Raw genomic sequence first — 111,866 nt, 5'->3', positions numbered from 1 at the left:
CTTAACATTATCTGAATATTTTACCTTCAAGCTCCGATTGATTAGTTCGAACTGGAAGCAATCCTTAGTCAACTTGACCCTGCTTGCTCAATATTTATATTTATTCTATTTATTATTCTATTTACACCAATCATCTTTCTTTTACGAAGCACTTTTACGTAAAAGACTATTTTTTCCGGGAGAAAATAGCATTTATTGGCACTGTTATTACGCATCAAGTAGAAGCATTTAGCGGTTAGTTTTCGCAAAGACTTACTATTGAAAAATTACACTGTAAAGACATGTTACGTACATCCAATTAGATTAAGAAATTTTCCGAATGAACAAATCAAATGTCGAACAAGACTAACGTAATTAATTGTTGTTTGTCGGTTTAGAAGCAAAAGAAAACAATAAAAAAAAACACAAATCGTATGCACTCCAAGTGTTAGGCTAAACAAAACGATTATTTCTAAGTTGCAGCCATTTTTTTCACGTTCCACATTCTGTACACGTACAAAAATCATTAGTTACCGTTAGGTAATCAGTACACAAATCTAAGGCACTGTGGTCTCATTAGTACGAATATTACATGAAGAATGTCAATTTTTCGTTCATGAACAAACGGACAGAATCTACGAAGCATAAGTTCAGTACAAACCCCTGTAATGGTGAGACCTATCGAAACAACTTTTATCTCAATATTAAGCACCGACAAGGCCAGCAGCAAGTACTTTTAGTCCAGAGTAGAGTGATAGTAATAACGGAAAAGGCGCCGATAGTTAACCCTCTATCAGTCATAGTAAGAGTAAATTTAGGTATCAGCAACATAAAAATGATTATCCACTATTTGCAGAGTAAAATACCAATACTCACACCAATCTAACACTTGCTGTAGTTCTGGTACTTTCTGAAAACTTTGAATTCCTTAAGTCCTGCCATTACGGACAATGATAATTGTATTATGCATTGAAATGAAACGATAAATAAATAGATTCAACAGTTTTATTTGTTTCTGATGCCGAACACTAACGAGAAACTCCTCGTCTACAAATCTTGCCGCATTGCAAGCAATTCCTATCACCCCGGATTCTGTATTTCGTTTGAATCGGATTATTTCCATCAAATGTCGGAATCGATTCGGTTTATGTAGGATACTGCTAATACTGTTAATTGCTAAAGCTAAACAGTAGATCCTGTTTTAATCTACTTTTTGTATAATGATGTCTTTCTCATACAAGGTTGCGTAAAATAACCTGACACATTTTGTACCCGGTTAAACTAAAACCAAACAAGGGAGGGAGTGTAGAAGAATTAAAATTTTTATTTTCCTCCAGCAGTTTTCCATCATGGATCATTGGAGTGTCGCTCACCGCGTTCTTATTTATATTTCGTTCTTGAAGAATTAGTCGTACGAATGATTCTTTGAAAGCTAGGTGAGTTCCTTTTTCTAACGAACTAAGATTCGATATAAGGATATTTTCAACTAAAATTTTGGGTGAAACTAGTTCAATGTGTAATGTTCACATTGTGTAAGTGACGATAGTAGTTTCGCAATCGTTACGAAAATACCTTGAAACTCGGATCTCTCTCATCATATCATTGGCAGGAAGCTGGAAATTTTGCAATTTAGAACGGTTATTTAGGGGTTTGACTTAAAGCCGTTTTTGTGCTTAAGTTTTTGCATTAACCAGTTCAATTTGAACTGTTCTGCACTGACGACAACGAACGTTGAACTGTCGATTGGAAGGAAGCAAGTGGCCAAAACGGGTCTCCGTATTGTGAAAAGGATCAAAAGCAGGTAGCTCTCAAGCGGAATCGAAACAGTTTTGTAAGAGATGTGGCAAATTACTGCTCTTGAGTAAAATTTCCGTGCAAGACGCATAAAAACGTGAAGGTCTACTCACGTACAAAGTTCAAAAGGCGTCGAATCGTAATAAACGGCAGAATACGGCGGGAACATTACGTTACGTGTACGGAAGCTCCACACGCAGATGTTTAAAAAATCACATTTTTCCATTATGGATGTCAAGACGTATGTGAAAGCAGACTTCCGGCACTCCTGGTTGTCACTACCCATCATAATTTTGATGTCCTATCAAACGTTAGAAAGCGCCATAGTTTGGCAAGCAATTTGTTCATTTATGACATCGAGCGATCAACGGAGAGAAAAAATAGTAAAAAAATTACCAAATGTGGGCTTTATTCAACGATTTGTTTTATAGAAATAGTGACAACAGAAAACAAAATAGTTAATTCTTCGCAGAGATAATCATACTAATCGTTTGTTTTAATTAATATTTTGATAAACAGAACAAATATTTTCCTTGTGCGTTCCTCTCATTTCTCGACAAACAATTATGAGGTGAATTTAATTTGAAAAAGCGGTTTGAAATGAAAGAAATTTTGATAATGTTAATATGTGTTGTGCTTAACATTTACAAACTTTTTAGTTAGAATGGATGAAAATATAAATTTGAAATGGTTGGGGTTTTCAACTTACGCTCTTGTATGTTAAAGTCATACATTTTGATTGGTTTCTTGATTTCTTTCAAATGAATATCCAAGGTCGTTTTTAAACAACTTCTGTTTCGAATTTATCCATTGAAAACTTCGTGTTGAAGGACTTGAACATTTCAACAAAGTTAGGCTCGTTTTAATGCTACTCTGTGTTCATTAAACAGGTTTGAAGTTCAAAAAGCTATCACTTACTATTCCAGTGATATAATGGTACCTGTGAGGTATACGTCAAAACTGATTACCGCTCAATTTTCTCGGATATGGATTATCCGATATTAATCATTTTAGGCTTTAGCTTGAATATCATTAAGAGAAGTAACAGGAGTGCAGGATTTTGCTACGCCAATTGAAACGCACCATTCAAACGCTGCGCCAAATGCTGCGCCAAATGCTGCGCTCCTGTTATTTCTATAAACCAAATTCATGTCAAGTAGTGATCTTTATTTGAAAAGATCAAAAGCTATCATCTCCGCTAGTGATTATTATTTGATGATTTTGTGATCTTCATTTTTCCAGCCCTGATTCAAAAGTATCTTCGAAGTTAACAGTTTCACGGCCTGTTAAGTTCAAGAATTCAACTGCAGAATCTTTTACATACAATTTGAAAAAATGATGCCTAAAATATTCGTAGATTCTCAGCTAAATATTCTATCAAATGAGCAGAAAATCAAACTCGCCATATTTTTTGAATAGATTCCTAATTCTGTTTATATATTCGACATTTAAAATGTATGTATGAGACTAGTTTTGAAGATTTATAACCTTTTTGTGTTCATTCAAATGCCAGTTTCAATTTCTATTTTGTGGAGTTTTTTTCTGATCCGGAGAGGTGAATAACCACAAGGTTAAAAGTCTCATAATTCTGGAATATCAGAATCGGAAGATGGATCTGAATAAAATTCAATTCCAAATAACTTTGATTTGAACCAAAGTTCGTGAAAATCGATCGAGACCAGTTCCATTTTGGAGTTATAGACCACTTTAATTTTAGATTTTTACATCGTGATTCAAATGAGCGACAACAACCAAACAGTTTTCTTGACATGAATAAAACATTAATTTCCAAAGCTTTTTATCAAAAATTCTCTGTGTGTGATACTGTTTGAAACATAGCAGATTTCCAATAGTGATTGAGCGTTATATGAACGGCTGATAAGTGCAACTTATCGTTGAAACCTCCTTTAAGAGTTTTGAATACGAAAACCAAATTAATTTTTTGTGTGCCAAAACCGGACTTGAACTTTCCAGAGCTGGTAACGTTTAAAGCCATTTCAGTGCAAGAACAGGAAAAGAAGCTTTGAATGGGATAACTGGATAAAATCTTAGCCTGTACTTTCAGAGCAAATGTGTTGATTTTTGCATGTAAACTATCTACGTGTTTTCACGTGTGTGGCAGGATTTATGCCACATATTGAATGTTAGGTATTTTATCTAACAGATTCAAAGCGCTTGCACCTACAATTTGTTTGGAATCTAAAAGATTTTCGAATACTGGATATTGATGACGAACCTTTCATTTTAATCTAATTGTATAGAAATCAGATATTTTTACATTGACGAATTAAGTTCGATAGTATATGTCTATTAAAATATTTTTCGGAATCAGACTTCATTAAAGTGTGCAAAATTATTATCAGGTTTCGAAAAGTAGTTTAATATAATAATAATTACTAACGTGAATACTCTATTTAAATCTAGATCATATTTGAATGGTTAAGAAATAGAAAAGCTTAAGAATGATTGAAAAGTTACAGATATTTTACCCGCTTTCGAGACCTAATTATTAACAATTGTGTCGTACGCCAAGGAAAGTAAATAAACAAGTCTTAGGAAACACAACAGCCAAAAAATGTAGGGTTTTATACTTTTACAAAATTGCATAAATGTTATATTGAGATCGGGGATTTATCGGAGAGTTAATACATAAGGTTTGCTGCTACTCTGTGCAATAAACAGTTACCAAAATTTACAAAAATATCGCAATTTTAGTTTTGTCACCCAATTTTTTAATTCACGGTGTTCGGTTTTTTGATTCACAATCGCAAATTGTAATTCATATTTTCGTGCGCAAAATGGGCTTATTTTCACCTCTGGTTTGTACAAAAAGCACATATCTCTACTTCAGGTTTGGGTTGGTTTGGTTAGGTTGTGGATCTATTTCGAAGATTATATAACAGTTGCGGCTCCGGAGATATAATCGAATAAGTGACGTAACCGACAAATCACGTTCATTTCAATCTGCATAATTATTTCCGAAAGTGACCAATGATCAAGTTCAAATGTATTATTGCTGATAGCTTTGGTTTCAGGAATGATGCCGAATATGTGACGTGTGTGAATTATAATAATGAAAACAAAAGTTTTAATAAGACTATGTGAGTGACAAGAGAAAATCATTATCGCACAACTAGGGAGAATAATAAAATATGTATAATTTTTATATTATAATGATGTGTTCACAATTGAACTGATTAATCTTTGAAGCTATCGTCTTTTCTTCATGGGAGAAAAATGACCCGTTTTGAAGTGTGGCCAAATGCCACAAATTTCGCTTTAAAAATATACATTTAACGTATCAAATGAATAATCGGGGAACAAGTTGACATATTGGCCAAGTTTTAGGTACGTTGCTTTGATGATACTATACGATTTCTTCGCGTTTCGCCTTCGGCTCATCAGTGCTTAAAGCAGTTCAAATTGAACCGCCATCTCCGCCTAACAGTTCAATTTGAACCGCTAAGCAGACGCAAAGTGCACACTATTTATGTGACCCTTTAAGGATATGACACTAGGTGCCATATCCCATCTGACGTCTCAGACGAAAACGAGTAACGACCGACTTACTGGCCGCCGCAGAATTTGAACATTTAGGGGTTTTTTGGTTTGTACGTAAAGTACATATTTAGTTTCGATTTCTTCGCGTTTCGCCTTCGGCTCATCAGTCCTTAAAGCAGTTCAAATTGAACCGCCATCTCCGCCTAAGGGTCACATAAATAGTGTGGATTTTGCGTCTGCTAAGCGATTCAAATTGACAGGTTAGGCGGAGATGGCGGCTCAATTTGGACTGCTTTAAGCACTGATGAGCCGAAGGCGAAAAGCGAATAAATCGAAACTGAATATGTACTTTACGTACAAACCTAAAAAAACCCTAAATGTTCGGATACTATACGGTTTATGTTGAACGGCTGGGTGGCATCACAGTTAAACATAAACGGTTATGCATTGACAAGTCGAAGACAAAACGTGAATAAACGGAAAACGATTATGTTAACCCCTTTATAAGATTTTTGTTTTATTTTCAAGACAACGCAATCTGCCATTCATAATATGTCGAATTTAGAGGAAGAATTTTCGGAGTTCAAAGAGGAAGAAATCGCTTCGCTAACAGCGCGTCCTTGGACTCGCTGTGTTATTCAGTGTTACCAAAGATAAACTCAAGATTCCAACAGGAACACCGGAAAGGACAGAAGACGACTCCCAAAAGACGACAACAGCCGAGACGCCTCAATGCGCCGTGGGCGATCCGCGGGGGAGGAGCCCCCCGGGATGTTGACCGCGGTCCCTCAACCACAACCACTTGGAAGGAAAACCGGAAGGACTTCATCCACGACACACCCAGCAAGCGGCCATAAAATTTCCTGACAATGAAATCAAGCAATCAAATCTAATGTAATTTCACTCGATGTTAAAATATTCCTCTACCAAATATCCCCCCCCCCCACAATTCCCCCCCCCCCCCACAAATCTCCACCAATTGATACAAACCCGGCGATAAGACCACAATTAGGTTAAAACCGGGTCTAAATAAATCTTTTAAATTAATTAAACTCAAGATTACGAAGTCCCATATAAATTAAAGAAAAAACTTGTTCGGTAATCGTGAACCCGAGAATTCAGTAATAATATACTTTTAGTAGCCCCTTGTTAAAAAGCGTCGATAAACATAGAAAATAGTCGCAAGAATACCATGGTTACGCTACAAAACCAAAAGAAAATAAACAAAAGTTTGCAAGTTTTGCGTAAAAATTATTCGGATTCTAAAGCAGATTAAACCGTCTTAAACGAATTAAATATTAGGCTAGTTGAACATAATAAATTATTTCTACATTCAAATACCAAGAACCGCAGAAAGTGTTGTGAGATTGTTCGATATTATGCATATTTGAACACGATTTGTTACTAATATGAAAACAAACATCATCATAGTTACGACGCATAGAGCGACTGGGCGTTCGTTATTTCGGTTCAACTAATCATTGAACTGCGACTGACGGTTAACCGATTTCATCGAGGGGTCATATTTAAATGGTTAGAGAATAAGACCGTTCGATGGTCACGAATATACGCCCTTATTCTGAATAACGTCGTATCGTTTTTTCGCTCGTATTTCATTTGTATTCCCCATAACGCTAGCAAAATCAAAGGTAGCTATGATTCGATAGAACCACATTCGATCGAAAAATAAATACGTCGTTATTCAGAATAAGGGCGATAGTCATATCGAGGCTAACTTGGATCACGGCCAAATTATAACAACACAGACTTTTATGTTAATTAAGCATTTGGTCAAACCGACGACACGACCAGAAACTCCGAAGAAAAATCGGAATAAAAAGTGTTCGTGAGCGATTTACCACCAGTTACCATAAATATAGCGACCCCTTGAAAATGTCAAAAACTAACTATTCGAGCAACTCTGTTTAAGTTGCTATGAACTAGTTACCAAGGAGCACCAGAATAAATAAACAAACAGTTTGAAATAGTTGTGGAATAATTCCACCGATTTGAATTTTTGTATCTTTTTTCCTGGAAGAAAAAAATGGTCCCAGTACAACAAAAAGGGGAGGTAATAAAAGCATAAATAAAGTAGTATGTTATATTTTTAATATCTTTTTGTAGTTTATGGAATTTATTGATATAGTTCTGATATGGGAATGGGCCATCCGTATTTTCATGAGCAATTATAGTTTAAATCGTAAGGATGCACTCTATTTAATAAACCAACAAGAACGACAGGCGATCGAAAACGGAGAAATTGAAATTCCAAATTTTAGTGGAAATCTGGCTTAATTCGCTAAGTCTTCCATGGTAAGATATACGCTTTTTCTCATAGTAATTATTGTCATTACCATTATCTGTTTCAGAGTCTGCTGTAAATATTATACAGTCGTTAATTGAAGAGATGCAATCATATCCGCAAATCGATTTAATATTTAATTTATATTTAATACAGATACAGCAGCAAATGAAAATCTATCGTAAGACATGTTCACTGAATACCAACCAAATTAAGAACAAATTGAAGTTAAAAACACTTTCGACTTCACGAAGACGCTAGTTTTAATAAAAAAAATTGGTTAATTCCTGCCAGCGGGCCAACTACACTCAGTGGTTTCGTTTTAAGTGAGAATCTCTTGTTTTTGTTTACATTCCATATGTAGTTACCAAGGCTGTTTTCCAAAATCAATAATTTACCAACTTGTGTTGCCAGTTCCAACATTTTTTCAAGCGATTTCGTTTTGACATTACCAGTTACTGAGGGGTAGTTAAATTTGCGATACAGTTTTGATAGTCGAGTGGCAGGTCGTGTCGTCGGTCAAAATACGTTCTACGAAATTACATTTCACAGAAGGAGGACTTAGCTCAGCAGTGTTGTACAAACGAATACTGCACCTACAGGTTTTAGGCCGAAATCATATGTCATATTGAAATACTGGATTTTTGTCAATAACATTTCATCATTATACTCTGAAATGTGTTTTTATGCAAGAGAAGTACCACAAATCCGATAATTTTAGAAGACGAGTCTTGAGGATTAAAGAAGAACTGTTATTTTAATTGGGCGTGCCGTACCAGAATACTTCCCTGCGTCTAAAAGCATTGTAGTCCTTCCAATAAGTTGGCAATCGGGTGCCGTACGAGTTGAAACCGACAGATATCGAACGGTCATTGCTTGAAACATCTAAAAGGTTAGTAAATTTTAAAGCTTGATCTATGTTTGTTTCATGCTGCATATTTGGTTTAAAGGTTTAACGACAACATTGATTCCTGATTGATTTGTGTAAAAATTGTGGTAATGAGTAAGGAAATATCTTGTTTCTGTCATTGCATCTTAATTAAAATTTCGAAGTAGCTCCCTTAATTTTCGTGTGAATGCCCAAAAAAGCCGACCATACCTCTTGGCTTTAACAGGGTAACAAGGAGTACTGTACTTGCAGGGTCCGATAGTTTCGAATGGTTTGTACTTGCAGGGTCCTATAGTTTCGCTGATTCTTCTATGCAGGTGTTGTTACTGATAGTCACAAGTCACAATAAGCAATCAGCGCAAACAGCGAAGTGAAAGCAATCGTTGCCTATAAATTTACCATTGATAAAATTCCTGATATATCGTTCACATTAGTAAGTATTATTTTTCAAGTCGTATTAGCTGTTCGTTTGGCAGACTGTAAGTAGGTAATGCCTTAATGGTAGTGTTAGGGTTTATTGCTGTAGCACTAAAGCCGCCCCAAGGCGGTCAGTCACGGGTATGCAAATTAGGCGCTGTATTGAATTGATCCAATTTAAATCATTGCTCAGTTTTTTTATAGTTTCTGCCATTGCATATGCACCAGTTACCTAGAACTATGTTTTTGCTCAGTACTGATTCCAGGAAATCAATCACACTTCGTGTGTTTCACTTCGACTGCGGCGGTTGGTATCCGTATTCTGTACCCACATAGCGAACCAGTGATGCAGAATATTCCGTCTCCTGGTTTAATCGGTTTAGATATGCATCAATCATGCTTTGCACTGTTCAAATCCTCGAGTGACACACAACATTGGTTCGAGATATTGCAGAGTAAAACAGGAACCGAGAACCACTACTCGACAACACGCTCGACACTCTCCATCTCGTTGGATGTGGTAAGTTGTATGGGATTAAGTTGTACTATGATGATAGAACTTGACAGTCAAAAATGCTCCCTCCCTCAATCAATTAGTTACGAATTAAGAACAGAGCATTGTCCGCATCGGCAGCCGGGTTTTATTTGTGGCAAATACCAATCGAGGAAAAGATTTGTAGGTATATAAATTCCATTGTTCAAGGCTTCGCTTGATCTATTTGAGAAGAATTTTGACAAAATTGTATTTACAAACCAGCTTCACCGTACGCGTCGGTTTTAATGGGCAGATTAGCTGTTAGCTTAGTACGCCACTAAGTTTGATACAGATCGGACCGCGTCGCACCGGATAGTAAAAAATATCGCCCGCTGGGTCAGCCAATTTTGCATAAAAGATCGTAGATAGTCTGGTCTATGCGGGGTGTGGCATTCGAAAGGTTTGATTAAGAGTTGTGTCGTTTTTCATAAGCTATTGTGCACGGTTTCATTAATCTAAAAAACCTTACTGCTACTGCCGGGTTAGAATAGTACTGTACGGAGATCGGATGATCGGTACTGTTCGATTCGAACCTGACAAGAGTTCTATGACTACTCTGGAAAGCTTAACTGTCCAACGGTTAGAATAATTTATGTATAAGGACTCAAAATGTCGCTGATTAATTGCCTAGTGAGAATGTATTGGTCAACATCCTGTTCAGTTAAGGAATATTCTGCTGAACATTTTTGCTCAAGCTTTGATAGGTACTTTCCATTAATAAAAAATTTTGGGAACATACCTTTTTCACATTGTGGGAATTATCGTGAAAACACAAAAATGTACTGACTAGGGTTTATAGGCACTGGAATAACTCTGAAGTATAGAGACCAAAAATGTTTGATATATAATCAAATGAACAATCAAGCATTCAAAGTTATTGTTATCTTTATGTTTCGTCTTAGACTCGTCAGACTCGTCTTAGAACTGTTATGCCACCTGCAGTTCAACATAAACCGCTAGGCAGACGTAAAGTTATTGCTATTTGCAATACACTTGTAATTAGCACCGAAGTGCCAAGTCCTTCCTGACGTGCCGAACGAAAGCAAACTTCGACTAATACTGTTGATTGTTCCAGAAGTAATGCAGGGAGCGCTTATTTCACTACATTCACAAATCACCTGCCGGATAAAGGTATTATTTGCAAGTTTCAATAATTTATTCATTCGAACATCCTCCCAAACATCAAACTTAGACTTGACAACGCAATATACTTGTTTCATCATTCATCACGATGCTACATGATTTGCTGAGCAACTTCTGCACAAAACCGATTGACACCTTGGGCTTTTTAGCGTACAAACGAAATATAATTATTTGCACTCGTTCGGTTTTTGCGAAACAATCAAAATTATTGAAGAATGAATAAACGGTTCAAGAGAGCTAATTCTTTCAGTAGAACTATCAAGTTCTGAACGGTTCTTTGAAAGGAACTGTTTTGCCTTTACTATTTAGTGATCTATTCGTGGCACATCTCTAAATTTCAGCCTTATCATAAAAAAGGTTGAAATGAGAAAAAAACCTGTTTCAATCCTAATGGTGTTATGATGCCTTTCTCATATAACTCATTATTATTTTCATTATTATTATTAAAGGAATCTTCAAAAAACATTATTTTTGAATATTGAATAATAACTAAAAAGTTTGTTTGGGCATACATAAGCATATTTTGTTCAATTTTTAACAGTTTTGAACAAAGCTAATAGGGTTTAAAATAAAAAAAACGGGTTGAAATTTTAAACACATCTCACTCTATTGTTCCGGAAACGGAAGTGAGATCCGAACAAAGATAAAAAACAGTCTATTGTTATAGACGTTGACACTTTTATTTGAGTCTACGTTTGTAGAACTCGACTCGGCTGTTTCTGAGAAAATGAAGGCAATTCAACCACTGTTTCCAGTACTTTCGGAACCGGAAGCTTGGAATCGGTATAGCTGAAATCGATTCGTTTGACCAGCAACAGGCTTAACCTATAAATTGAATCAGTTTTGAACCCAATTTAGAGGAATTTTTACGTTTTGAATTTCTCATGTGCTATGCAATCACTGTGAAAACCGACTTTTTAACCGAGGCCCGGAGGGAAAAATTTCATATACCATTCGACTCAGCTCGACGAACTGAGCAAATGTCTGTGTGTGTATGTGTCCGTGTGTGTATGTGTGTATGTATGTAACAAAAATATGCACTCACTTTTCTCGGAGATGGCTGAACCGATTTTCAAAAACTAAGATTCAAATGAAAGGTCTCATGATCCCATAGCCTGCTATTGAATTTCATCCCGATTCGACCTTCGGTTCCGGAGATATAGGATGATATGAAAGAAAAATGTGCACTCAATTTTCTTTGAAACGGCTTGACCGATTTTCACAAAATAAGATTCAAATGAAAGGTCTCATGATCCCATAGCCTGCTATTGAATTTCATCCCGAGGATGATATGCACCAAATAAATGGAAAAATATGCACTCACATTTTTCAGAGATGGCTCAACCGATTTTCACAAACTAAGATTCAAATGAAAGGTCGTATAGTCCCATAGTCTTCTATTAAATTTCATTTGGATCTAACTTCCGGTTCTGGAGTTACATAGTTATATGTGAAAATTAGAGAAAAATGTGCACTCAATTTTCTTTGAAACGGCTTAACCGATTTTGACAAACTAAGATTCAAATGAAGGATCTTATAGTTTTTTTAAAAAAAATGTTAGAACATTTTATCCAGATCCGACTTTCGGTTCCGGAACTAAAGCGTGATAAGTAGAAAATTACCAATTTCATTAGTATTTTATCATGAACGATGGTCAGAAACAGAAATAAATCGCATAAAACATCATAAATTCTTCCAGTTAGCAGAGTTTATTAGTTTGTGGGCATGAAAGCTTAATTCGGCACTACTGGTCCACCCTTTTCCTGTTCGGGAAGCACCGAAAGTGTTGAGGAAAAACTCAAAAATGAAATTCACTTCGATTTCTCTGCGATGATTGAACCGATTCAAAAATTTTCTTTTCGATTTTTGAAAGAAATCAAGGGATTGTTTGTGCATTAACTATTATAACATACAGAATGAAGCAGTGCTTTGCTCGCTTAGGCCATCCTTAAGAAAACGAAGTGGGTTCACTATTATATGCACTTCCGCACCGGAACTTGAGAACCGGTATTTATTTATTTATATTTATTTATTTATTTGGAGCAGGGAAAAGCCCGATGGAAATGAAAATTAGTAATCTCTCTCTCCAGCAGGCATAAAACTTCCTCATCAGTTGTATCAACAGATTACAATGATCTAACAGATACATTTATGCCTAACACTACAATTAAAACTAACAGTTAAAACTAAATTTATAACACTATAACTAGTTAATGACACCAAGCATAACAGTATTAGTACTCTTACTTAGAAGGTGAGAGAGGAGAAAATTTGTTAGGTAAATTGAAAACAAGGATTGGGGTGCTAAACGAGCGAAAACGAACGACGGAGTTGGAATCAGCATGTAGATCTAATTAGTTATCAAAAAGATCGTGGAAGACAGAAAAAAACGACGAGGTTAGAATCGGCATGTAGATCGAATTAGTGATAAAAATGGATGGTGGAAGACAGAAAAAGAGGAAATAACGACCAGGTTAATTTAGGCGAGCAAATCTAGTTAGTTTCAAATGAAAATGATGGAGAGATGGAATGGGGGTTGAATGAAAATAAAATATTAACGGTTCCAGACAAATCCTAATCTGACAGGTGACTATGAAACAATCGTTTAATCATGTTTCGAGATAAATGAAAGTCGAAGACATTGGAACAGTTGTTGAATGTTTGGCACATACTGGAGAACGGCTCATTATAACCATAATTTGTTCTTGCAACAGGTAATCTCAAAAAGGGGTGGGAACGAAGATTGTGTCGATGAATGTCGAGATTAATCAACTGAAGGAGTTCGGGACAATCGATACGTGACTGAAGCAAATCAGCAACGAAAGTTGCCTTGGAGACATTCCGACGAACGAATAACCGATCAAGATCAATAAGCCTACAGCGATCTATGTAACTAGGAAGATTAGTAGGATCTCTCCATGGTAGGTTACGCAGGGCAAATCTTATAAATTTATGTTGAATAGCTTCGATCCGATCTATGTCGATTTGATAATGGGGTGACCAGACAACAGCTGAATATTCAAGAGCCGAGCGGACTAGAGTACAATATAATGCTTTAAGACAATGTACATTGACAAAGCTCTTAGTAATGCGAAAGACGAAACCTAAAAGCTTGGAGGTCTTAGAGATCACATAATCGATATGACTTTTGAAATTCAACTTGGTATCAAGAATGATACCTAAATCTTTAACGGTAGACTCTCGTTTCAGTACAATCTGCGAAATGTTATAGTCGTAGCTAAATAGCGAGTGTTTGCGAGTAAACGACGTTACGGAACATTTCGAGACATTTAAGACCATTCTATTGTCGTTACACCAGTTCACGAATGATTCAAGCTGTGACTGTAAAAATATAGTGTCGTCGGGCGATCTTACTAGATGATATAGCTTAAAATCATCTGCGAAAGATACTTTGTGGCATTTCAATAGAAAGTTGAGATCATTGAGGTAGAGCAAGAATAAAAATGATCCAAAGTGACTGCCTTGAGGGACTCCAGAACCCACAGCAAACGGTGTTGTAATGCATTCGCCGATTTTCACTAACATTTCCCGACCAATAAGATATGATTGAAGCCAGTTGAGTAAAGATCCACTGAATCCAAGTTTTTCGAGTTTAGCAACTGCAATTTGGTGGTTTATCTTGTCGAAGGCTGCGGAGAAATCCGTATAGATAGCGTCAACTTGAAGGCGCGCTTGTAGGGATCGAATTATAAAAGATGTATAAGACAATAAGTTCGTTGTAGTTGATCGTTTTGGCATAAAACCGTGTTGTGTTTCCGAGATGTAGTTATTGCAGTTATGCTTGATGAAGTCCAGAACTATATTTTCAAGTAACTTAGACATAGCGCGTAGTATAATCGATGTCGGTTCGTACGGCCACCAACTAGCATGACGTACAAACTCTACTTGATTTTATTCAAATTTTGAAGATTTTATACAATTTTGCCATCGTACTCTAAACAACAATTTAATTTTTTTTGTATCCAAAAATATGCAGTAATTTTTGGTAGGACCATAAGACCTTTTATTTAACCCTAAGATTGGGAATAACGGTTTTGAGTCCAGTTTACAATATTTTTAAGGTTTCTGCTTCGCCAGTTTAAGTGACGGTGTACAATATTTAACACACTTTAGCCTATAACTTCTGAACAGGAAGTCGGATCCAGATAACATTAAAGAATTCCGTGACCTTTCATTTGAATCTTAGTTAGTGGAAATCGGCCGAACCATCGCTGAGAAAAGTGAGTAAGATCTATTTTGGAATGTATGACCACTATTTCCGGTACTTCCGGAATTGGAGACAGGGAACCAGGATAGCCGGAATCGGTTTGTTTAGTTGCCTACGAATAATGGCTATCGATTTGTGTAGTTTTGAGACCAGTTTAGGAAATATTTTACGATTTTTGTTTCGCCGGTTTGAGTGACGGTGTACAATATTTAACACACTCCGGAACTGAAAGTCAGATCCGGATGAAATTCAAGAATAACGTATGGGACCGTAAAACCTTTCATTTGAATCTAACATCGATTCAGCCATCTCCGAGAATACCTAGTAAGATTATTTGACACATACACACACAGACATTGCTCAGCTCGATGAACTGAGTCGAATGGTATACGACCAGTGGCGTACCGAGAAAATTTGGCACCCGGGGCAAAATAGAATTTACCGCCCCCATCGTTGGATTAGTGAGCAAAAAATGTTGTACTTTATCTCAGGAAAGATGCCTTGGACGGTCCCAAGGATTGGTTTGCGCCCTCCTAAAAAACGATGCGCCCGAGGCAAATACCCCCTTCGCCACCCCCCCTCCCTCCTTTTATACGCCACTGTATATGACACTTGGAACTCCGGGTCAATTTTGCTAGTCGGGTTTTCAAGAGATTGCATAACCTTTCTATATGAAAAAGGCAAATAATAATCATAATAATAATAATAATAATAATCCTACTACATGTTTTATGCTGCTGATTCATGCTGTTTAGCTTGACATATATGTGTAATTTTTTGCAAAATCGCTCTATATGATAGGTTGCAAGTTCATACACACTACCCAGTATTTTCGGAACCGAAAGCCAGATCTGGGTAAAGTTCGGTATCATCTAATGGAAGCATCATTGGGGGTGATTTCCTGATTGGAGCACACGAATACTTTTCCGGTACTTCCGGAACCAGGAACGATGATCCGGTATATCTAAAATCAACGTATTTGGTCATCAACTAACCATACTTGCCTAATTGAAGAATCATACGGATATTGGAATGTATTTGGTTTGATTTTTCCGTGTTTGATTTTTTACGCTTATCAGCCTGTAAATCCGAAACCGGAAGTCGCGTCCGGATGAAATTCGGTAGGGTGATATGAACCAAAGCCTGTGAAAAGTGGATGAGCGGTGCCCTTTTTTAGATAATTTCGCACATTTTATCCCGCAACTCCGGAACCGGTAGTCGAATTCAGACGAAATTTAATAGAAACCTGTCAGACTATGAGGCCTCTCATTTGAATCTAAGTTTGTAAAAATCGGTTCAGTCATTTTCGAGAAAATTTAGTGCACATTTTTGTCACATACACTCCTACACACAAACACACATATCGTAAAACTGCGTCAATACTCCCTAGAACTTTACGGAAGACACAAACAAAGAAAAGTTTACGATAAACCGCAAAATAATTCAAGGCAAGCATTTCAGTTTTGGACCATGATATGGCAGATTACAGCAGATTTTTGGGGTAGCATTTTTATCGAATTTTCCTCCTTCTCTTCTTCAAAATGAACTGTTTGTAAACGTAGTCTGATTTGTATCTGGAAGGTTGTATTTTCCAGTTATGTTCCATTAATGTATCCTAACGTTATTAACATCGAACAAATGCATGCTATAAACACAATTAATTTTACGTGGAGCAACTGACAAGTGTTTGATATACTGCAGGTTTTGTCGGCTCATACATATGTAGAGATAAAGGGGTGGTTTGTTTGATTGCGATCTTGTACTGTGACGAACGAAATTCTTCAAACTATCGCCTTCGGCATTCTAAATAATGCCTGGTCAATATCATACTGATTTAATCAGATTAGAAGATTAGATTTTGTGATTTTAAGGTTCTATTTCAGCAGGAAGAACTTTTGATTCACTTTTCACTTTTGATCTGTGCTAATATATTAAGGCAGTAACATTTTGTTTTCAAGATGCAAAATTTTCTGTCGATTATGTTCGAATAGATAGTTTAGTAAACTCGTTTGCTTGCAAAATCAAAACGACGGCTCCCACGCAAGACGTTGTTCCGTGAACTTGCGAAGTTAGAATGCCAGCTTCAACATGAATCATATGTTGGGGTGTGCTCAATACTGAAGGCTAAATCCACAGCAATTCCAGCATATTTTTAAACGGGCAGCTATTAAATTCGCAAAGGTCTATGATTAATGACTTAAAAAGGAACGTAAACGGTAAAGTTTAGTGTGACCATGAGAGCGCAATGAGTTCCAAAAGCGTGAATGTTAGTAGCATACTTCGTGGCTCGCTATCTGTTTCAGTCAACTACACGGACAAGAAAGGTTAATAGCTTTTTGATCGCATTACAGTTAAGCAGCGTTTCGCATTACTGTCAAACAGTGTTCCATTTTGAGGCGTCATCCCGTTTGGAACTTACCATTCAAGTAAAACGTCTATCTGAACTAGCAGACGCGAGATAGGTTTCGGTGCTACTCGCGTCCAGAAACGTTCGTAAGCAAAAAACTTCCGGCTAGAACACAGTGACTAATGCCTACAACCCGGCCGGTCAACGGTTGCTTATCTCAAATTCAACCCACGACGAGACTAATTTTCCGTGTAATATGAAACGGATACGGGTTGGCGGAGCGAGCTGCTCGAACAGGGAACAGGAACGCGTGGAGAATCGGGGGAGTTACGGGAGCTTATTTGCGTATAAACCGTCGTCATCGTTGTTGCGTCGCCGCTTCATTCAAGTCCGGGGTTTTCTCATGTGCTGTAGCGGCGACATCCGTCTTTTGATTTTAGTGTTTATTTAGATTCTGCAGTTTGTTTTCAACTTTCATTGCGAAATCGTGGTGCGTGTCGTCGGTGCTTGTGATAGAAAGAAACAGGTCCATTGATTGTGTTGAATATCATATGAACAAAGTGAGTGGGATCTACACAGCAAACAATATATGATTTTTTTTTGTTGATTCACATCTGTAAAAGTTTTTCAGTAAAACATAATTTTTGGTACGAAACCAATTTTTTATGAACGATTCAATCGCGCTGTGGAAATATTTGGCTTGAGATGCGAGAAAATTCCTCGACAACTGATTCCACGACAGCGATGAAATAGGTAGATTCGGCTGCTCGTACATTTTGGGCCTATGCCTATGAGGTGATCTGCGAAGTATGTCGCAAAATAAAGGTTAAATTTCATATCCTAATTAAATTTTGAGACTATTTGTAAGATGCAGTACATGTAAGATTACATAATTTTTTATAGAAGATTGTATCACTGGTTATACAACAGATTCGGCTGTGAAGTTCTTCAAAGTGATTAGTATCAGAACGAGCAATATGATGAAGATATGCATCAAACGTGTTCTGAGAATCGTTCATACATTTCACCCTCAATAGCACCATATTTGGCTAAATTGTTCGCTATCTTATAGCCTAGAATGCAACAATTTCCTCGAATCCGAGCTATTGTGATCAGATATTTAAGGAGTGTATCGAAAATAAGCTATCCACATACATTTGTGTTGTACGCATGTATTTGTGATGCGTTTTTATACTCTTCCAACCCGAAACTGGACAAGAAAGTGGTATCTCTAATCATGAAGAACAAATCTATGTCAATACGTGATTTGGCCAAAAAAGCAGGAACGAGTGTCGAAATGATCCAGCATATCAAGAGGCGAAATCACCTGAAGACCTACAAGAAGCAGAAAATCTCGAAACAAAGTGTAGAACAGAAGAAGCGAGCAGCAACAAGGGCCCGGAAATTGTATTCGCGTCTTTTGCAGTTTCCGGATGCATGCGTTTTGATGGACGATGAGACTTAAGTAAAGGAGGACTCAAAAAGCCTTCCAGGTCCACAATACTTTACTGTCGTCGTTGGGTAGGATGTGAACGATACTTGTACTGGAATTTGAAGTAAACCATGTTTTACACTACCGGAACTATAAATGCAGAAATCTATCGATCTGAGTGTCTCCAGAAGAGATTACTGCCTTTATATAAGAGGCATAGTACACCTCCACTGTTTTGGGCGGATTTAGCGTCGGCTCACTATGCCAAAACCACTCTCAATTGGCTTGCGGAAAAAGGTATAAATTTCATTGAGAAAAAAGTACGGGTGTGTAATGTCAGAGACATAACTGGATGTCGTGAATACGAATAAAACTGACACACTTTCTTTATACTTCCGAATTCGAACTGGTAGTTGATCGATTGTGTGAATTGTGCAACTTTCCCCTTTTTCACTACTAGTATTTCAAAAGATGTGCCTAGACTAAGTTACAGATTAGTTCCTTTAATCATTCTGAAACGCAACTAAATATAATGAAATAACTAGATAGTTCTTTATAATAAAAATAGGCCGTATAGAGTACAGTAAAGCAAAATTTCGCATAATTCTTTGAGAGTATTATTATGGTTCTAATTATTATTATGGTATTATTATGGTACAGAACCGAATAGAATTCTAGAATAAGGAACTGGACCTGAGTTCAAGAACTAAATTTAGAACCAAGAACAGAAGTTCTGCTTTCATTGACGACTGCTCCACCTGACGATTGAAGTCCAAATGAGAGCACGACCTGAGCGTTTGAGGTTTGGCACCACGCTAAAGGTCTGCTCTCATTATTGACGATCGCTGCTCCCGACGATTGAAGTCCAAATGAGAGTTGCGACCTGAGCGTTTGAGGTTTTTAACCACGCAGAAGGTGCACTCTCCGAAGCTGCTGGTCCCACGACGTCTGCTTGCATCCAACGCACAAGAAGAAATGATCGAATTTCGCATTTTTTTTTGCATAAATATCTGTTTATTAATCTTATTTTTGTGTATTACATCAACATTTTACAGTACAAGTGTTTTGACCCTTTGGCCTTTCATCTTTGTTGTTCATACGATTCGTCATTAATAATAGGTGTTTTAGTTACTCTTGTTTTACATACTAATGTTTAATCATAATATTTATTTTAATTATTCATAAAATATATACCTACTTATAACTATCCCTAACCTAATACGTACAATTTTCGAATTATTTGTATTTCAGAGATTGAGCACCTCTCTTCAAATTTCGTGCAGTATTGTTCGAATTTTTGTTCTAGTATATCCAGTGAGGCCATCTCATGTACTTCACTTGTCCTTGTCCAAGGGGGTAGATTTAGAATCATCTTTAAGATCTTACTTTGAATGCGCTGAAGCCTAAGTTTGTGTATTCGTGCACAGCCCCGCCAAACAGGGACTGCGTATTCAATTGCGGGGTAGATGATTTGTTTATAGACAGCCATCTGATTCTTCAGGCACAGTTTAGATGTTCTACAAATCAGCGGATACAGAGACCTAATGAGTATGCTGCATTTTTGAACGATTTTGTCAACATGTGACCTGAATATCAGATGTCTGTCAAAGGTGAGTCCTAGATAGATAACTTCATCGGACCATTGAATGACTTCATCACCGAATCGTATTCTGCATTCGTCTGATGGAACAAGTTTAGGAGATCTTGAATGTGGAAACAAGATGACCTGAGTTTTTGCTGCATTGATCACAATTTTCCAGCTTGTAAAATATTCCGTTAAAGCGTCCAGACCTGTCTGTAGTTTATTCTTCAGAGCATTAATGACACGACCTTTGTAAAGAATGGCAGTATCATCAGCAAATTGTGACCGAACACCACCACCTGGAAGAGGTGGGATGTCTGATGTGAAAATGTTGTATAGAATGGGACCTAGGATACTTCCCTGGGGTACACCAGCAGGAATAGTAAATCTTTCTGAAAGTGCATTATTCAGAGAAACCTGGAATGCTCTATCTGCAAGATAATTTTTGATAATTTTAATAAGATACATGGGAAAATTATACCGATGCAGTTTAAACACCAGGCCATCGTGCCACACATTATCGAATGCCTTTTCAATATCCAATATTGCCATGGCAGTCGTTTTGGACACTGATTTGTTTTGCTGGATGACGTTGTTAACCCTTGTGAGCTGGTGGATGGTGGATCTTCCTTTTCGGAACCCAAACTGTTCTTCCAGTAATATATCCTGTTCATCTGCGAAAGCAAGAATTCGCCTTTGTATTGACTTTTCAAACAGCTTGGATAGGGCAGAGAGTAAACTGATGGGCCGATAGCTCTTGGAAAAGGAAGGATCTTTCCCCGGTTTCAAAACTGGGATAACTTTAGCTAACTTCCACTTTGAAGGGAAGTAACCAAGCTCCCAGCACCTGTTAAAAATTTTAGCTAAGAAGACAAATGAGCGAATACTCAAATGTTTCAGCTCAATGTTGAATGTGTTGTCGAAACCGGGGGCCTTCATATTTTTGGATTTTTTCACAATAGCCATCAGCTCATTCGCAGTGACTCTACTTTCCTCAGGAACTAAGCTGTCTGATTGGTCAACCTCAGCTACGCTATCAGCAACGGCTCTTTCATGTGGACTAACAATGTTGAGTCCTAAATTGTGAGAACACACAAACTGCTGGCCTAGCGCATTTGCCTTCTCTACTGGTGTGATTAAAGGTATTCCTTCAGCTGCGTCCTGGGGTGACATCAGAGGAGGAATAGGCTTCGGTTTTTTCTTAAGCACCTTCGTTAAGGACCAGAAGGGCTTTGAATGTGGGAGAATTTCTCGAAGCTTTTGCTGGAAGTTCCTGTTGCGAAACTCAGATATCCTTTCCTGGATTATCCTAGTTAAGTTGTTATAAGTAGTCTTCCTATCTAGGATGCCAGTTCGTTGATACTGCCTGCGGTAGATATTCCGAAGTCGGATGAGTTTCTTGGTGACACTGTCGATTTGAAGAGAGGAACTCGGCATATGTTGTACTGGAACCGTCCTATCACAAGCGACTGTGATTGAATGCTGGAAGGAAGATAGGGCCGCATCGATTTCCATCGGGGAATCAAGTGGCAGATCGATATTAATATGTTGGTCGGCGATTTGTTGAAATTGGAACCAATCGGTGCGATAATAGTTCCTTCGAGGTTGAATAGGCACTGTTTCTGGTGAAGATCCCAACGTCAATATTACTGGAAAGTGGTCGGAAGATAGCTCGTTGAAGACAACCGGAGAGCTGTCTATGGCGATGTTGCTGATAAATATATCCAAAATGGAATGAACTCCCGATCTGGAAAGTCGCGTTGGATGATCCGGAGCGAGGATGTTGTATGTCCAGCTTCGTAATCTTCGGCAAGTACGAATCCGTTTCGATTCTGTCTTTGGTTTCCCCACAGCTCATGACGTGCGTTCAGGTCCCCAGCAATGATGAATTTGTTCTGTCGTCGAGTGAGCATAGCCAGATCTCGCTTCAATGATGCACACGTACCATCTCGAAGATTGGTTTGTTTGGGGCAGTACGCTGCAATGATGATGATGGGTCCCATCGTCGTTGTAATCTCAATTCCGATGGCTTCTATAAGTTGCAATTTAAAGGCTGACAGAAACCTGTGCTGAATGGATCGTTTAACGGCAATGGCAACTCCCCCTCCTCTGGTAGTTGTCCTGTCGAGCCTGTGAATCCTGTAATTGGAAATAAAAATAGAAATTTCAGGTTTAAGATGAGTTTCAGTTAAAATAGCAATATCGGCATTCTTCTCTTGAAGAAAGTCGGACAATTCAGCAGTTTTGCTCCTGAGTGAGCAAGCATTCCAATTTACTATAACCAACTCATTATATTGCATATTCGATGATGAATTTGCCTAAGGCGTTGATTTGATCCAACCGCGTTCTGCAGTTTCGAAGTTTTGTTGTCATTGTTTCAAAAATGACGATCAGTTGTTCAGCAGAGAATAAATCACCAGAGTCATCCTTTGCTTGTGGTTGATTATTGCCCCATCCAGGAGGGATTTTTGAAGAAGATTCTTTTTGTGATCCAGCGGTTGAATCTTTTGGGTTGCTGCGAGGAAGTGGCGGCAAATTCGGAATATCCCTCTTCGGTGGGAGCCGTGGGAAATTAATTTCATCCTTCTGTGGAACATTCTTGCGCGTTAATTGTTTACGGGACGCCTGTTGTCGAATTTTTATGAACTCAGCACGTTTAGGACACGATTTGCTAGTAGATGGATGGTCGCCATCACAGTTCACACATTTTACAGCGATGTCATCTAGTAAGCAATCGTTGGTATTGTGTGATTCGGCACATTTCCCGCACTTTTCATGTGGCAATTCCTCGCTCCATGGCCGTAGTTCAAACAGTTCGTGCACTGTGTGACATCCCGATGTACCGGTTTATACTTTTGCCATTCGATGATTATGTGAAATAACGATTTAATCGTTTTCAGTTGACTCATGGTGATGGAGCCCTTCTCCAGATGAATAAGGTACAGTTGATCTCTAAACTTTTTGTCCGTATTATGTCGCTTCATTTTAAACACCATCAAAGGCTTTAGTCCAGCCTCCGACAGTGCCTGCTTTAGTTCGGCTTCCATCATGTCGGGTAGTCCTCGAAGTACAACCTTCATAGGTTTGTTGGCGGCAATATCGTGTGTGAAGTATTCCGCTTTTGTCGGCTTCAGATAACATTCCACTTCTTTGTAGTGGTTCAAAGCCGGAACAGTTATTTTGTAGCCTTCAGTACATAAACGGATTGTTGCCTGTAGTCCTTTGCTGATCAGCGTGTTGAAATCCGAGCGTAGAGTTGGTGGGAAGCCCTTCAGGTAGAAAGGCGGCATTTTTTCCTTCTTCTGCAGTTCCTCTTCGACATCAACTGGCAGATCAGCATATTGGTTTTTACTCAGCAAACGGTCGTTTACCTGTACATAACTTGGCTTCAGACGCTTAGCATCCTTTGGATCCTTCTCGGATCTATGGCGGTTTTTACCCATAGCTTGGGTAGGTAGACAACTGCGAATAAAAAACAAAATCGAAATTAGTCGTAGTAGGTTATTCGTCTATCCACATCGAGTGTTAGATGACGAATATGATCGAATTTCGAAGACGGTTCCCCTTTTATACGCAGTCAGTTGAAGATATGTGCCTGACTATCTCAAAATCGTCGTCCTTGCGCGAAAAAGCCAAGCAAAAGTAAAGAGTTTTCCGCGTTGTTTTCAAAATTTGAGAAAACCTAATATTTGGTTATCTCACACTGTTCAAAATATTATCCTAAATTCCTGATCATATTTTTGATGAAATGGTGAAAGAATTATGTTGATGCCTTTAATGCAAGTCGAGATATTCACGATTAGGTTCTGCCCATTCTTCCATATGACTAATTTTGAAAAGGCACCCCATAGTAAAGTAAGTCGTATTCACGACAAAAAATAAATCATTCGAAAAACTATGCGTCTCCATTAAATTATCATCATCCGATGGAGACGCATGGTATTTAGTTCTAAAATCATATATCACATGTCATTTGAACTAAATACCATGCGTTTCCAACAACAACTTGAGTTCAGGACTTAAGATAGAATTTCATTCCTAAAGTTATTTACACACGCCCTTCCGTCTGTCTTGATTTAGCTAGTAATTAGTGAACATGTTGCCAGCGGATGAATTGACAAATATTTTTTTGCTAAAGAGGTTTTAGAAAAATTTAAATAAAATGAAAATCAGAAAATTCACCCCAACTCCACCAATATGACAGTTAAAGGTTTAAAATTTTGAGAAAATTATCTCTAGTATAAATCTTTTCAAACTGCTTATATCATTTTTTTCTGTTTGGGGCTACACCCTTTGACAAAACATTCTTGAAATGTTTTATTATGACAAAATTCAAAGAAAAAATATGAATTTTGAATGTGTTAGACCCTACGCGCTTCCCAGAGAAATAAGTTGTTTCCTTCGATTTTAAAGACAATAAATTTTGAAAGCGTTTTTCTCGAAAGCAGGTTTAAAAGTTCGTGGCCATCGTCATTCAAAACCTACTTCACCAATTTTGCACACACTTTCTACATAAGAAAAACCAGACCCCAATGTTTCCTTTTTGTTGTTTGTTACTTTAGGGAGGTTTTACGAAATGGTGGATATTTTCGTGAATAATCGCATTTTTGACATAACACAACCACAAAAAAAAAAAAAAATATCAAACATATACGTTGGGGTGTAAAAAAAACATCTAACAGATCGGCTGAAAAGTTCGTATCGTTTCTGTGAGAGGGCGCCACTAGAATTAAATCCATACCATTTTCAGTTAGTACCAACCTTCAAAAGATACGTGTATAAATTTGACAGCTGACTGATTATTAGTTTGTGAGATATTGCATTTTGAGTGAAGCTACTTTTGTTATTGTGAAAAAATGGAAAAAACGGAATTTCGTGTGTTGATGAAACACTACTTTTTGATGAAAAAAAGTGCCGCCGATACCAAAAAATGGCTTGATGAGTGTTATCCAGACTCTGCACCGGGCGAAGCAACAATTCGTAAGTGGTTTGCAAAATTTCGTACTGGTCATATGAGCACCGAAGACGATGAACGCAGTGGACGTCCAAAAGAGGCTGTTACCGATGAAAACGTGAAAAAAATCCACAAAATGATTTTCAATGACCGTAAAGTGAAGTTGATCGAGATAGCTGACACCCTAAAGATATCAAAGGAACGTGTTGGACATATTATTCACGAATATTTGGATATGAGAAAGCTTTGTGCAAAATGGGTGCCGCGTGAGCTCACAATCGATCAAAAACAACAAAGAATTAATGATTCTGAGCAGTGTTTGGAGCTGTTATATCGAAATGAAACCGATTTTTTTCGTCGATATATAACAATGGACGAAACATGGCTCCATCACTTCACTCCGGAGTCCAATTGACAGTCAGCTGAGTGGACTGCACGCGATGAACCGAACCCAAAGCGTGGAAAGATTCAACAATCGGCCGGTAAGGTTATGGCGTCTGTATTTTGGGATTCGCATGGTATAATTTTCATCGACTACCTTGAAAAAGGAAAAACCATCAATAGTGACGTTATTAGAGCGTTTGAAGGACGAAATTTCAAAAAAATCGGCCTCATTTGAAGAAGAAAAAAGTTTTGTTTCATCAAGACAATGCACCGTGTCACAAGTCGATGAAAACCATGCTGAAATTGAACGAATTAGGCTTCGAATTGCTCCCTCATCCACCGTATTCTCCAGATTTGGCCCCCAGTGACTTTTTCCTGTTCTCAGACCTCAAGAGAATGCTCGCTGGTAAAAAATTTAGAAGCAATGAAGAGGTAATCGCTGAAACTGAGGCCTATTTTGAGGCAAAGGACAAATCGTACTACAAAAATGGTATCGAAAAGTTGGAAGATCGCTATAATCGCTGTATCGCCTCTGATGGCAATTATGTTAAATAATAAAAACGAATTTTGGCAAAAAAATGTGTGTTTCTATTAAACGATACGAACTTTTCAGCCGAACTGTTATAACTATACTGCTTTGATTTGTTGACTTCTGAGTAGTTTGCGCTGAGATATAGTGGATACCGCAAATCATAATTTCTATAAAGCGTCCACAAAAATACTTCTTCACCTATTTCGCAATATTTTTGCTTGAAAAAAATACGAAATGTTCTTCGAATAATGATTTATATTAGGAAAAACATTTGAGTTTATTCTCATGAACGATTGCTCAAACATAAGTATTTTATTGGCAATAATGCATACCAAGAAAAATGAATAAACCGAATCAATTGAGCAAATTACTTCGAAGTGGTTCAATTATAGATAAATGTTGTACAAAAAAAAACATCTTCAGATTCAGCATGGGTTTGTTTTCTGCTCTTTCGTATAAATCTCCAAAAATTCAAAGTTGATTGGGTTGGGTGGTATACTACTAACAGAATGAATTCCAACCGATCACCACTCCAACGGCACAGCTTGGTAGAGAAGAGCGATAGGCTCTTAGTGCACATTCTCACTCTCCCCAGCGAGCATCTCGTCGGTTGGTGAGCTACTCGCGGCATCCGGTCCGGGCGGACAGATAGACAGACAGGTTGGATTTAATTGTATTTCGCGACCCAAGTCGCGTTCAGTTCGCTTCGTTAGCTACGGGTGTCAAAACGTGTCGTGCTGAAGTTCGTACTCTAGCCGCGTCCGTTGGTGAACGATCGACGAATCGCCCCCCCCCCCCCCGTATTGTGGCTGTGGGTAGTGGAGTGTCTTAGTAGCAGAGAGGTTAGTGTGTTTATGCGAAGCAAGTTTGGCGAAAAAATTACGGTGCTAATAAAAATTAGCGGTGTGAATCTTTCGGTCACTTTGTACTTGAAGTTCAATGTCGTTATCAACGACGCGGCTTTCGTTGTTGTAGTTGTCCGGTCCTAAGTAGCACCGGTCGGTTCAGGGGCCTAGCCGTCGTATACAATATCGGTGGTAGTAATTATCGACTATCGGCAGCATCCGAACAAGCTGTTGTTAGTTGTTTTTTTTTCGGTGTGCGGGCTGGAGTTTGCACCCTCCAAGTAGTTTGTGGTTTGGTGATGTTTAGTGCTTCCATTGAGATGAAAAATGCAAATAACAAGCGCAAAGGTTACTGCCGCGAGACAGAAATGCGTGCAATTTGGTGCAATTAGGTGCGTCTCACCGTGCTGCGATTGAATGGTGATACTCGAAGAGATAATGCCAGCATAAACATGATGGAAGCTGGCCGAAGCTGGTGCGCGCGGTTATGGCAGATGTTGACTCACTCTGGTGGCTAGACTGGGAAGATGAATAGAATGAATGACTGGATGTTTCGCTTCTAAGCTATTCGTGTTTTTTCGAGAGTACTATTTTCGATACTGTGCGTTGGCATACAACCGTGGCCTCGTAGATATGTGCATTCGAGTGGTCGCGATTGTCTCGCTGCCGGTGAAAGAAAAACGGTAGAGTCAACAATTCCGCCGTGCTTAGCTTGAAGTGATTACAGCATTTGAGATGTGTTTGTATTTATATTTGTTTGTTTGACTTAATAATCTACGGATTACGTCAGGTAGACTGCATTGGTTGCGAAATGGGTTTCGATTGTTTGATTTGATGGATAGCGTAGCAGTCAAGTTGGGATAGTTTTGTTCAAAAAAATAATTGTGTTAGCTACACTGTTGAGCAGCGAATAGCAAAGATCAGAGAGATGTCACTCAACGTTTACGTTGATTGATTGTATTATTGTAAAACTACACTGCACGGAGGTTGTTCTCCAAATGGGAAAAAAACATCTATCAGAATATTCTAACTAAGCATCAGAGCTCATTGCACTTCCGTATGTTTGAAAACGCTTTAAAAGATTTCGCGTTCATCCAAATATTTACTGCAATTGTCACAGAGAAAGGCTATACAATGAGTACGAACACCAACTTTCAACCCGTGGCCCGGAGGGTTGGGTGTTGTATAGAATTCAACTCAGTTCGTCGAGGTCGCAAAATGTATGTGTGTATGCAATATTCTTGTGCAGTTTTCTCAAATTTTTGATTGGGCTCATACAAAATACATGAATTTTGTCCGGATCTGACTTCCGGTTCCGGAGTTACAGGAAAATTGTGCACTTACTTTTCTCGGTGGTGATTGAACCGATTTTCAGAAACTTAGTTGCAAATGAAAAAGCTTAGAATCTCTGGCTCTTAGCTTAGGAATTGCCGAGTAATAAGATCAAACATTTCAATTTCAATACTGTTTGTTTTTTTTTTTTGATGTGGAACACATTTTTATTTTCTATACAGGGATGCGTATCAGAAACTTAAGGAAAAATACACGTAGAAATGTGGTCAGGTTTTAAACACTTGCAGCTCAGTATATTTTGTATCAATTATAAATCTTACTTCATCTATTGATTGGAAATATTGGAAATAGTTTCGATTTGAATGTATCAAGTCACGTATTTTCATTTATTTATGATTGAAATTGTGATTAGTAGCGAGCAGTGTCCTATTTTGTCGGCTAAAATATCGGATTTCCCTGCCATGGACGACGGTATTGGAGGAGTAGGCGATATATCAAAGGGAAAGCATCGCTCTGATTGGTCAATCGATGCAAAAGCGAAGCTGTTGGAAGCACGCGAATCTATAACTAGAAGCGAAATTATAGTTAACGTTTCAGTCCTACGCGTAGCATGCTAGAGGTAGGTTGTTGCTAGACAGCAAAAAAAAAGTGCCATAAACGATTTGAAGCTTTGGCTGGTATGCTCTGATCTTGTGTCATGCAAGCTCGGATGAAACTCCATGTTTTGTCGTTTCGCCTGAGAAATTGACAACTACCCTAGGGTAAATTTTGAGTGCTTAAGATAAATTTCTAATTTATATAAGATGAACTCGATTAATAATGAGAAAAAGTTTATCGCTTCAGCTGAAATCGCAGAATGGTAGTCATGGTAGAGAAACGCTATAAAAATAACTGCTTGCATACAAAACTTGAACACAAGCTTGGCGAAGAGAGGCCTAAATATCGATATCCGTATCGCAAGCATGTACAAACATATAATTGCATACATTTGGGCTATTGATGTAATTTCGTCGGCTACAAAACAAATACAAATCATGACAAATAGAGTCTATATTCTGGGTTCGCGTGTTCGGTTTTGGTTCCTATTAAAGATCAATCTAAGCAGATTCTCGCGCATTTGCGGATCCAAAAGTGTGACGATTAATTGAAAATGTCGATCATTAGAAATTTGGTTGCCTTTTTTTCACATAAATGGCCCGAACAACCCCATGGGGCTTTCTTATCTTGAGGGCAGGAATTGGTTTCGAAGCAAAGCAGCTCAATTTTCTCTTTGCCGGAGGTATCACATTTTTTATCGATTATATTGCATAAATAATTTCTCCATCGCACAAATTTTTTATAATTTTCAAATAAAAACACGTTAAAAAGGGTTGCTGTTCGAAGTACAGTATATTCATAAAAGTGCGCATTGGTCCAATTATTTTCCCCATTCAATTTTTCAATTTTTCTTTTCCAGTTAGATACTGATCATATTTAATTTCTTCATTGGTTATACGCAATTACTTTTCAATATATTTTCTGTATTTTACAACCAAAAAAATTGTCTTAAAGAAAATCTTCTGCAAAAACGTAGAATTTCCTTTTTCTTTTTCAAGTGTCAAAAAATTTCTTCTTGAACTTGTCGGGAGTTTCGAATTAAGAAAATATGCGAAATCTTTTTGCAATGATCTCAGTTGAGTTAATTGAGATGAAAACGCAGTTTTGTGAAGAGAAAGATATTTTATAATTGTTTTCTCTTCAAGAAAATTGTGTTAAAATTTCTTTTATCACCAAAATTCGGCGGCAGTTTACAGTTGCGGGAGTACAGAAACAAATGGTTAAAAACTATGAAACGGTACATGCTTCGATTTGTCGGAGACGGTTAGACGGATTTTAATAAACATAGATTCGAATAAAGGTTCTTATGATCCTAATAATTTAAAATTTTGCTTCCGGTTTAGGAATTAAGGCACAGACTACACGAAAACACACCCGAGATGGAGAAGGAAGCATTATAGAAGCAAGTTAGATAAGACAGGAGGCGATCTACAGGTCCAGTAAGCCTGTATGCATCATCAAATGTCAAGATCACCGACTTTTTCTACGAACGGTTAAGTGTCTGTTGAATATACTAGTTAGAAATCTTCGCTCAACTCTGAAAACAGGCACAAATTTTGATGAAAACCAGAATCATCTCATCTACAACCCACTATACTCACACTCCTGCCAAAGGCCAAAATATGTGACTAGGCACGAGTCCGTAAATTTTCATCACGACAACATAAGGCCACATGCTACGTCTTGGAAGAAAAATTATTTCAATAGATGGATGAGATATTCTTTGTTTCAAATTAACACAGAGAGAATACAGAAAATTTACACAGAGAGAAAACAAAAATTTGCACTAATTGCACAAGTTGCGCAAGCTGGAAATGTCGTTTTGTTCTACAGGTGACACATAAAATTTATTTCGGAACGTCATATGTGTTTACTTGCGCAGTTAGAAAAAATAGATTTTTATGTTATTCACAAAGAACACGAAAATCGATAGAAAACGGTGCAGTTGAATCCTTGAAGTTTTATAAGTTTCCCTGAAAAAGAAGCTGATTCTTCAAAATAGCGCAGTATTTTTATTTGCCAATCTTATTAGTTGATGACAAAAGACTCGAATTCCGGTCACAAAATTTCTTGAAAGAAACAAAAAAATTCAAAAAGATTTCGCCTGTTTACTTAATTTGTAATTCCCGACAAGTTCAGAACAGAAAATTTTTGACATTCGAAAAAGAAAAAGAACATGATTTTATTCAACATTTTTGCGAATGAAATTCCCAAAAGCAGTCCTTCAGTGATAAAATTCAGAAAAACTATTAAACAATTTTACGTAGGAACAATGGAAGCATTAATTGTGCAATAGTATTTGCAAAATCATAGGTAGTACCGCCGACCAGAGATAATTAAGCTGCTTCGCCACCTCAATTTGTGAGGGATATTAGCAATCCGTTATAAGTACCACTTTGAGAAGCTAGTTCGAATACCTAAATGTTTGGTTGAAAAGTTTATTAGCTTGTTAGATCTTAATATTTACGATTCCTCTCCGCTTACCCGGTCGACCCAAAACAGGTGCATTTATCTCAGCTAAGAACGAGCTTTAAGATTCGGGGAAGCTGCGGTAGGCATATTTTTCTAGCACCCGGCTAACGGATAAGTACCTAAAGTTTCAAATTTATTCATTCTCCATTTCGTTTTTGACTGATCAGAGCGTAGTAGTTCATGTTGAACTGCTACGCACTGATGAGTTAAAGACGAAACGAAAAATAGATAGATTTGAATATGAATATGTGCATCTAGTATAAATTTGGGGGTAAAAAAGTAAGCTAAGCTAAGTAAGTTCTAGTTTTCATCAAGCTATGGAAAAAGACGCTCCAGCGCAATGATTTGCGGTATGGGTTGGTAAACCATTCCCCATGTTCACCAGAGCTGGCCCCCAGCAACTATTATCTGTTTCTAAATTTAGGTTCAATTTGTAATCGATATTTTAGTTAGCTTGACTGGTTTACCTTTCATCCATTAGCTAGTTTAGCTTGCTTCCACTACCAGAGTGCTTCACAAATTGAAGCTCTTTGGTGTGGGGGAGTGTGGTGGGCATAAAAAAAATCGAATATTTACAATGAACCTTATTTGAAGGCCGCTTTCTCATTCAATTGTAAGAGATATTTTATTTCAAGAGATCAACCGATAACTGCAGCAGAAATTCGGTGACAAAAGAAAGTTTAACACAATTTTCTTGAAGAGAAAAAAATTATAAAATATCTTTCTCTTCACAACATTGCGGTAGTGGTTAAACTGAGCTTCGATTAGTACTACGATCCTACTGACACTAAGAATCCTTCCAAATCGGGACTCGAACATACGACAACTGGGTTGTAAGATTTACAATTCTGGTATAAGAGTAGGATCAGTTGAATAATTTTGAATCATTTTGTTTGAATAAATTGGAATCTAGAAGTCAGACTTTTTTATATTAAACCTTTGTGCCAAACACTGTCGAATGCTTTTTCTATGTCTAGAAGAGCAGTGGATAACCCAGAAGATTTATTTGCTTTTATCATGATCATTACTCTAACAGGTCGATGAGTACTTGAGTAGTTGAATGTTCATGACGAAATCAAAACTGCTCTGGTAAAATTAAAGATAGAATTTTCATTTATATGAGACATAATTCTCAATAAGATATTTTTTTCAAAAGGTTTAATTATAATTATAAAGGGATTGATTAATAGGTTGATATTCCTGCTTGGCTTTTATTGGGTTTGAGGATAGAAATTGCTTTAGCGTTTTTCCATCTCTTAGGTAGGTAAGCTAATGAAAAACACTTGCTGAAAATTTTAATTACGAATCTCAAGCTAACGTTGATTTTTAATGAAAATATTGAAAATTTCATCATTACCAGAATCCTTCATGTTTTTAGTTTCCTGAAGATGAACATAATTTCATTTAAATTCGTCTCAGTAATGTCATCTTGTAATAATACTTGAGTTGAAACATAACCATATTTCAGTGAAACATCATTTTCATAATTAGTCACAACGTTCAAATAAAAATTGTGAACCTTCTCAAACTGCTGAGCAAGTTTTTAGGCTTTTTAGCCGTTTGTAAGGAGTATTTGTATTCCTTTTTTGAGAGCAGGAATGGGTTTCGAAGCAAAGCAGTTTAATTTTCACTTTTCGGGCGGTATTACATTTCTGACGATTATTTTGTATAAATAATTCCTCCATTGCACAGTGATTTTCTTCACGAAGGGCACAATTAACGCCAAGGTGTTCGAGGAAGAATGTTTGAAGAAGAGAATGCTGTCACTGTACAGAATGCATAAGGCTCCTCCTTTCTTCTGGCCGGATTTGGCTTCAGCCCACTACGCCAACTCCGTTCTGCAATGGTTGTCAAAAAATAATGTACAATTCGTGGAAAAGGACATCAACCCACCGAACTGCCCGGATCTACGGCCAATTGAAAGGTATTGGGCAATTGTCAAGCGGCACTTTCGGAAGGAAGGTACAGTGTCCCAAAACACGCAGGAGTTAAAAAAACTGGACAGCTGCCACCAGGAAAGTCACAAAAATAACTGTGCAGAATTTAATGAAGAATGTCAAGTCCAAAGTGCGAGCGTTTCACAGAATCTAGGGGATTCTTCAATATAATCAGTGAAATGCATAAAAATGTAATTTTCTACAATATATCAAAAACCGATGTCAAAATATGCTTTTTTTCGTTTTTTTATTCAATAATCAATGTTGCTAACTACTTTTCAATACACTCCTTAATTCTCAAATGAAAACACGAATTGTCTTAAAGAAAATCTTCTGCAGAAACGTAGAATTTCCTTTTTCTTTTTCAAGTGTCAAAAAATTTCTTCTTGAACTTGTCGGAAGTTTCGAATTAAGAAAATATGCGAAATCTTTTCGCAATTTTTTTTTTCTTTCAAGAAATATTTTGATCAGAGCTCAGCTACTGAGTTAATTGAGAAGAAAATGCACTTTTGTGAAGAGAAAGATATTTTATAATTTTTTTTTCTCTTCAAGAAAATTGTGTTAAAATTTCTTTTATCACCGAAATTCGGCGACAGTTACCGGTTTATAGTTGCGGGAGTACTGAAACAAATGATTAGAAATTATGAAACGGTACATGCTTCGATTCGTCGGAGACGGTTAGATCGATTTTCATAAACATAGATTCGAATAAAGGTTCTTATGATTCTAATAATTTAAAATTTTACTTCCGGTTTAGGAATTAAGGCACAGACTACACGAAAACATACCCGAGATGGTGAAGGAAGTATTCTAGAAGCAAGTTAGATAAGACAGGAGGCGATCTACAGGTCCAGTGAGCCTGTATGCATCATCAAATGTCAAGATCACCGACTTTTTTTTTACGAACGGTTGAGTGTCTGTCGAATAAACTAGTTAGAAATCTTCGCCCAACTCTGAAAACAGGCACAACTTTTGATGAAAACCAGAATCATTTCATCTATAACCCACTTTACTCACACTCCTGCCAAAGGCCAAAATATGTGACTAGGCACGAGTCCGTAAATTTTCATCACGACAATATAAGACCACATGCTACGTCTTGGAAGAAAAATTATTTCAATAATAGTGGATGAGATATTCTTTTCCGGGTACCATTGTTCCAAACTAACACAGAGAGAAATACAGAAAATTTACACAGAGAGAAAACAAAAATTTGCACTAATTGTACAAGTTGCGCAAGCTGGAAATGTCGTTTTGTTCTACAGATGACACATAAAATTTATTTGAGTATGTCTCGTACCTGAAGTATTATTTTGTTGGTTGGACGCACTCTTCGAAATGTCATATGTGTGTACTTGCGCAGTTAGAAAAAATAGTAGAGCATCAAAAATGACTCATTTTTAGATTGCATGCATTCTGACATTTTTAAATGCTAAAACATATAATTTTCATACCTACTTGAAAAGACACGTATTTAAATCATTCCACATATAATTTGCGTCATCTGTAAATTTCATAATATTTCACTGTGTGGTTTCGAGCTACAGCCATACTCTTATTTCCGGTCGAGCCTGACGGATTTCGAACCAAATAAAGAGCATTTGATGTACTTGTTCAATCAAACACAAAATCCATCGATAAATCATCGATCTGACTTCAACCATCAAAACTTGTGAGCGATAATTTCAAAGTTCCCACAAAGGTAATTTTTATGTTATTGACAAAGAACACGAAAAACGATAAAATACGGTGCAGTTGAATGTCACTCGGTAAAAATTGAGAAGGTTGGTAAATGGGTTCCACACAAACTGAGCGATCGACATATGGAAATGTCTTTTCATGCTTCGAAAGAAAAAAATATTTGCGTTGAATTAACTGAGCAACTCTCCCAAATTTTCAAAGAAGTACGAAAATGGCTCCATGATTGGATGTCAATGAAATGTGGTTCTAATTTATTTTGGGATGGAATCCGTTCATTGCTTAAGAGATAGACAAAACGTGTTGAAATCGAGGGCCGATACATTGAGTAAAGTTTACGTTGTATAGAATACCATCAAAGAACTAAAACTAAATTGAAATGCCATTTATCGGTAACTTGTGGGAAACATGGTTCATGTGCATTATTACAACTTCAAAAAGTTAAAGATTCTGTAGAATAAGAAATTCATATAAAAACTGCGCTGAGCCTAAGAAGCTTTGATTATTTCGGTTAATGAGCACACGGTTTTCTGGAATTCCTAGAAAAATTATCTGTTTCTGATCTGACAGATTCCAAAAATGACGGTATTTCTATTTACCATTCCATTCTTGTCGGCTTTGGTGATCGTCCGACAACCGCCTCAGTCACGAATTGAGCACGTAAAAAAAAATAACGACAGGGCTGTATGAAAATCCTTCACGAAACTGCCCCCCATCAGCCAAACTTATTAGCACCTCGTTGAGTGTACTCTCATACCGTTCAATCGGAATAAATCAATGAAATAAGCAACTGAAATAAATACCCTTAAATAGCACCATTACGAGGGTAGCGCAGCAATGGAACTAGAGAAAAAAAAATCAAATGTTCGTCATGAAGGCATCCAAAACAGCAAAAAAGAATTATACATATACAAAAACAAAAACAAATTTAGGCAAACAAAATAAAATCATCGCTCAAAACGTGATGGAAAACGTGGTGCCTCATCATATCATTAGATCATTACCCCTCCACCGGTTCCGAGTAAATGCGAAAACGGTTCGGTTCGATCGTTCGTTCATAAACATCTAAATATATCGATTGACCAGCTGCATTCTTTTCGGGGGCCATTAATTTTTATGCAAATGGCGAACGCAGTCGACCGCTAGCATGAATTTTTAATAGTGTTTAGTTTGGCGATAGTTCGATTTCGTGTTTTGTAACCACGGACAAATTTCTTGTTTAGTGAACGTGTGGTCGATGTGTTTTGATGTTGTATAATATTAGGTGAATATTATTAATGTACAACCGTATTCACAAAGCCCCATCAAAACTAGTTCAGGTTGTATCGAAGTGTAAGGTGTAAATACCTGTACGAGAGATGGTTATTTAATAAATTTAATCAAGTTTAGATGAGATTTCAACAGTACCTCAAATATGTACATCATCGGATTCTCATTTAACGAAACCATCACCTTACTCTTAGAAAATAGATAAATTCCAAGACCGGCTGCTGCGGGGTTCAGTTATTTTCGAACAAAATGAAACTATGGTAAATTTAACTATGATGAACAAACATGACGGGTCATCGTTTCTGTTCTTCAATACCACTTGAATGTACTTGTAAAGAATCTGAAAATCGTAAAAATGCTTAGTGCTTCTTATTATTTCCGGAAATTGTGATTGAAAATCTCAAATGTTATATTTATTAATCAATGAAATTAAAATTTGAAATTGCTAACATGCACGATGCAATCTAATCACTCAAGCATTGTTCTCGTGCATCAGCGAGTATATATCTTATTACCTCATCCATGTATGTGAAGAACGCAGGTATGCGCATCTGCGTACAGTTGATATTATCCACATCTATTTTTTTTTTTCTGTGAGGATTTTTTTATCGTTGTTCTCCGAAGCTTTTATTCATAAATAAACTAATTGAAATTAGTGAGAAAACTGAATTCACTCAATGCAAATCGTTGTTTGTGAACTGTTAGTTTTTCGGGAACAGTTCTGATAAGGTGATTGCAGAAGTTTTCACATTGGTAAGTTTTTGAAAACTGCTTTTATATGTGGGGTAGGGAACTGAACACAGAGAGAATGTGAGAACGACTTACCAAAAACTCGGTGTCTGTCGTCTGTGTATTTTATGGGACAATTTCTTTGTAGAGCATTTAGGGTCTTGGAAAAGTTGTATGATTATTTCACCTATAACTGATAAACAACCCTAATTAATTCGTGTATTATAGTCTGTTAAACAAGAGCTTGACCAGCTCAATTTTGAAATACTTTTGCCTTTCTCTATAGAAAGGTATTAGAATTGCTGTAAAAATCGACTTTTGAACGGAACCTCGGAGACCCATAGTGTCCAAGTCCCAGTCCCAATCCCAGTCCCAGTCCCAGTCCCAGTCCCAGTCCCAGTCCCAGTCCCAGTCCCAGTCCCAGTCCCAGTCCCAGTCCCAGTCCCAGTCCCAGTCCCAGTCCCAGTCCCAGTCCCAGTCCCAGTCCCAGTCCCAGTCCCAGTCCCAGTCCCAGTCCCAGTCCCAGTCCCAGTCCCAGTCCCAGTCCCAGTCCCAGTCCCAGTCCCAGTCCCAGTCCCAGTCCCAGTCCCAGTCCCAGTCCCAGTCCCAGTCCCAGTCCCAGTCCCAGTCCCAGTCCCAGTCCCAGTCCCAGTCCCAGTCCCAGTCCCAGTCCCAGTCCCAGTCCCAGTCCCAGTCCCAGTCCCAGTCCCAGTCCCAGTCCCAGTCCCAGTCCCAGTCCCAGTCCCAGTCCCAGTCCCAGTCCCAGTCCCAGTCCCAGTCCCAGTCCCAGTCCCAGTCCCAGTCCCAGTCCCAGTCCCAGTCCCAGTCCCAGTCCCAGTCCCAGTCCCAGTCCCAGTCCCAGTCCCAGTCCCAGTCCCAGTCCCAGTCCCAGTCCCAGTCCCAGTCCCAGTCCCAGTCCCAGTCCCAGTCCCAGTCCCAGTCCCAGTCCCAGTCCCAGTCCCAGTCCCAGTCCCAGTCCCAGTCCCAGTCCCAGTCCCAGTCCCAGTCCCAGTCCCAGTCCCAGTCCCAGTCCCAGTCCCAGTCCCAGTCCCAGTCCCAGTCCCAGTCCCAGTCCCAGTCCCAGTCCCAGTCCCAGTCCCAGTCCCAGTCCCAGTCCCAGTCCCAGTCCCAGTCCCAGTCCCAGTCCCAGTCCCAGTCCCAGTCCCAGTCCCAGTCCCAGTCCCAGTCCCAGTCCCAGTCCCAGTCCCAGTCCCAGTCCCAGTCCCAGTCCCAGTCCCAGTCCCAGTCCCAGTCCCAGTCCCAGTCCCAGTCCCAGTCCCAGTCCCAGTCCCAGTCCCAGTCCCAGTCCCAGTCCCAGTCCCAGTCCCAGTCCCAGTCCCAGTCCCAGTCCCAGTCCCAGTCCCAGTCCCAGTCCCAGTCCCAGTCCCAGTCCCAGTCCCAGTCCCAGTCCCAGTCCCAGTCCCAGTCCCAGTCCCAGTCCCAGTCCCAGTCCCAGTCCCAGTCCCAGTCCCAGTCCCAGTCCCAGTCCCAGTCCCAGTCCCAGTCCCAGTCCCAGTCCCAGTCCCAGTCCCAGTCCCAGTCCCAGTCCCAGTCCCAGTCCCAGTCCCAGTCCCAGTCCCAGTCCCAGTCCCAGTCCCAGTCCCAGTCCCAGTCCCAGTCCCAGTCCCAGTCCCAGTCCCAGTCCCAGTCCCAGTCCCAGTCCCAGTCCCAGTCCCAGTCCCAGTCCCAGTCCCAGTCCCAGTCCCAGTCCCAGTCCCAGTCCCAGTCCCAGTCCCAGTCCCAGTCCCAGTCCCAGTCCCAGTCCCAGTCCCAGTCCCAGTCCCAGTCCCAGTCCCAGTCCCAGTCCCAGTCCCAGTCCCAGTCCCAGTCCCAGTCCCAGTCCCAGTCCCAGTCCCAGTCCCAGTCCCAGTCCCAGTCCCAGTCCCAGTCCCAGTCCCAGTCCCAGTCCCAGTCCCAGTCCCAGTCCCAGTCCCAGTCCCAGTCCCAGTCCCAGTCCCAGTCCCAGTCCCAGTCCCAGTCCCAGTCCCAGTCCCAGTCCCAGTCCCAGTCCCAGTCCCAGTCCCAGTCCCAGTCCCAGTCCCAGTCCCAGTCCCAGTCCCAGTCCCAGTCCCAGTCCCAGTCCCAGTCCCAGTCCCAGTCCCAGTCCCAGTCCCAGTCCCAGTCCCAGTCCCAGTCCCAGTCCCAGTCCCAGTCCCAGTCCCAGTCCCAGTCCCAGTCCCAGTCCCAGTCCCAGTCCCAGTCCCAGTCCCAGTCCCAGTCCCAGTCCCAGTCCCAGTCCCAGTCCCAGTCCCAGTCCCAGTCCCAGTCCCAGTCCCAGTCCCAGTCCCAGTCCCAGTCCCAGTCCCAGTCCCAGTCCCAGTCCCAGTCCCAGTCCCAGTCCCAGTCCCAGTCCCAGTCCCAGTCCCAGTCCCAGTCCCAGTCCCAGTCCCAGTCCCAGTCCCAGTCCCAGTCCCAGTCCCAGTCCCAGTCCCAGTCCCAGTCCCAGTCCCAGTCCCAGTCCCAGTCCCAGTCCCAGTCCCAGTCCCAGTCCCAGTCCCAGTCCCAGTCCCAGTCCCAGTCCCAGTCCCAGTCCCAGTCCCAGTCCCAGTCCCAGTCCCAGTCCCAGTCCCAGTCCCAGTCCCAGTCCCAGTCCCAGTCCCAGTCCCAGTCCCAGTCCCAGTCCCAGTCCCAGTCCCAGTCCCAGTCCCAGTCCCAGTCCCAGTCCCAGTCCCAGTCCCAGTCCCAGTCCCAGTCCCAGTCCCAGTCCCAGTCCCAGTCCCAGTCCCAGTCCCAGTCCCAGTCCCAGTCCCAGTCCCAGTCCCAGTCCCAGTCCCAGTCCCAGTCCCAGTCCCAGTCCCAGTCCCAGTCCCAGTCCCAGTCCCAGTCCCAGTCCCAGTCCCAGTCCCAGTCCCAGTCCCAGTCCCAGTCCCAGTCCCAGTCCCAGTCCCAGTCCCAGTCCCAGTCCCAGTCCCAGTCCCAGTCCCAGTCCCAGTCCCAGTCCCAGTCCCAGTCCCAGTCCCAGTCCCAGTCCCAGTCCCAGTCCCAGTCCCAGTCCCAGTCCCAGTCCCAGTCCCAGTCCCAGTCCCAGTCCCAGTCCCAGTCCCAGTCCCAGTCCCAGTCCCAGTCCCAGTCCCAGTCCCAGTCCCAGTCCCAGTCCCAGTCCCAGTCCCAGTCCCAGTCCCAGTCCCAGTCCCAGTCCCAGTCCCAGTCCCAGTCCCAGTCCCAGTCCCAGTCCCAGTCCCAGTCCCAGTCCCAGTCCCAGTCCCAGTCCCAGTCCCAGTCCCAGTCCCAGTCCCAGTCCCAGTCCCAGTCCCAGTCCCAGTCCCAGTCCCAGTCCCAGTCCCAGTCCCAGTCCCAGTCCCAGTCCCAGTCCCAGTCCCAGTCCCAGTCCCAGTCCCAGTCCCAGTCCCAGTCCCAGTCCCAGTCCCAGTCCCAGTCCCAGTCCCAGTCCCAGTCCCAGTCCCAGTCCCAGTCCCAGTCCCAGTCCCAGTCCCAGTCCCAGTCCCAGTCCCAGTCCCAGTCCCAGTCCCAGTCCCAGTCCCAGTCCCAGTCCCAGTCCCAGTCCCAGTCCCAGTCCCAGTCCCAGTCCCAGTCCCAGTCCCAGTTCCAGTTCCAGTTCAAAAAGTTCAATCAATCCGAACCAACACCGATCATCATTTTTCTTGATTTGCATTTGTTTTATGACCGACGAAATTACACCATTATCACAAATATATGCAATTATATCTTTGTACATACTTGCGATTTCGATAATTAAGCTTCTCTTCGCCAAGCTTGTGTTCAAGTTTTTTATGCAAGCAGTTTTTTAGCGTTAATTCTGCGATTTCGGTTGAAGCGATAAACTATTTCTCATTATCAATCGAGTTCATCTAATATAAATTAGAAATTAATCTTAAGCACTCAAAATTTATCTAGAGGTAGTTGTCAATTTCTCATGGGGAAACGACATAACATGGAATTCCGAACTTGCATGACACAAGATCAAAGTATACCAATTAAGGGCTGAGGCCAGTGTGTTTTAGGGCGTTTTAAAGGGCTATTTTCACGCTTCAAATCTGATTTTCTCAGAAACGGTGACGAATATCAAAAAACTCAACAGACAATGTCGCTATAAAAATGAAGTGAATGTTATTTTTGTAATGGTAAGTACGTTTCTATGGCGGCACCATTTTTTTCTGCTCTTGTATCCTGGTAACGTAACGAAACATGAGAGAGAAATAAAATTGGCACATCAAGGTTGCCAAACGCTTTCTTGGATTTTATGTGATGTAGTCAAACTTGTAACCGAAAATATCAAAACTTTCTTGGCCCCCCGGCCACATCGAGAGTCATTTTGCACATTTACGAGAGAGCATGAAAAGAAATGTAATACGCACAGCAAGCGACACGGTATTACGCTAACAACTGGCAACAACCCTTAAAGCTTCAACTCGTTTTATGGCACGTTTTTGTCTAGCAACAACCTACCTCTAGCATGCTAGGAGTAGAACTGAAACGTTAGCTTTAATTTCGCTTCTATTTATAGATTCGCGTGCTTCCAAAAGCTTCGCTTTTGCATCGATTGACCAATCAGAGCGATGCTCTCTCTTCGATACATTGCTTACTCCTTCCAAACCGTCGTCTATGGCAGGGAAATCCGGTATGCCAAAGATTTTTAACAGCCAAATAGGACACTGCTCGCTACTAATCAAAATTTCAATCATATATAATTGAAAATACGTAGCTTGATACATTCAAATCGAAACATAGAAATATTTCCTATCAAATGATGAAATAATATTAATAATTGATACAAAACAGACTGAGCTGTAAGTGTTTAAAACCTGACCACATTTATACGTGTAGTTTTTCTTGAGTTTTTGATTTGCACCCCTAATAAAGATGTGTTCCACATCAAAAGAAATTTTCTGGGACGTACTGCCATTTCTTCAATTTTTGAAATTTCGTAAAAATTCTCCGTTAGTTCCTCGACAACATAAACAGAAGTAAGATTATTTTACTTTTAGTGTTTTAGACAGCTGGTTCGTGCGGAATGTTGCACACAATTTCGGTTTTCTATTTCGAAGGAGTCACATTCAATAAAAGCAAAGTCTTCTGTGGAATTTGACATTCCTGTTTCAACAGACTTCGAAGCCGATTCAAACTAAAACTTCAAGGATCAGTCCCATGGGGTTGTTCGAGCCATTGATGTGGAACAAGGCAACCAAAATTTCTAATGATCGACATTTTCAATTAATCGTCACACTTTTGAATCCGCAAATGCACGAGAATCTGCTTAGATTGATCTTTAATAGGAACCAAAACCGAACACGCGAACCCAGAATATAGACTCTATTTGTCATGATTTGTATTTGTTTTGTAGCCGACGAAATTACATCAATAGCCCAAATGTATGCAATTATATGTTTGTACATGCTTGCGATACGGATATCAATATTTAAGCTTCTCTTCGCCAAGCTTGTGTTCAAGTTTTGTATGCAAGCAGTTATTTTTATAGTGTTTCTCTACCATTACTACCATTCTGCGATTTCAGCTGAAGCGATAAACTTTTTCTCATTATCAATCGAGTTCATCTTATATAAATAAGAAATTAATCTTAAGCACTCAAAATTTACCCTAGGGTAGTTGTCAATTTCTCAGGCGAAACGACAAAACATGGAGTTTCATCCGAGCTTGCATGACACAAGATCAGAGCATACCAGCTAAAGCTTCAAATCGTTTTATGGCACTTTTTTCTTGCTGTCTAGCATCAACCTACCTCTAGCATGCTACGCGTAGGACTGAAACGTTAACTATAATTTCGCTTCTATTTATAGATTCGTGTGCTTCCAACAGTTTCGCTTTTGCATCGATTGACCAATCAGAGCGATACTTTTCCTTTGATATATCGCTTACTCCTTCAAAACCGTCGTCTAAATCCGGAGATTTTTAGCAGACAAAATAAGACACTGCTTGCTACTAATCAAAATTTCAATCATATATAATTGAAAATACTTGGCTTGATACATCAAGTCGAAACTTAGAAATATTTCCAATCAAACTATGAAATAATATTAATAATTGATACAAAATAGACTGAGCTGTAAGTGTTTAAAACCTGATCACATTTCAACGTGTATTTTTCCTTGAGTTTCTGATTTGCACAGAATATAAAGATATGTTCCACATCAGAATGGTGCAGAATCAAAACTTCTGAAATGGCTAAAGTCGTATCTATCAAATCGCGAACAATTTTCCATGTATACGAATATAGAATTGCCATTAATTGAATATAGAAGTATTATCATTTGATGCTTATGGTGAATAAAAAAACTCAGATTGGAAAACGGCCTGAATGATTCAAGAACTTAATTTGATAAACTCAACGGATGGAAAGTTATTTGGGTTTATTTTGCACTGAAAATAAAAAAAAGTAACCAGTTGTATAATTATAGCAAAGCAGAGAACGTAAGAAGAACTTTGAGAAAAACTTAATTCATTTGACAATATATTGAAATATTTTATTGGCGTTTATTCTTTGAAGAAATTATACAGAAGGAATTTTTACTAAAGCTCAGAAATCGGATTTCTTCTGCAAGATTTTTTTCAGTGTCAGAAAATAATTGTCGAACTGTTAAAAATAGCCATGCTCGCGAGCGCGGTTTTTTTAGACAACGACAAAATAACTGCTCGACTATCAAATGTTAACTACAAGTACAATTAATTCACGAAATGGTTCACAGTTCACAAATGTGTTATAGATTCAACAATTGGCACGATGCGGCTCGACAGTATACAAAGTATGCAAAACGCGTTCATATTGTTCGTGGTAAATTGGAAAACTTCTTTAGCATGCCGAGTGGGTATTTTACCTACTCGGAAACAGCTACTCATACTATCTGCCGGTCCTGGTATCATTCACAAGTTCTGAAGCGTGTTCTACACATGCTCCAAAGTAACGAAGTTGCAAGAGCATCTCTACAGTAATGAAGAAGGTTCAAGTTTTTCTCCCGGGCGATATTTTTTCGAAAAATTGTCGTTTTTCGATTGCTAATGTTCTTACTGAGACCGTTGGCGAAAACCTTAACGACCCTGGATAGTGAATCCGACAATTTAAAAACTGTCATCAAATGTCAAACTACAACCAACTATATTTCAGAGTTCGATAATTTCTCATAATAAATTTGTTCGATGCTTACACGTGCTGATAATAAATTTGATGCTTACACGTGCTGACACGTGATAACTGAAATTGGCCTCGTATTTACTGCGATACGATGATACCAGTGGAGAATACATTAAACGATTGATCACGACAGATAGTCGATCTTGCCTATTACTACTTACTTATCAGCGCAACGAAATGCATGTATTAAATACTGAGATAAATAGGTACCAAGTTATCTTCTTACCAGATGGAAAAGTTTGTTAAAGTTTTAACATTATTTTTATCTTTTCTATCCGATTGTTGCTCGTTAGCTGTGATAGATTTAAAATGGATTTCATGATAAATTTCATGCTCCAAAATATGTCCATGAAAATGAATGAAAAATTTAAAAATATCTTTTTATGATAATTCAACAAATACGCATCAATAAAGTGCATGGAAATTATTTTTCATATGCGCATGTATAAAGAATAGCTCTATAGTAAAGTCTTTATGAGTCAGGATTTCATGAGAGCCTTCACTTCGGATATCCCAAACAATAGAGAAAGTACACTTATTTTAAATATAATCAAATTGCTTTGATTATATTTTTTCACAATTTATTCAAATCAAGCTCGATTCATTCTGTTTAAAATCCGATAAATTGAATCTTCTTGCCATAGTGGCTCAAATTTATGTGAATTACATAACCATCTTCAGTTTCACTCCCACTGTGTCAGTTTCAGTGCTTTAATTCCCCCCTGTATGCTAAGATTCAAAAGACCTGAATCAGCGACAGGCGACGAACCATTCGTATTCGTCAGACTCGGAGCTCTGTGGCGGCTTTAGCAGTTGATCGGAATTCATGCGGTGTACTGTTCGGAATTCAAATCAGCCGACGAAACCTAACTTATTACTATGCTCGTAGCTGTAAAAATCACTATACCGCAAAACGAGCAGTAGCTCGATTCTTTCACAGATCGCTACTTCAATTACAAGCGCCTGTCAAACAGGTCGAGTGATTTATTTCCCTAATTAATTCACCCGTCGGAAAGAAGTTTGTGATCCGATTTCGCGGCTCAATCAGAATATTTGCTCAACTCAACAGCAAACCGAACCCGAGGAAATTTATTACCGTATCGCGAAACCCGCCGCATACAATGTTGTTGGTTTCGGAAAAGGGACTCGGCGCAGGTACCGAAGGTTGGAAGAGAATGAAGTTGGCCTGGTGCTTCAAGGAGCATGCGATCGTTATATGCAAGATAGAGTGCTTTGTTCTCAGGTGTCTGCAATTGGGGCCAGCACAATTATGACCGCAATCATTGGTGTGGTATGCGACGGTGCCGCATTGTTTCTGACACACACATACACACGAGGGAAGGGTACGTAGCCAGTTTATGTCCGTGCACGTAAACGGGGCTCGCGTTTAATTAAGTGTAAAAACGTGATCCTGGACTAGTTTTTAGCCTGCAAATGAATGGTTCATTTCATAGCCAAATGAATGGAATGAATGAAGTGGGGGGAAACAGACGCAACCACACAACACAACACTTTGCATGGAAATTGATTGTCATCAAACACTCGAAGCATATACTTGACAGCCGAGGTAGTTCCTGCGGAGAGTATAGTGCTGAGGTTTGTATTATGTATGCAAATTACTGTCGATCCTGAAAATAAACGAATTCAAGGCTAATTTTGACATGGAGAGCGCATAGTTTGTGACCACGTACGCAGATTAGTCTGAGAAGTCGGACAATGTAAGCCTCGTTTAAAATAGCAGACGACAACTGTACTGTGGATGCTCTCTTTTAAAAATAGTTAGGGTGCCCTTTTTAAGATCGTATCCATTTTTGGAACAATCATTCGCTTAATAGGTGGAGTTTCCCATGGTCCGACCAAGCATGTTTATTGTTTGTTTTACGACAAAGCATACGTGAAGTCGATCACATAAATTGATTCAAGGAGACGTAGACAGGCGCTCGTTTCTAAAACCTCAATGGGAATGTGATTATTTTAACCTCAATAGATAGGAATAGTTATATGTTGACAGCTTTAAAAAAATACCAGAGAAACTATATGAATTGATTTCTATACGACAACCATGAGTCACATGGGTTAAGTTCGCGACGGATTAATTTATTTGCAGAACGGTGATCAAGGACAAACGATCACATTTCCGTGCAAAAGTGACTTGTTGTGCTCAATGTTACAGTCTAGCTTTTGTTTGATTTCCTCTTTGTTCTTGGACACAGCCACCATTCAATCTACTAAATCAATTAAAGCTAACCATTCATCCCACTCGGTTCGATAGAACGAATTCGATATCGTTACTCTTTCAGATGCGGGGATCACTGTCTGGTTCCATAACTCTGTCACAAAAATGGCAAGACACCGTCCGGTTTTAGTCAGTCGGGTTGCTACACATCACTGCACAGGCCTTTCTAAGAGCGGATGTGTTGGGGCGATTGCACCGCACCAGAACCGATCCGGGGGCTGTCCAACCGCGCCCAATATAGCACGTTCCCGGGGCGGTTGGAGACCACAAAGACTGTAAGTGTCGTAAAAGCTTGGGCAACTTCCTACGTTGTGTCGCTGATCGACTGCCGCACGCAAATCACTTTACAATCTAGCGCTCAAGGCACAAAGTTAATCGGCTGGAAGTCTTGCCAAATAACACAAACATAATTCATCAGAGATCAGTGCAACCGGTTGCATCTCGACATCGCATGCTCCACCAAGCCGCATTACACGAGACGAGATGTTTTGGCGTAGTTCGCAGCGGCGTAGCTGACGGAGCTGGATTCGAAAGTGTGATAAAATCTAAGATCGGTGCGTGAAAAAGCGCAGTTTTGATACCTAGATCAGCTCCGATTAGGCACGTTATGACTGCGTACATCTTCAGAAGGCGGTGTCGGTGGTCGTATGGAAGCTGAACGGCCGTGCTGAAGTTCCGTGTGGCGTTATTAGACCAGAATACGTCACGAGTTCATCAGCTTTGTTGAGCTGGGAGTGTGTAGGTACATCATGCTGGGGACAGCAAAATGATGCACAGTGGGATTGTGTTGTATTCACAAGTATGAGGGTACAATTTGATTATTACTTGTTGTTGTGTGCTTGAGTCTCGATTTAAAAACCCACCTATGCAATGATTCTGTATGCTAAGCATCGGCTGCAAAGGTCGATGAAACAGAATGGCAAAATTTCTTATGCCAGCATACTTTTTTGACAATGGAAAGCTAGTGTCATACACATATAGTAAAGTGAATATTTCGAAATTCTTGTCAAGCATTTGCAGGAAGTGATGATTCATTACTAAACAAATGCAGCAGAATCCCATGAAAATCTTGTTGAAGCTTTCGTTGAAGTTGTTGTTCTATCGGACGCGACTTGTGTTGGTTCGTTCAAACGATGTAAAAGTCACTTTACACTGTCAAAACAACTTTCAGACAGTAATCCCTATTGAAAAAAACTAACCTCCTACAAAAAACCATCGTTATTAATCGCTACCGACAGCAAATGATTAAATTGAATCAAGCTTTTCTAGAAAAATAACAAGACCGCTCTTCAAGATATGAGAAAGTCATTTAGCAGCCCGACAACGCAACCTCTCGAAAGCGATTAAAAACATTATTGTTGAAATTATCTGGAAACTTTTGGTCTATCCAACCAACGCATCCTCCAGGATTGGTTCCTTTCGATTATCATTTGTTTTCAATGATGTCTCATGCACTTGCTGAGCCACACTTCATTTGTGACGAAGATTTTGAAAGATGACTTCATGACTGGATTGCATGAAAAGTGAAAAGTGCTAATTCTTTTCCCCTTTACGCAATACAAGTAGGTTAAGAATTTTCCCTACACAAAAATCCCAGAATTGCGGAAGCAAATGATGTTCTCATGGTAACAACCAAATCATATATATAATAGGGCTGAAAAGTCACCACTTGTGGCTGAACACCCAATTTAAATCCTAATAATTTAATTTTAACTCATATTCCAATAAATAGTTATTTTAAAAAAAAGCAACTAGAAGTTTCATAATTACTTAAAAAATCCACTTTCTCCCTGCTTAAGAGTACGCGTGGTGCTTTTGGCAACAGGAAAGTACAGAACAAGTTCCGCGTGAGCTTTTTCGCTGCATAGAAGCTGAACAATGTATTCTAGAAGCAGCTTAGAAGTTCGGTTGCGTCGCGCGAACTGTCAAGTATAAATAATTACTTAAAAAATGGGCTGCTTAGAATGCTATTGATGAACTTTGAGAGCTGCTTAAGCCAAATCAGTCACTTCTGGTTAGTTTGGATGTTTCACATGTATATAAATATCCGATCAAAACGATTTCCCTCCATAGGTAATGGTTAACGGCTTAAGTCTTTGGATATATTTTGACATACGACTGTTTCCTTCTTTACTATACTCGAAATTTCACAAACCAAACCTCTAATTTCGTAAAGCGCTAGTGCTCAAAAGTTTAAGCATCTCGAAAAATGTCCTCATGCAAAATTTGAGTTAAATCGGACATGAGTAAGGGGTGCTGCCCGGCGATTAAGGTTTGAAAATTATCGATCTTGAAAAAGCACCATAGCACATGAAATTTCTAAAATCAAAATTTTTTTTTGATTCCGAAACTCTTAAAACTACATGAAACGTCGAGATATAGTGTCATCTCAAAAAAATTGTTTTTGAAAAAATCTACTTTCTGGGACTTGGAAAAATTTTGATATTTTTTCTAAGTCGATAAAAAAATTTTTTTTTTTCGAGATGACACTAAATCTCGACGTTTCATGCAATTCTAAGCTTTTTGGCTTAGGCATTTTTGTGGGTTTTTTTTAGATTAGCATCACTCTTCTCATACAAATAGGCAACGCAAATGTTAGCACTAGTTTGGAAAAATGATGCTGACTGTGTGACATAAACACTGAAGCATACTTTTGTGAACTACTCGAATCAATCTGAATCAATTGGTGTCAAAATTAGTATTCAAAATTATTTAATAAAAGTATGAAATATATTTTCATGGGACTGTTATGAAAGAAGAGAAAGGCATTATCACACCACTAGGTGGATTAAGAAGGGTTTTTTTTGTATTATTTTTATGGAGAAGCAGCTTAAGCTTAATTTATTCAAACTTTTTTTACATTAAAAGAATATTTAGCAACATTTAAAGAATATTTAGTTAAATTTCCGTATATTAATTTTGAATAAAAAAAGCATTCCCCAAAACCTCTTTTGAGAATCACGTTGCGCGGTAAACACAATAACTCGTCGAAATCAAAAATTTTCTTAGATTCACTTAAAGTATGAGTTTTTCTTCCCCTCCGTCGTTCTAAAGTTATTAGTTTGATTTTTTAAAAGTTCGTGGCATATTTAAGCAAAAAACGTGTTTAATCCACCTAGCAGTGAGATGATACCTATTTTTATAAATCCGCATGTGTTTTTTGCATGAATATTCTTCGGTGTTTAAGTTTTCATGACATTATTTTAATGACCCTCGTTTTAAGCGACAATTTGAGATTTTAATCACTCATTACTCTGTAATGTCGAAACTGCAAATCGGATCGAATTTGAATCTAGAAGTGTGATAATCGATTAAACATGCCATGATATGTAAGTTCCACTCTAGAGTTTACGGTAATTTAAGGTACTTCCAGAGCCGGTATTCAGGAACCAGCATAACCCAAACCGATTCGTATGGCCATAAGACGAATAAATTACAACAGTTTTGAGTTCAACTTTGAAGCTTTTCGGGATTTTCATCTTCTATATCGGTTTGAATTTTAAAAATTCATCATCATGTAATTCGAGAACCGGAAGTCATAATTGGATAAAATAATTAATTTTTGTATATAAGTTTGTTTTAATTAAAATTTTTGTTTCTGAAATTTGATTAGGCTTTTTTTGAGAAAACGATTGAGCTTTGAGAAACGATTTTATACTGGAACCGGAATTCTAAAAGCGGTATGGCCGAAGTCAGATAAATTCACCTGAGTAGCTGTACACTTTACATTTGTTTCAAAACATTTGAAAATCAGTTAAGACATCTTTGAGAGATCATAGCACGAATTAAATTTTTAGGTGCCTTCTGATCGACAACTGAATACCACTAAAACTGAAAAAAGTTAATTTTTTTATCGACTATCCAAATCTGCTAACCCGATAAACCTGATTAAATTATGTGGAATAGACATTTTTATACAATCCCCGAAACCGGAAGTTGGATCTGACTGAAAAGCAAGATGTTTTATAGAACTTTGAAACTTTTCATTTGAATCTTAGATGATTCTTAGATTTCATTTGCATCTTAGATCGGTTCAGCCATCTTCAAGAAAAATGAGTTACACAATTTTGATTTCGTTTCACATATCATCCTGTAGTTCCGAAACCAGAGGTCGGAACCAAACATAATGCAGGAACTTTGTTTGGGAGCATACGACTTTTCGTATGAATCTGAATTTGTAGAAAAGAAATTTTCCGAGAAAATTAATTGAAGTTATTTGTCACACACGCCTTTGCTGATCTCGACGAACTGATTCGAATGGTATATGGATGTTATGTTGTTCCAGCATTTATTGCTGTAAGTAGTTTAAAACAAAATAATTAAAAAAAATTCTGCCATCATCTGGTTTATATATGTCATATTCGAACGATTATGTTGCCAAAAACGAGCCGTGCCAAAATCGGTCCGAGGCTAAATGTCATGAAAAAGAATGCTGTAAACAATCCTTTTGGTTTTTAGAAACAATTGTATGTAACAGTATAAAAAATCGTGTTTTCCGTTGCTCCCAAGCATTTCTTTGTCATACAGCGCTCAAAACTCCTACTGCTGGAATAGGGGGAAAAGTCGCTTACAGAAAAATTTCGATATCTCCGTTAAAAATGGACGGATTTTAACAATCTATGGCTTGTTGGATAGGTATTACCGTGCGGAATCTAAGTCTGAAAACATATTCTGTTTTCAAGGTCAATTGTGACAGATACTGTCAAAAAACTGAAAATTTTGACATAAAACTTTGTATAACTCAAAAAGTAAACATCCGATCTCAAAACCATTCAATAGCGTTTTGGGTGACGGGGAGACCTTTCATTTGCGACTAGTTTGATGAAAATCGGTCCAGCCATCTCTGAGATCTCGACCTCTTAGTTGACAACACACATACGGACACACACACATACACACACACACACACACACACACAGACATTTGCTCAGTTCGTCGAGCTGAATCGATTGGTATATGTCATTCGGCCCTCCGGGCCTCGGAAAAATTTTCGAAAGTTTGAGCGAATTCTATACCTATTTTTTATATATATAAAAATAGGTAAAACGCGATCCTACGCTAAATTCTCCGCCATTTTTTAGGTGAACAAGTGGTATGAAAATCGAAAAAAATCGAAAAAGTATGGGGAGGCATTTTATACCAAGAAAGTAACATGTTTCAAGTTTGAAAAGAATCGGTTCAGTAGATTTCGCAGGATCGTGTTACTGGACTTCGAAAAATTGGTTTGCAGAAAAACGCGTTTGTATTTTTTATTCCTCAAAAAGCGAATAAAAAAACTACAAGAAAATGTAAAAATAAACGCTTTTTCAAAACTGTTTATCCTTTACCCTGCCCTTAAAATATTTTTATTTTCAGTGTTACATAAATCACAGTTTTTTTAGTGTACGTGATAAAATCCAAAAAAGAATTGTTACTCTCATCATGACATATTTGTTATCGCTTCCATCTTACATCTACTCATCAAATCCAGTCCGAATGCATCCATATTGTAAGGGTTTTTAAGAAATATCAATAACCCGAAAATCGCCATCTTGGATTTTTAAACGACTCCAAACATCATTTTCTTTACCCCCACTTATCACATCCGTTCCGAAAATGGCCATATGATTGGGGGTTTCCACCATCATTACGTAAAACTCGTTTTACAAAGTAAATTCCAAATAACGTAAACTTTTTTTTCGAACCAAATCCCAAATAACGTGAACTTTTTTCACGAACTACCTCCATTTACGAGTCCCCGTGTAGTTCGTTAATGGAGATTTTGGTGTACATGCAAAATCATACGTAACGGCGCATTTAACCGTGTGAAAAGGGAATATTGCTCATTGCTCGGCTGTCTTAATTTTTTATGAACAATAATCGATATCTTACTAAATTTGAATTTAAATTCGCGAAATTTGTTAATATTATATAAGTAATGGTAAGATGAAACGTTAAAAAGCGTTGCTCAACTTGTACTTGAAACTCAAAGCATACGTAAATACGTGAAATATTCGAAACTTTCCCTTGATATTTTAAAATGTGAAGTTACACCATATTGGAATCAATAAGAAACTTGTTATTTATCATCATTTCTTCAAAAGATAAAACATGAGGATCGTGTCCAGTGTACTAATTTATTCGGATTCCGGATAGTCTGGTGTCGGTGTCGGCTCAGGTGAGACGTTGTATCTAAACATTCGCAAACACCCACTGTGCAACGGCAACGGTTGATTGTAACGAACGCTTTGAAGTAGGCAGAAGATATGTGTATTAAACACAACAAACAACCCGGCATTCATTCAGATGGGCCCAAGATAGCACGAGTCATTTGAAGTTGTGTGAAAAAGACAGGTTTTCGCCCGCCAGCCAGCCAGCCAGCGAACCTGCCATGCTTAGCAGCGTTATTATGACTGGTTGGCGATGATCTTTCGGATGGGTTTGAAAAATCTCCTTTTCATCTCCATCTGCCTTTCGTATGACATTAACATACTTCAGCAGCAACTGGTGTTGAGGGTTACACCGTCGAATCCGCGCGGTTGTGCAACAACGTGTGTGGCTTTTGCAGTGGTAACAACATCAACATCAACATTCACTGATGTGTGTTTGATTTTGGTTTGCCAACTGCTTCTTCGTTGACAACCCTGGTGATACGATTTGGTGGCAGTGTTTCGACAGAGGCGATGTTGCACATTTACAAATGAGTAAATCGAGACAATAGGATATCAAGTTTTTAACGAAAATTTAGTGAAGCATCCAGTGCATCCATCAGTTGAAAACCGAATTAAGAGAACAGTTTTTAAAAAGTTTGGTTTATTACAGAGAAGTTGAAAGTGATTCAGAAAAAAATGGACAATGCAGCATACAGGTGATGTTGTGGAAGCTTCTGGCTAGAAGAGTGCAACGAGTTTTATCATTTGATGGTGTATTTTTAGTAAATGAAAAGTGAGTGTACAGTGCCGGTGAAGTCGAAGATACGGTAGCTTAGTCAATCGTAACTGCCAGCGACATGGCTTTGGTAAACTACACACTGCCATTCGGTAGTCTACAGGCTCCAAGTTGGGCTACCGTTAGCCCAATTCACAATCAGCATGCATCGGCGGTGAACAATTTATTGTACGGTCCCGGCGGTCATCAGGAAGACGATCCCAACGATCAAGGATTCTACGAGAATATTCCTTATTCTCCTCCGCAGCAGCAGCAGCACAGTGCTTCTCAACAGAGTTCTCAGTACCGACAAGCCCCCAGAAATAATTATCTACCCCCTTCCCAGCAGTCCTACACGCAACCTCCACCCAAACAACAGGTTTATCAGCAACCGCAATCCTCACAACCCTCTAGAACATACGGAGAGGGTTCCTATTCCCAGATTGCTCCTTCCCGAGGTAGCCCGCAGTACCAAAATCCAAGTTACTACAATACCGGTGGGTACAATCAGCATCCGAAACAGCAACCATCCAGCTTCAACGTTGCCAATCAGCAGCCACCGAATACCTACCGTGGTCCTGGTGGACCACCACCTTCACCCCCACTGCCTCCCAAAGTCCCACAAGCACAAGGCACGCCACCTCCTAATCGTATTCCACCGCCACCGGTGAGTAGTGGTCGCGGAATTAGCAGTACCTCCGTTGGTGGTGCCTTCCCGGAGCGACCACCCGGCTTTGTTAAAGTGAATGCCGGTCAAGGTTCGCGAACTCAAGTGCATGCCGTGCTGGACTACGACGACGACGAGGAAGAATACTACGACGATGCGGACGATGGTTCACCGAACGTGGCCGGTCGAGTTCCTGGTAAGTGTGGCAATCAATCAATCAAGCATACTTCACTCCTTTCAGTGTGGGCCCACTTGGCGAATTTTCGGCATCTGAAGGGTGCTCCGCCGTTGTTTGGTTTTGTTTTTACCTGAATAATTATAGCAATTGAGTACAGTTCGGTTTGAAGCAGGTGTGTGAGTAGATTTGACAACTTATGGATATTCAACTGTTAAGTACAAAATATCCACTGTAGCAAATCCTGACCAAAAGATGCAAAATGACGGTAAGACAAACATTGCTGATTTGGCTATTCAAACTACCACGCGTTCCGCTATGTAGCATCCACCTGTCAACTTTTGCCCGACTCCAGCTGCTCACTTCTCGTTAAATTGTTTATTTTTCGTCATTCCACGGTTCAACATGTTGTGCAAGGTCATATATCCGCTTCACACTTGGTACCTGCCTCAACATGGTAGCTCGGCTCGGGTGCCAGCCGTACATAGGTTTTTGCTGGTCGGCTCACACAATTATGTGTGTCTCCATTATGGACGGATGTCCGAGTGATTAAGTAGCAACTCGAGCATCCATCGAAAAGCAATTCTCCCATGCATCCCAGCGCCTAACAACGGCGATGGGTTAATTTATTTATATTAATAGCACTCATCTTCTCGGCTCAATGCTGCAACGGCAGCGGCAGCCCGCCGAATGATTATGCTCCACCGTCATAAAGGTACCTTTATTTTCCTTGTGACTATCATTAGGTGGCTGTTAAAATTATGACACGCGAATGTTAGCGAACGAGTGCCTAATTGCATTATACTGTGTTTATACGGTCGTGAGTCGAGTGAGTGCTTCCACAATTTTGCCGATTGTTTCTGTTTGTTCGAAGCCGTTTAGGGCCGGCGAATTTCTTTGTTTTATTTTTATTGCCGCATCGGATGAACCACCCTCGAGGATGCTTCGCTCAACTGGTCCTGAAGCAGTCGACGATGAGTAGCCAATCAATTGAATGGGATAATTGGTAGCTATAAGGTCAGGCGATCTGCATTGACGAGTGTTGGCTGTAATGTTTGTTGACGTTTTGCCATTTTCGTAATTCGTTTCGATTGGTGCCAGGTAAGAAATAGTCGTCTGTCATGATTGAAGCTTCTGGTTGAACTGTTAATTTGCAGTAAATTTCAAGATAGATGGGCTGTGTCAAACGCAAGCCCGTTTAAGGGTTTTATACGCGATCCATCTACATCGGCCCTTGGACTGTGCGGAAGCATCGATATCCTGGGCTACTCACTTTAAGTACAAAGAACAGACATCCAAGCTAGCACAAACTTACTAGCTTACTGGGCTCCTCAAAGCGTTTCTATAGGCGAATTGCTACGTGGCAATTACTTAGACAAATAATCGTAAAATTCCTCACGCACATTGAAATCTCTACATTGATATCTGTGCTTTAAGGTATGTTATTATTCGCATTCAGGAAAAGTAATCGTGCACTTAATTATATCAGTTTCATCATGTAGGGGAATGCGGGGTAAAGTTGAGACCCTAATGGTCTACGATTTTTTACTGATCGGGATTAGCTGAAATTGTACAGAGAATTTCTAGATGGGACCTGGGACTGCCAAATCATCCTTCAATGTACATCTTCTGGTTTCACCAGTACCGGCGCCGGCCAGTTCCGAACTTAGTTCGCCTATGGAATGAGAATGGATGTTAGTCCAGCACTTGTTGCTGCTAGAAGCCCTTTATACGCACAGCGCAGTTGAATAATCGTACCTAGTCATTTGAAGTTTTGCTTGCTCAGTTTCAAGTCCCAAGTAGTATAGCTGCTTCAGTGTCTTCGCTCTTGGTAGTAAGCAGATTTGAACGAATAGAATTATAAATGGAGTAAAGTATTAAACATGAAGGAGGAAACAATTAATTTATGTGTATTCTGTGATTGACATTTCAGCTATCTGATTAGTCTTTCATCATTATCTTGAACCAATTCGAATGTTTCCATGAACCTCATTTGAAGGCCGCTCTAACACTATTGAAAGAGGTACACTGAGGTCTTTTTTTATGCGGTTTTTTTTTACGCTACTTTTTTTATGCGAATTTTCAGAGTTATGCGGTTTTTTTTATGCGAAGTTTCAGAGTTATGCGTTTTTTTTATGCGAATTTTCAGAGTTATGCGGTTTACCCTTCTGCGGTCTTTTTTTATGCGAAGTTTCAGAGTTATGCGGTTTTTTTTATGCGAAGTTTCAGAGTTATGCGGTTTTTTTTATGCGAATTTTCAGAGTTATGCGGTTTTTTTTATGCGGTTTTTTTATGCGGTACGTAAATTCGCATAAAAAAAGACTTCAGTGTATTTTGTTACTTCGAGAGATCAACTGACGGTGGTTAAACTGAGCCTCGATTGAAGAGAAACGAGTGATGAACTGAATGCTGCTCGTTCGGGCCGTCAGCAAACAGTGTGTGTGTCAGAGAGTGAAGTTTACTGCAGTGGAGAGATCGTCAATGTGTTCCACATTCAGTTTCAATTGAATTGAATGGAGTTTTACTGCACTGACCACAATACTCACGGACTTCCCGAGTGATCGTTCCAACAATATCCGATACTGAAGTCCCGTAAAGTCTTGATTCGCAGATCTTCTTTGTGGAAACTGAAGAAAAAATTTAAACGCTATAGCGAAATGAATAGAAACTTCCCAAAATTTTTCTAAATGAAATTGATAGCTACCGTATAAACGAGGTAAAAGAATTTAGACGAAATAGTTGATTCATTATAGTGACATATCAAATCCGAACCTATAATCAACAGATAAAGCACGTGTATTAAGTATTCTATAGATTATATAGAACCATTTTTAATTACCAAACGAAGATCAACGGACTCCACGCACGTGTTAATTGTTTATCATTTCCATTATATTATTATTATTTACCAAGATATCTGGGCAGCCAGCTAGAGAGAGAAAAAAAAGCTTAAATTTTTCTGCTTTCAATCTGGAGTGCGACACGTTCCCTTTACTATCGGTTATCAGGAGCTAGGCGATCAAACAATTTTCCCACTGTTTTTTCAATATACTGATCTGTTATCTCTGGGTCAGAATTCGTAAAATCTTAAAAACAAATATTTTTATTTTTTGTGCAAGTGTTTATAATTTGGTTCTATTTGATTATTAAAATGACTCTGAAAGAACGTTGAAAAAATGTTTTCTGAAAATTGTTGTAAAGTTAATTTAACTTCTGTCAAATTTTTAATAAAGTCATGTCATTCTTCAGCAAATAAACATATTTGAATGAAACTTTCCCCGATCGTATATATTATAATATATTATATATAATATTGTTTTTACAATTGACAATATTAGAATAAATCTAAGTGGAACTAGATGCAATTTTAGGCCTTTTCAAATTTAGTTTTAATTATTGAAAATCCGAAAAATTATCAAAACTTCAATACATATTTAAAAAATGTTTTCTAGACAAAATATGATAAAGTATTGTTAAAGTGCAAACCTTTACGAAAAGATTTCATGTTTGAACGTGTAAATAAATTGAGTTATCGCGAAGCAACACGATTTTTAGAACGAGATGTTGATCGGGTGACGCTCACTGCAAAAGTGAGTTACAGAAATAGCAGACGCGTGTTTCTTAACCATTCATGGTTCCAGCATGACCATAGTGAAAATGAGTCACACGAATATTACTCAAGATATTCTCATTGAAAAATAAATTTGATAAGGTACATGTTCTCCTATAAGTATTATAAAAGTTAGCTGCATTAAGTTGCATATTTCGCTTCGGCACAAGGTTTTCTAGGTAAGAAGTAAAATTATGCATAAATTTTCCAGAAAAGGATAAACTTATGCATTAGCTTCTACAAAATTATGAAATTTTATATTTTCTACAATTATTCCAAACGAAGTATGCATAAAAAATAACTCGAAACAAGTTATGACTAGAAAACTAGTTTTAAGGGGGTTGCCATAATTCAGTAATTAAAACTAACTTTGAAAAGACCTAAAAAAAAAGTTCCACCGAGTTCCACTTAGATTTTTTTTTATGATATTGGGCACATCTTTTCCTACAAATTTTGTAAAAATCAGCTGCATAAAGTTGCATATTTCGCTTCGGTGCAAGGTTTTATCCTAGGTAAAAAAAAAGGTAAAATGTTGCATAACTTTGCCAGGAAAGAACAAAACTATGCACTATCTTCAACAAAAATATGCGATTTTATAAATTCTACAATTATTCCAAACAAAGTATGCATAACAAAATAACTCGAAACAATTTATAAATGAAAAACTGATTTTAAGGGGGTTGCCATAAAAACGCCTTGTATATCCGAAACGGTGCGACCTAGACTTTTGGTATATTTGACAAAGTAAATTATTTTTAATAGTTCTAAAACTTTGTAGAAGAAAAAAAATTTCTATCTCTTCAGAAAAAAAGTTATGGTTACATTTTTTGTCAAAGTAGGCCATGAACAATTAATGATAGGATCAAATTACGCGGTATATATTTGTAAATAGTTTCTTCAAAGCAACTATATGCATTAAAAGAACGGTTTGGCAGCTAGTGATTTATGTCCACGTTTTTATTGATTCGAACCACTGTGCACTGTGTGACGGGTTGAAAATTTTGATACAGAAAGTCGGATCTGGATGAAATTGCACAGTATCTTTTAAAACACTGAGAGCTTTAATATGAGTAATGATTTGTAAAAATCGGTCTAACCGTTACTCAGAAATCGAAGTGAGTTCCGTTTTTGTAGTTTTTCTTCACTATTACCGGTGCGGTCGCGGAAACCGGGGATAAAAACTTTCAAAGTACAATGCAAAATTCTTGAATTTGATTCAGATTTGCCATTTGGTTCCGGAATTACAGAGTTATAAGTGTTTGATGATTCAAACCGTCTCTTATGACGAAAGATGGAATACGTGAGAACCAAAATTTGTCAACCGGAGCAGTTGGAGCTTAGCCTTGAACATTTAACTACTCACCAACTTGTTAGAGTAACGAACATGATAAGAGTAAATAAATCTTTTGATTTATCCACTCTTCTGGTCATAGGAAAATTATTCGACATTGTTTGGCACAAAGGTTTAATATCGAACATGTCCGGCTTTCAGTTTCGAACTTAGTTGATCAGAATGATTCAACATTATTCAACTATCAGTATTGAAAATCTGAATCGCTATCCGTACGAGCAGGTTCGAGCGTAGTTCCAATCTTGTGTAATATATTTACTTCTATAAAAAAACCTAATTATTTTTTTCCTGGATAACCTGACAAAACGGAATATTTTATCGAACGCGGTAAAACTAAACACTAAACTAGAATCGGGAATAATAGATACATTTCTGTATGATACTACCATGGAAATGATCATTAATTGATTATACACTAATGGAAAACTAAAACAAAATTCAATAGCATATAAATATTCGTGTCTTACCAGCATCTTTCAAATCAAGTTGCATCACAGGCCAATTTTACAAGTATTGAATTCCATATTGCATGCGATACAATTACATAACTTGTGCAACTATACTATACAAAAAACTAATTCGAACAAGGTGTTAATGAGACGTTCGATTATCCCAAATATTTCACTTAATTTAACACACTGATTACTGATTGAAATACCGCTCTGGTTCGGCCCTATTTGATCCTTCCTGTTTGCTGTTTGAACAAATGACGACTGAACAGGGAGGTAGGATTGCTGCTACATTGTATGATTCTGATGAAATTACTAACAAATTAGTTGTTTTATTGTGCACTTCCGAATGCAAGTTCCCACGTATTGTAACACCTTCTTTCGATAATAGATGTAATGCGAGTTGGTTTAGTTCATTAGTGAGTTAAAATGCAGTAGGAATGACGGTATTTTTCACCGAATAAACCAGCACTTAAAAGCGAATCTCGTCGTTGATCATTAGTCATTTTCTGCTGCTCGCTTAGGTACCACTTTGTTCCCAATTATCCCAAGGTGATTAGTAACATCTTTCTTTAATCAACATTCATTAAAAATCTTCATGAAAATCATGGGATTTTCCACAGTAATTTTGATAACTGATTAGTTACAGATGGTAGTTTGAGAAACAAGGCGTGAATGCTCATACGATCGTTCTGTGATTTGAATGAATTCTGTTTTACGTCTATGTGTAACGCTCGAATATTTTTTTGACGAAAAACAGTACATTTGACGTAAAAATCAACAAAATACAAAAGAAAATAAATTTGATCAGTATGTTACGAGGAAAACAGATTGAAAAATGACATTCGAATACAACTATGTAATGAAAATCACGAAAAAGCCAGTGCAGAGATGGGATTCGAACACGTAGTTAGCTCCTATCCGGGTAAATCGTTTAGCAAATTAAACTATCCTGCGAAGAAACAATCTAGTTGAACAAAAGAACCGAGCATGCTTAGCTGTGCTCGGGCGTTTATTTGTAGTCATTTCTATATAGCAACCTCTCCGCCAGTTGTTTCAGCCCTTAATCAGTCTGTTTTGTTTCACATTTCACATGGGTAACTTAACTGGCAAAACGATTCCCCCGGAAAGGAGCTAGCTATGAGTTCGAGTCCCGTCTCTGCGGTAACTTTTTTGCGGTTTTAATCACACAGTTGTATTCGCCTATCATTTTTTGAATCGGTTTTCCTCGCTAGATACTGATCAAATGTAAATCTAACTCAATACGGTTCTACGCCTTAACAAGACTAAACAAATCGTTAGGAGCAAATAATTATCAAATGATTTATTTTCATAATCTCAATTTATTTTATTTCATTTTTAGGGCATTTTTAATTTAGACAAAAACTAAAAAATACACGAATTATTCATCAAAATTTTTTTGAGAAGCCTACGATTCTTCTTGGCTGAGATATTTTTCTTATTTTTTAATCATCAAAATTTCGCTAAATTGCTGTGACGCGCTCTGTACAAGAAAGGTTAATGAAAAAATTGTTATTTGCATGTACTTACATTCACATTCGCTACGTGTTGACATCTTGTACGACCACAAACACAAGAACAATATTCCAAAACAAATTTTGAACACCAATAGAACATTTCTGCGCTCGGTTTGGGTCGTTTAGTATCAGCTTGTTAAAAAAAACATGACTAGACCACTTATAAAGTATTTCTAGTAACACTAAGGCTGTGGACCATATCGCGAATTATTTCAACTTTTAGTTGAAATTTGACAGTCACGCAGTTAGCAGTTTTTCGTTATAACAAATAATCCTGCTCGAGAGCATGGTTATTTTTGGCATTACTTCTGTGTAACATCTTTTATACTTACAGTAAGAGAAAATAGTCAAATAAGAAGTTTCAATACATTGTCAAATGAAGTAAAGTTCTTCTTACGTTCTCTGTATTGCAATCAATACAGTGCAAAATAAATCCTACTATATGCTACTGAGCAGACCAGTTCCTTTACTTGGTAAATTGCCTGTGCTCTCAGTCTCAGGTAACACATGAACTAAGCAATCCATGACAATGCAATGAAATGAAGTGTTCTTTCTCGTTAGTACTGTACGAGAATGAAGAACTTTGCTTCATGGCGTGCTACAAGATGCGAAACAAAGTCATGCAGACAATATTTACGGTGTTTTCGCTTTTCGCATATAGGAAGGCTATGCAATCGCTGTGAAAACCGTGTGTGTGTGACAAATAATATCACTCAATTTCTGAGATTGACTGAACCGATTTTCAAACTTAGATTCAAATGAAAGGTCTTAAGATCCCATACAAAGTTCCTGAGTGTCATTTGGATCCGACTTCCGGTTCCGGAATTACAGGGAAATATGTGCAAATTTATTTAAAAAAATGCGCACTCAATTTTCTCGGAAATTTCTTAACCAATTTTTACAAACTAAGAAGGAAATAAAAGGTCTTAAAATACTTTAAAAATTCCCGGAAAAAATGATCCAGATCCGCTTTCCGGTTCCGGAATTACGGTGCGATTAGTGGAAATTTTCAATTTCATAAGTATTTTTTCACAAGTGATGGCGAAACGAGGTGCACATTTATATAAAAATTACTGCTAAATTCATCTAGCTGGCAGATCTCGTTAGTTAGTGAATATATAAAACTACTTTGGGACTACTAGTCCCCGATTTCCGCTTCCGAAAACACCTATAATAGTGGAGAAAATCTACAAAACACGGAACTTACTTCAATTTCTCAGCAACGGTTATGCTGATTTTCACAAATCAGGATTCAAATTCAAGCTCTCATTGTCTTAAAATATGTTGTGCAATTTCATCCTGATCCGACTTCCGGTTCTGAAATTATAAGGCGATTAGTGTCAAAACATTCAAATCGTCATGACGATGCATGACGTAATGACGATGCAATAACGTCAATGACGATGCAATAACGTCAATGACGATGCAAAACTAGTAAGCGACGGCATGTGCAACTTTGCTTCGTTCGCAGCGTGCTTTGTTCAATTTCGTAAAGCGTGCAGGGTTGCCACATTAAAATTTATATTTTTCAGGTGACAAAATGTCATTTTTCTAATTCTTTTATTCAATTTGTACCTACTTGTTAGTGTTCTAACAATGCTTCTCTATAAAAGTACACTTATTGCCTTTCTTATATAGAAAGTTTATGTAATCTCTTGAAATCTCCTTTGACTAGTGAAAATTGGCCCAGAGGGCTAAGTGTTCTATATCATTCGACACAGTTCATCAAGATGAGAAATGTATGTGTCTGTGCGTGTATGTGTCAAATAATATCACTCATAAAATCAAAAATCTCATAGTCCCAAAGGTTGCTATTGAATTTCATCATGCTTTCATAGGGTAAAGTGTGTTTGAACTTGCGCACCGTTATTTAGAGCGACCATACAAAAAAAGGGTAAAATTCTTCTTAATTTAGCTCAAAACTGATTCAATTTGTAGGCTATATTAGTTACTTACTAAACGAACCGACTTCGGCTATACTGGTTCCAAGTAATGGAAATAGTGTTCAAAAACTCTACAACGAGATTCACTCAATTTTCTCAGAGATGATTTGATCGATTCCCACAAACGTAGGCTCAAATAAAAGTTCCTATAGTCTCATAGGTTACTGTTTAATTTCATTCGGGTCCGACTTCCGGTTCTAGATCTATAGAGCGAAGTGTGTTTAATCATTTAGTGCGACGATGCAAAATAAAGTAAAATTCTTATTAACTTGACAAAACTGTTCACAAATTGAAAAAGTTATGTTAGTTTATACTCAAAGAAAGTTTCTTATTTTATTCAAGATAGAAAAAAAATTCTTGACAGAATCTTCCAGTGAAATTTTTGGAAATATAAGTAATATGAAAAAGGCATCATTACACCACTAGGTGGATTAAGACAGCTTTTTAGTGTAGGTTTACAGATATCATTTTTGAACATAACGTTTGTACTCGAAGACACGTTTTCAAAACGATCAACTTGTTTCTTGTAAGTTTATACTGTGTATATATCCTAGAAACACAAAAAGCAATGTTTATTCAATTAATATATTAATAGGCATCTTCAATATGACAACCGCTCATCAAATGCTAACCTCATGAAGCATACTCATCAACTGGCGCACATCTTCATGAACTAATGAACGAACGAAGCAGCTCTCCTTGCTTGGGTTGCGCTATGAATTTCACCCGACATACGAATGTGTGTGAATAGCACAAAGGGTGAAATTCATTTGTTAATATTCATTGCTTCAATTTGCAAGCCTTGCTCAGTGGAAACTTACATAAATGTTTTTTTCATATTTTGTCTATACAATGTTCAAAATGATTGATGTTCTGGATTTTTAAAAAATTGGGAAAAATGTAGTATAATAAAATGAAACATTGTAGAGTCAAATTCGTTGAAATATTTGTAGGCCAGGAATTAATTCAAAACCTATGACGAAAACTATGACTCCCGGCATGGTGTTTTCTCACGTGCCGCGTGTTGGGAAGCGCGCATTTGTCAACGCTCATGATTTTTTCCAATGCACGTTGACATATGACTGTGGTGACCTTTGTGAGTAAACTGATAAAACTGACATTTACAACCAACTCTGTAAAGCCACCTATAACCGCATAACTTCTGGAGAACCAAGTAGAGACACAATTGCTATGTTTTAAGAAGTTGAATACAGAAGTGCGTAAAACCAGAAAAAGCAACAAGAAAATTTAAAAAAAAGCCATCTAAAATCTACTTTAACAGTTTTATGAATATCTGTCATATTCGGTTTTGCCTAATTTTGTCATTTCATTTTTATTTTCGAATGTTGTTATTCCATTGTAAACAATCTTACTGTGAACATTAGTTTAACGCAAATAATTCCTGATAAAATTTTCCGCCGGTAACATAATGCAATCAAATCAAATCAACACAACACAAATATTCAATGAGCTTGCGGAAGGTCAAGCTGCCGCCGGATGACTTAAAATTGTTTACATGTCATTGAAATTTCTCGCAGGCACTCCTCCGATTGTTCCCACAAACACTTTCTATCTCCGAGGGGGTATCAGTATCTGCACCGTCCAGTCTCGTCAGTATTGATGATGCACTCGAACTGATAATTAGCTGGAAGCTGCAATTAAATGTTACATTAGCTGCTAACTACATGTGCTCGTGAGCTGAGAACACGGCCGCGACCGACTCGACGCGAATACGTCTTCCCAAGAATTCGACTCACCACCGGGGCGAGATAAGATTAGTTCGGTGCCGCCAGTGAGACAAGGTGGATGTGGATGCACTTAGTTTTTGCGACGTTTGATGTTTGCCTGATCGGTTTTTCTCTTCGTGTTGTGACAAGCCTTGTAAGTAAAGTAATATTTTTTTTCTGATCCACGTACGGCTGATCTTGTTGGACATGTACTCATATGTCTAGCTTAACCAATTAGATTACTCCTACGCGACCCCGTCCCAAATGACAGCCATAAATTGCGAATGTCGGAAGTTGTAAATGCAAGTTTATTCTAATTCTGTCTACTGAGAATATACATATTTTGCATTTTGCTGGAGGTGTTGCCAAGTGTAATCTAAACTCGGTCGACTGCTTTTGAAACAAAATTGTAGATACTTTAAATGTTCCAGTTGCAACCTGGAACGAGACGTGCTTTTAGAAACGAATCAAATGGCGCAGAATATTTTGGTACTGATAACGGATCGAGTAAAAATAAGTAGTGAAATGTGTTCCGTAATTGAAAGATCGATGAAGTATCTACAATTTGAAACCTTTCATTAGTCCAGTACGTTGCCAATATTCGGGAATTTAATTTGATTGTAGATCGTGTGGATGTAAATTGATTATAGAATTCAAAACTCAATATTTACCATGCTAAACATTTGCCATATTCAGTTAGAAGTATTGAAAATGGGAGTTTTAAAATTTGTGTATTTGGGAAACTTGCGAATGGAAACAATTTATCACAACGTAAGTGTAAAATGCTTTGTCAATAATGGCCCACACTTGGTTGCCATTATGAAAGCAAAAATCGCCTTGACTCCTTGCATAGGTAGTTGAAATTTACTGACATAGGTGATTTTTCATTTTGAGTCAATTGTGAACGAGTCGATTGTTTGACTAGAAAACCTTCAGACATAATGATTTATTAGTTGCATTCGTTTAGCTAACTGAAGCAAACCCTTGCTTGCCGCGTTAGTTATGACTGATTTCCATGAACTATGAGTCAATGAGGAAAGGAAATAAGGAAAGAGAACAATTCTAGGAATCGGTAGCAAGTTATCCGATTCCCAACAGTTCGACCGGGATGAAACTTGGCACACGTCTTCAACCATATGTTTTGTATGTTCGTAGAAATCAATTTCACTACAGGCTGACTGATTTCAAAAGGGCGGTTGTCAAAACCGTTACTTGTACAAAAAAGGTGCACAGAAAAAAGTGGCAGGTAAGCAGTTGGATACTCTAAAAAATTATATCTTGAATATTTTTTCGAGAATTTGTTAACCAGTTGTTAATTTCAAATGATTCCCATCTCTTAGTAGTACTTAGAAAACTAGTAAAAAATAATCAAATTTTTAACGTGAATTTAATTCGTGTTATTATTATATCTTCTAATTCATTTCTCTAATTGTTCCAAGTCGTTTAAAATAGTTATTTTATATCAGTGACCCTTCTGTTAGAAGTAACCGTTCTCGAGATATTCAGACTTAAGATCTACGGAATTACGATTTTCGTTACATTGCACCGTTTTAGCAGGTCTACACATGTATTTATTATAAAATAAATATATATTGGAAGTACAAATCGATTTGGTCCATTTTGGCGTGAATACGACTTACTTTACTATGAGGTGACTTTTCAAAATTAGCCATATGGAAGAATGGGCAGAACTTAATCGTGACTATCTCGACTTGTATTAATGGCAGCAACATAATTCTTTCACTATTTTATAAAAAATATGATCAGGAATTTACGATAATATTTTGAACAGTGTGAGATAACTACAAACAACTCAAAAATTAAATTTTCTCAAAAATTGAAAACAACGCGGAAAACTCTTTATTTTCGTTTGGGTTTTTCGCGCAAGGACGACGATTTTGAGGTAGTCAGGAACATATCTTCAACTGACTGCGTATAAAAGGGGAACCGTGGTCGAAAATCGATCATTTCTACTTGTGCGTTGGATGGAATCGGACGTCGTGGGAATGTTTAATTCAACCAGCAGCTTCGGAGAGGAGTACCCCTTCTGGTTAATAACCTCAAACGCTCAGTTCGCAACTCTCATTTTGACAGCAGTCGTCAATAATGAGAGCAGACCTTTCGCGTGGCATAAAGCCTCAAACGCTTAGATCGTGCTTTCATTTGGACTTCGGTCGTCAGGTGGAGCAGTCGCTAGTAATAAGAGCAGACCTTTAGCGTTCTACAAAACCTCAAACGCTCCGGTCGCAGAGCCAGTTTTTCTTTCGAAGAAGATCGATTACATCATCCTGTTGGTGGTCGTTTGCATTGGAGCAAAATACAACGGAAAATGGCCAACAATGTGGAACATTATGCAAAATCAGCCCTTCTAATGGCTCTAAATGTTACCTAAAGAACTATAAAGATTGCTTTTTTGTAAATCGAAAATTAAAATTATCAGTGTAGTGCAAATCTAAGATAATTTGATCAGTGTTTTGCAATTTTCTAAATTCTAAATTCAGTTCTAAATTCACAACAGCGCTTAAGATTGTCTATATCCAATCAGTGTTTAATATCTTAGAAAGTTATACAATTTGGCTCTTCTGGGATGCCAGAAATGAATCCCGTACAGCATTTTGATAGTATCTTTTACTAAAATATTGAAATCCGAAATTAAATAATCGACATCAAAATTCTGTAAGGTGCCATTTAGAACCATAATTTTATACCCAAAGAATTATGCGAAATTTTACTTCACTATACTGTATACGGCCCATTTTTTAAAGAGTTGTAGTTTGTAGTAAACTTTCTGCAGATTTGCTATATAAAATATAGCACTGGCTCAGAAGCCATTCATTTCGAATTTGGCTGTCGTTGTCATCGTGTTCATTATGGTGCGATCGAGGAATCTCCAAGCGCTAAGCTTGTTACCGCAAGCGGAAGAAGCAGGAGACTCCAACAGCGGTATCTATCGGAAGTCAATGGTATCCATCGGAATTTGAACTCAACTCACCACTCTCCATCACGAACGCCTTCATAAAAGGTTTTTTTCAGAACCACCATTATTTTATGATAAGGAACTTTACTAGTGATTTCGTAATATTTGTTTGTCAGAATGTTTAATGTAACTAATCTGTACTGTAGTTTGGGTGTATCGTTTCAAATTCTAGTAGTGTAAAAGGCAAAACTTGCACATTTCACACTATCGATCAATTATTTTATATTCGGAAGTACAGGGTGATTTTTTAAGAGCTTGAGAACTTTTTTAAACAATAAAACGCATAAAATTTGCAAAATCTCATCGGTTCTTTATTTTAAACGTTAGATTGGTACATGACATTTACTTTTTGAAGATAATTTCATTTAAATGTTGACCGCGGCTGCGTCTTAGGTGGTCCATTCGGAAAGTCCAATTTTGGGCAACTTTTTCGAGCATTTCGGCCGGAATAGCCCGAATTTCTTCGGAAATGTTGTCTTCCAAAGCTGGAATAGTTACTGGCTTATTTCTGTAGACTTTAGACTTGACGTAGCCCCACAAAAATAGTCTAAAGGCGTCAAATCGCATGATCTTGGTGGCCAACTTACCGGTCCATTTCTTGAGATGAATTGTTCTCCGAAGTTTTCCCTCAAAATGGCCATAGAATCGCGAGCTGTGTGGCATGTAGCGCCATCTTGTTGAAACCACATGTCAACCAAGTTCAGTTCTTCCATTTTTGGCAAAAAAAAGTTTGTTAGCATCGAACGATAGCGATCGCCATTCACTGTAACGTTGCGTCCAACAGCATCTTTGAAAAAATACGGTCCAATGATTCCACCAGCGTACAAACCACACTAAACAGTGCATTTTTCGGGATGCATGGGCAGTTCTTGTTCACTCCAAATGCGGCAATTTTGCTTATTTACGTAGCCATTCAACCAGAAATGAGCCTCATCGCTGAACAAAATTTGTCGATAAAAAAGCGGACTTTCCGAATGGACCACCTAAGACGCAGCCGCGGTCAACATTTAAATGAAATTATCTTCAGAAAGTAAATGTCATGTACCAATCTAACGTTTAAAATAAAGAACCGATGAGATTTTGCAAATTTTATGCGTTTTATTGTTTAAAAAAGTTCTCAAGCTCTTAAAAAATCACCCTGTATAAAGTAAAAGTGTCAGTTTTATTCGTATTTACGACATCCAGTTATGTCTCTGACATTACACACCTGTACTTTTTTTAGGTCAAAAAATGCTTTTATTTCAAAATAAAAAGAATTTAAAGTATCGTCTATCGCTAGTTACTACTCTTTCCCACCACTCAAGCAATTTTCGAATTCCATCTTGAAAAAATGTCTGGTCTTTTCAGGTGATCCAAGTTTGGAACCTGCGAAAGAAGTAAACCGATGATTTGCCAGATCGTGCTGCATCCGTTGGAACAACCTGTATTCAGAAGGAGCAATGTGTCAGGGGAATACGGCGGGTGCGACAAAATGTTCCATTTGAGCGACTTTTGCGACATGAAGCCGAGCGTTGTCATGCAGGAGAATAACTTTATCATGGCTTTGCTTGTGTTCCGTCCGTTTTTTCTCGTAATGCACGGCTCAAACGCATCAATTGCAACCTATACCGATCGCCAGTTGTAGTATCGCCTGGTTGTAGCAGCTCATCGTACACAACATCCTGTTGGTCCTACCAGATGCACAACATGACCTTCGAACTATCATTATTCGGCGTATGTTTGCGTAGTATTTTTTCATCTTGGGGTTATCATAGAAAATTCATTTTTCATCCCCAGTAACAATTCGATGTGAAAATAACCTTTCTTTGTTACCTTTGAATCAACTGCTCGCCTTTCGCCTTTCAATGTCGCTCGGTTTCAGTTCATAAGGCACCTAACTGCCTTGTTATTTTTTTTAAATTAAAAGATACTTTTATTCAGGCCTCTTTGCATACTAGCTCTACGTGGTCGATTGAGCCGATTTTTTAATTAGGCTATTTTTCATATAGGATCTCGTTGTCAACATTTTTCTTGGCGGAGAGGAGTTTCCTTTTCACTTTAACTGCCTTGTTTTTGAATCATTCCCATGTATTTTAATCGTACAGAAACTGCTTCTTGAGTCACTTCCAATGATTCTGCAAGCTCCTCTCGTCCAGAACGAGGCCTGTCTTCAACGATAAAATCTTCATTCTTGAAACGATTTCTACATGATTTATTAGTTGGAGCATTATCATCATAAACATCCACAAGCATTTGTTGCGTTTCAGCTGCCCTTTGCTTTCAATTAAAACAGAAAACTAAAACTTCCCGTAAATGCTGCTTAGTTAAGGGGGGAGTGAGGGATAATTTGAATAAAAAAAACACATTTTTTGTTATTTTTTACGGAGAAACAGCTTAAGCAAATTTATTCAAACTTTTTTTACATCATCAAGCATAATTCTAAGAATATTTATGTCAATTTCCGTATATTAATATTGAAAATTAAGTCGAAAAAAGAGCATTCCCCAAATCCGTATTTGAGAATCACGTTGCGCGATGGCACGATAACTCGGGGTAGAATTATATAAATTCAAAAATGTTCTTAAATTTACTTAAAGTACTAGTTATTTCATCCAACTCCGTCGTTTTCAAGTTATTATTTTGATTTTTAATAGTTCGTGGTATATTCAAGAAAAAAACGAGATCTTACGCTAAATTTTCCGCCAATTTTGAGGTGAAAAACTACCATAACATGGAAATGGAAAAATTTCAAAAAACGTCGGGGGGAGGCATTTTATACCAAGAAAGTATATTCCAAGTTCGAAAAGAATCGGTTCTGTAGATTTTACAGGTGTTCACGGATGGTTTTCAGAAAAACGCGTTTGAATTTTTTTTTCTAAAAAAGTATTTTGACAGTTTTGTTCCGATTGATTTGAAATTTTGACATCAGTGTTGGTGATTGCCGAACATTTGACAGAAGCGGCTATATTGCTATCTATATTGTATACAACATTTTCAATCCGGTAGAAGATGCTACAAGAACTCGAGTCTTTCAATGCATGAACCGTGAGAGAATTTTTCTACATTTCTTCGCTCCACTTCATACTCTGAGTATTTCACGGCCCTGAAAAAAATTTACAGTCTAATAATGATCGTTGCTGTGTGGAATTTCCCAAGAGAGAAGCGCAAGTTGACAATTATCGCAGAAAATCGAATCGATGATTCGGCTCGATGATTCTCATACTAGGTTGCAATATTTTAAAACCTTTTTGTGTAACATTCACATACATTTTCATAGACACAACTTATACAAAGGTTATACGCACATAGTTAGAATAAGCGGCAAAAGTAAAATGATTCTATCGCAATTATCCACTGCCCATACAGAATCGGATCGCGAAACGAGAATAAGCGACCATTTGTTGCTTCAAAGAGAATCCTCACAGCAGCGTCCTAACCTTTGATTCTCAGAAATGTCATCGAGAGAAATTCGCTCTCGCACTGATGTCTATTCTATGTTATTCTAGCCATGCCAGGTTTTTGTTGCTGCCATGATATCCGTATCTCTTTCTTTCTTCCGAGCGTTCTTTGATATGATAAAAGCCATCCTTGTTTGACACAATATTTTTGGAATGTTAAACTACAAGAAAATGTTAAAAAAAACGATTTTCCGAAACTGTTTACCTTACCTCCCCTTAATACAAAATTGTTCATAATTAATACAGTGACTCGAAACTTCAAAACTCGATGCAATATGAAGTGAATATCAATGATAGATGACTAACTTCTTGAAACTATCGACTTCAGCTGTTACTGTTCAACATTCATAACAGCTAAGAGTCATCTTTTAAAAACAGAACGAACTAATTTGTACTCCCAATAACTACCAATAACTTGTTAGAATTACGGGACTCATAAAAATCATCGAATCGCATGTCTAAATGGCTCAGGAATGGCTATTTCTATGAGAGAGTTTACTAAGAGTAAATATAAAATCATTTTCTGTTGTTTAAGGTTTCATCAAAAACTCTAACCTTTGTGAATTCTTTCAAACTATTTTAGTTTTTAGATCTTCATTTTCAAAAAAAAAAACTTAATGCTACCCCTGGAAATATGGACGTTTCATCGTCAATGCTCAAAAAAATTCAACTAGTTAAACTTGTGGGAAATTTGGAGTTGTATTCATGTCTTTTAGAACGAAAGTAGCATTTTTGGTGGTATACCATTTTACCGTTGATTTTGCATAATTATAAGGCGCAACATCAGGCTGAAACACAGTTGGATCCTTGCAACATTGAATCATGGGTAGAAGTGTTGTATTTTTTTTGTAATAACTACTTGATGCATAGTTTTGGTAATCATTTCATGGGCTATAACACATGGATCAATAAGTCCCTAGACTAACAATGGAAACAACATTTTTTTTAGCAAAATTCTTTTTTATTCATCAACATAATCACCTTTTAGGGTTATACAATGGTTCTAAGGTTTTTTCTCTCGATAAACTGCTTTCTGAATCATCGACTCGTTGCTGTTTTTGTTCCATCGAAACATTTGATATCTGTGTCATCTAAGCAATCTCACGGATTTTTGTCACTTCACTTATAATTTTTGTCACTTCACTCACATTTTCCGGTGTAACGGCTTCCAAAGGTCTACCCGAGCGTTTCGCGTCATTTCTGTCGGTACGACCACGTTTAAACTCGGCGAACCACCGAGAAATCGTTGCTTTTGATGGACAAGAGTCCGGATAACATTTTTCAATCCATTGTTTCGCTTGCACGGTGTTTTTACCCATTAAAAAACAATGTTTTATCAAAACACGAAACTCGGTTTTTTTTTTTATTTTTTAAACAAACTACAAAACGACTTCACTCCAACCTCGATAACTCAGCTGTTTCTGGTCGGATCGACTTAAAATTTTGACCCGTTTCAAGCAAAGGTTAGTACTCTAGAAAGACGTGGTTACTGGTTTACTACGAGCACCATCTCTGCTTTAGTCTCGGGACTTATTGATCCATGTGTTAGTTCGTTGTAGTTGTGATGAAGCGTTGCGAAATCTTACCGCAGGCACAAGACCATGACTTTCTTAACAAATTATTCGATGTGAATCGATATCTCGGATTGGTTAAATCATACGCATTTGTCAATATTCGTGGAATTTTCCAATGCACGTTGACAAATTTGCATTGGAAAATTCCATGCGCGTTTCGCATACATCCGTTTTGTATGAAAACACCATGACGGGAGTCACGCTTTTTGTCATAAGTTTTGAGTTAACTTCTGGCCCACAAATTTTCAACGGATTTAGATACTAGGATATTCTATTTTTGAAATGTCCAGAATATTGGAAAAAAATCAATTGTTTTCAAAAATTGTATAGAAACTATTATATATAAAAACCAAAAATTTGTAATTTTTATACAATAAGTTGAAATTTATTGTACGATCTACGATCTGTGAAAGTTTTATTCAAATATGTTTGTATGTTCAAGGATGGCATGAATTTATTAAAAATTTGACGAGAAATTTCATTTTTCTATAACTTTCAGAAAAAAATTTATATCCAACTTTTTTTTTCAGAATGTCATTTTAATGATCAACTAGGAACCAAATTATCAACAATTGAACAAACAATAAATATGTGATTTTTTTTTGGCTATTTTAACAATTCCTGACTCATACATTTTATCAAAACGAGGGTTAGCAGGAGCTTTTTTGACCAGTTTTCGGTTTAATCTCGAAGGTGGTCGCTCTTCGCACGGCTTTCACACTTAATCTTTCCAATTTTTCAATCTTACTCAGTGATAGACCGAATTCTGTGCCCCATTTGTGAACACTATTTCGACTTTTTTCTTTTAAAAGTCTACACATTTTTAAACAAACTGAACAAGAAATAAACGGCTACAGTAGTAGTGAGAAAAAAGTGTAAAAAAGGGTATCTTGCGTTTTAAGCCCCAAACATTGCGATGTTTTGATTTGCCGCTGTGTCTTTAATTGTGAAAATTACTTTCAATTGATGTCACAAACCGCATTCTGTTGTGCTTTAGATAAAATTTCAAGTTATTGTGAGAGAATAGATCTTAAAACACCTACTTTCGTGAAACAGACAAGGTAAACCGAAATACGGTTGCATTACTGATTGTTTATTTACGTTGCAATCAACTGATTTCTATTAATTACCAAGCGGTTTCCATGTTTATCACTCAACTCTTTGCGTGAAATGATACCCGAAGCTTTCGACTTTCAAACAGAATAGTGATATCAAAGAAAATTTTTTTAATCACATCACAATAATTGAAAGAGAGAGTGATTAAAGAGAAACTGTCACTTGCTTATACGCCCTAATGAAAAATCAACCGAGATTTTTTGACGTTCCGATTTTGGTCCCATCAAGATGGCGTCGTGACAGAAGGTCGCAAAATCTCAAAGATCGAAAAATGGCAGAGGTTTTCGACTGCGTCAATACTCTTTGGGACCGTATTTAGTCATATTTACTTCTAATGTTTAAGTGTTATACTTTAAACATTTTTGGGTTCATTTTCTAAGTACTGAAAAAACATCTGAGTAGACTAAATTGATCACTCAGTAGACTAAATTGATTAACTCTAGTTTCTTCTTGGTTTCTTCCTGTATGTGTAACAGTTTTCGAATTACAACGATTAGAAGAAAGATATTGTATTCGTTCTTTAAAAAAATTAAATCTCTACTTAGTTTAATTTCTAATTCGTAGCCGTAAATAGAAGATAAAGATGTGTGTACCATAAGACCTTTCTTTTGATCATCTGTGAGAAATCGTAGTGAGTTGTATTTTTAAGTTTCTCACCACTGATTCCGGTACTTCCAGGTCTATCTTATGCGGAAATAAAACTTTTCTATTTAATCTAAGTTAGTGAAAATGGGTTTAGTCATCTATGCCAAATCGGAATGAGTTAAACTTTAAAGTAACTGTATTTACTAATCAGCGTACAGGAATTCGTTTCTGTTCACATGGTCACTTAATAAAAGCTTGAAATTTCTACGCAAATCACGCAGTCATGGATTCAGAAGTCGAATCCGAACTAAATTAAGCAATTTTCTATAGTTAGCTTTACGTTTCATCTTTGTCTCGCCATTTGCGCCCGAGGCAAAACTTGATTTTCTGCTCTCATCGTAATTTGCTGAGCATAAAGAAATTATTGTTTCCTTAATTCATTTCTGGAGCAGGGATCGATTTGGTGAGCAAAAAATAAGGTCCCAAGAAACGTTGCGCCCGGGGTTATGTGCCCTAGCACAAAAAGTACAGGTGTGTAATGTTAGAGACATAACTGGATGTCGTAAATACGAATAAAACTGACACTTTTACTTTATACTTCCGAATATAAATTAATTGATCGATAGTGTGAATTGTGCAAGTTTTGCTTTTTACACTACTAGAATTTGAAACGATACACCCAAACTACAGTACAGATTAGTTACATTAAACATTCTGATAAACAAATATTACGAAATCACTAGTATAGTTCCTTATCATAAAATAATGGTGGTTCTGAAAAGAACCTTTTATGAAGGCGTTCGTGATGGAGAGTGATGAGTTGAGTTCAAATTCCGATGAATACCATTGACTTCCGATGGATACCGCTGTTGGAGTCTCCTGCTTCTTCCGCTTGCGGTAACAAGCTTAGCGCTTGGAGATTCCTCGATCGCACCATAATGAACACGATGACAACGACAGCCAAATTCGAAATGAATGGCTTCTGAGCCAGTGCTATATTTTATATAGCAAATCTGCAGAAAGTTTACTACAAACTACAACTCTTTGAAAAATGGGCCGTATACAGTATAGTGAAGTATTCTTTGGGTATAAAATTATGGTTCTAAATGGCACCTTACAGAATTTTGATGTCGATTATTTAATTTCGGATTTCAATATTTTAGTAAAAGATACTATCAAAATGCTGTACGGGATTCATTTCTGGCATCCCAGAAGAGCCAAATTGTATAACTTTCTAAGATATTAAACACTGATTGGATATAGACGATCTTAAGCGCTGTTGTGAATTTAGAACTTAATTTAGAATTTAGAAAATTGCAAAACACTGATCAAATTATCTTAGATTTGCACTACACTGATAATTTTAATTTTCGATTTACTAAAAAGCAATCTTTATTGTTCTTTAGGTAACATTTAGAGCCATTAGAAGGGCTGATTTTGCATAATGTTCCACATTGTTGACCATTTTCCGTTGTATTTTGCTCCAATGCAAACGACCACCAACAGGATGATGTAATCGATCTTCTTCGAAAGAAAAACTGGCTCTGCGACCGGAGCGTTTGAGGTTTTGTAGAACGCTAAAGGTCTGCTCTTATTACTAGCGACTGCTCCACCTGACGACCGAAGTCCAAATGAAAGCACGATCTAAGCGTTTGAGGCTTTATGCCACGCGAAAGGTCTGCTCTCATTATTGACGACTGCTGTCCAAATGAGAGTTGCGAACTGAGCGTTTGAGGTTATTAACCACGCAGAAGGGGTACTCCTCTCCGAAGCTGCTGGTTGAATTAAACATTCCCACGACGTCCGATTCCATCCAACGCACAAGTAGAAATGATCGATTTTCGCATTTTTTTTTTTTTTTGCATAAATATCTGTTTATTAATCTTATTTTTGTGTATTACATCAACATTTTACAGTACAAGTGTTTTGACCCTTTGGCCTTTCATCTTTGTTGTTCATACGATTCGTTATTAATATTAGGTGTTTTAGTTACTCTTGTTTTACATACTAATGTTTAATCATAATATTTATTTTAATTATTTATAAAATGTCTACCTACTTATAACTATCCTTAACCTAATACGTACAAATTTTGAATTATTTGTATTTCAGAGATTGAGCACCTCTCTTCAAATTTCGTGCAGTATTGTTCGAATTTTTGTTCTAGTATATCCAGTGAGGCCATCTCATGTACTTCATTAGTTCTTGTCCAAGGGGGTAGATTTAGAATCATCTTTAAGATCTTACTTTGAATGCGTTGGAGCCTAAGTTTGTGTGTTCGTGCACAACCCCGCCAAACAGGGACTGCGTATTCAATTGTGGGGTAGATGATTTGTTTATAGACAGCCATCTGATTCTTCAGGCATAGTTTAGATGTTCTACAAATCAGCGGATACAGAGACCTAATGAGTATGCTGCATTTTTGAACGATTTTGTCAACATGTGACCTGAATATCAGATGTCTGTCAAAGGTGAGTCCTAGATAGATAACTTCATCGGACCATTGGATGACCTCATCACCGAATCGTATTCTGCATTCGTCTGATGGAACAAGTTTTGGAGATCTTGAATGTGGAAAAAAGATGACCTGAGTTTTTGCTGCATTGATCACAATTTTCCAGCTTGTAAAATATTCCGTTAAAGCGTCCAGACCTGTCTGTAGTTTATTTTTCAGAGCATTAATGACACGACCTTTGTAAAGAATGGCAGTATCATCAGCAAATTGTGACAGAACACCACCACCTGGAAGAGGTGGGATGTCTGATGTGAAAATGTTGTATAGAATGGGACCTAGGATACTTCCCTGGGGTACACCAGCAGGAATAGTAAATCTTTCTGAAAGTGCATTATTCAGAGAAACCTGGAATGCTCTATCTGCAAGATAATTTTTGATAATTTTAATAACATAAATGGGAAAATTATACCGATGCAGTTTGAACACCAGTCCATCGTGCCACACATTATCGAATGCCTTTTCAATATCCAATATTGCCATGGCAGTCGTTTTGGACACTGATTTGTTTTGCTGGATGACGTTGTTAACCCTTGTGAGCTGGTGGATGGTGGATCTTCCTTTTCGGAACCCAAACTGTTCTTCCAGAAATATATCCTGTTCATCTGCGAAAGCAAGAATTCGCCTTTGTATTGACTTTTCAAACAGCTTGGATAGGGCAGAGAGTAAGCTGATGGGCCGATAGCTCTTGGAAAAGGAAGGATCTTTCCCCGGTTTCAAAACTGGGATAACTTTAGCTAATTTCCACATTGAAGGGAAGTAACCAAGCTCCCAGCACCTGTTAAAAATTTTAGCTAAAAAGACAAATGAGCGAATACTCAAATGTTTCAGCTCAATGTTGAATGTGTTGTCGAAACCGGGGGCCTTCATATTTTTGGATTTTTTCACAAAAGCCATCAGCTCATTCGCAGTGACTCTACTTTCCTCAGGAACCAAGCTGTCTGATTGGTCAACCTCAGCTACGCTATCAGCAACGGCTCTTTCATATGGACTAACAATGTTAAGTCCTAAGTTGTGAGAACACACAAACTGCTGGCCTAGCGCATTTGCCTTCTCTACTGGTGTGATTAAAGGTATTCCTTCAGCTGCGTCCTGGGGTGACATCAGAGGAGGAATAGGCTTCGGTTTTTTCTTAAGCACCTTCGTTAAGGACCAGAAGGGCTTTGAATGTGGGAGAATTTCTCGAAGCTTTTGCTGGAAGTTCCTGTTGCGAAGCTCAGATATCCGTTCCTGGATTATCCTAGTTAAGTTGTTATAAGTAGTCTTCCTATCTAGGATGCCAGTTCGTTGATACTGCCTCCGGTAGATATTCCGAAGTCGGATGAGTTTCATGGTGACACTGTCGATTTGAAGAGAGGAACTCGGCATATGTTGTACTGGAACCGTCCTATCACGAGCGACTGTGATTGAATGCTGGAAGGAAGATAGCGCTGCATCGATTTCCATCGGGGAATCAAGTGGCAAATCGATATAAATAAGTTGGTCGGCGATTTGTTGAAATTGGACCCAATCGGTGCGATAATAGTTCCTCCGAGGTTGAATAGGCACTGTTTCTGGTGAAGATCCCAACGTCAATATTACTGGAAAGTGGTCGGAAGAGAGCTCGTTGAAAACAACCGGAGAGCTGTCTATAGCGATGTTGCTGATGAATATATCCAAAATGGAATGAACTCCCGATCTGGAAAGTCTCGTTGGTTGATCCGGAGCGAAGATGTTGTATTGTCCAGCTTCGTAATCTTCGGCAAGTACGAATCCGTTTCGATTCTGTCTTCTATTTCCCCACAGCTCATGCCGTGCGTTCAGTTCCCCAGCAATAATGAATTTGTTCTGTCGTCGAGTGAGCATAGCCAGATCTCGCTTCAATGATGCACACGTACCATCTCTAAGATTGGTTTGTTTGGGGCAGTACGCTGCAATGATGATGATGGGTCCCATCGTCGTTGTAATCTCAATTCCGATGGCTTCTATGAGTTGCAATTTAAAGGCTGACAGAAGCCTGTGCTGAATGGATCGTTTAACGGCAATGGCAACTCCCCCTCCTCTGGTAGTTGTCCTGTCGAGCCTGTGAATCCTGTAATTGGAAATAAAAATAGAAATTTCAGGTTTAAGATGAGTTTCAGTTAAAATAGCAATATCGGCATTCTTCTCTTGAAGAAAGTCGGACAATTCAGCAGTTTTGCTCCTGAGTGAGCAAGCATTCCAATTTACTATAACCAACTCATTATATTGCATATTCGATGATGAATTTGCCTAAGGCGTTGATTTGATCTAACCGCGTTCTGCAGTTTCGTAGTTTTGTTGTCATTGTTTCAAAAATGACGATCAGTTGTTCAGCAGAGAATAAATCATAAGAGTCATCCTTTGCTTGTGGTTGATTATTGCCCCATCCAGGAGGGATTCTTGAGGAAGATTCTTTCTGAGATCCAGCGGCTGAAGTCTTTGGATTGCTGCGAGGAAGTGGCGGCAAATTCGGAATATCCCTCTTCGGTGGGAGCCGTGGGAAATTAACTTCATCCTTCTGTGGAACATTCTTGCGCGTTGATTGTTTACGGGACGCCTGTTGTCGAATTTTTGTGAACTCAGCACGTTTGGGACACGATTTGCTAGTAGATGGATGGTCGCCATCACAGTTCACACATTTTACAGCGATGTCATCTAGTAGGCAATCGTTTGTATTGTGTGGTTCGGCACATTTCCCGCACCGACTTTTCATGTGGCAATTCCTCGTTCCATGGCCGTAGTTCAAACAGTTCGTGCACTGTGTGACATCCCGATGTACCGGTTTATACTTTTGCCATTCGATGATTATGTGAAATAACGATTTAATCGTTTTCAGTTGACTCATGGTGATGGAGCCCTTCTCCAGATGAATCAGGTACAGTTGATCTCTGAACTTTTTGTCCGTATTATGTCGCTTCATTTTAAATACCATCAAAGGCTTTAGTCCAGCCTCCGACAGTGCCTGCTTTAGTTCGGCTTCCATCATGTCGGGTAGTCCTCGAAGTACAACCTTCATAGGTTTGTTGGCGGCAATATCGTGTGTGAAGTATTCCGCTTTTGTCTGCTTCAGATAGCATTCCACTCCTTTGTAGTGGTTCAAAGCCGGAACAGTTATTTTGTAGCCTTCAGTACATAAACGGATTGTTGCCTGTAGTCCTTTGCTGATCAGTGTGTTGAAATCCGAGCGTAGAGTTGGTGGGAAGCCCTTCAGGTAGAAAGGCGGCATTTTTTCCTTCTTCTGCAGTTCCTCTTCGACATCTACTGGCAGATCAGCATATTGGTTTTTACTCAGCAAACGGTCGTTTACCTGTACATCACTTGGCTTCAGACGCTTAGCATCCTTTGGATCCTTCTCGGATCTATGGCGGTTTTTACCCATAGCTTGGGTAGGTAGACAACTGCGAATAAAAAATAAAACAAAATCGAAATTAGTCGTAGTAGGTTATTCGTCTATCCACATCGAGTGTTAGATGACGAAATGATCGATTTTCGACCACGGTTCCCCTTTTATACGCAGTCAGTTGAAGATATGTGCCTGACTACCTCAAAATCGTCGTCCTTGCGCGAAAAACCCAAACGAAAATAAAGAGTTTTCCGCGTTGTTTTCAATTTTTGAGAAAATTTACTTTTTGAGTTGTTTGTAGTTATCTCACACTGTTCAAAATATTATCGTAAATTCCTGATCAAATTTTTTATAAAATAGTGAAAGAATTATGTTGCTGCCATTAATACAAGTCGAGATAGTCACGATTAAGTTCTGCCCATTCTTCCATATGGGTAATTTTGAAAAGTCACCTCATAGTAAAGTAAGTCGTATTCACGACAAAAAATTAACCTCTAAATGAATTTTCTATATTATCTACAGACTTTTCATTTGAAATTCGTGGAAATCGATTAGTTATCTCTATGAAAATCGATCGTACAGCTTTCCATTCATTTGGCAAATTGTTCTAATTCAAACTATCTGTAATTAATTAAAACAATTCTAGTTAAGGTGTTCGACTATTTTTAATGTTTTGTGTTCTTAAGAAAAGTTGATTGAAGCTCAATTGAAAATTCGAACGAAAGGAATAAGTGGGATGGAACGGATCAGAAAGCTTTGTGCAATGAAGGCAGCAGCATGAAATCAGTTCAAAATTATAGAAAAAAAATGACTGTGATTGTGTTTAGTGGAATCAATGATCTATTATGCTGTTCCCAAACATGGCCAGGGAGATTTCTGAGGCCAGAAGGCAATGTTTCAATGTCTGTAATCACGAAAAAAAAATGATTTATGATAAACTATATCGTACCTTTAAAAATATCTTTTTTTAAACGCTAGTAGTCAAGAAAATTTTAAATTTTGGTTCGTTTACCGTGTTTAAATTTTTCCCTGATCTCTAATTTCCTTTGAACTCGTGTTCAGTCAGGTTTATGAACAGACCACCAGTCTCGTTTCATTCTGAATGTTTCTATTAGTTTCAACGCTAATGAATCTATTGATTGCGGTATCTTTCGTTTCTTCTCGTTTTTATGAAGTTCATTTAGCACGACTTTTGGAGCTTCCTGAAATTATTATGCACAACAGAGGGATAATATATTGCAGACCAGTATTTGCTCTAGGTCGTGACAGGGCGCACAACCGAGGCACCTGTCCACGTGCCGAATTTGTTCGGACACGACGACCATTGTATTTAAATTTTATGAAGCGATTGTTCTCATATTAATGGTGATATTTGCTGCTTCCATAAAGTAAACTTAATGGGTCTTATCTTAACACAGTGGATTATTTTCCTGAAAAAATCGACAACAATTTTACCTCTATGATGTTTCGTTTAAAAATGGGCGCGCATGTAACTATTAGGTATTTTTAGCTTTTTATACTACAACAAGTGAGCTTTTGTAAATTTGTGTACGTACTTCCCATTTTTGATAAACGGAAGTCTACAAATTTCTCGCAATCCGCGTAATAGCTGATTTAAATCGTGCACAGGTTTTCTCGCGAGTTTTAATGACATAATAACCCGTAAATTTTCAATCAGATGGGCATGGGTGAGGGTTAGTCCATTTCGCTGATTTCGATGGTGTGGGTCATTATTCTCTTGAACCACCCAATCTTTGTGGTTATTCTTGATCATATTCTTTTACTAATGATAGTATTTACGCATTCTACATTCCAGTAAAGTAAAACTTCATTTCAATCGAATATTATCAGATGAAAATGAAAATTATGGTCATTGACTGTCACAATATCCATTTGACTTTTGTTGCCATACTAAAATAAAGCTCCCAAAATTCATCGTCAATTGAATAACCGTACCTAGTCACTTGAAGTATTGCTTGCTAAATTTTAAGTTCCAAGTAACCTACCTATTTCATTTGTCTTCGCTGTTGGTAGTGAGCAAGTTAGAATGAATAGGCATGGACATCAATTCGATAACCAAAACTCTCTCCGGCCAGAATTATAAATAAAGGGTGGCGGTTCTATAATTTTTGACTGTTTGAAATGTAGACACGTGAGATGTGTTCCAAAGTAAACAACAGGGAACAATTGATTTATGTTTATTTTGTATTTGATATTTCAGTAATCTATTATCTTGAACCAATTCGAATGTATACATGAGTCACATTTGAAGGCCGCTATCTCATTAAATTGTAAGAGATATTTAGTTTCAGAAATCAACTGACGGTGGTAGTTAAACTGAATTTCGATTGGATGAGAAACGAATGAAGAACTTAATGCTACCCGCTCTGTACGTCAGCGAAGGTTGTGTGTTAAAATGTGAAGGTTACTGCAGTATAGTGATCGTCAATGTGTACCACATTTGGTTTCAATTGAATTGAATGGAGTTTTACTGCACTGCTTATTTCCCATGCCTCTTGAGCTTGATTTTGACACAGTCGCAGAGTGAGTTATCTTCTCAATAAATCGACTATTGTTTGGTGGTTGCTCGCATCGGGCCCTGTTCGTTGTAGTCATTGACATTCTTGTACACATCGAATCACAAGACCGACTGCGAAACAATAGATTTGGATTTTTTTGCGTGTTTTTTAGTCATATTAGCAAAAATTATGCTCTCATTCCTTTTAATTTAAACTGTATGTAATTGTGAATGAACAGGTTGACGCGTTGAAATCTGTTTGTGAAAGTATTACCAAACAAAATATAAAGATTGTCCCAGAAAGTATGGGCGCAACCAAAAACCGCTGCCATTTCGCAATGGTTCAGAATCTGTCAATTTTTATGGCTGCGTCCTTTTATTTACACTCTTCTCTAACCACTTATGCAGTTGTTTATTCGTTTTCTTTAGTTTGTTTCGAAATGCGTGGACTTTCAGCAGAACAACGTCGAAAAATTGTGTACAAATGGTGCACTGAACGCGGACTGTCACTGAGAAAGATAGCAAAAATCGAAGGAGTAAGTGAAAAAGCCGTTCGAAATGCAATCAGGAAGTTCGGTGAGGATAAACCGAAAGGTGAGGATAAAACAAAAACGAGTCGAAAAAAGGCCCTGCTAATCCTCAGTTGGATAAACGTATACTGAAGGCGTTCGAGCAAAGGAAGGTTTCAGTTCGGGATGTGGCCAAAAAAGTGGGCACTTCGAAGTCAAATGTTATTCGTGCTAAAGAATGTATAAAAAGTAGAAACAACCAAATCGTAGTCCGAAACAAGAAGCGTCGATCAGGCCGAGGGTTCGAAAGCTGTACAATACGATTCTTGCTGGAAATTTGAACTGCATGCAACTGTTGTCTTCTGGGAAGATGTTGCTTCATGCCACTACTCGAAATCAACGATAGAATGGTATACTACCAAAAATCTCATAACTTCGACCAATTGAGGAATTTTGGGCATTAACGAAGGCACATCTTAGGAAACATGTCGGGACAGCCGAAACCATTCAACAGTTCGAAAAAGATTGTAAAAAAGTGTCAAAACTTGTCGCCAACAAGTCTGTACGGAATTTAATGAGGAACGTTCGCAAGAAGGTGCGCCAGCTAGTTTACAATGGCTAAGTAGCAAATGTTGAGAATAATATTCAGTTGTTGTAGTCTAATATTATCAAAGCCTTGGTATTACATTCCTGTAGTGGAATTTGACCTTCTGTTTTAACAGACTTCGCAGCCGATCCAGAGTGTACAGAAGCATAGCATGGCTGGTGCTACGATCCTACTGACACTACGAATCCTTCCAGGTCGGGGCTAATATTATCAGTATATCGAATAAAATTTGAATATCTAACACTTGTGAATTATTTACAGCGAAATCAAAGTGCGCCCATACTTTCTGTTACAGTCTTCACTACAAATTTGGAACATAAATTGAACAAATTGAAAAATTTGTTTTTGTACAGTGGAAAGTAATTCAAAATATGTTCGAAAAAAGTTTTCAATAAAACTTTTTTTTTAAGTCGTCGAATCTCATCGGCAAAATTATTTGTCCTCTGATTTTCGTTGTTCGACTCACTGTGAAACGTTCATTGATTGGTCGAAATTTATGGTTTGATCAGGTGCACAGTGTTCTGCCGTATTCGATTGTTTTCATCACCGCTGCACGAATGGCCATTTGTCAAAGAATCAGTTGAAATTGTTCGATTAAGGGCGCTTAAACGTGTAGGAAACTTCTTGGAAGTAGACAATCGGTTCGCTCGCTCAATCTCACACGCAGACGGAATCGAATGACGTCGATCATTAACTGAGAGATTCCCGGCTAATGAGCGACTGCAACATACATCGTTTATTTTTCTCTGGAAAAGCAAGCGGTGAATTTCGCTTGCACCTGTTTAAATAATTTCCTGTTAATCGAATAGATGCGTCAACAGTTGACAGCTTACAGATGATGAGCGAAAATGTTAACCGTACTTCATTTGATTGTGAGTGGTGCAGTTCGCTATCAGGAGAACTGATCATGTAATTGATTACAGTAATCATTAGAACTGTGTAGCCACTGTAAGGCGACAAAACGGACAGACAGATTTTGCTTGGGGAATCACCTGCCGGCGAAACTTTCCACACGTGAGCGTACACATCTTTGTTACTTGACGAAGGGTGGGATTTTGTTAACGTCAAACTGGGAAATTATTTCACATGAAACATCTACCAACAATGCAATGCATAGTCATTTTTTTGTTTTTTTTTCGATTTCAGATAGCCGTAAAAATTCTCGTATGCCAACGGTAACCCCAATCCAGGGTCCAATATTTCTCAAGAATGGAACAGTTCCTGTCGTGCCATTATTTGCGTATCCTCAAGTCAGCAACGGGACGTTCGTCCAAATTCCGGTAAGTATTGTTATATTGTTTTGGTATAACTAGAACTTTTGAAAGTGTTCGGTTTCTCAGACAAAACATGGCTTATGCTGTCTCAACTCACTTAAATGTGTATCGTTAATAAAAGAACACTGGCCACTACCAGTTTCGGTTCTGTTCCAGGTACAGATTCGATCGATACCAATCAGACCTTCAAATAACAATCTCTATCAATCATCTTTCATTCGCCGACATGACGGCAAATACGGAAATCAGAACCTAATAACTCCTCAATTTAATTGGCACGCGACTCTCCTCCTGTTAGCAGCGTTCGATCCTTCCAAACAGAAGAAAACAAGTTTGTTGGATATGGTTCATATCGTTTACTCAGAGAGCTACCTTGTTTATTTTCATATATTATATCTACTTTTGTCAGTGAGTGAGAACAGAACTAAGCGTCTATTCATTATCGCTGAAGATGATCTGATCGGTTCAATTTGGAGTATCCGGTATTCGGGTTCTACCAGCCCAGTCCAATACTGTGCGGAATTGGCATTTTGCGGAATTCCGTAGTTATGATTTCATCGTTTTTTATGGTGCTAAATGCTATAGGCGTCAATATCCCACCGTCAACGTTGTAACTTTTGATCATTGGCGAACCTGCGTTCCGTGCTGCCAGCTTTAGCCAGCACGAATTAACTACTATACCGATTTGCATAGTTTCGGGCCGTATGGTTGGCAGATTTGGCATCGTAACTGCTACACTCCTGACAACGCTGCCCGGAACCGGTTCTGCTTTCGTAGTAAAACAGCTGCAGAAGCTCGCTGACACAGACATAGCCAAGACAAGATCGAGAGTGAAATTCCGGTTGATTGATTCCGACGTCAGCTCGAGTTCAGCCGGAATCGCGATAGATACAATCTTTGCTTGTCGATGGCAAGCGTAAATTTGCATAAAAAATTGACGTGTTTTAATATGTCACAAAGCGCTTGATCCGCGTCGTAAGCCCGTGTTTGTATTGATGGGAAGTATTGTGGTGATTAGTTCCTGATCGGTCATGAATTGGATATTTCCCCGCATCTCTTCACCGTCTTCGTCAGCTGTTCGAACTAATTGATAGGTCTAGTTTTTCGAATCCAGGATCAGCATAACCTTTGGCGACAAAAGAATTCGACGTGTTAATCGCACCGTCTACCCGTCAATTAAATTTCCATATCAAAAGCTCATTAATCACATTCTCCTCGCGCAGCGTGTGGGTCGAGGCACCGTTCATTGACATTTCGACACACACACACACACACACACTTTTTTGTGTTGGTGTGTGGTTCAGCATCAACTGAATCAAACGAAATTTTGTTAAATAGTGTTGGTTTGGCAGCGTATAGTGTGCTAAAGTTGATAACACATTGACACTTCGGATATATATTTTTTCGAAGGTGATTAGATGATAACAGGTTTCGGGTTTGTGGGTTTTTTTGTTTAATGTTTGGAATTTCGAAGAATTCGTTTTTGTATTCTCGAATGTGCAACACCCACTATAATTGGAAGTGTTGTTACGAACTCACCAGTTATTCTTCAAGTTCCCTTGCGAAAATTCGTGTTTGACTGAACTTTAATGGCGAAGGACATCAAATGAAGAGTATAAAATTAAAATAAAAAGTTGCTTGAATACCATTTTCTACAATTATCAGTTTTTGAGTTTGATTTGAAGCGGATGCAAGAATTAAAAATTCAATCTTGAGTCGAACTGACCTCTTCATTTATTCAAATCAAATCGTTTACCACTTTGACGCCATGTGTAAAGTTTTATCGACATCAAAACCAAATTGACTCTGATTTAATCATCTTATCTGTTGCTAATCCCTGAACTTGCTACACGCCCATAGGAACTATCTGGTATCTTATTTATGTAGGTTTCAATGTTACATAAATCAATTTCAGCCAGTCCCAAACAGCCTTTTTCAGAATGCGGAAAAAGGTTTATTTAAAAACTATCAATTATCAGAAGAATCTGGAAGAAATGGGTCTGCTTTGTATTAAATTACTACATACTACTGTGGGCAAAAAATAGTAAGACTTTGTTCATAATTCCAATCCTCGAAACATGCGCTTAGCGGTTCATGGTTGATGTCTTCAGTTGACTCAAAACGGTTTCCCCGGAGTGGTCGTTTCTGTTTGCTGGATAGGCAGAAGTCACACGGAGCTGAATCAGACGATACGGTTGTTGCGGAACGATATTGGTTGAATGTTTGACGAAAATATCACGAAGAATCACTGGAGTATGCGACGGTGCATTCTCATGGTGCAATAATTTCGGCCTCTTTCTACGAATTACTTCGCGCAAATGATGCATAACACTCAAATAGTATTCCTTGTTGACAGCAGAGATGCCCATCTCCTCTGTGTGACGAAGAGCGAATGTTATATTTTCCCCTTACACTGACGAAATCATAGAGAGTTCTTCTTTTTCACACATATACACCACTGTTATATAAAGTGTACGATCATCATGAGAGCGCGTGTTTATTTCATTTATTCTCTAGCACTAGATCGAACCAAAAAGCAGAGCTTTAAAATTCTCTGAGATGGACGCACATATTTTCACCGAAGTGTACATGCTGGTGAGCACTCTGGTGTACGGTTTGCATAAGAGAAGCGTGGGGTACGCATATGCAGCAAAAATAGGATCGGGTCATTTCGCCGAAAGTCGTTTCGCTGAAAGGGTCATTTCGCCGAAAGGGTCATGTCTCCTGTATGTTATGTCTCGTGTATAATTGATGTGGCGCAGCCACATAACCGAAGCCAATATGGCTCGGCGGCACAAAGCCGCCGAGATTACAGTCGAGCCACCGACCCGCCTAGATTTCTAGTTAGATCCGAACGAGCGGTAGCGAGGTCGGACAGCTCATGAACCCAAATGATGTGGCGTAGCCGCATTAGATATTTTTTCATTTTCACTTAATAAACGGAATATATTACATACATTCGCCTGGTAGATATATCTAAGCAATTGCTTTAATGCTTAGTAGCTAATAGTCAACAAGTTTTCTTGGGAACTCCGTTCTGAGGTTCATGAATCAATATTTATTCAAGAAGTACAATTGTAGGGGCGTTAACGCTATCATCTTTCATTTGTCTTTATTTTAAATCAATTCCAATTACGATTTTAGGACGATTTCAGGATTCGGCGAAATGACCCTGATCCAGCAAAATACAAATTACCGTTGAAATTTAGTTTTTCCTTGCTGCGAAAAGATTATCATAGCATGGCCAGCGCTACCTTCTACGAATTTAAAAATTAAATCACAGATGTGTTTGCTCACTAGTACACACCAGTAGTCACTTGGGTGTATTTAGGCGAGAGCGCGTGAGAGAAGAAGTACGCTTTCCTTTTTGTGCGATGTACGTCAGCGTCATCCCCAGTGTTGAAATGAAATTTACACGATGGTGTGTCACTCTAGTGAAATGTCATCACTGGTTGACAGTTTCGCCAGTCGGAAGGTAATCGGAGTGCACCACATCTCGATTATTAAAGAAAACTGTAAAAACTGCCGTCCTTCACGTGGTTCGTCATCAATATAGGATTTGATTTTATGCAATCGTTCTAATTCACAGAAATGGATTCATAAACGATAGCAACAACAAGGAGTTAAAAATTGTGAATTTCAATAGTAAATCTTTTGTTTTCAAGCATTTTGGTAGAATGAATAAACATATAGTTGTTTCGACAATACAGTACATTTTAATCTGATTTTTTCTTATTATTTTAAAGGTATTTTTTTCAGGGCTATTTGCGTACAACCTTTTCGTGGCCGAAGTAGCCGTTTTTTTAAATAGTGTATTTTTTGGAGTGGATCTCGTTGTCACTCTTTTTCTAGGAGGAGAAGAGCTTCCATTTCCCTCCTGCGAGGGTTGAGGGGCACTTTGTTCGTGGCTCGTCTCGTCATCCATTGCCTCATCGGTTGTATTGTTGGTGATGTCCGTCTTCGTTTCGTTTTCCTTGTTGTTCGTAGTCTTGAGCTCGTTGCTAGTTGCTTTAGATGCGCCTTGTTGTACATTGGTTGCAGTTACTGGTTGGTTTGATGGTGAAACATGAGTACTGCGCTCACTTGTTTTCGTTGTTGAACGGTTGACCTTGTCTTTGGTTGAGGATGTCTTTTTCGCAGTTTCAGTGCAAGATTTACCGTAGTGTGCAGTTTGTTCACAAAACTAACATGTAACCAGCTGATTTTCATAGGTAATCTACATTTTACACGGACGTGTCCCACCTTGACCACAAATGATGTAAGATGGAATTGCCTTACGTAGATGCATACGTACCACTCGCACGCCATTCCGGATACCGGGGAAAAAATTCCGCCATACTTCCATTTCGATGGAAAGGATTTCACCGTATCGCGACATATTCTCCCGAACGTACTTATCGGTGACCTGCGGGGGGAGGTCATGCACGCGTACTGTGAATTGTCCACCATGTGCACAGGGTTTTGTATTGAATGTTATCACACTCAACACTGTGCACCTCGTTGTTAACCGAAGCGAATGTAATTGCATCGCTTTCACGTTTAAACATAATGTACACACAGTTAGAAGCCTTATTAAATTGAATCTCAGTTACTTTATTAGCATCTAGATGCATTCGTTCTTTAAGTTAGATTTCAATTTCATTTGCTGCTGGTCTAACTTTGCAACGCTTGAAATCTATACAAATTGAATTTGGTCTTGTAGGCCAAGATTCCGGCTTTGTTAAATCGTATTTGACCATTCCGTACACTCTATTGTTCACTGTACTGTATTGTCTTTGTTTCTGTTGTTTCGACCGTAAATGATTTTCGACTGCGTCGTGTGAGATGCGAGCACGAACTGATTTTAATCTGATGATAGATCTCAAAGCAACCATTCATGTTGTCTTTGATTGGAATATTAAATGTTTTATTTTCAACAAAATATTTATTGTAGAATTGTTCATAGCACTATATATTTTACTGTTTTCGTCGTCACGGCCCAAATTAGACGCGAATGTCAAAGTGTTCTGAACACGCATACCATTCAAAACATTCAATCATTCAATACTGATGCTAGATTTGCCATATATAAATAAGTGTAGTATAGTATAGTAGTAACCATATTCCATAACTTATTACATACTAATGAATTTCAATGTTTTAAACAGTAAATTCAGTATCGTCGCTAAAACTAGAACAGAATCTATAAAGCTGAAGCAATTGTTCAATTCTTGAAGATTTAAAAACCGATCATAAAAAACTTAGGCTCCAATATAGGCTGCTGTAAAATGCAATGCCTTCAATGTTGAGTATCTAGATTATGAGTAAATAGTTTCTATATGCTATTATACAAGGGTCAAAGACAGATCTTATGAAGAATCTTACCGCAATATATACACATATATATATATATATATATATATATATATATATATATATATATATATATATATATATATATATATATATATATATATATATATATATATATATATATATATATATATATATATATATATATATATATATATATATATATATATATATATATATATATATTCGAAACAAAAATATTAAAAGTTTTCCAGAACGATTTACTAAGTACCTGAAAACTCAAATTGCTAGCTGATTTTCGTGGGCGAGAAGGAATTTGCTTGGATATTTCGTGCACTGATCGAAGACCACCACGTATGAAACAACAGTTCATTTCCGAATGCTACACCCGGAGTTTGGGATTTAAAAAATTCAGTATATTTTTCTTTTAATAGGAAGTATCGTTTTGCATTGCTATAGACCTTTTCGAAACTAAGATAAGATCAATTTGTAGATTAAAGGTGATTGTCATCTCATTAGCCGAACCACCATAGCAAACTAATCGGTGCTAATGTTGTAGTAATCTAATGAGAAAAATCAAAACATTCCGCAAATCGCGTTCTTTCTGTGATTGTGAATGAGCGCGGATCGCGGAGCTATTCGAAGGGATTAAATACGATGTACATTAAAAGGGGGTAATGTCGAGCACTATTTTGGAACGTGATCGAATATCTGTATTTTAGAACTGAATACTGGATAAGAACACTTTTTGGAAAATTCGAATTTAATTCAAAGTTATAAGAATTATGAAAATATGCTTTAATCCACCTTGTGGTATAATGATGCCTTTCTCATATTATTCATTATGTCGACTGTTCTTGGTCCACAAATAATAATAAAAATTTCTTCGTTTTGGAAGCACATTTCACAAACTACTGCATCCTGGGCAAGATTTAACACCTCAAAATCCACTTGATTGTCACAGAAGACACACAATACGTCTGATTGGTACGACTGCAAATGAAAAACTGATATGAATCTGATATAGTACGGTGACAGAGGTTTCGCATACACCTATGTCAGATAACGGCAAATAAAACTAATGGTTCCAAATTCCTTACTTTCTCCTAAGTAATTTAGATGACGGTAGTCTTGATATTTTCAAAATAAGTTTTTTTCAATGTGAAAACATAAAATTTTATCTGAAAAATTAATTTTCTACGCTTCTATATCACAAAAACTAAACCCATATGTACAGTATATTCTTTTTAGTTTATTCATAGCTTTGCAAATCGGGAATAAAAACCATCAGTTTAGTGAAATTCAAAAATAATGTGATTAGCTTTGTGCACTTTTCGCAGTACAAAATCCGTACAAAATGCGTGCGAATAAAGTCAGCATTTGACTGCTTCGCGTTCGAGAAAAGTGCTTGGCCTTTTTGAATGCCAGAAATGAGTCCCGTACTGCATTTGATAGTTTTTCCAAACTGAAATATCAAAATCTGATATGAAATAATCGACGTCAAAATTCTGTATGTTGCTATTTTTGTGGTCGTTGAGACCATCCATTGGTGAAAAAGCCTCAAACGAAATCACATAAAATGAAAGCTCATAACCAAAATTGGTTCAATTAGGAATCGATCGGTACTGCTAACAATTCTGCTGCGGGGTGTTCGCAGAGCCAGTTTCGCTTAAAATAAAAGCGGTTGCATCATCCTGCTGCTGGTCGTTTGCATTGTTGCATAATACAACGAAAAGTGGACAACGATGTGGAAAACTATGCAAAATCTAATGGCTTCAAATGTTATCTAAAGAACTATTAGAATTACCACAGATAACAGATATACAGGCTCACATATCAACTGTGTGTAAAATTTGCTCTATCAGCGTGGCGTGTCACCACGATCAACACAAGGTGCCCCCACGATTTGAGTGCCGCTTTCACATGAGCCATAATTTTTTGGTGCAACATTCATTCACGCTAGATTTTTGTTTTGCTGTTGGTTAAAATGACAAATTTATTTTTGTTTTATTCCGATCGAATTCTCGTGTGATTTATGCGCTATGGGAATTAAGTTGACTTTAACACTTGGAGATCGTGTGGTAAGTGTTAAAATTGTTGTAGTTGGAATATTTCTATAACAGGCAGGAGGATTTTGTTATCGTACCGGGACGTATTGGAATGTTTTCAAAGATCGTGGCGAACAGTCGGGTAGGTGGCAGTAGTGCTTCCAACGTATAGCAAATTTGAAATTTACGCAGGATTTTGAAAAATTTTGTTCGAGCCTGTATATCTGTTATCTGTCTAATTACATATCTGTTAAAATAAGCTCTCGTTGAAACGAATACATCTTACTTTACTATTGGGCGCCTATTCAAAATTCATCATATGGTTGAATGAAAAGTTTTTGATGGTTAATATCTCTTGTTTTATTTTACGTATCAACATATTTTTTTCTTCACGTCATCGGAAATATGATCAGCAATTTGTAATATAATTTTAAGTATCAGGTGTACAACTTTGCTTCCGCCTTTTTTCCAAAATTAAAAGCTTAATTACGAAAAAGTGCTTACAGATGTATTATTCAAAGTATTGTCCATCGCTAGCGACAACTTTCTCTCATCTTTCTGGCAATTTTCGGATCTCGGCTCGAAAAAAGGAGTCCTCTTTTGACGCTATCCATAAAGCAATCCATTTTTCCAACTCATCGAAGGATTGAAAATGTTGATCTGTCAGGCCGTGTGCCATCGAACGAAATAAGTGGAAGTCAGAAGGGGCGACATCTGGGGAATACGGCGGGTGGGGCAAGACTTCCAATTTCAGCGTTTCCAGGTACTTTTTGGCCACTATTGCGACGTGAGGCCGAGTATTGTCGTGTTGGAGGATGACTTTGTCATGTCGCTCTTGATACTGTGGCCGCTTTTCTTTTAGCGCGCGACTAAGGCGCATCAGTTGCGTTCGGTAGCGATCTCCTGTGATGGTTTCACCCGGTTTTAAGAGCTCGTAGTAAATTGTTATTCATCTTATTCAGGTTTTTTCTCTTCCACCATCATGTTTGTCTTCGACATCGAAATCACCATTTTTAAAACGTTGAAACCACTCCCGACACGTTCTTTTACTCAGAGCAGAGCATCACCGTAAGTTTCTGAAAGCATTCGATGCGCTTCAGTTGCATTTTTTTTCGAATTGTAAGAGAAAAGTAAAACTTCCCGCAAATGGCGAGAATTGGGCACATAAACAGACATTTTCGAGCGTGAGTAATACGAAAACAAGAACAACTGTCACTGAAACGGCGATGACAATTCGTTAGGCACTGTACACACTCACTTTAAAGGCATTATCATCTATGTGTTTTGACCAGCCTCAGGCGGTACAGCCACCTATCGGAAAACGGTGGAAGCAAAGTTGTACACCTGATAGTACGACATAATTACAAATAACTCGATAAGTAAAGAAGATTAAAATTTGATGCTACATTCATTGCGTAGTTGACTGGTTCAGCTCAGACCAGCATGGAAATCCTGAATTCAATACTAGAGTTCAGTTCTAAAATTTAGTTAGATTCCAAGACCGAATTTTTTCTGGTTTCCTAAATTCAGCTCTTAAATTCAATACCTCGTCCAGAATTCAGGGTCAAAATCGAGTTCCAGAGCTCTTAAACTAAAACCGAATTTCTAAACTTGATTCTAAGCCTGAAATTTTGAACCGAAGCTTGGAAGTTAGATCAGGATCTTAATTCTAGATTCGGACCCTGGAACTAAATTTCGGAAATACATTCTAGACTTGATTTGAATTTCGAAACAGAATTCTTCAACCAATATTGAGATTCAGTTCCAAAATTCCTAACCAGATTTCAAATCTAGAATCAGAATTCTGAAACTGAGTTCTGTACCTGAAGTTGAGTAACTTCAGACCAAAATTCAGGGCCAGAATTCGGACCCAAAATTCCAAAACAAATTCCAAAATTCAGTTCTTAAATGCATTCCGGAACTCAGGTTTATAATTCCGTTCCAAAAAGCTGATCTAGAGCTTGGTTCAAAAATTCATGACATTCAATCATTCAGCTCAAAAATTCAGCTCCAGAATTCCAGGTCCAGAGTTCAAATTCTTTAACATCAAAGAAACTAAATTCGTATTCACGTCATCTGGTTATGTGAGTAATATTACCCACCCGCCTTTTTTCCACACAATTCTTAAATACGGAAGACGAAAAATCCATCCGAAAGAATGAATAAAAATTTGAGTCTCTATTACGTTTCTATGTCTATACACAAATAACATTTTGTATTTAAAATTGGTGTAACCAATCAATCATACGCCTAAAACCTTACTTCTCACCGGGGGTAAATAAACGATATAAATCAATCAAATAAATCAAACCTTACTTCTCAATGAAAACTAATGTGCTACGCTCACCATGCCTACTTCTGCCTATAAATGAACTTTGTAAGATTCGATATCGTTTAATAGTGAAATATTCATACTGCTACAAAGCAGTTGTTCATTGATCTGTCACTTCCTCTTTCTGTGACCGTATCTGCCGTGCAGCGTGGATATTAGTAAACCAGTTTTCGTACACGCTAACTTTTAGATTAAGTGCAAACAACTGCGATTTGTTACACATTCACATACCTATATTTGCCTGTGAGGAAATCGCGATCGCCAACGATCAGATCAGAACCTTGTGCATAAAACCACACCCTACAATCCAACCGTATCTGCAAAGTTCAAAATAACTTCTTTCGCTTTTGTTGACTGCCGGCATCGGTTCGCTCTGTGGGGATTGTGAATCAAGTGGTGCGGTATAAAAATGCTAATAGATCTACGTATTGAGAGACTGCGCGCTAAGGACAAGGTCAGCTACCGACAAACGGCTCCAGCAGTCGTCCTGTCGCGTTCGATCGCACAATCGACGGGTTTTTGCTCTGGTCTAACAGAAGAAATGGCGATTCCACACCTGGCCACCCCACAGACTGGAGCTCCCTCTCGTCAATCGGCGGCGGTTAGCAAAATCAAGATTGAAAAACTGGTTCTAATTCAGATATCGAAGTCGTGTTATTTTTTTTCGCGGAGTCGCGAAAATTATAAAATAAATCAATTTGTCAATGACATCCAGACTGCGGTGAATGTGCAGCACCGGATCGGAATATAAAGTATGAATTGCCGCCAGTAAATGGGCAGCTAGTGTGGTTTGGCCTTTACCTTGCCGTAGTCTTCTAGTTGGGACCGTAAGATACAGGAATGGCTAATGCTCGCGTGATTTAAGCTGACCGTAGGCGACGCGATCACATCGCTGTACCTTTATTTATACCTTTTCTCATAAGTTGTCACGATGAGCAGACACGTGAGAAGAATTTTTTCGTTGCTAGCAAACATTTCGGAAGAGCATAACCTACGGACGATTTGACGCACAGCTAGCAGTGACCTCCCTTTTCCACTCCTCGTCAGTGCGGTGTGAGTCAACGATTCCGAAGGCTGATTAGCATTTTACTCAGGATCTGCACCGGCCGACGGCGAGCTGTTTTATTTTTATTTATTTTTTGTATCTGTAGGTAACAAAGTTATCAAGCCTAATAAGACATTTGTAAGACCGAAGCAATTTGGATTTGTGCTAACCAACACTGCTTTAATAATGTTCTGCATTGGTTGAAATGTTGTCTTCTTATTTCATTTTCTTGTTTTCAGATTTGGTGGACAGCCCTATCACTAGCACTTGGTCTCAACGTTCGAGGGGATGTGATTAAAGGTGTTCCTTGTGTTAAGAAAAATCATCAGCTGTTCTGTCCAACGGCGGGCAACAGTTACCCGATGTAAGTATTAAGCTTATTAGTTCTAATTAAAAATTACTCACGCAGGTTGGTTAAAAAAATTTCACCTCCATGAAATCTGTTTGAATTAGGATCATGCCACATTTTTGTATTAGTTTTTTGAAACTAGATGTTGGGAGACGTGTAAATGTTTCGTTTAATCACTTACTTGTAAATGATGTCAAATCTTCTTAGATTTCATAAGTAGATTCGGTTTGATTTAATTGATGTTTGCACACCAGAGATAATATCGCGAGATTATTTTGAGGAACTAAAATTGATACTGGAGTAGTCAAAATAGTTTATAATTGCATTTGCATGAATATATCGACAGTCTTTTCCGTTTAAGATGTTACACTCTTCTGAAGCATCCCGCGAAAACGTATTTTTCTATATAAATAACGAATGCCCAATAACTCCCGATCGGATGGAATTAAGAGTACTTGGTGTTCTTTTCGATGCAGTCCATCCTTTTCGTCACGGTATCAGTATCTCTCGACTGCAGTGGCAACTAGCCAAATGTAGCCAAATCTAGCAAAAAATCTAAAGGGCTTTTGTGTGCTTTGGCAAAAGGTAGAGTTTTTTCCGTATCAACTCGAATGAAAAAAAATGTTAAGGTTTCAACCGAAATTTTGAGCCCGAACCAGATCCGCACCCGTTAAAAATGAAAAAGTCGTCATGCGTACCCGACCTGAAGCCGACAAACATATTTGTAGAATTGAATGTATGTTATGCTATTACTATTGTATAATTGAATCTCCAACACTGCCTTTAGATCGAAAGGCATTTGCAAAAATTAACAGTCCCTGTACCTTTTGTTTGTTAGGTTTTCTCATCTTCAAATCAACTTGTTGTTCACAGCTTTTTATTGTTAATTATTCTTGCAGTCCTAGCTTACAGTTGACCGAAACTGAAAAAAAGAACGGTCGAAACATCCAGAAACACCTGATTCTCAAACTTTCACGATAGGATACGGCGAATCATATAATGCTTGATTTCCGACAACGTTTTACGATTTCGAAAAGAAGAAAATTCTAGAACAACTATTTTTTGTATAATAATGGATTTACTATTTTGAAGACGACGTCATATAAATAATTATATTGATTTGAACTACTTACATACTGGAAGAATATAACACCCATATACCATTCGAATCAGTTCGTCGAGATCAGCAAATGCGTATGTGACAAATAATTTCACTCAATTTTCTTGGAGATGACTCAGCCGTCTTCTACAAACTCAAATTCATATGAAAAGTCGTATGCTCCAAAACAAGGTTCCTGAATTATGTTTGGTTCCGACCTCTGGTTCCGGAACTACAGGATGATATGTGAAATGAAATTAAAATTGTGTAATTCGTTATTCTCGTAGATGGCTGAACCGATCTAAGATTAAATTGAAATCTAAGAATCATCTAAGATTCAAATGAAAAGTTTTAAGATTCTGTAAAACATCTTGCTTTTCAGTCAGATCCAACTTCCGGTTTCGGGGATACAGGGTGATTAGTATAAAAATGTCTATTTCACATATATTAATAAGGTCTATCGGGTTAGCAGATTTGGTTAGTAACCAAATAAACTTATTTCAGTTTTAGCGATATTCAGTTTTCGATCCGGATTTAATTCGCATTACGATTTCTCAAAAATTTACACTGATTTTCAAACAAATGTAAACTATGCAGCTTCTCAGGTGAATTTATCTGACTTCGGCTACACCGATTTTCGAATTCCGGTTCCAGTAATCGTTTCTCAAAGCTGAATCTTTTTCTCAAAAAAAAAAAACCAAATCTAATTTCAGAAACAAATATTCAAATTAAAATAAACTTATAGTCCCATACAAAATTACTTAATATTATCCAATCCTGACTTCCGGTTCTGGAATTACAGGATGATGAATTTTTAAAATTCATACCGATATAGAAGATGACAATCTCGAAAAGCTTTATTGCAATTTATTCGTCATATGGCCATACAAATCGGTTTGGGTTATGTTGGTTCCTGAATACCGGCTCTAAAATGGAACTTACTTCGACATATCATGGATTGTTCAATCGATTGTCACACGTTTAGATTCAAATTCGATCCGATTTCCAGTTTCGAAATTACAGAGTAATGAATGATTAAAACCTCAAATTGCCGCTTAAAACGACGTTCATTAAGATAATGTCATTAAAACTGAAACACCGGAGAATATTCATGCAAAAATCACATGCGGATTGATAAAAAAAGGTATCATCTCACTGCAAGGTGGATTAACCACGTTTTTATAGTATCATGAATTGAAGAGCATCAATCGGAAACGTGAGTGGATTAAATATTTATGAGGTGAAATCGATCTATTTCGTGATTTAATACCGGATGATATTAAAATTTTCGAAACTAAAGATTTTTTTGGTCTTTTTCAAAATGTTTACCGATTTCGGTTACTGGCACCCCTTTTTTTTGACAAATCATGAAAATTTGTCAGTGATATGCAGGCTGCTGTCGAGACAAACATCTAGCTACTCGTACAGCAGATGCTCAGGCTTAGAAAAAACGTGGATGACCGGCCAAATTAACACCAAAGGCGCCACCATCCAATTATTCGATCAAGAGAGCCAAGGCTGATGGTGGCTTCGCGAATGAAGACTTTTGTCAAAAACGCTTCCAAAAAGAATAAATTCTATTTTTTCTTTGAATAGCTGCAGTTTTTACTTATATTCTTCCATTTTTAGAGAAATTTCTTAGGGTGCCGGTAACCACCTTTTTCAAAATGGCCAAAATTTATCGGTTTACTAAATTGATAACATTTTTTTTTTCAATAAAATGAATCAACTTAGTTTCCTAATCAGTTGTTAGTCAGGAACTTTAGCTTTCTATTGATGTATAGATGTCCACATAATGTGCACTAAGTCAGATGTTATGAGCTTAAAATAATAGGGTGCCGGTAACCAAACACTCTCCCTTACTCATGAAAATTAAGAAAATAGAGTGCGAATTTTCCCATAGATTTGCACATATTACTTTGTAATTCCGGAACCGGAAGTCGGACAAAGATAAAATTCAATAGCAATCTGTGGGACCATAAGACCTTTCGTTTGAATTTTAGTTTGTGAAAATCAGTTGAACCATCTCTGAGAAAAGTGAGTGACAATTTTTCTCATATTTTTGGTACACAAGTTAAATCGATTTTCACAAATCATGATTTAAATTAAAGCTCTCAGTGTCTTAAAAGATACTGTACAATTTCATCCGAAATTACAGAGCGATAAGTATCAAATCATTCAAACTGTCAAACAAAATGATGCAAAACCGGTACGCATCAGTACGAGCTGGTGCGGAAGAAGAAATCACCACCGTCTAACACGGCGTGCAGGGTTGCCACATTCAAATCTATATTAACTTGACATAACCGTTTACAAGTTGTGAAGGTAATGGTAGTTATATCAAGTTTATAAAAAAAATCTTGGCCTAATCTTCTAGTGATGTTTCGGAAAATACACAGAAAAAAATATGATTTTTACGGGTGACGTAGTTCTACAAACGATACAATTCAGAACCACTTAACTTTTCAAATGACGCAATATTCCACTCGTACTGAATTTTACAGACCTCGAATGTAATTTACACTCGGCTACCAAGTGCCACTGTATGAATTTATATGTATCAATTATTCATTAAGCAGATATGTGCTTCTGTGGTTCAGTCGATTAACTGACGTGCTGTTGTGATCTAATGTTTCTCGGTTCAAGTCGCGTTGGTACTATCGATCTTTTGTTTTTTGTTTCACGCGATTTCAAACCATGCAGTACGATTTTACATGTTCTTGAATATAAATTTGTGTGAAAGACGACGCGACCATTTATGTGCACCTTATAAGATTTAAAATCACAAGATTTTTTTCGAACTGAGTATAAGTAATACGAGAAAGGCATCATTACACCATTAGGTGGATTATAATAGGTTTTTATATAGAACATTGTATGTTGCCTGTACACATGTTGACAACCATCGGTTTTATATATTTTTACCGAAAATGACAAAACAAAGAAATGTTGTTTATCACAGAACAGCTATTTCAAACCCGTGGTCCGCGATATAAAAAGGTTGGGAACCACTGTCTTTTTACAAAATCCATTGAAATTCATTGAAAGTAGTTTTGATTTATTTACGTTCAATCTAATGTTATTGCACTAAGAAAGCGTGCAGGGCTCGCTAGTATTTCTGTTCAGAACTATTGGAATAGCTATCGAATAAAACAATCGGTTAGTAGTGATGCTAAATCGAAGAATAGAACACATCGACGTTTACCAATGTACCACAAGTGATGAATTCTTATACTAGCAGCGACAGATCTTTTAAGATTGCTCTTCCTTATGGCTCAGACATTTTCAATAAAGTTCGAGTCGGAAGTTGACGAAGGCGTGTGCAAAGTGGCTACCTTTTTTTCTCCATCCAGGCTTGAAAGAGGTGGCTTTGATGCTTCAGGTTTTAGTCCCTTTGAAGAATCTGTTATCAGTTACAAATTTTTTTTCGGTCAATCCGATAAGGTCTGTGAATTATGAAGTTGATTCTATGAGGTCTGTGAATTTTGAACATGTTTGCTGCATAGGAATTCTGTATGAAATCATTCAAGCAACCAAATCGGTGCTTTGAGATAAACACCGAAACATTCACTTTTACCGGATGTTTGACAGTGCGTTGAACGAAGTCGGTACTGCTTCCTAACCAGACACGCTTCGCTTGAACTCACTTTAAAAAAAATTGCGTTAAACATAGGTTTCTGGTACATTTAGTCTTGGCTTAAGGTCGGCGCAGAGTAGGTTTATTGCTTATTATATGCGTTATCACTTTATCACAGTTTTTAGAGAATAGCTTTTGTTTTTTGTCACTATGTGAGTAATGGAAGCGCCTCTCCTTGATGAAAATTCGTAGCAATCATCAACACAACCATCAATTGTTTATGCATTTTAATATATAACAAGCGTTTTGAATTGACCGAACAAAATACAAATGAAGCGGAAAAAATGATATCATAGAATTTTTGCTACCACCCACAGCAGGTGAAAGAAATCATTAGCATAACACAAAAAGGTCATTTCCTCGCTCTGACAAATGTCGAATTCATCTTGACAAGTTGACTTTGAATCGGAATCAATCATCGTATGTGCTTTATACGTGAAACGTGAAACTCATCTTGTTTGGTTTACGAGGCAAATCGATTGACTGCAAAAGTGGTCGAACTTCTGCGCATACACCGCAGTCATGACCCGAACAAAGTTCCAGTCGCATTACAGCATAACCCGCTATACTGGTTCGTGGTTTCATCAAACATAACAAGGTCGTTCGCGGAAATGTCTTTCACTTTTCATGGTACCCCAAATCTGGTAATTCGAATGCTCGTCGGACGTTCGTGCGTTTATTTGTGCACTTACCCGGCCATCGCATCGGTGTGAATTGCGAGTAATCTCGAATCTCACAGTCGCAAAGTTTACGTGCAAAGAGGTCAATATCAGCTTAAATCGGTTTGTTTGTTTTCTTTCCTCTTTCCGCAGAGATAAAATCGAAACATTCATCGATGAGAACAAGGCGCTGATGAAACGAATGTACGGTGACTTTGAGATGACGTCGCGGAATCCACCGCCACTGCAGCCGAGTCGAAAACGGAAACGTCACCTGCAGGAAACCGATGATCATTTTACGATACTGCCGGAGCTGATGGATCTGTACGGGGTCCCTGGTTCGCCGGATGCTCCGGAAATGTTTGTCAATGGTGCCGGTGATTCCTACTTCGGCAAACTGCGCAACAAGAGGCAAAGTCAAAATCGCGCCAACGGAGCTGGTGGAAATGGGGGTGGTAGCAGTAGTGGTAGTAGTAATGGCAGTGGCAGTAACAGTAATCGATCCAACGGACGGCAAGGTTCAACGGATAGCAGCGGCGAAAGTACGGGGAGGTAAGTCGATGATAGTCGAAATCGGATGAGACATTTGAACGTTAACGCTATTTCCGTTTCAGGGTTGACGCTTGTGAATCTAAAATCGAAATCGTCACACCGTACTGGGCGTCCAATTCGGCCGGGAAAGTGCGTGCCATTGTGAATACCCAACATTTTGAACAAGCCATCCACCAGGAAGTTTGTTCGTGAGTGAAACTTTGCTGTTGGAAGTAATCCTACACGAGACTATAAAAATATTTGTATTTATTTTTTTTTTCTTAGAAAAACCCAAACGTCTCGTTGTTCGGGTGACTGTGGTTGCGAACAGAAGTATAAATGGCATCGGTTGCTGGCCTACGATCCGGACAACGACTGCAAGGGAATCTTCATGGACTGGTTCTTGTTTCCCTCGTGCTGCGTTTGTCGATGCAATCCTTAGAAAATTCGTGCTCGAGTTGACTGGAAATGATTCGATCCGGAACAAAGTCATGTTTCTATTTTGCAATAGTGATGATGTGCTCTTTAGTTTAGTGCTGTTTGTTCTAGTGATAGTTTTAGGAAAAGGTGTGAACTATACGAAAGAGATTCAACCATTTTTTTTTACCATTGTATTATACTAAGACTAGCTAGTAATTTGTAATTTGGAGTAGCAGTTACCACCTGCACGAATGAAGGGAAACATAGCCAAATTGTAGTACGAAACGGGCGAACTTTAATAAAGTGTTAGGAAGAGATGCGTTACCTACTTAAAGACGATTAGGATTTATCGTTTAAACTAAGTTATTGTCTGTAAATATCTAGATTAAATTATTCGTACGAACAATTGTATGCATTTATTGACAATCCTAATTATGCGATTATTTTCAACCTATTTGTTTTTTTATTCGGTTTGTTTCTTTACTCGGTTTGTTTCACTCACTTTGGAACTCATGGAACTGATTCTGTTAGAAATTTCAACGGTGTGTAGCCGACGAACTTTTCATTGCGAGGAGGTGCGACATCTGTTGGAAATTGATGTAATGTAATCGAATGTAACAGAAGAGAGCTTTCGTTCAAAGTTCGTTAGCTTTGTGCTGCAAATTGTCGCAGTACTAGAAGTTTGCTTTCCAACCGTGGAAAGCTTGTTTTAGAAGGAGTTTCTTGGTTGCTTGTGATGACTTTTCCGTTGCAATTCTGCCACCGTCTGCATCAAGTTCGCTATGGTGGTTGAGCTGTCGATAATCGCCCTTATTCTGATGGTTTTTCGATCGAATGGTTCGGTCGAATCCTAGTTACCTTTGATTTTGCTAGCGTTATTAGGAATACGAATAAAATACGAACGAAAAAACGATACGCCGTTATTCAGAATAAGGGTGGAAATATCAGAATGTAATTGATCGAAACAAAATAGCTTTCTCATCAGATCCCGGTTCCCGATTGTCACATATTAATTTGTAATTCAAAGCATCGAGAACATCGATTGTAGACAGTGATGCAATGAAAAGTTCTGCAACTAATGTGGAAGTTGATTTGAAAATAAGCTTGAGTTAAATATATTGAGCATTTGTGTTGTCTTTACTAATTATTTTACTGGATAAACTCAAAAGCCGGTTTGAATGAATAATTTATAACCTTCGCGCTTGAAATATGCTGTATTATAACTGTTTGCTGTTTTTATACCATGAGAATGTACAGCATGTGGAAGCAATCACTTTTGATGTAGGACTACGTTTAAAATACGGAAAATAAGCGGTCAGGTTTGGAATATCTCCATATCAGTCAATTTTAGACAGATTTTCGAGATCATTGGACCGATTACTTAGAATTATTCGATTCTTTTTGACAAAACAATATATTTAGTTGGTCGATACTTCAATTAATAACGAACAATACCTAATTTACTCTGTTATTATTAGTATTATCTAATTTTAAAATTTATGACGAAAATATTGACTCCCGGCATGAAGTTTCCACACGCGCCGGGTGTTGCGAAGCGCGCATTTGGTAACGTTCGTAGATTAAAAGTTTTTCGTAGTTTTCATACAATCAGCTTAAGTTTGTTGTATTAACAGTGATCTTAGTATTATGTAAAAACTTGTTGAAAAATGACGAAAACTTTAACTTCACAGTAGCGTTTAGAAAAAAAAATTGCATTGAAAATGCCTTACTCTCCACAATACGGTGTCATTCGAAAAATGCAAAACTAGTCGCGTTGCCTTTATTTTGAACGCTAATTTGTTGATGGATTTATATAATTTAACTACCAATCAATTCGGAAACATTTAACTTAAGCGTATGAGGAAACGCCGTTTAAGTATTTCAATAGTATACCATTGAAAAATCGGTTTGAATTGACCTATGTTCTCACGAGCCAATCACAGCTTGCCATAATGATTGCGCTCTATGAACCATCGTACAAAACGGAATCTATAAACATATTTTCCGATACATTTTTGCTCAGTCAACCCCTGACTGTGAGCGAGAAAAAAAGTTTGACTATTAAGAGGATGACGAAACTGATTCTTCCATTGATCCGGGATAGTCACTTTTGTATTGTGTGCGGTGTGTTGATGCCATTTTCCGTCTGCTGCACACCGTGTTCATTTGAGTATATTAAATTTCACTTAGCTGTTGATTTTGACTTTCCGGTAGATAGTAGGCCAATTCAGAACTACCGGCAAAAACTAACTTAACGAAGCTAATTTGAAGCGAACTCAAGATTAGGTGACTCTTTTGTGCAAAGTGCACACAACTATTTTTACTTTTTACGTTTCGTCATGGGTTGCGCTAAGCAGAGGTCTAGAGCTTGTAGGACGATATCGCAGCCTAGTAAAGTCGGATCTGGATCAGCTTTTCGGGAACTTTTTAAAAGTTTCAAGAAGATTTAAGAAAATCGTTAAGAAGATTCCGAGTAAATTGAGTGCACATTTTCTCACAAATTTGCACATATGACCTTGTAACTCCGGAACCGGAAGTTGGATAGGATGAAATTCATGTTGTTTAGATTTTTTGACTTCTGATAATTTTGCGCTGAGATACAGTGGACAACGTGACTCGAAATGATTTCTTCACCGTCTTATTTCTCAATATTTTTCCATGAGAAAATTACAAAATGTTGTTTGTTTGATGCTTTGTATTATGCAAAGCATTTGAATATGTGTTTTCGAACGATAGATCTAAAAAAATCGCAAAATTGATATATTTTAAATAAGTTCATAAAAAAATAGATTCTAAATAGCCGAATATTTTATTCATTATTCATTTATAGAAAAAGACACGTTTCAACGTTGTAAATTCTAAATAACGTAAGCTTATATTTACGAACCGACTTCGTAAAAAAAGATTTTCGCATAATATGGAAACAAATGCTCTGACAACATACGTGTGTTGTATATTCTGGAAAAAGATTTGAAGTAAAAATGCCGGAAAAAAAATGTTTGATGTTGTTTGAAAATTCAAGATGGCGATTTCCGGTTCATTGATATTCGTTACCAGTGCGGTAAAACTTCAATTCAATCGAATATTTTTGATGAAAATGAAATTTATGGCCGTTGACTGTCAGCATATCCCTTCTCATTCATTCTACTTTTGTTGCCAAAGCTCCCAGAATTCATCGTCAACTGAATAACCGTACCTACCCCGGTAACCAATAAGCACATACTAATGCCACATTATGAGAGCAAATAATTACTAATTGGCATTTTAATCGCACTTGCGACTGAATTAAGGCAGGCTTTGGCGAAATATATGGCAAAGCAAAGCCTTGGTATTACATTCCTGTAGTGGAATTTGACCTTCTGTTTCAACAGACTTCGCAGCCGATTCAGAGTGTACAGAACCATTGCATGGCTAGTGCTACGATTCTACTGACACTACGAATCCTTCCAGGTCGGGGCTCGAACAAACGACAACTGGTTTGTAAGACCAGCGCCCTATGCATTGAACCGACAACCCGGGACACACAAAATGTACGGCTGTTTACAGATAATGCTTATTTATGGCAAGTGTGCATTCTTAAAGCTAAATTCTGATTGTTTTACAACAGATGAGCTTTCATATTGTAGATATAGAGCTAAAAGCATTTCCGGTGCTCAAAAAAAGGCTATTTTAATGTTATTATTAGTGCTTACTGGTTAGCTGGGTAGTCACTTGTTACCTGTGTAGTCACCCAAAATCTTGTCTTCACTGTGGGTAGTGAGCAAGTGCGAATGAATAGGCATAAACATCAACTCGATGACACAAAGCTCTCTCCGGGCATAATGATAAATAGTGGGTGGCGGTTCTCATTTGAGTTTTCAATTATGACCTGCAAGTTAAAATCGATAAATTCGACAGTTTGAAATGTATTGAGATGTGTTTCGAAATATTAAAAAAGAAAACTGAAAGAGGGAACAATTAATTTTCGTTTGTAATTGATATTTCAGTTATCATGACTGGTTTACCTTTCATCCATTATATTGAACCAATTGGAATGTGTACATCAGGGGTTCCCAAAGTGGTCGATATAGACCCCTTGGGGTCGATATCCTTTTTGCGGGGGTCGACTTAAACAAAAATTGACTATGGGGGTCGAAGAGGTCTAGAAATCGACCCCCTATTGTTTGATATAAGTTGTTATTTGAAATATTTACGCTAAAAAAGTTGTGTTTATTTGACCATCCTAAGAAATTGGTAAGTATTTTACATCAATATTAAAAAAGCAAGTAATTGAATTTTCAAAGGAATTTGTTGATGGGGGTCTGAGGCCTAAGTTAATTTTAGTAAAGGGGTTCATGACCCAAAATAGTTTGGGAACCCCTGGTTCACATGAACCTCACTTGAAGGCCGTTCTCTCATTGAGTTGTAAGAGATATTTTGTAACCTCAAGAGATAAACTGACTGACTGGTTAAACTGAGCTTCGGTAGAAAGAAAAACGAATGAAGGACGGGATGGATGTTGCCCATTCGGTGCGACTGCGAAGGGTGTTTGTTAGAATGTGAAGTTTACTGCAGTAGAGTGCTGGTCAGTGTGTGCACACATCCGATTTCAATTTAAGTTAATGAAGTTTTACAGCACTGTTCGTTACAAACCATCACATTACAGATATTTTTAGAATGGGTTTGATGAGTAGATATCGGAAAATTAGGTTTGCATGCTGAAATATTTACGCTAAGAAAGTTGTCACAGCCATTTGATCTTCGAACTCAATTTTTAAAGAAAGAAGGACCGATGATTCCACCAGTCTATAGACCTCACCAAACAGTACATTTAGCGGGATGCATCGGTAATTATTGAACGGCGTATGGATTATTCTTATTCCAAATACGGCCGGTTTGTTTGTTGACGTATCCATTCAACCGAAAATATGCATCATCACTGAAAAGAAGTTCGTGATATGAGCAGTTTTAATTGAACACTGATTTTGAAAATAATTGTCCACGATTTGGAGGCGTTGTTCTGGAGTTAACCTATTCATGATGCTTTGCCAAACAATACTGAGTAGAGACGTCACTGTACACTGTCGAAATAACTTTCAGACAATAGAGTAATCCCTATTGACAAAAACAAACCTCCTAAAACAACACCCGTCATAAAATATTAAAAATTTTGTAATTTATTAAAACTAACAACATTGACGAATATCCTTGCAAAACACATGCGATTTAATAAAAAAAACCCTGTTTTAATCCACCTAGTAGTGTAATGATGCCTTTCTCGTATCTCACATATTGTCATATATAAATGATGTACTCAACAAAATAATTTTCTTTGATTCTTGAAAAACAAAAAGAATTGCCCATGAACTAGTATAACCTATAGAGTGAATCAGTACTTAGATTGGTTAGGCCATATCTGAGGAAACGAAGTTAGTCCCACTATTGCCGATACCGAAATCCGGAAACCGGTATAATCAAAGTCGGTTCGAGAAAAAGGACTGGGATACATTTTTGAGTCTATGACTACAATTTTCGGTCGTTAATCGAAAATTGGGGACCAGGAAGGTCGCAATTAATTTGTTTGGTCGTCTACTGACAATGACTACCGATCGGAATTTAATTTACGTTTTTTACTTCGCCGCTTTTAGCTTTTAGCTCTTAGACGGTATACATATTTTAAAAATCTTGACCCTGTAATTCCAGAACCAGAAGTTGGATCCGGACGAAATTCAGGATTTCAATATGGGACTATAAGATCTTAAATTTTAACCTAAGTTTGTACAAATCGGTTAAGCCATCGATGAGAAAAGTGAATGAGATCCATTTTGGAATATATAAAACCACTACTGCCAGTGCTTCCGGAATCGGAAATCGGGAACCAGGATAGCCGAAATCGATTTGTTTAGTTGTCTACAGATAATAGCTACAGATTGGAGTAGTTTCAAGACCAGATTAGAAATATATTTACGTTTTTTGTTTCGTCGCTCTAAGTGATGGTATTTGTTAACATATTTTACCTTATTATTCCGGAACCGGAAGTCAGATCCTGATGAAATTTGGGAGTTTTGTTTGATACTATGAGACCATTTATTCGAGCCTAAGATTGTTAAAATCGGTACCGCCATCTCTTAGGAAAGTGAGGAAGTAATTTGAAATACGAATTGTTTCACTAATCACCCTGTGATTCTGGAACCAGAAGTCGGATCCGAAGTTCATGATAAAATTATAAATGAAAACTACACACTCCCACACATATACACATACAGTTATTTTGCGTACTCGACGAACTGAGTTGAATGGTATATGACACTCTACCCTCCGGCCTCGGTTCAAAAGTCGGTTTGCACAGTGATTGCAAAACTTTCCTATACCTCTCGTCAAAATTCGAGTTACGTGCCCCCGAATATTACGTAAAAGGAGGTTTGGGTGTATACACATTTAAAGTGTTGTGAGATATATAGTGAATCTGTAGTCTAGTGTCGTGATATAGTAGATAAAAATATGATTTTCATGAATTTATTTTACTAGAGCTCAAGTGACAAATTAGTGACATCAACTATTATTTTCGTTCTTTCAGGAAAGCTATTAACATTTTTTATCACTTTGTACTTTTCCAAATATTTGTTATCGAGACTTTTCAACTTTCGAATTATTTGTTGCTGTCACAGAATACAGTAGTTTTGGTCCTTTTGCATGAGTGCCCCGAAGGACAGTCTTGAAGTGCTTGAAGTGCTTATTCCGATAAACGACCGTTCTCTTCGAAGTAACTGTGAGGTAAGTGTGTAACTGACTTTTAACTGATCGATTATATGGAAAAGAAAAGTAAAATAGGATTTTTTTCATTCTACTGTCAAATAAATGAAACAAATCGCTGTGCTTATGGTTTGAAATTTTCTTTTTACAGAGAGAGCTGAATGGCACATTCAGCAAATTCACAAAATTATATTTAAGACAGAGCAAAAAACAAAGTTCACTTTCTAAAACTTGTCATGATAAAAAATAAACTAATCGTCAGCGATTCGTCTATTCTATATTCTGCGCAATACTACTAGCAATTTAAACTTCTGCACGTACAGACGACCAGTGATATGAATTTATTGAAATCAATTAGTTTATGGCTCATAATAATTTCCCATCAAATACAGTTTATGGTCAGCAAAATACGTCCGGCTTGCCTCACGTGGCTCTGAATGCCCTCAGATTTGGCTTCACCAGTATAAAAAATGTACTAAACCAAAAAGCAATAAAAATCATCCATTTCATATTCCAGCGACGTGATTGTGAATTGGACGGCCGTAAAAAGACACCTCATGGGAGAAGCATCCGAGAAGCTTGACATAACCCGTAACAGTTGCACAGGCACACGCGCACGCACACAAACCGAAACAGCGACGATCATCCCTGGAACGAAGATGATAACTACCTGCGTGTCCTAGCCCGAAAAAAAATGCGGTAGAATGTATGCCGCACCAGGAAAAGGTGAAATTGCAGCAGGCAGTTATCTTTTTGCGATCTGGAAAACATGCTGTGGGAGAAAAGTAGCAGGAAAATACGACCCACCAGGGAGCGACCGGGCGTTCAAACCGAGCGTTTCCAGTGAAAGTATGATGCTGCTGCTGCACGTACCGGACTGTGGAGGAGGATATCGGCACCGTGCTGCTACGAGTCAGAACCAATCTTCCGCAGGAGGAAATCAGTACAGCTGAAGTGTTTAACTTTGAATTTACGGCACTGTTGTGCTATCCCAGAAGTGACATAAAATCAATGTGTGTGCACACGTGTGGCTAACGGAAAGGATTTTTTTTATTTGAATCGTTTTAGGATGGGAAAAAAGGGATACAGAAACCGAGTTTCCAAATAGCCACTGCATTCAGTCAATTGGTTATAGACGTGAAACTGATGCTTGCATTATTTTGATTGTGTCTGGCTGTAATCAAAGTTCTATTCATGAAATTTCTACTGACCCACATTTCACGCCCAACTGAGAAAAACAAAAATCCTTATCATGCTGCGCTCTTACAGCCCTTCAAAATCTCAGCCGGCACAAAATTCTCGCATTCCAGCAGTGAATGAAGTAATAAAAGGCGAAGACAATTGCACTCATTTAAATTTCTTCGTTCACTTCGTTTCGGTTGCCTTTTCCGGCCGCATTTTCGACTTGTCTTCATTGTGGGGTATTTTCAGATTCTTCAGTTTTTTTTCGCTCTCTTTCCTTCAACGCAATCCCATGCCCAATCACAAGCCACCCTTCAATCCGAATCGGTTGGAGTGCCACCCGTAGCCGGGCATTCGAAGTGGTGGAAGCGACGAAAATCTCCTCTTAATGTGTGTCAAATCCCGACAGTAGAAGTAAATTGAGGAAAAGACTTTGGGAGCGACACTAAAAATTCCGGCCCGGAGTGAGTGGCGCATTTAAGCGCTGCCGACGACGACGGGTAGGGAACAATTTCGTCACATCATTACCTTCATTTAATGCTAATACCTTCGAAGCTTTTCCGGGGATTTCAGACCATTTTGAAGGAATTTATTCCACGCGGCCATGGATAATGGATGAAGAGCTTGAAACATATGGCTGTGATTCGGGACGGTGGCAGACGGGAGCACCTTTAATGTTTGATACAAAACGATGATCTCAACGCCGAACAAACGCCGTCTGTTTTTCCCTATAAATCTTCAGGTTGGTTCGGATTCAATTTCCTAGCAACCCATCTCCTACCAGCTGTAATTATTATTGTCATAGACTTGTGCCGTAATGAGTAGAAAAATGCGGCATATAATAGCCAGTTCCGGGAGCACAAAGCTCGTTTAGTTTCTGCTGAAGGAGGAAATCACCACCGATAGCACGTAGCCAACCAGCAGCGGGAAGATCTATTTTTATTTAATAACAATATAAACCACCCAGCCATATAACATGTCATCGCTGGAGTATGGGGTTGGATCCTGTACGAACCACACAGTTCTTTCGTTTCCTTTGTCTGGTCCCGTGATAAAACATTTGCCCTCTCGATTTTCGTCTTCTGCCACTGCTGCACGGGAAATGCTGCAAGCCGAGGCCGCCGGGCCAAGATGCAGCAGCGTTGACAATAAATAATACACGATATTAACCTTTTATCATTATAACGTAGCAGCGCTTCGTAGTTCTTCGGGGGTACGCCAACCATTCGACGACGCCTTTCCTTAGACGCTGGCTTATGACTTGGATCGACTTGGCTGGCTGGCTTTGGCGAAAGTAACACTTTAATAAAGTAAACTTGGACGACGGGGAGACGAGATTTATGCTGCCTATTACCGAATAGTTGGGTGGACGCCAGAACGGAACTGGTGTGCGTGGGAGAATAATTTTCTTTCCGGTTCCGTTGCTCTGGTGCTGGTCCTAGAGCGAGCTTTTTTCTCTGGCTGAATTTATTTGATGCTTTACGCTACCGTTTCTTCTTCT

General features: G+C 38.2%; 2 protein-coding genes across 3 annotated transcripts in view; both read left to right on the top strand.

Annotated features, from left to right (window-relative positions):
* Positions 1–983, top strand: part of LOC131430057 (ring canal kelch homolog) — a 6,150-nt gene extending 5,167 nt beyond the window's left edge. Inside the window, exon 5 of the mRNA XM_058594682.1 lies at positions 1–983. This exon is cut by the window's left edge and continues 3,466 nt beyond it. The gene's annotated coding sequence lies outside the window, so the exon portion shown is untranslated.
* A 25,733-nt stretch (positions 984–26,716) lies between these two features.
* Positions 26,717–102,857, top strand: LOC131430056 (protein spaetzle 3). 2 transcript variants are annotated; one of them, XM_058594680.1, is made up of 7 exons: positions 26,717–26,861; positions 53,002–53,969; positions 84,891–85,024; positions 95,996–96,120; positions 101,654–102,052; positions 102,115–102,240; positions 102,317–102,857. In XM_058594680.1, the coding sequence occupies exons 2-7, from the start codon at positions 53,189–53,191 to the stop codon at positions 102,471–102,473; spliced, it is 1,722 nt and encodes a 573-aa protein (XP_058450663.1). In that variant the 5' UTR covers positions 26,717–26,861; positions 53,002–53,188; the 3' UTR covers positions 102,474–102,857. The 2 variants fall into 2 exon arrangements, with proteins under 2 accessions (XP_058450663.1, XP_058450664.1); XM_058594681.1 differs by lacking the exon at positions 26,717–26,861 and adding an exon at positions 26,895–27,256.
* The last annotated feature ends 9,009 nt before the right edge of the window (positions 102,858–111,866 follow it).

This window comes from Malaya genurostris, chromosome 2 (genome assembly GCF_030247185.1).
Source record: "Malaya genurostris strain Urasoe2022 chromosome 2, Malgen_1.1, whole genome shotgun sequence".
NCBI lineage: Eukaryota > Metazoa > Arthropoda > Insecta > Diptera > Culicidae > Malaya > Malaya genurostris.
The sequence above is the reverse complement of the archived record's forward strand: the minus strand, read 5'-3'. Positions and strand labels throughout refer to the sequence as shown.

What these genes read in the sequence shown, in the direction of transcription:
- LOC131430056 (XM_058594680.1), top strand. Translation starts at nt 53,189, where the DNA reads ATGGCTTTGGTAAACTACACACTGCCATTCGGTAGTCTACAGGCTCCA. An exon ending in GGACGTTCGTCCAAATTCCG is followed by an intron (nt 85,025 to 95,995) that starts GTAAGTATTGTT and finishes TCTTGTTTTCAG; the next exon opens with ATTTGGTGGACAGCCCTATC. An exon ending in ATCCACCAGGAAGTTTGTTC is followed by an intron (nt 102,241 to 102,316) that starts GTGAGTGAAACT and finishes TTTTTTTCTTAG; the next exon opens with AAAAACCCAAACGTCTCGTT.